The sequence below is a fragment of the Sipha flava genome, unplaced genomic scaffold (genome assembly GCF_003268045.1).
Source record: "Sipha flava isolate LNK unplaced genomic scaffold, YSA_version1 67_pilon_pilon, whole genome shotgun sequence".
Lineage (NCBI taxonomy): Eukaryota > Metazoa > Arthropoda > Insecta > Hemiptera > Aphididae > Sipha > Sipha flava.
In genome coordinates, this window is record NW_020273607.1 from 1,213,029 (window position 1) to 1,357,207 (window position 144,179).

At 32.4% G+C, this 144,179-nt stretch overlaps 8 protein-coding genes across 9 annotated transcripts; 4 read left to right on the forward strand and 4 right to left on the reverse strand.

The window, feature by feature from the left end:
* The first annotated feature begins 2,960 nt into the window (after positions 1–2,960).
* LOC112691906 (leucine-rich repeat neuronal protein 3-like) lies at positions 2,961–16,771 on the forward strand. Its single transcript, XM_025566343.1, has 5 exons — positions 2,961–3,173; positions 13,823–14,231; positions 14,814–14,945; positions 16,301–16,415; positions 16,494–16,771. Exons 2-5 carry the CDS (start codon positions 13,902–13,904, stop codon positions 16,640–16,642), a joined length of 726 nt encoding a protein of 241 aa, XP_025422128.1. The 5' UTR covers positions 2,961–3,173; positions 13,823–13,901; the 3' UTR covers positions 16,643–16,771.
* Positions 16,770–20,734, reverse strand: LOC112691902 (anaphase-promoting complex subunit 4). The gene is made up of 4 exons (XM_025566337.1): positions 20,494–20,734; positions 19,338–19,466; positions 19,134–19,270; positions 16,770–19,050 (listed from the first exon to the last, which is right to left on the reverse strand). The coding sequence occupies exons 1-4, from the start codon at positions 20,600–20,602 to the stop codon at positions 17,236–17,238; spliced, it is 2,190 nt and encodes a 729-aa protein (XP_025422122.1). The 5' UTR covers positions 20,603–20,734; the 3' UTR covers positions 16,770–17,235.
* A 95-nt stretch (positions 20,735–20,829) lies between these two features.
* On the forward strand, positions 20,830–23,634 carry LOC112691904 (protein Red). Its single transcript, XM_025566339.1, has 4 exons — positions 20,830–21,025; positions 21,149–21,806; positions 21,870–22,293; positions 23,139–23,634. The coding sequence occupies exons 2-4, from the start codon at positions 21,169–21,171 to the stop codon at positions 23,571–23,573; spliced, it is 1,497 nt and encodes a 498-aa protein (XP_025422124.1). The 5' UTR covers positions 20,830–21,025; positions 21,149–21,168; the 3' UTR covers positions 23,574–23,634.
* Positions 23,635–23,666: 32 nt separating this feature from the next.
* On the reverse strand, positions 23,667–26,088 carry LOC112691903 (GPI transamidase component PIG-S). The gene is made up of 7 exons (XM_025566338.1): positions 25,874–26,088; positions 25,701–25,804; positions 25,409–25,636; positions 25,171–25,341; positions 24,675–24,902; positions 24,443–24,613; positions 23,667–24,377 (listed from the first exon to the last, which is right to left on the reverse strand). Exons 2-7 carry the CDS (start codon positions 25,801–25,803, stop codon positions 23,683–23,685), a joined length of 1,596 nt encoding a protein of 531 aa, XP_025422123.1. The 5' UTR covers position 25,804; positions 25,874–26,088; the 3' UTR covers positions 23,667–23,682.
* Positions 26,089–26,190: 102 nt separating this feature from the next.
* On the forward strand, positions 26,191–29,329 carry LOC112691905 (CD2 antigen cytoplasmic tail-binding protein 2 homolog). Its single transcript, XM_025566340.1, has 5 exons — positions 26,191–26,454; positions 27,267–27,430; positions 27,517–27,834; positions 28,807–28,957; positions 29,028–29,329. Exons 1-5 carry the CDS (start codon positions 26,310–26,312, stop codon positions 29,213–29,215), a joined length of 966 nt encoding a protein of 321 aa, XP_025422125.1. The 5' UTR covers positions 26,191–26,309; the 3' UTR covers positions 29,216–29,329.
* A 2,075-nt stretch (positions 29,330–31,404) lies between these two features.
* LOC112691834 lies at positions 31,405–76,281 on the reverse strand. 2 transcript variants are annotated; one of them, XM_025566244.1, is made up of 5 exons: positions 75,961–76,281; positions 60,599–61,592; positions 42,346–42,582; positions 41,246–41,311; positions 31,405–33,659 (listed from the first exon to the last, which is right to left on the reverse strand). In XM_025566244.1, exons 2-5 carry the CDS (start codon positions 61,571–61,573, stop codon positions 33,486–33,488), a joined length of 1,452 nt encoding a protein of 483 aa, XP_025422029.1. In that variant the 5' UTR covers positions 61,574–61,592; positions 75,961–76,281; the 3' UTR covers positions 31,405–33,485. The 2 variants fall into 2 exon arrangements, with proteins under 2 accessions (XP_025422029.1, XP_025422030.1); XM_025566245.1 differs by lacking the exon at positions 75,961–76,281 and adding an exon at positions 74,873–75,002.
* A 171-nt stretch (positions 76,282–76,452) lies between these two features.
* LOC112691874 lies at positions 76,453–96,302 on the forward strand. The gene is made up of 3 exons (XM_025566302.1): positions 76,453–76,599; positions 79,524–79,856; positions 95,225–96,302. Exons 1-3 carry the CDS (start codon positions 76,565–76,567, stop codon positions 95,814–95,816), a joined length of 960 nt encoding a protein of 319 aa, XP_025422087.1. The 5' UTR covers positions 76,453–76,564; the 3' UTR covers positions 95,817–96,302.
* Positions 76,741–115,628, reverse strand: LOC112691873 (guanylate cyclase soluble subunit beta-1). Its single transcript, XM_025566301.1, has 14 exons — positions 115,512–115,628; positions 115,130–115,203; positions 114,946–115,046; positions 114,134–114,252; positions 113,872–114,027; positions 113,620–113,773; positions 112,688–112,845; positions 112,407–112,538; positions 111,936–112,018; positions 111,643–111,813; positions 108,588–108,825; positions 103,685–103,822; positions 103,074–103,231; positions 76,741–76,960 (listed from the first exon to the last, which is right to left on the reverse strand). Exons 1-14 carry the CDS (start codon positions 115,512–115,514, stop codon positions 76,840–76,842), a joined length of 1,806 nt encoding a protein of 601 aa, XP_025422086.1. The 5' UTR covers positions 115,515–115,628; the 3' UTR covers positions 76,741–76,839.
* Positions 115,629–144,179: the final 28,551 nt, after the last annotated feature.

Below are 144,179 nucleotides of genomic sequence, written 5' to 3' on the forward strand. Positions count from 1 at the left end.
TACGGTTCAAGAACATAATATCCCCGTACATGCCAGGTATTATTTTTACCGCAATGGTATTCCGTTTATTTGCGGACGCGTTCGTTAACGTTATATTGTGTTCGTTAGATTTCTCAATCATTATATTGAATCCTTGATTGTCTATAATATATACTGTAAACGGTATATAACTTAAAAAAAAAAACATGTAAATTAAAGCAATCTAACTAATAGTTCAAATGTATACTCTCACGAACTAAACACAAACGAATTAAAATACGCTAAGAAATTCGTCTCGGAGTAGATGCAACTATAGTGTGCATTAGATTTACATTTAAGTAATAATTTGGTATAAATATATATGTGTAACCGAAACCTGAACTCCACCCGATCATTGATTAATACAAAGTATATATCATAGCTAAAGAGGTTAGGTTTTATATGTCAAGCCGCTCCGGGTTGAATAAACGTTTTATTCTGTGCTCGACTTGAAAGAATCGTTACGATTTGAGGATAGAAATTCGACACCTAGCGTGTATGCCCTTCAACACGGTTTCGCTTCTCGGACAGAGAATACCTAATTCTGATAATGAGCGTACACAACCGTGGGAGCGAAACAAAACTTCACAACTATATTTCTTTGTTAAATGTACTTGTCAAACAAATTCCTTGAAAAGTCGAGTACTTCATGAGGATATACTCGTATTTCATAAAAACGTTGATGGATTTTGTATGGAGTGTTTGATGAAATTAAAATTGAAAAATCATTGCTCGACCACTAGTAAGCCTCGCTTCGTTCGGGATATAAAGTACAAATATTTCAAACGAGTGTTGTAGTGCGAGCAAAAGGACAAGTCTGTACGATTCACAGTCCTCGTCCCCGGGACTCAATCGGAAGCGTGTAACGCACACACGGTTCACGCACTCGCTGGAGGTGAAGAGAACACGAGTTGTTCGTTTTCTCGCGATGTCAAGCGAATATCATTCATAACATTAGTGTGTTCAACAAATGTTACAAATCTGCGTCGTATCGTTCCGTGCGTAGTGTATTTCCGGCCAGTGGCGCAACCAGGATTGGTTTTTTTTTTTTTTTTTAGGATGGGGGGTTGTGAATTTGGAAAAATAAGCATTTTCTGCAGGCGTTTGGTAGAGATAAGGAAGTAAGATTAAGTTAGGTTTATGAGTAAGATATTTAAATTACATATTAAACTATTTAACTTATATTTCATATCGTGATGCCACAAAAAAAATTATTGTACAATCGACTATCGAGAAATCGTAGTAGGAAGGTTACTGCAGTAACATCATGATGTTTTAAAATTGAACAGAACGTTACCAAACGTTTCATATTGTCATGTTATAATTTTATCTATTATATTACGAATAATATTCATATTTCATGAATATTATTATGAATGACGGACTGAGTTAATATTTCAGGCAGGGAATTTTTTTTGCCAGGCCAAAAACTAACAGGGGACCAACGATTTGGTCATAAGTAGGGCTCGGAACTTAATGAAATTAAAAATTACTAAATATGCATGCACTTATGCGCTTAAAAAAGTACAAATGCTCTAAAAATATGCACTTGTATTTTATTTTTGTACACCAAATTTTCATATACACAAATATTTTATAAATATAGAAAAAGCAAAGTAATAAAAATAATTATGATTTTTAATTTTTAATCATAATTTAAAATAATAATAACAATAATAAAATAGCATTAAAAATAATTTTTGAATAAAAAAAAATGCACTTGTAGAATGTTCAATAATCATTGAGTTATTTTCCTAGAAAAGTATTTATAGAAAATCATCGTATTTCGATAGCAGCTGTTCCAATTTGATATTTGTATAATACTTACTTTGTTTTAGATAAAGTTAGCTGTAGTTATAATTTATAAATATATATATATATTATATTAACCAATAGGGGAAAAACACTATTTTTAATGTCAAATGGAAATTTGAAAAATACGATACAAGACTATCAAAAAAATTCTCTCAATATTAATGTATTTATATTTTTATTTTTCGGATTTTCATACTGAATCTTCAAAAATCATAAAATATGCTCTAAAAAATGTAAGATCAAGATATATGCTCTAAAATCTAAAAATCACTAAGTATAAAAATATATGCACTAAAAACTTCTGATGTTTTTCTTAGTGTCTTGGAATGAATTTCTAACTCACTTAGCAATAAATCCAATGGTGCAAAAAATCATGCAAATACAACAGCTTCCGAGCCCTATTCATAGGTATGCAATAATAATAATAATGATAAAAAAATCTTTATTATTTAAAAAATATTTTCAACATTTTATGTTAACTTAAAAAGTAATTCCTTTTTTACTTAATTAGGTTTTTTTTTCATAACTTCGCTAGGTTTACCGATTCTGTTGATTAAAATATCGTAATACTATATTTTTGATTTCTAAAACATTATCCGGCCATTTAATCTATTATTGTAACGGGCCACCGGGATTTGTTCCGGTGTCCCGCCAGGCCAGTCCGCCCCTGCTTCATATCAATCAGCCGTTTAGCGTGTTCAAGATAAACCATTTTTTTCCTACGTAGAATTTGTAAAAATCTCAGAAAAATTTCGGGGGGGGGGGGGGTAGTTACAACCCCCAAACCCTACCACTAGTTGCGCCACTGTTTTCGGCCATTGATAAATATCCAGGATGAGTGAAAGATACGTTGTAACTCTTCAAACTGTCTATTGATTTCCGTTCGGTCAACGGAATGTCCGTTGCCGGGGTCCGATCGAACACGCGCGAAGTAAACGTCACCAGAAACCATTGCGATGGGTTTGTAAATCGTTTCGACAAAGCCATCTCGGATTATCAGCAGCCGAACGCGCCTGTGTGTCGTCCTCTAATTCGTCCGCGATAACGCACGCACGCAAATAATAATAGCGTATTGTTATAAACGATTGCCGGTGGTCTGACGGCGACGTGACACACAACAATTACTGTACGTTCACGACGGCCGGCCGTCTTCGGGTTTTTCATTTTCGCGTCGACAGCAGTCCGTGACGGGTCATCGCGATCATTGTGACAATGATCCGCGCCCACGACCGATCCCGTTTCCATCCGTAGACGGCGGTGCCGAGAGAGAGGCCTTCAACCGTTCAACCTGCAGCCTCGTCGCGCAACACCAACTCACGTTCCCGATCGTCGTAACATAGGTACGTGTACAACGCATTTTTAATCTAACACGGGCTATCGTCTGGCGGGGACGGTCGTGCACTTCGATGCAAGTAATTTCATCGTTGTAAGTTTCATCCGGACATTGTTCGGCTTCACGTAGATCCGGTGTACGCGGCACGCGGTCGAAAACGTTAGGAAACCAACGGGCAATCGATAAAACTCCTACGCGCGGTTTGTCGATAGTGTCTAAGGCTGTGTGGTGTCGGTACGATGACCAACAATTATCGACGGAGTTGTGTTTGAGTTGTGTTTAACAATAAACCGCTTTTGTTGGAAATCAGTCGGCTGAAAACAGTAGTCAGCAATAATAAATATTCGGTCGAAAAAATGATCAGCCTTGTCTTACGCTGAACCGTCCGTTTTAATACACCTAATGCGCTCTCGACTCCCACGGTTTCCCGTACAAATTCTTTCTGGAGCGCACCTGTTTGGAGGACGCTACACCCGTTGTCAGCTTTGATATTTACTCGCCTTTCCATATGGAAACGCGTGCGCGTTACGTGTAAACATAGCCATCTCCCCAAGGTTTATTTTCACTTTTTGTTAATTAATATCAAGATCTCAACTCTACCCGTTATACACATACGATCTGTAGGAACGAAACTCAAATAGTTAACGATTCGTTAACAAATCATGTTATGATGTAATTGGCACGGTAATCAATGTTATTTATCACACTAAGAATTTATTTACTGATTTCTACGGACAAATTTCTAAAATCATGACCGTTAACGTTCCTGATACTGTAGAGAATATTATTACATGCTTTGCAAAACGAAAATGTACTTTCATTACAACTAATTTATATTAATTATTTATAAAGTATATATATAAAAACAAATTGCACGATCATTTTGTACTTGAGGATGTTAGATTTTAGACGTTTCTTAAAAAATTATATAGTTTGATAAGAGCTCATTTGTACACCATAAACTATTACAGTTTTTCCCACCATTATGCAATAATCATATCTTATATTCATGCAAAACATATAATTTTAATACTGGAAACTTCCGAATGACGTTATCTAGAGCTAGGATTTTTATGTAACTGTTTGTTTTTGTAATTTCTGATTATTGCTTTTATCTGTAATGTCCACGAATCATCTTATGACGAGAGAAATAGTTTTTATATTTCATGTATTTGCATATTCTTGGATATTTTAAACAAAATTAATATTATTGCATATTTCAACTACTGGTACGCGAAAAAATGCTTGATGTATTATATATTTCATTACTAGACGTTTCATTGCATGCTAATATGTATTGACGCTGTACAAAAATACGCGTTTACGTTGTCGTGTTCTTTGTATTCGTTTCGTTCAAAAAAATATTATACTCGTATGCCAACAATTCAAAACGCCAATACAAGACTTTAACAGTTTGTCGAACGATTTTCTAAATTAGTTTTTTACACTGATATATATTCATGTAATTATTACTAAGCCCGTGTGCAATATGGGTTCAACTCCCCTCACTACCGAAAAAAACACTTTTAATATACTTATAAAATTATTAATAAATATAAATGTATGTTACTATTTACTTTTAACTAATAATTGATGTATATATTTTATACATTTTTTTTTTCAAACCCCCTCACATGATGAAATCCTACGCATGGGCCTGTTCGCCTGTTCGATACTTATTATTGTAATTGGTACTACTCTGGATGAAGATTTCCTAAATCTACTTCCTAGGGAAGTAATAAAATATAAATTTACCAAAATAACATCGAAGTTATAGTGAATATACGAACACATTAAACTGCAACAGAACATCGTTTGTTTTTTAGTATTTAAAACTCTGTATAATTGTTTTGTATAATAGTTTAGGACAATGTTTTATTAATTTTAAAACGTGTAACAAATGTTTTTATTTTTAAATACTTAATCATGTTTTTTGGAATTTATAATATTTGTTGCATTTTTTTTGGATATTTATACTAAACCAATTGCATATTTTATCATTTTTTTATGGGTCTGATATATTTGCCCGACACTCGAATGCCTGATACTACAATTTCCCGTCATTACATTTACCCGACACAACATTTGTCCCAGGCCCGAAAATATATTTTACATATTTTTAGTGTACGTAATACTGATGTACAATATTTTATTACTATTTCATTATTTTATTATTATTATTATTTATTAATATACAATATACAATATTATATGTACAATAATTAAAAAAAAACTAAATCAGACGAATATTTTATCATGGATACTATAGTTCTATGTGAAAAAGTACTGAGTATTAAGTATAGTATAGTATAGTATATTTTATTATTAAGTTCTCAATCGTGTTACCAAAAATAACATTCTCAGTCGTTCCATTCTCAATCGTATTTTACCGTTATTCGCGATAGATTCATAAGAATCGCTTATAACATTAAATTGTAAGTAGTATAATGTTTGTGTTATTATTAATTCTTGACACAATTATTAATTGCATAATTTTAAAATTTAACATTGATTTGTAAATAGCATAATAGGTATAATAAAATATATTATTGAAATTTTTAATAATTTTTGACACATATTTATTTATAATATAATTTGAGGTTGTTGGGCAAATGTAGTGTCGGTACTGATCCCTTTTTTTTATTACACATAAATCTTAGACATGGCTAAGATTTATAAATTACTATACTAAACAACCAAATAATAGCAAATACAATAAAGCTCAACAACACCAGAGGTGTTCTTAGGATTTTTTATTGGGGGGGGGGATATGAAAATGTACTAAAAAGTGAGCTGTGGGGGCCTTCACATCCCTTTTTGTATATAAAAACAACATACATTAAATGAAAATTAAAAATATTATATTGTTAATTACAACATTAAATTTACAAAATAATATTGAGTTTTCTTGATTTTTAAGCCATCATATCAAGAACTTCTTTGACATCAATTGGGATTACTCTATGGACGGCCAACAATGTTAAGACGATTGTCTATTATAAATGACATCAAATTATGAAAAATATGAAGTTATAATATTAATTTTTTAATTAAAAAAAAAAAATGTAGTATACTTGAATTACATCATTTCATTTTTTTCGTCAGTCGTAACTTGCCAATATAGATACTATACAAATCGATAAAAACAGTTGATAACACACAAATATGTTATTACTTGTATAATCGATGGTACCCTGAGACTAATTTATTGTTTACATTTTACATCAATATAATATTAGATTATAGATATTAATCTGTAACCGCGGTCTGTAATCTGTTATTTGTATACAATTGCATATTCCCATGGAAAATTATATCTACTCAAAACAATATTTATTTATTACATTTTCATTCAAATATTAAACATCACTCATCGGTTAATCATGAAATCCATCTTACCTAAAAAAAATATCATGGGGGGGAGATCCATTCTCCATATCCTCCTCGTGAAAACGCCCATAGGAAACGAAAACAAACTATTTATATTTTAAGGGACGACTTACTTTATAGTTTAAAACTTGTAATTATACTATATAATATTATTATTAAATTGTATATTTATATAATACATTTTGACTAAGGCACAAGTAAGACTCTCTACTCCTCTGAAAGTAAATTTTTTTAATGCAGTGGTTCTCAAACTTTTTTGTCCGTGGAGCCCCGAAAATCAGGAATTTATACTCAAGACAATAATAATTATTAATATTTCATATTGAGAATAACACACAATTCAAAATTTCATTTTTTTAAAGTTCGGATTTTATCATTTGCTATGAAAACTTTAGTAATTTTAAGTTGTATTGATAAATTTATTTCGTTTAATTTTGTGAAAATACCAGTCAAGTTATAAAGTTATGATAACCAAATTTTATCAGAAATCTTAGTTTTAAATAAAATTGGTGTCACTAAAACGTATAACTCGTTTAGCAATTCAGGTTACCATTGTTTTTCCTCAATAACTAAGAAATTTAATAATATTTAAATTTAGATAATTAATATATGCCCACGGAGTACCTAGACTTCTTCCGCGGAGCCCTAGGGTTCCACGGAGCACAGTTTGAGAACCGCTGTTTTAATGAGTAAAGTTATCATTTTTCCCTAATCTTCCCAAACGATTAAAAAAATATAAATATAAAACATATTTAGTAGGTGTAAAAATATTTCCGATTATATCTAGAATTAAATTTGGCAATTGTTTTTACCAAATTTATATTACCTAGCCATGTATAAACATTTATTTGAATGCTGAGGTAAGAAAGGCTAAGTATAAGGTTGTCCATCCCGGTATTTATTGAACGGATTATGTTTAGGACACACACAGTTACGCGTACATTTTCATTCATTGTTTGCAAAATGGTTTTGAAAGAGAGAATACTGAATAACTATCGTTGATCGTTATACGCAATCCTTTGTTAATTAGACACTTTATAGCGCGTTAACGTTAAACCTCTATCCGTTTCTGAATGGATAATTTTCTGATATTTTCAATAACGTTTCCGCTTCCAAGTGTAAATTACATTAGCATAGAAAGTATAGATTGACGCGCGGTGATTAAATAATTGTTATTAATATAATAATACTAATAATAATAATAAAATAAAAGTATTTATAGAAAATGTAAGAACTATACGAAATTGGACGATTTAAATCATATATACATTTCAGAATTAATGATTTTGTGTGTGCGGAAAACTTTTATAATAATAATATGGCATAACTGTAGAATCGATTGTTGGATTGCGTATTGTCTCCAATTAAACGAATGAATATGCGTATAAAATCTTACTTGTAAATTGAATTTTTAAGATGCTAACTGTTCATCAAATTGATAAATGATAGTATCAAAAACAATACAATGATCATTTATCGCACAAACACTACGCAGGTCAATCAAATCAACCGTTTCGAATTTTATCTCGGTAATAAGTCTTAAATGTTAATAATTAATAATTTAATAAAGTGCATTTAAACACAACTATTTAATCGCATTTATTATATTCAATGAACATGTATAGGTACATCGTCCGATAAAGGTAACATTAACCTTATCATTTGTGGTCTCGTGCACTTTTATGTTTTGATTAGCTAATGGAAAAGACACATAGCCATGCTTAGATATAGGAATCATTAATACTTAAACTGACCCTATTTTATAAAGATAAATAATAAATTATAAAATATAAAAAGTAGACGATTTTTTTTATTTCCTATACATGCATGCCATTAGGAAATTATAAAAATTTACGATGAAAAAATGTTTGCTCGAATTTAAGTTTTCTGATGAATATTTGTTTCAAATCCATATGGGTTAACAGGCTTGCAGTAATAACTTGCATTTCGAGGGGTGGAAAAAAGAATTTTTTGTGGAAAAAGATTTTTATACATATGGGTGGTGGAGTTTACAGAATTAACGGGGGTAGGGAATTATTTCCGTTTGAATTTCAATAGCATCTTGAGGCCATGTTTGAACATCAATAACATCAACCGAAAAATTGTTCTACGTTTATTTAATTTTACGCCCGGACCACAAATTAAATGATCAAAAAAGTTAATATAACGTTTCACGAATATCGCATACGCCATCAATACGTGAAACGTCCCATCGCGGTGGTTGCAACTGGTTTACATGGTTTCAGTCGACTTAAAATAGTGAAATTTTTCGTCTTCACAATTCTCATCGTATATGTATCTTTACCGTTTGGACAATTGTAGCTGTCACGAATAAGACTTTTGATTACGATGATCTCGCAAAAGTATTTAGGTCTTTGAGATACGTGGTTACGGGGTCACGGTATGATTTTAAATATATTTTTAATGGTTCAACGATCCATACGATCATATAATATTACAACACAATATAATGACTCGAACCTACAAGAACCGTACATAAAAGGGAGGGCGCAATGGGGACATTTTCCCTGGGTGGCTGAATTTTGATCCATTTAGAGGGGCGGCCATACACCACTGTAATATTGTATAAATAAATGTAAATAATAATTTAAAATTCTTAATATAATTTTATACGTAATTAACAAATTAAGGCTATAAGGATAAATAAAGGACTATTACTAAAAATGTGTTAAAAAAAAAAAATTATTAAAAAATAATCTATTTTTGTGGAGGAAGGGGTGTACAAATACGGTTGACCCTGGGCGTAAAATTTGTAAATATGGCTCTGAAACCCACGAATAGCTTTTTTCAAGTACCGCTACTATGTAACCGTGGGCTGTCGACTACAGACACTATCAGACTCTTGTCTGCATACAAAATATAAATGAAAAAGAAGAAATGTTCGTATAATAAAATCGGATCGAATACGGGTATTATCAAATACGGTAGCTCAATTTTTCATTAAATCACACCATGTGTTCATCTATTCTTTAGAAATCAATGGCGGCAAACCTTCGAATTCACATATCATTCGCGCATTATTGCTAATCATGTAAAAGCTGTTATAACCCCCCACAGCACAGCAATATGTATATAATATGTATTTGGAATTTCACATTGTCTATGTACAAGTTTCTATAGCCGTAAACCGCATTGAAGTAAAATGTCGTCATGCTCGGTCCACGATGATGATAGCGTATCGATTATTTAATTATTATTCATTTGTATTCGTCTATAAACAAGTATAAACTACAATAGTTTAAAAATCGATCGACGCAGAATTGTAATGAGGAAACTGTTCGATTTACTTGTTATCAACTTTATTTTTTAAGGCTATGATCATTATAACATTTTAATTATTTATTATTAAAAATTTACAACTACGCATCGCGTAGGCTTTTTGAATAAAAATTAATTAGTTACACGTTTTTTTCGTTTGCTTCGATTGGTTCATCATAGGTAATATTATATATATATATATATATATATATATAGGTAGCATACAATATGACAAATTTTATAAAGGTTTTAAGTACGAATATGAATATTGAATATTTCATAATAGTATTAATTGCATATTATTTTAGTTGTACAGGCACCACATTATTTAATTTGTGCAATATATTCTATATGCAATTATGTAATTATGTTGCATTATTTATAATTGAAAACGAAACTGATAAAAAAAAAATTGACTTCGTAATTGATAGTACCTACTGACATAATGATGCTATTTAATATTTATACATTTTGGTTAAAGCGATTAATTATTAGATCATATATGAATGTAACACATCGAATAAACAATTATTGAAAATAAATTTAAACTGTGGCAATCATTATTACCTATTTTTTTTTTTTAATTCTAAGCGAAACGAGAAATGTATGAGTTTTACCTTGATATGTGTTTTTTTTTGTCTGTGTATTCAATTTCGACAAGAAGAATTGCTCTGATCATCTCAATCAACGGAAGTTCCAGATAGGAAATGTAAATATTGTGTAGAATATTTTACTTCTAAGTTTCTTCTAAATATCTAATAAATGCTATTAATGAAATCGTTATCTATTTAATTTCATGGAGTCATAAAATAATAATAATTCATATAATAACATAAATAATATATATATATAATTATATATAATAACAATAATTTTCACGTAAGATTTACTAAGATTACGAGAATTGAAAATTAATTTAATTCATTTTTTTTTTATATCAGGCGCATTGTATAACAGTAATAATAAGAACGTTAATAATATTATGACATAAAATAAATTAATAAAATAAAATAATTAAATAAGATAAGATGATAACGATAAATGCAAAAAAATGTATATCGTTTAATCATCGTCGTCTCAATAATAATCAAAGTCTCTTGATAATTATTTTATAATGATTTATAAAAAATACGAGTATGTTGAATTTAAGTCAAGTCTTAAAAATAATACATATGAAATTTAACTGTTTCAACTTGCTTTGAACATCAATTTTACAATTATAACATAACCATTCAAATATGTATGATGAAAAAAATCTTTCCATTATGTCTACATGATACTTATTGTTATATTAACATAATATTTACCAAAATTGATTTAGATTTATTCAAACGTTGGTATTTGGAAAATGTTGAATTTTTTGTTTAGCTATAAAAAATTATCGGAAAAATAAAAACGCAAAATTACACGCATAATATTCACTTCTACAAAACAAAAATAAAATAAAATAAGGAGCCTTTATGAATCTATACTTAATGGTTTGGTTCTGCGTAATATGATTTTTCTGCCCAAAAATTGTGAATAAATGGTTATTTTATTTATGGATCTACTTATACGATCAGGCATAACGCACTTGTATGTATACATCCGTACTGTATACCGTATTGTTGTCGATAGATTGAACGTTAAATTCGAAAGGAACTTTTTTGAGTACTACATCATTTTAATAATTACGAAAAACTGACAAAACAGCTAAAAAATTAAAAGTTCAACCAATCTTATTAAAAGATTACCTTTATCTTTAGAAGTATAACTGATCTATCTAGCCTCTTTCGCTCAGAAACGTTTCTTCAATGGTGCAATGGTACATTCGTTTCAAGTTTAAACCTAGTATCGATATTGCAGTGTAATTTACCCGTCTCTGTACTCATCCAACCTAGGAACTTCTTTGGTTTTTCTTTCTATAGATCCATCTTCTATGTTTTATTTAAATACCATAACCGGTAAAAAAATTAATATTAATGTATTCCATTGTTTTTTTATTTTTGTCATACTTCGACGAAAGATATGCGTATTAACTATTTATAACATGCAATATGCGACGCATATTTTACGTAAATCTACATAGGTACATATATTATTCAATAAATCTTTATTAAAACACTTAGATATTATTAAATCGTTTAAATATAGGCGGTGCACAAATTGGGAAAAATTAAATAGAGGGGCTCAATTTAGCGATTTAAAAACTGCGTTTCTAGAGAAAAATTACATAATAGAGACCAGTGGGGGGGGGGGGGGCTAATCTATGGTGTAAACACGAAATCGCACGCCAGACCTTCTGTACGTATTAAAAATGTTTAAAATTAAGGCCTTTTAAAACAAAATACACGGTAAGCTTATTTAAGCCAATCTGACACAGAAGTCACCGTCAGCACTTTGAATACTAAATTTCAGTTTTACATATTTATAGTATCCACAGACCTCATGGTTCTTATACGTGTAATGTCTTTGATAGTATCATATAAATAAACAATAAAAAAAAAAATATATATATATATATAAGACCATACAATAGAATGTTGTCATGAAATCATAAAAATAACAAAATATAATAAGAAACAGTAGGATATTATGTGATATTTGTTTACATTACTTCGTAAGTATATTACGGATATCGATCGATGTAATCGATTATCAATGTATTATGTCTGTTGGACGTAAGTCAGATTTTAGGCAACGTCAGGCAACTACAGCGCGAGTTTAGTCGGTCATATGATTTCGTATGCTACAGGCACATCCCATTTATATTTTTACACGTATGTAATACACCACGTTACACAGGGTGGTCCCTAGAGATTTTCCGTGTTGGCTATATTTATAAACATTGGCTATTGAAGAGAACCTAACATCACGGTTCACCGCACGCGCGCACACACACTCATAAATCGATGCGACTTTGACCCACACGCTCATGATCAGTAGAACGTTGCAGTAACTTTTTGCTAGGTTTTTTGTTTTTTTTAGCCACAAGGGCGAAATCGGAAAACGAAGACGCCGAAATAATATAATAGTAATAATAATAACCAACCGTAATTAGTATCCGTACACGTTAATTCCTTGTCGAGATAACAAAACGCTTTGAAAAACGTGGTGTATATATATATATATAAAAAAAAAAAAATCCTAATAAATATAATTTTCCCTTGTCGTCGTAGTTTTTAAATTGATTTACGATTTCAATGATCATAATGACACAAGGTCGCGTTATCCCAAATAACTAATGAACCAGTAACGCGCGCGCGACTGTTCGAGTAGCAGCAGCAGCAGTCGTCGTAGTGAGCCGCCGCGAACGGACCGCCCGGCGATCGGTTATTCATTTTTTTTTATTTTTGAATTTGTTTTCCTCCGTCGCCGCCGCGTAATCGTGTGCGTGTGCGCGCGCGCGTCAAAACAAAACAAATTGGACGCCTGTCAACCAGCGGTCTATAAGCGTACACGTACCGGGAGCGCGCGAACAAATAATAATAATAAAAAAAAAAAAAAAAAAAGAAAAAACCATAATGATAATAATAATAAGTTATTTTCGAACGTAGCGCAGCGGCTGTATTGTGTACGCGCACATGCGACACACTCTCTGCGTATTACAATACAGCAGCGGCGGCGGCGAACGTCTCCTACGTTAGCGCCGACGACAGTGTTATTTTTAGTTCTTCGCGAAGAGCAGTAGCGTTTCGGTAGTCGCGCGCGGACGTCGCAGCATCGTGTTCGCCGCGAAGGTACGCGCGCGTAGTTCATCGTCAGGTTTTCGGCCAGCCGTCGCGGTACAACGATCGATAGGTACGCGCATCCCTCCGATCGATATTGTCAAAGGATCGATAACGTCGGACGTCAGACGCATTGTCGTATCGTGCACACGCCGTCGCGTTTACTTTTACCGGGATACGTGCGCGCGCGCCCACCAACACACTCGTTGCCGTCTCACAACCATGTTCGCGCGATAACAACACTAACGCGTTGTTTTTTTTTTTTTTTACCCGGTCGCAGGTCCTCCTCGTCATACACCGTCCGGTCGAAGACCGAAAACAAAACCAACACGCTCATAAACTATCCCTTCGTCGTCAACATGCGCTCCCCCAACGTGTACCTGTACGCTTTCTTGACGGCCGTGGCGCTGGTGCCGCGGTCCGCGGCTCGGCCCGCGTCCGTCAAAGTGCAGGTCATCGAAACCTACGACGGCGGTCCGACCGCTGCAGGGTCGCCGGCCGACGCCCAACAGAACACCATCGTCGAAGTCTCCCCGGGCGACACGGCCGTGCTCCAGTGTCCCAGCAACGACGAGCGGCACAGGTTCCAGTTCTGGTGGATGAAGTCCGACCAGTACATCGGGCCCGGCACGTTGCTCAACAGCGACAAGTTCAAATACGAAGTCCTCACCGGCACGCTGTACATCAAGGTCGGTATACACGTCAATTATTATATGGACCAGTTGCTTGACGTTGTTAATGTCATCCAACTCGTCCACACACCGCGGATTAGGTTAGCACGTTTAACAGTTGCCGGGGGGGGGGGGAGTTGGCCTATAAAAAATACCAATATTTCAATACTTAGTATCATCCCGATCGCACTATTTACGATATTAAAAAGTACGTCCGACGTCCATACTGCCCTGCCGACCACGGATATAAGTATAAATTATCGATATACCGTTCTCTATATTATAATCCAACAAAACAAACGTGGAACAAGGTGTATGTAATTATTGAACACTTCTTTTCTTCACCGCTGTATTGCACCGGTATAGATTACGTATTATTGGCATTATGGGCATTATAGGGGAAAGTGTTTTTCTATTTCGAAAAATCATAAGATTCGACAACTGAAAATCTGAGATTTTTTTTTATTAATATTTGACAAGGATTATGTTATTTAAATAATGCGTTAAAATATGCATTGTAAAGAATAAATTGCCATATTCTATACTTGTTAAATTACAACAAAATAATAATGTTTTTTTTTTTATTATTTTTATATACAGCAAGTTACGTCTAAAGAAAGCGGAATCTACACGTGCGTCTGCAAAAACCTCGAAAACATATCACTGTCTGCAAAATCCGTACAATTAGAGATAAAAAAAGAATGGCGAGATCTCTGGGCAAATGACTACACGGTAATTATATACATATATATATATATACGTATACGAAATATATCTCATAATATTCATCTCAAATATCGTGAATTCAACGTAATAATTTATTTTTAATGACATAATATCTGCTTGAACTCGTGTTAATATTCGACCTCTATGAAATAAGTTGCTATAACTATAGAAGAGAATTTAACTTTTTTTTTTTATTTATTTGTATATATATATATATATATATATATATATATATATATGAATATATGTCTGTATGGAATATTTCAATATCCTATGAAACTACAATATTGCTGTTATACGTAATAAGTTTAAAGAAATGCTAGAATAATAATTTATTAATGAAGTATGCATGTTACTCACGGATGATGAATATACATACGTATTATATTTTAAATTATACAGTGTGCATAGTCGTGATTCACGTCTTACGGTTCAACTTTGATGTATACCTATTTACGTAAATTTTGATTACAATTTGTAATAATGAAAAAGCTAAAAGGACATAAAGCATAAATAAATAAATTAATAAAAATTTACATTTACATTCGCTTTTATAACAATCAGTTAGTTATAACTTTCTAGGTTGTAGTTCTTACTGTACGAGTTGTAAACAAATCATTATTTTCAGGTAATATTATTTTAATGTGGTTTCTCATTATTTAAAAAAAAAAAAAAATGCAACAGTTTAAATTGTTGTAATCGCATTTTCTACTATTTTCTCTTGCCGGAACATAAACTTTTAATTAACATAATAAATAATGCAGTAAGTAATCTAATTAATCAACAAGCCACAAAAATAGAGGTTTCTATGTAAAAATTAATGATTCATGTTAACTAATTTATAGTAAAAAAATATAAGTACATATTATACAGAAAATCATTACGAATTTAAGTTAAACTTATAGACAATAAAAAAAAATTTAATTTTGTTAATAAAAACTGTGTCAACCACAATCAAATAATATAATTTTAAAACGTATATCAGTACTTCGTGCATTTAAAATCATACAAAATAGTGTATACTTACTGTCCCATACCAATTATATTTATAACTATTTAGAATACAGTAAATGTAATGAAATATTTTTATTAAATCATTTATTAAGAATGATTAAATATTACATGTAGTATTGATTGAAAAGTTATTATTTGAAGTATTAACTATTTTTAAATATTTACAGCCCGTTTCTATTTAAAAATCATTAAACTTAGGAAATATAGTTTTGTTATATTTTTGTAATATTTAATAATATTTTAAGAACATTAACCGCAAAGTAATTTAATTTGTATTTGTATTATTTTAATGCAGTATATGTGTTTTAACGAATAATTACAATATAATATTGCTTTTTTTCCCCCAGGTTAACAGCATCCGAGTAGCGGCTGTTTTAAGTGTGCTGGTATTAGTTTTGCTGTTAATGTACTTGTTTTACTTAACAGCATATAAAAATGGAAATAGAACGTTGCACTTTAGAGGTAAAGTTTCACAAGATATAAAACTATAATCGGTGCGTAAATATAATACATTTCTTATAATATTGCGGTTGCTTCCAGATTATTCAGATGAAGACATTTCAACCGATAGACAAATGTATAGGAAAACGAATATTATGAAAGAAAATATGTTTCAACACGGCATTGACAACCCAACGCTAGAAAAAGAAGTTTCCCAAGTCAAAAAGAACATCGAATCAAAAGCGTAGCGAACAGTTTGGTACGAAAAAGGAACATAGTTCCTTGTCGAAGAAGAACTATTCGTATTGTTTTTTATTGACGAAAATACGGATAGTCGAGTTGAAAAAAAAAATGTAAAGATATAAGAACAATTGTTTAACTTTATATTTGATTCTTGTACAATATATACATAAAAAAAAATTAAATTAATTATATTTAACAAATAAAATACTGTGCAATACCCATGTGCGTTCGCGATGGCCTTGTATAGGTATATATGAAATTATACAACATATTCTTGTCGTATTATGAATTACAAAGATAAAGAGAGAGAAAAAGAGAGAGACAGAGTGATAGAGAGGGGAGTTAATAAGAAAGGTTGAGAGAAGGAAGAATAATCTATTTACCGGTCACTTAATCACGTCGTCGTCTATCAGGCACACTGTGACCGCCGAACGGAGATGCTGGGTACATGCATGTACGTGTTGACTGTTTCTCATCAGTCGGACAACAACGTATCTTGTTGCGAACGCACACATCATACAACACTAATAATGATATTATACAACGAGTCGATGATGTAACGACTACTGGAGTGACAGTACGACACGTAACGTGTTCTCTAGTCCGCGAAACTCGAGTCCTGCGTGACGTCCATCGTGCTGTCGTCTTCTTCGTCCTCTTCCTCGTCTGCTTCCATTTCGAACAGTCTTACCTTGTGCTTGCTGTGCGACAACAGCACGGCCACCTTCCTGGTGCCGCTCACCGCAAAACTCGTGGCCAACATGTTTTCCACTATCCTGCACGAATAGTCCTCTAGCCGACGACCACCCCCTCTTGCGGCACCGCTCCCGTCGTCGTCTCCTCCTATTTTGCACGTGCTCAGCCCGTCCGTCGAACAAAGGCCACGCAACCCGTTCGTGGACAGCTGCAGGAACAGCGAGTTACGGTTATCCGACGCGTCCATGGTCTCGGTGAGCACGGACAGGTGATCTTGCGAGTAGAACTGCACGTCGTGTATCGTCTGCTTTTTCTTGTTGCTCATGTAGAACACATTCGTGCTGCGGTGCATCACCTCCTGACCGTCCTCGTACGCCATAAGTTCATAGAAACTGAAATCATACGCGCCCCGGTCCACGCAGCATACCAGCAGCTTGTGGTTGGGCAGGTCGACCATGGTCACTTTGTGTATCAGATCAGTGGTGTTGTGACCGTCCACCAGCACGTTGTTGTAAAGCGAAAATGTCTTATCGAAAAACGACTTCTTCTGCGCGAAAATGTCTATTAGATCGTTTTTTACTGCGTTGAACTGTTGCGCTAACGACAACTTCTTTTGTGGTTGCACGATCAGAATGTTTTCTTCCAGACAAGGGTTGTCCTTCATCAGATCCCACCACTGATTGTGTGCTTCATAGGGAAACTCTAGATCGCTGTCCAAAAAATATTGACCCACCCGGTCCAGTTTATAATTGTTTGCTTCGGCGTTCTCACCAAGATTATAAATGTAATCGGCTAACAGGTTTAGTTCTTGTTGAGACATTTCCGTCAGTGCAGAATCATTGGACACATTCTCATCATTTAACTTCACCATCATACCATACAGCCATTTGAAAAATAGCTTGTATTTGGTCAACGATTCTTCTATAACTATTTGTACTTCGTTGCATTTCATTAAAAATTTATTGACCGATTTTATAGCCTTTTCAACACTGAGCTCAGTCAAACCAAGGCACTTATATTTTTTTAATGACATTCCAGATATTTCGATGAGCTGAAATAAAATTTGATTCGTTACTTCAGATAACTGTTTTACAACAAGTTTTTGAACATTGGTATGACTTGATTCTATGGAAAGGCCAATTTTTTTTATACCTTTATCGGTTAAATCTTTTTTGAGAAATTGTTCCATTCGATCATCTAAAATTCCATAAATAAGAAGTTCTAATAAATTAGTTGATACCATTTCAGGATCTTCTGGGCAATAAGTGCTCAATTTCAGTTGCATTTCCATCAAAGAAACATTCTCCCACGTTTCCAAAATATTTTTCATTGTTTGATCTAAATAGTCTAATGATGATAAAAGTTGATCATGTTTAAACGCTAACTCATAAACATCGTTCCAGCTTGTACTGCAATCTTGTAATTTAATAGTGACTATTTCTACCTTTCCATAAAAATATTGAATAGCTACATACAGATAACCCAAATCTGGAGGCATATGTATGTTTAACACAGTACATTTTTTTCCAAAGATATCAGACAAACTAATTGATCCACATAAAAATATGCCTAATGCTAGCATTTGTACTTCACCATTGTCCATACCAACTAGCAATAAGTTCAATGTATCTTGAACTTTAGATATAATACATTCTTCTTCAGGTGTATCATGTATGACTAAGCTTTGAAGTTTAGGAAGATGGTCCAACCCACTCATCTAAATCAGAATAAAAAATTTATAAGTTAGATAAATAGATACAATCAGATAAATTAAATAGGTTATATCATGAATTTAATAACCTCAATCAGTACTGAATCAATGGTTTCTTTTTTATCTGGTTTTTCTTGTTGAACCCATACCAAAGAAGTGACTTTATGAGGTGTTTTTTTGGTGTAGGTGACATCTTTATTTTCAACGTCCACCAATAATAAATCGTCTGAAATAAACACGCATACGTAGGGATACAAGTCTGCAACATATAAAATAACACTAAGCACAAATACTTGAATCATATGCCACAGCCAATTGTTTTCCATCGGGTCTCCAAGCCATTGCAGTCACCAATGTCTTGTCTTTAGGGGCAGCCAAAGACCAGACTCGTTGCCATGTAAGACGATGCAAAGACACCTCACCTGAAAAAGCATAAATAAATTAACAACATACATATAAATACATGTTATATATTACATTCATAGTAGTCGCAGGTTTGTCGGCTATATAATCATTCAATATGTTTAAAAATTAACTTAATTTGTTTTAAATAATAACTAAGTAATCATTATTTTTATCAAAGGAAATACCATATTTAATATATCAGAGTTTAATATTCAAAATTCTTAAGTTATCCCAAGTATAAAATATTTGAATCCAAGTAACAAGAAGTTTTATCAAATAAAAATATATGTTTGAACCTGTTTAAAAATCATGCCTACCTAGGGCAAATCCAAATTGCATAACATTGAAAGTGATTATTTCCATTAAGAATATCCTACTATGTAGGATTAATTTTTTTTTAAAAAAAATGTAAAAATATATGCTGTATTAATTTTGTCATACAAACTATCATTTGCATACAAAAATACAAAATAGTTATTGAGAAATTATTGTTATTTATTTATAAGTCTTCATTGATAATAGAAAAAATACTAAAGAAGAAAATGTGTAAACAAAATATAACTAGTCATAATATCTTAATGAAAGTAAAGGTTTTGAATAAAAATTCATTTTTACGTGTTAAGATTTATAAAATAAAATTCAAACCAAATGTAGATTTGATATTCAAAGGAAAAAAAAATTATTTTGAAGTTTTTAATTGTTATACAATAATTATCATTCTTACAGTTACGTATGGTAAGTACTTATTAAAAAATGAATTTGTAACTTTGAAAACTCATGAGTTAAGAAAAAAAAATAACTAGGAATATGAATTAAAAAAGTTTTTGTAATAACAGTAACTATTGGATATAATCATTTTTAATCCAAAGTCGATACGCATTTAATCTGAGAACGATGCTGTGCAACACTGGAATCGGTGAAAATGTTTCTTTTTTGATTTCAATACTTTCGATTGGACGGTGCTCCGGTATGTCAAACTATTCGGACCTATGTACACGAATCGCACAAGTCATTAAAGATGTTTAGCGCTAAGGTTTTACGAACCATGTTCCTTGGCAATGGCCAGCAGATCCATTTTATTGGACCATTCCATTTTTAGAACGGTGGTCGGCACGTGCCGTTCCTCCAATTGCTTCATGCCGTACAAAGCCATCTCGACCGCGAACGTATTTGGACAGGCAGATTAGCACGAAATCGCAACGCATCGAAGTGGTATCTTTTCCCGGTCTTGGCCGCAGACAAAATTTTCGAAACTGTTAAACCGTTATCACCGATTATTGTTTAATTTAAAACTGCATCGATACCGCTTATCATTGGACCGAGTCTGTGTCGTCTGGAACACGGTGTTATTGTCTGAAGCGACAAAGCGTCACTGAACACATTGAGGAAAAAATTGGTTGTCAATTGATTTTATAGTTCATAACACTGTAGTTATCTGAGACGTTTTCTACGGAAATCCGAGTTTTATTACGATTTGCAAAGATTTCGGAAATTTTTACAGTGCGTAGATATTATATTTTCCATATCGAACCCACTCAGCGGAACGCGTAACAATCCAACTACAGATTTGACACTGGTAAGTACGCTTCTAAAACCACGACTGGGTACCGTAGTACAGTCATTGTTTTTAATATTTAGTACGTTATGTTTGCCTATTCATTTGAAACAGAAATTTCGATCGTTGAATTTCTATTTGTAGATAGTTGTAAACCCATCAGGATGCCAGAAACAGAAGTCCAAGATGGCAGCCAGACCCAGCGGCTGACCAATGCAGATTTCAGACGATTACTCATGACCCCTAGGTCATCTCAGCCTGCAGCCACCCCATCGGTCACCAATGCTTCTGAAACACCGTCTTCTAAAATACCATCTTCATCAAAGTTTGAATCCGGTGGTTCACACGACAAGGCCGAATTGCGTCGTAAGAAAAAGATATTCTATGCTAAACTTAAGAAACAGGAAGAAAATAAAATGGCGGAACTAGCAGAGAAATATCGTGACAGGGCCAAAGAACGTCGAGTTGGTGCTAATCCTGATTATCAGTCTCAAGATCCTGTAGCTGTTGCTAGTGGCTATAGAGCTGTTGCACCTGATATGAAATCTGGTATGGATGCTGCTGAACGAAGACGTCAAATGATTCAGGAATCAAAGTTCTTGGGAGGAGATATGGAACATACTCACTTGGTAAAAGGTTTGGATTATGCTTTGTTACAAAAAGTTAAAAGTGAAATTACTGCAAAAGAAACTGAACAAGAAACAGAGATGGAACAGTTGGCAACTAATAAGCCAGCCAAAGAAAAGCCAAAAGAGGAGGATGAGATGCAGTTTAAAACACGATTAGGAAGAAATGTTTATAGGTAATGAAAGTTTTTTATTAAAAGTTAAATATTACATTTTAATAATTGTTATTTTTTTTTTAGAGTGGCACTGGCTGAAAATGAGATGGTTCAAAATCCATTATTTGCTCCTGGACGTATGGCTTATATAATTGATCTCACTGAAGATATAACAGATACTGATATTCCAACTACATTAATTCGTAGTAAATCTGATGTGCCTAGCATGGACGATAGACCGACATTAACCACAAATGATATTGTTATAAATAAATTGGCACAAATACTATCTTATTTACGAACTGGACCAAAACATTTAAAAAAATCAAAAAGGCGTGACAAACAAGTTTTTGATGATAACATTTACCCTGAATTACCAGATTATGAACCGTCTACTCATAAACGTAGTGAAGAGACTACTAAAAAACAATCAAATTATTTTAAAAATTCAAAAGATGAGGAGCAAGAAGTTGAAAAAGAACATCATAAAAGAGATGAAATGGGATGGGTAAATATTTTTACATTAATAGTTTTATTTAAAATATTCATGTCTAACAAATTTGCCTGATTGACATTCAAGTAGATCTTATTTAAATCGATGATTGCAGAAGTGCCACAAGTCACATTTTTTATGAAATTGAGATATTATTTAAAACACATACAAGTCATGTGTTTCTATGCATTAAGTGTAAAAATACTGATTATTATTTATTTATCTAATAGAAAAAGTATAAATAAAGACGTTTTTACATGCATATACACATGACTATTATACATTTTTACTAATATCTCAATTTCATAAAATATGTGACTCGTGACGTTTCTGCAATCATAGATTAATTTATTGTCTGAATGTAATTTAATTTTAATCTAGTAGAAAGTTTATTTATTAACAAGGCTGAAATTTTAGTTGAATATCTAACATATATTACTTAATGGATTTGAAATCTGTTACGAATACATTTTAATACTGAATACATTGGCAGTATATATTTTTAGTGTACGCATACAAATAGTTTTAATCATTTTTGTTAGTAAATCAAGAATGGGTACCTAAAATAAAATTAAAACTATAATTGTATAATTGTTCTTACTAGTTTTGCTATCATAGCTTTTATTACTAAAAATGTATGATATGTTTAGTAAAATTTAATTGATACATTTCAATTTTTAATTGCTATTTTGTTTTTTAAAAGTTCTTAGTCATGTATATATTAGGAAATAATATTAATTTGATAATATATTTTTAAATAATTTATTTAATCACAAGTTACAATTTGTTTAAATTAAGTTTAATTGATAATTATTTAAATTATATTAAATTAAATTATTTTAATGGCTTATTTGTTTTAGGAGGCTTTGAGCAAAACTAAATTTCAGCGTAAAAACCAAATGGGTTTATTATCGCGATTGGCAGCTGAACCAACTGGTTATGCTGAATGTTATCCTGGTTTGGATGAAATGCATGATGCAATTGAGGACTCTGATGATGAAGCAGATTATACAAAAATGGATTTGGGTAATAAGAAAGGGCCAGTTGGTCGTTGGGATTTCGACACACCCGAAGAGTATGGTACGTATATGAGCAATAAAGAAGCATTACCAAAAGCAGCTTTCCAATATGGAGTTAAAATGACTGATGGTCGACGGACACGCAAACATAACAAAGAAAAAAATGAAAAAGCCGAACTTGATCGTGAATGGAATAAAATTCAAAATATTATACAAAAACGTAAAGCACCATCTGGTAAGGATGAAGGATCATCGTTTAAGGTTCCAAAATATTAATAATTTTTAATTATTCACTTATACTTGTAATTATAATTTTAGTATTAGAAAATCACAGTTTATTGTAATAAATTAAAAAAATAAATGCAAATATTCAGTTATTTCTAAATCAAATTTTGTATTTTAATTGTATCCATTTTTTAACTCCTTTCAATGACATTAGTACTGGGATCATAACAGGTAAGAATAAAGGAATATATACAGCATATTTTTGATCATCTGGAAAATAGAGCAATGCTAATAATGATGGATGAGTAAATGCAAACTCTGATGTTTCAAATGCTATTTTACTGAATTTTAATGCTTCTTCCAACTGTCCTTTTTCTAGACATTGAAGTACATTAATAGCTGCTTCTACAGACTCGGTTACAGCTTTTCCAACTTCTTCGATAATCACAATATTACTGATTTCGCCCAAAAGTCTTGCTAACGAAGTTAAAGTAATACGTGCATTGGTGTATTGTTCAACAATTTTTAGTCTGTACATTGAATCTAATTGCCAGGTTCGTAAAGTGGAAGATCTGTGTGGCATCAGTAAAACATACTTTGACACATCTGGCACACCAATTAATGAATGAAATTGTGTAACAATAGGAGACATAATACTGAGATCATCAGGTATGAAGCTTTCTGTGGATTCATTGCACCTAATTTGATCAGCATTTAAAAATTGTACACCACCCCATCGAGCTGACATCATAGCGGTAGTGAGTTGGTTGTTTTCATGGAAATATAAAGGTATAAAAGAACAAGGCGTTACGTATACGACAAAATGTATACATGGATCACGAGACACTCCAGATCCTAAAATTAGAAGATAATTCAAATTATAATGATTTAAAATAGTTACTAAATTTTAAAACAATTACCTAATTTTTTTTCAAGTGGAGTAATTATGTATTGAGCTTGGTTTTTGTCTAGTACAAATGTACCATTTAAGTTTACAGGCTTCTGAATCAAATCAATTAAATATAACCATTGAGATTGCACTGAAAAGTTTGCAATCAGTTGTAACTGATTTAGCAATGGTTGTAAATAACCTAAAAATGTATTTATTTTATCATATAATAATAAATGTTTCATGAATTATTCAACACTAACGGTTTAAAGGTATTTCTGGCTTCCAAGAAACTCGCAGTTTGTCTGGTTCTGGATTCACAACTGTAAGAAGTACATTGTAATTCGATGATGGTCTAACTCTACGCTGTCGTTCAGCTACTACTTGTGCATCTTCAGAATGTTTACCAGGATTCAACATAGATATCATCGAATCAGATAATGCATCAGTTTGTAATAGTCTCTCTAAAGAGTCCATCAAAATTGAAATATCTAAAAAATGTACAATAATATTTTACAAATGAATAATTAACAATTAATATTATAATGTACTTGAAAAATAATATCATAGAACAGAAAAATTAAATATTTACAAATAGTTTCAATTATTTTTAAAAAAAATTAATTTTATTCGAATAGCATTATTGTACAATAAACATAGATTTTTAGTCTATGATAAAACTTGATGATGAACTGGAATGACTTGTTTTATTGATTGTGCATACATTTTGCAAGTATTATTTTTATTAGTATTATTTACCTGTAGCAGGAGGAAAATATACATTACGCCCAAGACCAGCTACAATGCTGTCAACATTAGTTGTTTCAATAAGCTGTAATGATCCTAATGGTGTTATAGCAGTTTCAAGTTTTTCAAAGGTATCATCGGAGTGGATGAGAGTAGAAGTTTGAGCTTTGACACTGAACATGGCTATAAAAGGGAAATGATTAATTTACTATATGAAATACATTTGTTCGTATTTATTGGATAGTATTACTTGAATTGAACTTTGTATAAATGTGTTCGATGATACGTTCAGTGTCAGATGGATTTTTGGTGAAAACAAATATGTCAGTAGCAATCACTATATCCATGCTACTTAATTCTGAGATCTGTGAGTATGGTAATGGATGCCTTTGCACTTCTGTCATACGCCACCATAGTGGTATGCCGATGACTAATAGTATAAATGCATAGACTGCTGCTGACAAATTTCTTAGGTCCTCTATGAAATAAAAACATATTTGTAAAAAATACATTCGTTAACAGTCTATAATGGAAAATACTACCATCATCTTCTTTGTCAATTATTTCCCAAATTTCATCACTATCGTTCGTAGCAGAAGTCTTAACAGTAACAGAGGACTCGTTGTCTTTTTCAATTACATCCATTCTGTAAGGTCATGAAAAATGGGATTCTCAAATCATGAACAATTTAAAAATATTTTAATAAAATGGGTACTTGAGCGGCTAAGAAAACCAAGATTTCCCGTTTCTTATTTTAACGTTTAGACAGGTGGTTATTTTACGGTTAACATTAAAAAACAAATGTCTTAAAGTATGCGGAACCCTATAATGATGGCCAAACGTAAATAAGATGATTAATACATTATAAAAATGTAAGTATTTTGTTGCAAATCAGATATACAACACTAAAATAAATCGAATTCGTTGTCTTATCTCGCGCTTAAGGTGTGATAAGGGAACTATTATATTCCGTGCGGAATACGAGAGACGCTTAATTATCAAGTTCGAATGCCGCGTTTGAGCTTATCAGTTATCACACAATCGTTTCTCCGGAATAAAAACGTTTTCAAAGCCCGTAGTTCGAGTTGTTGAACGTTCAGATTCGTGTTTGTTTCGTTGTTTTTGTTGTGTAGTGAAAATAATTTGAAAAAATGAATAAGAGAAAATTAGAAGAAGAAATTTTTCAACAGAACAAATTTGAAAAGTTGAACAACATAGCAGATTCTGAAGACGACGACGACGACGACAGCGTTGACGAAAACAACTATGATGTCATGCAAGAGCAAGATATTGAAGGTAACAACGACACATAATTGGACTTATTACTTTGAATACGTGTACATGTTAAATTTTTCTTTTATAAAAAAATAAGAAACTTCAAACTATGGTGTTTTATTTATTTTTCGATGTGAAAAACTAACAAATGTCTGCATTCAAGTGTTAGATGAAATAATAATTATATTTTCTCTAATGAAACTGTACATAATGTTATATATATATATATATATATATATATATATATATATATATATACTATTATTATCACAGCTTTGTTAAGTAAACTGCAAAAAGGCACAGTATACGTAATCAATATTAATATACATAATTTGATTTAAAGAATATAAAAATTTAGCTTAACATCAAAATTAAATTATCTAATAAAAATGAGGTTTGAAAAAAAAAAGAAATAGTCTGAACAAAATAAATTTAAATTCGAATCTAAGAGAAAAAAATAAAATGAATAAATAGAGAAATCGATAAAATACAATCAACGTTAATATGCATAAGATAATAATAGCTTTATGAATACAAGTGAAAATTTATAATATTCAGTATATCTTTTAAGATTGACAAACATATTTTCGTTAAATCAGCATTACTTAATCCGTGGGTTTTGAAGACATTTTTGAGAAGACCAGAGGTTGTACTATGAGCTTTGAACCATAGATCTGTAACTAGATATGATAGTTATATATATTTTTTATATCTTTAACCTCAGAATATTTTGTTTATATTTTTTTTATGAAATGATATTGAAAAGTTCTCAATATATAAAGTGTAATTTTCAGACCTAGAACTTACGTTTTTTTTTTTTTATTTTAACAAAGGCCAAGAAGATGGAGTTGTTGGACAAGATGGTGAGATACGAATTACACCTTTCAATATGCAGGAAGAACTCGAAGAAGGTCACTTTGATAAACAAGGAATGTACCATTGGAAAAAAGAAAAAGATGTTCAAGACAATTGGTTAGAGAATATCGATTGGTGTAAAGTAAGTAAATGATATATTTTAATTTTACTATTTAGTCAGTCGTATAAATTGTTTGTATAATTATTGATTTGTTGTATTGTGTTTAGATTAAAGATATGTCTAAAGAAAAGAAGAATAATGATGAAAATGCAGAGGACGATGAGGAATTTAATGTAATTGCTGCCTATAAAGAAATAATAAGTATGATGGAACCCAAAGAAACCATCGCAAAAGCTCTAAGACGTTTAGGTGGCAATAAAAGACTTTCAACTGCTGAAAGATGGAAAATGAAAAAGGCTGGAATAAGTACTGAAGGCGGATCATCTGAAAAAGTCACTAGACTTACAGAGATTGCTAATCAGATTTTAACTACTGATGGTAATATGGATGTTTATCAAGAAACTTATGAACACATTTCAAATATTGTAAGTTGATTTTGTGTAATTTAATATATCTTAATAAGTAATGACTAATAACTTAGGTATGTTTTATAAATAATTCTTATTTATATATTTTATTTTATTTATAATTTAAAATTACTTAATAATTATATAGCGTCTGTTGTGGTAAAAAACTAAGTAAAAAAAAAAAAAAATGCAGCATCACATTCATGCTTATCTATCTTAAACCATAGTTTTTATTATTTTTAATACAAAGCGTTTAAAACTTATGTTACTAAAAATGTAATATAAAATAATGTTTTAATTAATAAAGTTTATGTATTATTAAAATAAACTTTTTAAGTTATAATTCATAACTATCAGTATATTTGTAAAAATATTCTAATTTTAAACATAAAATAATATTAAGTGGTACATTTGGAACATTTCTCAATTATTTCGGTTGGAGCGTTGTATTGAAAAAATCAACCACATTACTAATAATTTCTTATATTTGAATTCATATTTATATACCAGTTATACCACAATACATTTCAATAGTTATAATAATACAAATTACCCATTAACAATTAGATCTAGTTTATCAAACCATATGCAGCGGGGTAGACTATATTTCTCTACTCCATATTAGAAAATAAAGATAAAAAAATATCAATTGACGTTCCAGTTCAATGTTTTGACAGGTAGAGAGTATTTTTGTATCTTTTGTCTTATGCGGTCCTCCAATTATTTTTTGGACTTTGGCCAATGATATTTAATAGCTTATAAAAATATTGATTAACAATTATTTATCTTGGAGTGTATAGTCTCTCGAGGTGAGAATTGCAGTGATAAGTTTGTTCTTTACATATTGAATAATATATACATAACAAATAGGCACAAAACGAGTTTTCTAAATTCATAACTATAATAAGCATACAATTCTGTAATTTTATAGTAGAGATTTCAATAATGAAATGTTTTTTATTGGACTCATATTTTGTAATTAACTTTTAGATTTCAAAATCTAATAAAAAAGAACAGCCTTCAACTTCCATGGCATCAGATTTAGATATGTATGCTGATGACTTCGATTTAAAGGAAAAAGAAAAATTAGAAAACACAATCCAAAATTCTGAAGAAGGAGCAGAAGAGCTAGAAGATACAGGTAAAATAATATTATTTTTTGAGTTATAAATATTGTCACTGAATTATTAAAAATTGAATCACATATTTAGGAGAGTCATTACAGTGGGAATACAAATTTTCATTGGAAAGCAATGAAGTATTTGGCCCTTATAACACTGAGCAAATGCAGAAATGGAAAGAAGAAAATAAATTTAATGAACCAATTTGGGTACGTAAGTGTAATTCAAACAGTGAATTTCATTCATTTAAACGTGTGGACTTTGAACTATATTTATAAATTTTTTTTTCTTTTGTGTTTATTTCATTCACACTGTATAAAATAAGTGTATTTGAATACATAATAGTAATAACTGATTGTTAATGCTAATAAAATTCTTCCGATTTGTAATAATGACTGTTCATTATTATTTAATAATTTTAAGTATTAAGAATATAATTTATAATAATTAAATAGTTTTCATTTTTGTAAACTATAGAATAGTTTAATAAAAAATAATAGACATTAAAATAAGTATACACAAGGTTTAAAAAAATGTTATTATTTTATTACTATTATGAAACAAGTTTAATGTATTATAAATTACATTTATAATTGAGAACACGGACTTTTAATGTATACATTTTAGCTTTATTAATATGTAAACCAATTTAAATGATAAGCCGATAAAATTGTCTTTTAAAATTGAAAAGTAGTGAATATAAAATCATGTAAAACAAAATAAAAACAATGACATTAGTCAAATTAAGTATGAGAATATTAATATTAATAAAATATTTTTAAATTAAAATACTTCTGCAGACAAATTATTTTTATGTAAAGTAAGGTTATAAATAACACATATCCACTGACAGTCAACAATTATTTATAAAATACATGCATTCTACCCGACTATGTCTCAAGCCGGCAAAGATTATTGGATAACTCATTTAACTAATTTTTACTTACTCATTTATTAGTAACAAATAGTTGAACAGTATAATAGTTATGATTCATTCCAGTTAAATGAAGTAATAACAGTTAATTGAACTTGTATACCTCTCATGCAGTAAACTTTAAATATGTAAAAATATTTTCCAACATTTATTTAAATATTATGTTCATTGAAAATTAACATAGAAGACCATAGTTAAGAAAAATGTATGTATTGAAAGTGGATTTTTCTAAACTATGTGGGTATGAAATATGATTTATTCTCTCTTTTCGTAATGAAAAGTCTGAATTAAATTAAATTTTTATTTTTTATAAGTATATCGAAACAAAAATTATTTTCACGTTACATGTGGTAGGCATAGGAAGTATATTTCATCAAAATTTAAACTGTCATGATGTTTTTCAGACAAAACATTCTTTAGTCTACATATATATTTCTCAATAAATACAAATAACTAATAATAAATAATTGTATTCGCTCTCAAATGTTTACCAAAACATATTTTAACACTACAATTTATTAAAATAAAGATAAATTAGTCTTTGAATTTTTCGTGTTTATTTTGATGTTGCAATGTAATTATACTGGATTGCTTGATTTTCAATCAATCGATATTGTATTTTTAATTAAACTTAATTATTGTTTTATGAAATTGACTAACTTTCCAAATATTTTGTGTAAACTATCAAAATGTAATAATGCCGACACGTAGGCGAATAAAACACGTGGCCGTTGTGTGCAATTTAATATAAAACGAATAATTAATGATCCGTTCGCGATTAAGGGTAAACGATTAATAATGATATTATTATAAGTAGTTATAATTTATAATAAAAGGGCATGCCTATTTCGATATTAACGTTGGGATCCATCTTTGTACACGGTATACACGAATGTAATAAGAATTGCATAAGTACCAACGCCGTTGTAGCAATACCTACCGTGTACACGATCTGAGAACGATCTGCAACAAGTACAGGGTCTCGATTCGGATTTAGTCACCTAATCAAAATCCAAAGTTGACTGTCGAAAATCATATTCGACGTTGGAAAAACGCCCATCGGTGCTGTAGGTACCGCGGATAAGACGAAAATTTACTATACTTACCATGCGCACAGCATTTAATGTTGATCACCTGGTGAGAGGTCTTTTAGATTATGAAATTACAAAAATTCGTTTTCGCATAAATGTTATCCGATTGCATAATTCGAACGGGCTCGGCTAATTACTTTTATGCGGGCGTGTTGTAGTGATTGAAAATGTGTCGTGTGTGCGTTTAAATCAGTCGGTCTATGTAAATTCGAATATTTTTTTTTTTTTACGACCGTAACGATCATAAATAATTTATTCTGTGCCATTCATGTACGGAGAGAGATAACACGTGGCGTTGTTGTTGCGCTGTGCGCGCGATATCATGATCGTACAGTATGATATGTACGAGGTAGTCGAAGGTTGGCGTTTGTTTTTTTTTTATTGGGGATATGCGCGAGGCAAACAAGAGGGATAATGGATTTTACAGATTAAAACAACGATGTACAAAAATTGATGCAATTTAATAATGTAACTCAGTCACGCGCACGAGCACGTCGGAAACTGTTCACAAATCGATTTGTACACAAAATTAATTTATTACAAACGTATTTAATACAGACAAAGTACAATAATGATGTATAACATATTGAGCGTTTTGAAATAAGGGTACTACAACAACAGTAGTGTATGATATAATATATTATATAATAACATCAATGAAACTTAATAATAAACTTAATAAATACATAATAATAATAATAATAATAATAATAATAATAAAAGGTTTACAAAAAACGTTTAGGTAATATATAGATATATACGTATGGTATAAACTTACGCCGAGGAAAGAGAATTTTGTGACAACGTGGTGGGTACACGGGAGATTTAAACGGTATTCCAAACAAAACCGGACACAACCGTTTGGTAAACGCGTCGGCGGCAGCGATCCTTCGTCTCCGATAACCTTTCGTGCATTTGACGCGATGCATCAGCTGTAACCGTGTTCATCGGTCGACACAGGAAAGCTACACGAGAATCACACGTAATGCGCGATACTATATGTAAATTTGTGCGGTCCAACGTTGGCCTGCTCATTTATCTGCATAACATTATTGTGTCCGGTTTTGTTTGCGTCGAAATGAACGTATCGCTAGGTGCCTACAGTCTACATACTCTTACGGTTGCACTGGGCGGTCTTGCGATATCGGGACTGTGCTAAGGAAAAGCGCGAGCAGTGTCTGCCGCAGGAGCGGAGTACCGAAGCAATTGTTCGGTCCTGTATAGCAGTGAGAAAAAAATAATGAAAAAAAAAAACGCCCAACAAGGATAGAACGCTCATCACTCGCGTGTTTCCCTAGACATAGTCTAACGTGATTGGTTCACGTCAAAAGTATCACCCCGTACACGCGTATACATATTGTATTTCACGACAAAATTAAAATACGTTCGTCGCAGTGCGACGCGCGTTTACACGGCGGGACGGTAAAGCATTTCACCATTAAATGTGAACATCTGACATTATTACAATTATTACGAAAAACTATTCGCGCTCGTGAGCGCATATCATTATGTGGTTCACCTGTCTAAAACCTATGGGTACGTTATAAAATAATACAATATCGATTTTACACGCGTAATGTGTTCGTAGGCCTCGAGTACGTAATAATGTAACGTTGTGTATAGAGTGGTTGTCACGAATATTCGATGGCCTCGTCAAATATATATTTATATATTACTATCAGATTATTGTAAATCTGAAGTGCGTAGTATTCTAATGTTACTATTCTCTCTCTCTCTCTATATATATATATATATATTTGCATATTTATATATATATATACATCTTTCATCGAATGGTTTTTTTTTACGTACACGATAACACGTCAATAGAAGTTATCGTATCAGCACAAAAAAAAAGTAAAAAAAAATATGTTAAAAAAAATATATAATATTTTCTATACACAGATATACCAGTAGATTACTCGTTTAACAGGGGAAGGGGTGGATGAATAAAAATTGAACTAGGTATATAAATTAAAAATTGAAGAAAAAAGAACACTAGCCGATAATAATAACAGTAAATATCATGTTATTATAGGCATGGTATTTCGAAAAACCAGAAATCCAGTCAATCCGTGCATAAATTTTAATGCTACGGAATTATTTCGATCGAATTGTTACGATAATGATTGTTGTTGAATTCGATTATTGTCGTTTCTTCGTTTTTGACAGTACAATAGTAATCGTTTTATGATTTAACGTTAAAATATAAAAAAATATTGTCGTTTTCATTCATTTCTACGAATCGACCGAATGATATTGAATTATTATTCAACCCTTCAACGTTTTACGATGTCGTACTGGCAGCAATCCGGCGCACAATTACAATACACGAAAATGAAACGCAATCCGAAACGTCTGCTGCTTCATGACGACGATTATAAGTTATCGTAATTATTATTATTATTTTCAATTATCTATACCTACCGTACGTATTATGTGTACATAACAATAATGATTGCTGCGCGATCAGTTAAAAAAAAAAAAAATTTTACAAAACAAAAAAAAATATGTTTTCGCCGTTTAACATGCATAGCATTGTACCAATCCTACTTCGTCGCAGTTCATACACTTCAAGGCGATCATTTCGGTGGTGAAGTGATTTCTATGCACCGATTTCTTGCTACCGTTGCACATGGGACACGGCAGAAGCCTGTATCCCCCACACACTTGGCACGTCGTACACGCGTCCGGACTCTGGAACAACAATAACAAAATATAACGCGATACTGTCATGTTAAATGTGTACAAGTAAAACAACACACACACACACGCGTAAGAAATCGTCTTATTATTATTGAATAAGACTTGCAACGGATATGACTACCAAACAATGACGACCTCCTCCCCCCCAATACAGATATGTCGTACCTAACAGGAGTTTTATCTGATCTGAACGGATTTTTAGTTTGACTGAAAAATTATGTTTTACCGTGGTACAAATCACAGTAGCAGTGCTGGATTAAGGGTCGTGCCGCCCTGGAGCAAATAACATTTACCCCTCTCCCCCTCAAAGAAATAAAGTTTAAGTGAAACCAAAAAAAAAAAAATTCCTGGTTTCTATGTATAAATTAAAAAAATAAAATACTATTATAAAATATAGGTACTTAATATAATAATTAATCTAATTAAACTAAAAAGTATAAATAGGTATATATGTTAAATATATAATGTGTTATATATATTTAATATCACAGAATAGTTTTGCTAAGAATTTTTTTAAACTAATGGAAAATACTGGCAAAATACAATTATAATATTAATAAATTGGTTCAAAATATACAGGTAATAATTACTTTAATATTAAAAAATAATAATAAAAAAATTATTTAAATGAATTAAAAAATTAATTATTTAAAATTATTTTTAATATTAACGCCAATTAAAAAAAAAAAAACTATAACCATTTAACTATGTATATATTATATATTATTATTTTTTTTATAATATTATTTATTTTTCTTTAATTATATTTTTTTATGGATTTAATAGTTACAAGTTTTTATGTTAGTTCTTCTCACTTCATTTCCTCATCCAAATAATGGTTGTTTCATTGATAAATTGGACATTTCTTCTTGTATTAATGACGATCTTAAATAGTTTTTTGAGGCTATTTTATTTATGTCGCCCCACTAAATTAGCCGTTCTGGAACAAATGCTCCTTTTTCACCTAGGGTAATCCGGCTCTGCGCAGTAGGAATTATTTTTGATGTTGATTTTTAAATATGAGAGGCAACTCGCGTGTAGCCGATATCATATTATATTCTACGAAGAAGAGCGCGGTATAAGTTGAACTGATTATCATATCGTTCGGTGAATACATTTAATAAACGGATTCATGTGTCTGACACAAGTCTTTTCGGATTTCGATGTAAGCACGTACGAACATATCCATTTAAGCGTAACCGTTCAAGGAGAATAGCAAATTATGTGACGGCGTATTTTATTTTAAGAACAGTGATGGACATTAAGGTTATCAATAGGAGGAAATATTTTGGTAGCTACCACTTTCTCGAAATCGCATAGAAAACATTTAGGTACTAGTATATTATCGTTGTAAATGTATATAACTATTTTTATTTCATTTGCTTAGCCTGGTTGAATTTTAACTGAAAAATGTGTATTTTAATTGGGAAGTGTTTAAAACTATGATTAACGATCGTTTTTATCTGTCAAACACCATTTATTATTATAATATTTAATCCTTTATACTTTAAAAATAGAAAACTCGTATTTTAATAATAAATAAATTTTTAAATTTTTAAAGATTAAAACAGTGAAATTGAAAAATAACAAAATGTTGATGAGTAGAGAAATGTAGAAATAGTGTTACAGAAATAATGTAGAATAGACGGTGAACAATCATAATACAAAATGTAGAAGGCAGAACATTATATTTGTATTGTTATTTTATACGTAATGATTAATATTGTGTATTACTATACATTTTTGTAGTTATTTGTCAATTAGCGGATAAGAAGTAGAAGTGTAGTGCGGGACACGTACACATACTAATAACCATTCACTGCGCACAGTCACAAGTCACGCACGCACGCGCTTTAAATATTGCCTATACCCAACTTCTTAAATATACACCACCACCGATCCTCTTAACTAATAATTTATAACGAAAATAAGAAATTATTTTTATTGTTATTAAATTTGATCAGTATTCGAGGAAATGACGAATTATTGAAAACACGATTAGAAATAATTGGAATTAATATTACAAAATAATATAATATAATTGTTTCATACTTAACAATTATTAAACAATTATTTTTTTCCCCCAAAATCGATGAAAAAGTCGAAAGTTGTCTTGCTCATAGAATCATTTATGATTTATGTCCATAAAATCAAAATAGTCTCTTCTACTTAGGTATCATACTATCATCTGATCTTACATTTTCTGAACATATATCATATATTCATAATAAATCGATGGGCATGTTAGGGTTTATTAGGAGACAATTTTGGAACTTCAATAATATTCAATGTCTCAGAACTTTGTATTGTTCGCTAGTTCGATCAAATATTGAGTAAGGGTCCATATTATGGAACCCATCGTATTCTGGTCATATAAATAGTTTAAATAAAATACAATCCTACTTTTTAAGATATTTGTCAAATAAATTTGCTATTCATTGTACAATTGATGAACTTGCGTCAAATTTAGGTTTAAACACCCTGTCTTCTAGAAGAAAATTTATTGATATTTCTTTTATTTACAAAACATTAAATGATCAAATTAACTGTCCTGAAATTTTGGGGAAAATAGGTTGGTTGGTCCCTAATTTTTATTCAAGATCTAAATTAACTTTTAATGAGCCATTTCACTCACAACTATATTGTTTTAATGGACCTATATGTTGTATGCTTCGAAGCTGTAATGAAATTAATTTCGATTTTAATTTTGATGAAGAATCTAAACTTCGGCTTTTATGTATAAGTTTCAAATAGTAAATCACCAAATTATATTATGTACAACTCTAATATAAATAAGTAATTGTAAATAATTAAAATTATATATAATTGTTTGTTTTTAAAATACACATAACATAAAAATAAGTAATTAAAATTAAATACTACTATTAGATATTATTATTTATTATTTATTACTATCATCATTATCATTATAACTTATATTTATAATTTTTGTAAAACATGCTGAAACTCAATTGCTCTATAAGGGCGTTAATAAACTATTATTATTATTATTATTATAATACACCTCTACTTTGAATCAAATACACTAATAATTGCTGAAAGTCATTACGGACTAAGGTCGATATCATTTTGATTGGAAGTACGTTTTTATTTTCGTTCGTATATTGTTTGATTTTTCCGTACTAGACATTGTGTACTTAACTAATGTCTTATACAGCATATCATTTCATTACTGCTGTAAACTTGTAGTCTGTTGGTAATACGTTAGTTGTTGTTACTGTACCTTTACAATGAGTGACATTGAAGATGTAGTGGACCAAAGCGAGAGTGTGAATAAAATAGAAGATGTAATAGGAACATACAAAGTTAATTATGCTGGTAAATTGATTCATCAACTACAAGTAAAATAATATAAATATAATATTTTAAAATGCAAAGTTTTAAACTAGTACCTATAATAAAAATTAAATTGTTTGATTGTTTTATATTATTAATATACTATACTATAGTATATTAATAATATATATATATATAATATATATATTAATATTATATTACTATATTATATATTGGACTTAAGTTTCATCTTAGAAGTCATAGCAAAAAACCTACACAGCTACAACAGGTAGATATTTAATTTTTTTTTTAGATTTTGTGAAAATAGCAAGAGTCTTGCAAGAGTCTTGCGCAAGACCAAGACCAAGATTTTGAAAATCTTGGCTTTTGTCTTGTTTTAATCATCACTAATCTGGAGTTATGAGTGTCTCATCTGAAGTCTCATTTTAACGTTTTAATATTTGTATACGGTCTCGCGCCGTTAGAAAAAATGTCAATCGCCCGAGAAATATATTGCTATGTAATGCTTTAATACATGTACACGCATAATTAATTAGAAGACTGAATGAGGGAGGGCTTAAAAATATGATGTTGTTTGGGAGACAATGTTTGAATCGATCGGTGTATAATTCGATGTCGTGGGTTGCATAGTATAAAAGTAAAAAGAAAGTTTTTCACTCTTTGTTTTAATAGAGAGCGAGTGAGTGCGCTTTTAGTATCCAAGTAAAATATCAGTAATAACAATACTATTGTAATTTAACGATGTAGTGTCGAATCTTATAGCAAATCCTCATCCTGTTTGCTTCTATCCCTATCAACAAATGACCACAGTTTTTTCTGATTTCTACGCACCTGTACTCACCGCAAAACCACAAATGATCTGTAGATAAACTACGTCTCATTTTTCCGTGTAAAAAACAATAATTATCCCATCGATAATCGTTAAACCACAGTTTACTGATGTACGAGCAGATATGAAAAAATTGTTACCCATACTCACGCAGTCACGTCATTCCGTTGGTCATACATACATATTATTTCCCTTTCATACGAATCGTATTTTTGTTCGTTACACAATAATGATACATAATATGTAACACCCCAACTCGCATTATTCTCTTTGCAGAATCGTTGATATTTTCCTCGTTTTCTTATTCCCACAATGTCACTTCTAAATATTGTCTACCTGCACGTTTCCTTTCAAACTTGTACTCTCATAATTTTCTATATTTTGTATTTTCGTCTTTGACGTTGTTTATTATCGATGGAACATGCGATTTTACATTACAGTAATAATATCGAAATTTAGACAATATTGCTGTTGTTATCTCTCGGACTTTATTTAAGTTATTAAGTTCGTAACAGTACAACGTTTTGTGTCTTCACGTTGAACTTTTATCACGATTTTTCGGTTACAGTGGCCGATTAATCAGGTCAATAAAATATTTTTACAGCCGATTTATATTCACCAATAATATAAACGAACACGATTAGAGGTTATTTTATAGCAAAATTACACATACGTCCTCGACATGTTCATCAATATCGATTTTTTCGGAACATGGTAGTTACTCTGAGCTGTAGACGCCGTTCGGCATGCCATTATACATACACACGTGCGCACACGTTTCACTTCTTACGGAATTGAACTCTAGCCAGAAATTATCGTACGCGTTTTAATAGACTGGACAATTGACGATTTCTTTCTATTTCGTCTTATTACCGAAAATACGAGCGTGATTAACGGCAATGTCCGCTGCACTCGGTGTATGTTATTAAATCCACACGTTGAGCTTAATTCTGATATTGGTTTTAATAAGTGAACGAAAAGATAAAACGACACGGAGGACATCTTTTATTGGTTACATTTTTTTTTTTTAAATTATTTTTATAAATTTAATGGATTTTCAACTCATTTTTTTCAACAGACTACAATAGACTACAATATACTCGTAATATATCGAACTTCAACGTCTCACATTGTTCGAGCCCCTTGAAATAGTTTTTACCTTTACATCCAATAGCGTAATTTATGAAAACTCAATAATCCGTAGTGGTCGGACTCTCGAACTTTTTATTGTTCCATTGATGTTCACAACCAACGATAACCTACTGAATTATAATACTCTGCGAAGCGTGTTATTCGTTTTGGAAATCACGCATTTGAGCGTTTCGAGTATAATTATATTTGTGTATTAGATTTCAAATCTTGTGAGTCTAGTACTACAACTCAACCATATGATGCCTATGATGTCGTACAATATATTTGGCAATAATTTTTATATTTTATGGTGCGTCGAAAGTACAGCAAAATATTAATATCCGGTTATACGCTTTTTGATTGCCAAACAATGAGAGTTTCCCTCCCCCTCCCCCCTCCCCACTCGTAAACCGAGACGTCCATATTATAAACGCTCTGAGAGGATAAGTTTATATATGGTATTGTTTAAAATTATTAGGTGTGAACGTTTCTAGATTTCAAAATAAATAAGTGTCCCAAGTCCTAAATCTGTCCTCGTGAAATTGAATTATTAAAATGTATAGACATGTGATGTATGTTGAAACACTATTAATATTATTATTATTGATTATTCGATCAAAGTTATGACACTATTGAAAGATTAATGATATCTGTAAATACGTATACACGATTTTAATACATGCATTATAGTTGTGTTGTAGCATAACGTTATCATATTACTTATTTTGTAATATATTCGTTTGTCGTGTGTTACGTATAAGATTCTATACATGAATACCAGTATTTTAATTATTTTTAAGCGTTTTATATTGTAACCATTTGTGATTGACATTTCGGAATCAACGATTAATGTATCAGTACCATAGGAAATCGTAATATATGAGTACCTACCTACACGGTTGATTTTGTATATTATTGTTATCCACAGGCGGCAGTAAAATATTATTAAAATCTACGCGTGGATTCTTAAAAAAATAAAATTTAATTAAAACATTATGGGTCGTTCCCCTTTAGAAAAATAGTTATAAAGTGTTGTGTTAATAAAACGGTATCACATATGCGACTATAATGGATAAACAAAATTTTCTATTTCAATGTTTAATAATTATGTTGTGTATTATAATGCCGGCGGTGCATTGTTGCTAGACTACCTATATATTACGTTTTGAATTATTTCGTAAAATAAATTGTACTCGTAACATAATGGATTAGAAAGTGTGATATAGATTTTATTGAAAAAAATAAAAAAAAATACATAAAATTCCTTATAATATAATATTCAAGCAAATTGAAAATACGTCGATCATACCGTTATTGTAAAATAAGAACAATATAATGACCACTTCGAATAATGCCCATAATATAGCCAGCGAATTCCAATGAAATTTAAAATATTATTAAAAAGAAAAAATATAACCGGCGAGATAGTCGATGGAATTTGTTTAAAAATCAATGCACTTACTCGTAAGTATCTGCGTGGGATTTCAAAATAAACAATAATTTTGTTTTTTTTTATATACATGTGATATAGTTTAAGATATTCTTCGTCTAGGCATTTAAAAAAAAAACAACTGCCTCTTCTAAACCAGTAAGAGCGTTTAAAATCGATACACGTATCGCAATGGCATGGTAATTATTATGATTTAGTCGATAATTATTTTGTAGAACTGGTAAAAAGAAATTATTGGTTTCATATGTTCGGAGAAAAAATAATTGTCCCCCCGGATACTTTATATCCAATATATATATACAATATACTTTAGACTATCACGAGAACACCCAACGACTGATTTCAAAACGTTAAACAATCGTTTGCGGTAACGCCAAGTCTAGAAATAATATTCTAAATTTTGTTTGTTCAGTGATTCGTTTTTGTTCTGTTATATACTTGTAAGTATAATTAGATAACATCGTGACTTGGGTTGTGAAAAGTGAAAACATTTAGCATTGTACAAATTTGAAACATTTACATAATCTACACATATATTTTGAGTGTATAAGAGATGTATATTATTTTATTATTATTATTATTTTGTTTGCTCGCGGCGAGTGGTAGAAATATAACAATGGTACGAGACGGAATGAAGAGATGTACATAGCGAGAAGATATGAAATGTGTATATATAGAATCTTTTCGTATTAAAAAGTCATCGAGTGCATAGAATATACTCCGGAATAGGAAAGTTGCATTGTGTGTGTATGTGTGATGACATCGGACAACAGGATATTCTTGTCTGTACCGGAAGGAACGTTCCGAATATGAAAACGGATTAATGAAACATAAATCTTTTGGCTTTACCTTAAATGGTTTTAAGATCGATCGAAGTTCTCCAGATTCGTTCAGTCTTTCTACGGCTTCTGCATCCTGAGAACAAAGTCAAACGTCGTTCAATTATTAATCATTATCATAAACCAATGGTTTTATATTGTAAACGGCTCAACAAAACAATATTTGCAATTATGTATCGAACAAGACATACGGATTTATGCTGAATATTAAATGTCGGAAAGTTTAATGATTAAAAGTGGTAGATATCGTTTTGATTGCGTTGTCTGAGTAACGTATCTGAAAAAGTACACGTATAGAGTGTAGTGATTATACGATTCAGTTTTGAGTTTGTAGTTATGAAAAAATTATAATTGGATTCGGCCTAGCGTCCATCCAGTTGGTGCCTACTGTTTATGCGTATCGCATTGGATGGGTTTTTTTTTTTTTTTTGGTCAAGAATTTTTTTTTCTTCATATTTATGTAATGTGTCGTAACTCATACGCTACGGGGGATTTTTACCATAAATTACTAAAAATTATCTTAGCGGTTTTTATCAAAAAGCTTAGGCCATTATAACGTTTAGACGCGGTGGCTTAACTTGGTCGTAAGTTTCCCGATACGAAAGTTCATCGACTGATAATATCGTGGACCATATTTTTATGTATTTGGAAACGTTGTGTAAAAATAGTGTTCACTTCGCCACATAAATTATTGTTATGAAAAAGATCTGGTGTAAATTTCGATGCATGAAATGCGATTTTAAAGCTGGGTGATTTCAATTGAAATTTTTGAATAATTACAAACGGCGTTACTTAAATCAAAAACAAAATAAAAAAAAAAAAAAGAGTGAAAAATGTATTAAAAGGTAATAATTTTAAGATTATGACCAATACCACTCGTAACCACGATGTAGTAGATAAACGAACAAATTTTTACGCAATAAATTTGAATCGCAAATGCATCGAATTTTTCAAAAATACTCGTTCAGGCGCTTACGTGGCATCATAAACTACGCTTTGGACGGGAAAACCTTTGTTCGGCGGACTGTGTCGTAATAAAATTCGAGGTGCTGAAACGTTTCATACAGGCATAACAAGTTTGAACGAAAAAATAAAACCATTGATACTAACTCCAATGAGGTTCCCTTCGACGAACAGTTGCGGCACGGAAATCGTGTCCACGCCGCCGAGACGTTCTCTGATTTCCTTCTGCACTTCCCTGCTCATGAAGACGTCTCTTTCCACGAACTTGACCAGATGGGTCCTCAGTATCTGTCTGACCAGCAGGCACCGCTGGTACGTGTCTCTGACTATGCCCATCGTGGTCGTGTACAGCACAACTTTGCCGGCTTCTTTTTCTTGCCACGTCTGAAACACGCACGACGCAATGGAAATTAAAATATTAATCCCCTGTTGAGCTGCGTTGAGCAATACACATTTTACTATACGTATTATATACTAAATAGTCGTTGAGAATTATGAACTGCACCCAGTTTTTTTTCGGTGAAAGTATTCCGATATATGGGAAACGTTTTTTTTTTTATTTATTTATTTATTTATAACTAATCGCGACGCTGCGGAATGTTCGCGGTTGTCTTTCGGAGACACGGCGTTGGTCGGCACACACACGTTATGCGGTATTCAGGTCAAGGAATGCGCGAAAGGTGAAGGTTCCGGCATGTGCATGGACTTACAACCGTTTACCGGTGTACGATCAGTCGGGTTATGTTCGTTTCGGTAAGGTTAAACGACCGAAAGTAAGGTAAAAACATAAGTGTAAACATACACACGTACGCACGCGTATTGTCACGTTTATGAGCAGTAATAATTATTAAGGGCTTAAGGCGGACACGGCACGTATATATGTGTACGTTCCGATGAAACGCCGGAGCACGAAATGCGCAGTCGAAATTTAAACGGTTGAAGCGTTCAATGTTATTATGTATAACTATTTGAAATATGTTATTACAATAAAAAAAAATTTAAAAAAATTGATAGTACAATCATAACTACGAGACGTTGCGCGTTTAGAATATTGGTTATTATTTTTTTCTTCAAAAATCTTATAGTTTTATTATACGTTTCGCTTGTTTGGAGGGCGAAGGGGGGGGGTAGAGAGAAATTACGAAAGTGGAGTAGAACTCGTTTTTGGGTCGCGTGTTTCGACGGTTACGCAATCGCGATAACATAAAAAATATCTGCGTATGCTGCAGTGCATTTAAGTATTGATCTGCGATTTTCAACCTGAAACAATTTCAGAAATAATAGCAGTGCGATATTATGACGTAAGATGGGTAAGAAATAAATAATCGTTGTACCCACGTCCGTACGACATTCAGGTATGCGCGGGCATTCAGGATAAAACACATCCGTTTATATAAAACAACATTACCTATTTATTTATATTAGAATGTATGGGCCACCATCGTTGTGTATTATACTCAATAATATGCATAATTTATTGACCGTTCGACCTCCACAAGGAGATTCGGGTTCATGTTGGTGGACGATGAAAAAAAGAAAGATGAGATAAAACGCAGGCGGCGGCGGCGCGGAGAATCGACCGACAAGGACGCGTAGATGGAATGACCTGTTTCGCAATTAAAATAACCGCGTGAGTGTGAGTGCTCGTGTGTCTAGTAGTAGTTAATCATAGTCGTGGTAATAATAAAAATCAAAATAATAATAATAATAATAATAATAATAATAATAATATAATAGTAATAATATCAAGAAGAAAATAATTTTAATATTATAGTAATATAATGGCGGCAGCCTGGATAAAATAGAAGGCTGAGTCGGTTAAAACTAGCCTGGGGGGCTTTGTTTGTGTGCGTGTATGGATGTATAACGTGTACAAGAGAAGACCGCTCCTTTTTATACAAGGTGTTTCATGAAGATTTACTAATCATTCCGATATCTCCTGCGTCGATAAAGATAATAATATTCCGATGTTTTCATCAACTTACATAACTAAAAATAACTATAACAATAACTGAATTAAATAACTGTTGATTTATAAAAACAGATGCGATTTGTAAGCAAATATTTTCAGGAAAATGAACTTTGTAAAATTATGGAACTCAATTTTACCAAAAAGTACAAAATCAGAAAGTGATTTTTAAAATGCCGATTAAAAATTAATACAGATTAAATCTGGTTATTAAAATAGATAGAATAATCGATTAAGTATCTTAGTTAATACAGCAGACATCGGAATTAGTAAATCCTCATGCAACACCCTGTACATCATACGTGCTAGCGTGTGATTGTGTTTATACGTATGTTTGTGTGTGTACATGTTTTCTTCTTTTTTTCTCGTTGGGTATCATTGACCCTATCGCGATAGCAGATACACACCGAGATTTATGTTCGCATACTAGCGAGTGATCTTTCATTTTGTAAAATCGTTTTGCATTCCTTACCCCCGACCGATGGAAAACATACATACACACACACACACACACACACACACACACACACACACACACACACACACACACACACACACACACACACACACGCACACATGTATATATACATACACGTCATACACGCATGCGCACGGTCATCATATCTTTCTTTTTCGCAATCGGGATTTTAAACGGTAGAAAAAGCTGTATTCGTCGTAGTCGTTCATTGTTCTCGGACGTGCACACAATATCAGTGTTGTAACTAAGGAGAGGCGAACAAAGCTATTGTATCCGACGTCAAAGTTCTGTGGGCTCCAAAATATTATCAATAACATAGCAGCTATAAGTTCGGTACATTTTGTAAAAAAAAATCGTTAAATACTACGTTGCAATAATTTTTAGAATCACTTTACTTGAGTTCAAAATTAATTAATTTTAAATAAATGTAAAAATATTTAGATTTGCTTTGGATTGGGGAGGGGGATGCATTTTAAAATTGTTCTCTCGAGTGAAATGTTTGCCTGGCTCTGTACAATACTATTAGGGTATCAGAGTTTCGAATGGCTGTCGACAACGTTTGATTGCTTCGAACCATCGACCGACCGTGCGTATAATACACTGTATACGTGTACCTACGATTGTATTTCTCGCGGCGGAGAAAAAAAAAACCGCGTTCAGGTGCCAGTCCTTACTTCTGTACACAAACATAATAATATAATGAACATGAGTAGGTACACGCGCGTACGTTTAACAGTAGGTGTACTCTTGATAATTTATATGATGTATGAACCGCTCTTGTGAAACGACTTACTGATAAATAATTAAAGACGAAAACTGCGTTCGACTATGGTAAAAGCGTTAACCTTTTTCTTTTATACACATTGCTACCGTCACAACCGTTGACTATTGATATTTTAAAAATCGTTCGACCATCTATTATCATTATTATTATTACTATTACTAACCAATGGTTAGTAACCATCATCGACGTTGACTTGGTGTAACATGCGTTATGCTCAAACGGCGCGAGTCCGTACATTTTACAGTGCGTGCCACTTTTGGAGTAGGAGTAGGAATAGCAATACTCGCATAGATAAACTTGCAAGAGGTACTCGTAAGGGATGTGCCATGAAAAAAATTGGGCCGCTTTCTCTTATATGAACCTTACTGAACCATTCCTCCTAAAAAAAGGATAAATTTGGGTAAACCAATGGGTTGTATTTTGCCATTTTTGATAAAGATCCTAATTTATTTTATCTAATTTTTACTGATTGTTGTTTAAAATTAAAACAAAGTCCCCGAATGAATAAAAGTAGTAAGAAAATCTACGGGATATGTCACGGCACACCCTTTACGCACGCCTATGAGTATGCAATAATATTATAATCGTAATATCAGTTGTGTGTTATGATTAGCAACGATTTGAAACAGGGTTTGTATACGTCTAGCATGAGATTTGACATTTCTTAATATTTGTTATTATTTCATTTTTCCCAAACTGCCATAAAAACGATTATCCCGTGCACTGGACGTGACGTGAAATTTTTCGATTTCGTTTAAACCCATACCCGGGAGTTCAATATTTTTGAACAGCGAGGACTAAATTTATTGTTTTTTCTTGCACAGATATAATTAATTGAAATATCATCGCAACCAATATGCAAATGCTCTAGGTTAAATCAAAATTAAAGATGTGCATTTAATTAACAATTTCATAATTTTTATCGCAAACTAGTATTTTTAAATAAAAAACTCATCCGTTTCACTATAGTCACTTCCGAATTTTCGATAGTACGATTTAATGTAAAAGGAAAAAATTAAACAATTTAAATGTCATTATAAAGAAATAGTATTTATTTTTTTTGTTTCCGTTGTCTCACGACATTATTTAATTTGTTTTTGTAATTTTATGGTTATTCTTGCTAAGTTTTTCTGAAAGAAAATCTGACGGATAGCCTTCAAATTTCACACATACCAGACATTAAATTTGTCTTTTTTTTAATTTTGTAAACATTTCTCACGCTATGAATTCTAAACAAGTTTCTCCATTGCCAGTTCAATTAAGTTACGAATTATGTGAAATGAAATTTTTGTGTACATTTAGAAATATTTCTGTTTGGACCAACTCATACTCGAGGTAAACGTGTTATACAATTACATTTAAATAATAATTTAATTCCTATATTTACTATGCATATTACATAAAATATAATATCACCCAGAGAGTACTTACATATTCGTAGTATCACACAATTATAATATTGTTATGTAATTATACCACAAAAAAAATGAATTATGTTATTTTTTTGACAACCAAAAAAAACGATGCGTTTTGTCATCTAGTATCATGTGATGGCTGAACTCTAAGATAATTAACCCGTTCTATACCATATACACGCTGACAACCTGATATTTCGAAATATTTTTTCAAATCCGTAATAGATCGTTCATAGCAACAAAATCGAGTATTTTCAAAATTCTTGTTGTACAAGAAACCAATAAACATACATAATATCAATATATAGACATGCATGCTTGTTTTTATTAAGCATTATATTTATGATTCTTTTAGAAAAATGGTCAATAATTGAATCGGAACGTGCCTGGTACCGTGCTAAGAACTATCGTTATATTAATATAAATTTTTATTTTTCCAATTTATGTGTACGGTGTATCCAAAATATTACACAATAAGAAAACTAGTAGTTTCTGAATATTTGGCCAATGCAAAAAGATATATTTTTTTTCATACCCATCGACAGTAGTTTTTCAATAGTCATGTTTGCTAGTCTATGAATGAATGAAAATACGTGTGACGTGAACTTATAGCTAGTGCATATGTCTGCGCGTATAAACTCATTGTTGTATAGTATACAGCCTACACAAGCCACACAGTTTGACCATTTTTTGAAAGAGCGTTCCGTAATTACAAAAGTTGGAAAACCATGCTGGGAACGACGCGAAGTAGTCCACGAGTTCTATAACAATATGTAGGTCTTACAAGAATGGTAATCCTTGATATATAGCTCTATTTCTGGTTGTATACAAAAATATTATCGCTACACAATATGTGTTTGAGTAAACAGCTACAAAACACTACTCCATTGTCCGATGCTGTTTAATTGCAAGTCGATTATAGCGTTATGTGCGGTGTAGTGGACTGCACTTGAGTCAGAACGATTTTCGTAACACATTATTTTAAATATAATTTATGTATTTTTATATGCATTCACGGTTAAAGCATATTATTTCGAGTGTAACGGAAACGGGAATTTATCATATCGCACGTTGTACACATACAAACATGTTAGGTATATGATATTATGGAAGTGAATCAAAAGTGTTTGATTTAGTGTGCTTTGTTAAGAAATAATTAGTAATAATAATAATCACAAAGACAATACGAATGAATATTTTTGTAACCCCGTCGTTTAATATTTAAAAACGCGAATAGAATATTATTATTTTTTTACGATAACCGAGGGGATCCATATTATACATAACGTTAGTTTCCCAAAAACACTCGTAAATAATATTAGTAATAAAATATGTATTATTTATTAAATCGATAAATCATTATTTTCTATTCATATTATACAGTCCATAGGTGTATATTATAATGTATAGCTGTGGTGGCCGGACGTAATAAATATTGACTCGTTTGAAATCAAACGGTAGAACGGGTATCATGTATAATATTCTACTTATTGTATAAACTGGGGTGAAAATAATTTTCGGAGAAACACTACACGCATACACACACATATATATATATATATATATATATATTTAAGATAAATCATAAGAGGCAACTCAATATTAGAAGAATATTTTTAAGGAAAAGAAAAAAAAGCGTGCGGAGTATGCTTGAACAATAGGTTACGTGGAATCCGGTGCGAACTAAACTAAATAAATAATTTACAGAAACAAATTGAATAACACGGACATTGCTATTATATTTCGCGACGCGAATAATACAATCGTCTTAAGATCTCGTGTAACGTATAATCTGTACAGTCGTCAAATGTCTATTGAGAGATTATTTTACTGAACACAATTGGTGCAGCGACGCAGAATATTCTGGCTGGTGATTTCCACTAAAACAATATCGATGTTTATTGCGAATAATGATTGTATAGAACGCATCGTTTATAGGTATTTAGGTGCCCACGTAAAAATCCATTTAATTATCTTCACGGGACAATGGATCGTCTCTGCAGGTATATACAGATCATTATTCATGCGTTGTGATTCAGACGCAGGACGCGCGTCCTTTTCTTTTCGAACGTTTGTCTACACATTCGTCATCGACCCGCGCGAATGCGATTTCCAGACTCGCGTCCGGGTAACGGACCAATGACACCGACGTGTATGACTAGATTACCGTGGTGCATAGCATTAGGTATATAATAATATATCGATACGCGCACGTAGTCTCAAAACTCGATTCGGGTTCCGATCGCCATGCACGTCGTCTAAATTATGTTTTTCTTAAATGTTACGCGCGATACTGCATGAAAGCGAAACAATGAAGATATACCTAAAGATTTCTATCGATGCACTGCTGCAACCGTAATGCACCGAACTTTTGAAAAGAGGGGGAGACTGGTCGACAATTTAACAGTTCTGTGTCTTTTTGGCAAACTCCGTTCGACTAAATTAATTTCGAACATTAATATCAATATTAGAACTGAAACATGTAACGGTTCAGATCCCTTGAAAGATTTTCAACAAAAAATGGTGGTCGGAAGTTTTGGTGCTATTGCACCTCACTCGTAATACGAGGAGATTAGAATTACTGAAATCAATACCTAATACGTCCGAAAAAAAGATCTTTTAAAACCATTTTTTATTTTTCGTATGTTCTCGCGCTACTATAACGTGATGATATCTGTTTTCAAATAATTTTTTTATAGTGTTGTATGCTATAACAGTGTTGTTAGTCCATTGTTTTAAAATCACACGATATATCCATCGTGCTCACATAAGGCTCTCAAACTTGTGCGGGCAAAAAAAAAAACAACGACCGATTTTGGCAAACACTGTACGCGGATATGCTCATTACTATTAAGTCGAATGGACAATTGGAAAGTTAATAGCTATGTGCTCGATGACCAATAATCAATTATGCTACACGCATATGAAAATGCATACGAACACCAAGTGCTAGTCTATATGCTGTAATGATGACCATAATATAAATATACACTAGTCGCGGTTACGGTTCATACGATCATGCCGTTATGTTAATATGCATTTATGTCGTTTGTAGTTTATATATATATATATATATATGTCTTCGTATGTTAAACGTCCAACTCATTATTGCTGTGCGTGATTGGTGTTTTTAATAAATGCATGTGTATTCCACGAGTATATCGATTTGTCAAATAAAATAATATAAATGATCACACCGTCCTCAATCGAAGAAATCTATGAAATATCACTTTTCCATTTTTAAATAATTACATGCCTACCGAGTAAAGTATGTATCATAAACCGAGTAAAGTATATATCATAATATTATAAACGTATTAATACAATACATAATATACACATGTAGAATACAGGTAATGGCGTGATTGAATTGGCTAAATCTATAACGAAGTTATAAGACGTGTGGTTTTTCATTTTAAATTTGTAATGAACAATTTTATCTATCATTATTCACGAGTATGATTACTAATTTATCGTGCAACAATGAGTACGCACATTTTTCGCAAAAAACATTGGACAGTCACGCCTACGATCGAATTACGTAAAACACTATTTGCGTTTATGCATTATTTTGTTCTCTTCTCGTTTCGAAAAAATAAAATAAAATAAATTGATAATAATAGTGATAGTAATAATAATAATAATAATAATAATGTCGTATCTAGTCTTGTGTGCATTGGATATTGCTAGGAAATTTCTATAAAAACGTGTTCATGTATGAGTACACACAGACGTGCGCGTATGTGTATTGTGTACGTATACAATACAGGTGTTATACATACTTACTATAATACAATCATTACCTAGAATTAATTATAAAATAATTAGCGTATCAAATGCATTGAGCTTCGATGCGAATTAATTCACGCCCAATTGGACATTTCGATAGTTAAAACTATTGGGTCGACGGGTCATCGGCCCACGAGTGAAAGCTTATAGAGCTCTCTGATAGACCCATATTATACGCACAGTAAACGGATACACACACACACACACACACGAGTTTTGAATACGGCAGAAGTATTTATTTTATTTTAATCTCTCACGTTCCAAATCGAAGAAGAGAGGAGAAATATCGAAAAATACTTGTCATCGTTGCTGCAGCTATAGTTGTTATAGCAGTTCGAGACAAGCATTGTGTACACTGGACGGACAGGATGACGACTTATTTACATTAGAACAAGTGACGTTATAGTTATAAGATCGTCGCCGATGCACTCGACAAAGTGTACGATTATTATCATAATATGACGGCGAAGAGTCGCAATATGGGTTTGCGCGCGTCGACGTTTCTGCAATCGTGTGCCCCGGATAAACGTAAAATATTTGGGTTGTGCACGGTTGCACATTGATATACAATACATTTATCGTATTCTATTTACGGTTTGCCGAACGATGATTTTCATTTTTTTTTTCTCTTTTTTCCCCAATGACATTGAAAACGGTGAAAAAGCCGGATGAAAATATCGAAAACAGTGTATGTATACAAGTTCATATTATGTTCTACTCACATATTATTATAAATAGGTATTGTTATTTAAACACTCGTGTAGTCTGGTAAAACGTTTATAGGGGTCGCTGGCGATAACAATATCGTATTGAAATTTTACGCTGCGCTATGTTGTGCGCGTAATAGTTGACCTGAAAAACATACACGCACTAAACGTAATAATATATTACAATCATTGATGCACGGTATTCATAAGCATAATTAATACAGGAGACGATCGGGAGAAAATGTTTTCAAAATTAATGATTTTCATACGAACCACACGGACATAGTATCCTTGGACTATAGACATTGGGAAAATCATATTTTTGTCTTTTATTTTACAGCACGAACGTGAATACCTGTGCTAAATCTAAGCGTAAGTTGTTTGCTTATAATGAAAAAATTGTTATGATTTGCAATTATATTCGTTGATATTAAAAATACAAGACCAACTATTCCGTGTTCTCGATTTGTGAGCTTATCTGAAGATGTGCATGCAAATATTTTGTATTATTATGTACCTATATTAGGGCGTAGGTAAATTGAGTCCCAAACGAATTTATCTTTTTTGGAAATAGGTAAACTGAGTCCCAATAATAATATTGAAATTGGTAAACTGAGTCCCACGTATAAAATTTAAAGAGGTAAACTGAGTCCCTCGTATAACAGTTAAAGCGGCAAATCGAGTCCCGTCTAAAATATTTAAATGTATTTAAATTATAAATATCATCATTGATATAGTTATAAATTCACCGAGTACTGTAGGTAAGTGTTATCTTATCGTTACATCGTTAAATATTGTTAATAATAATATTTAACAATGATATAATTTATTATATTTCGCTCCGTATTATTATATTACGCGATATTTATATAAGTATCTAACTATCTACAACAACGTTGGATGTAATAAATGATAACTGATAAATGTAAGTTTATTTTTTTTTTTTTTATTTAAAAAAAAATCCGCAGCAACTATGGCCATTGGACAACACATTACAATACATATTAGGTTAGGTACGGATATATAAAAACATTGAGCATCTTATATATTTACAATATTTACATATTAGTCGTGTGTTGCAAAAATGTAAGTTTAATATATGTAGTATACAATTGTGTTAATATAATGAAAAGAGTGTTAAATAAAAAAAACAGAATTTCATCATATTTCAAATTGCTGCTTTAATTTTTATACAAGGGATTCAATTTACTCAATTCATTTTTATATGAGAGTCAACTTACCTTTTTTTTTCTAAGCGGGACTCGGTTTATCTAAAATTAATAAAATGTGACTCAATTTACCTAATCCGCTATATTGCGTTTTACGTAGTCGTCTATGAATAGTAGCTTGCAATACGATGAATTTGATTTTTTGGATTTAAATGGGATTGTGATTACTGGTTAGCTGTGTACAAAATGTTTGGCTATTATTACGGTTAATTGCACCGACTGTAGTGTATTGACACGATAAATAATGTAATGTAGTCGTTCAACTGTTAATACACTATATAGTCAAGTGTAGTACATATATATATATATATTATATATGTATATTATAGGTCGGTAAGTTACAGTTTATCTTTATTAAGTATATTTATTTAGTCATTATAGATCACTATAATTAAGATTTGTGAAATACTGATTGGCTACTGTCTGTCTGGGAATATGATTTTCTTTATGTAATTTACTCACCGGACGAAATCGAAAACCATTCAAACGTCTAAGTGTACACTAGATTTTAACTTTCTGTACATTTTATTTAATTATCGACATTAAAGTAGGCACTGAAAAGTGGCTAGAAATTTAGTTTACGTATAATTATTTATCGAGAGTTTTGGGTACAAATGTCTTATATTATTATACATAGGTATATTAAAAACGTAGTAGTTTTTTTCCTCACCAGATTATTTCACACGCAATGATAATAAGTTTGACCCTAGTCAATCGTTATCACCTATAATTGATGTTTCGATTTCGAAATTTATTTAAAACATTTATATACGTATAGATACTTTAACCGATCTTATTAATTGTTATTGTCGATTAATTTTACGTTACGGTTTCTCAACCGATTGCATCTTTCGGAAAACGTACATCAATGCAACTGCATAGTTTTTATTTCTTAACATTACTTCTACCATCGATTTTCCATGGAGTACATATCATCGATATACTAATACGATTAGCTATTTTTCATTTCATCATAGGAATTAATGATTTTCGTTTTTTCCAACCATCGTCGGCTCGCGGTTTCCCAACGACAAAAAAAAAAAAAGGCAACAGTTGTGAAACTTTCAGATATGGACGTAAAACGTGTATACGGACATATATCGCACCGTGTCCTATTGTTACCGTTATTATATGCGGGTGCCACCAAAAACATAAATGTATAGTTACGCAATCCCTGAGCGCGAATTACCACGGACGGGGAAATATTGTTACATTATTCTTGATTGATCGACGTGCGTCCCGTCATCATTCAGCGCGCACGTTACAAGTATATACGTATAGTACATACGCACATACTATCGATGGTGTAGTACGATAAGTGAATTTTTTTTGAAAAATGAGTTGATTGCACATTCAATTTAATCATAAAATTCTGCACATTATGCACAAACGAAATCATAACATTATTCAAATAATTGTTGTTCTTTATTGAAATCAGAAGAAAAATGTGATGTGTTTTATGTATTTTTTTTAAACATTTTTTGTTAAGAATACAAATGTTGTAATTGCAGGTTTTTTAATCCTTATTGCTCATTACATGTTAAGGAAAATATGACGAAAAGTTCGTTACAGTTCGTTACATTTTTGAATTGTTATAACAGCTCTAACTTAAAAATCGTTCTTCTGTACAATTACGAAAATGTCACTTATCACACTCGTACGCTACGCCATCGATATACTCATGCACTTACGTTCATACGTGTATATTTTTGTATTGTACCGATCATGCGTGTACGAGTGTGTCATTCGTGAGACAGAGCGAGAGAATGAAAAAAAGAGTCACCGGAAACGTTAAGATTTGCACGTTCGACTGCGGCGATGACGACGATGATAATAACATTATTATTATTATTAGTATTATATTATTATATTGTATTTGTGTATGGAAGACGTGTGCTCGCGCGCGCGCGTGTCTGTCCGTTTTTGCAGGAGAAGGACGCGCGCAGTAGGACGCACGTCCTGCAGACGGAACAAACAGAGCACACCGTACGACAAAAAAAATAAAAAACCGTGTCACATACCTCTGTTTACCTACAAATCCAATAACTAAAACACAAAAAACGAAGTAGGCAAAACGGAAAGCTTTATGGTACGGTGACGTCGTTGAATAAATGGGACTCGCAAATGTCACTGCGACGCGGCCGTGGGCGTTATATTACGAAGATGTACAACGCTGTGTACAATTTGGCGTGAAATTATTATTCGTATGTTTTGCTCGCGCAGGTACGGCGTAAAAATCACTCTCGTTTAACGTGCACTGCTTTTGTGAGTTTACACGTGCCGCGTATTCTACGTGTTTTTTATTTTTTTCAGATACATAATAATAGTAATATTGATATAATTGCCGTGCGTTTCGGATAACCGAAGAACTATCGTCTATTGTTACGTAGAAAACCGAAAAATATCTGTTTTGTCTCTTTATACGTTTTCGTCGGAATACGAGAAGAACTCGGTTAAAATATATTTCCGGATGATTTCGTGCTGACGATTCATAGAATATTATACGAACGTTAAAGTGAATGAAAAACATTGCGAATGATATTAATAATAAAAAATATTTTCTTCCTTGGAGGAGTTTGTGCTCGTCTAACCAGTACGTTTTTTTTTCTCGCTAATACACCCTGAACAGAGGCATATTTACGGGAGAGCGAGAGGGGGAATAGAATATCATCAAGATGCTTTTTTTTCTTTTGGTATTTTTCAATTATAATATAGGGTGTCTCAAAAAGAACGCAGGATTTAAATCTGCTATAAATTTAAATTATTTATTTTAGAAAAACATAACAAATATATCATTCTTTTCCGGAAAACTTAAGATTAGACTAAGAATTAATATTAGGAATTTTTAAATTAACTTCTATAAGATATCCTGCTTCTCGAATTCTCCCTGATAAACACAACTCCATCTCAAAACATCACGGATTGGAGGAGCGTGGAAAATCAAGAGATAATTCTATCTCATCCTACAGCAAACAATAATCGACCCAAACCAACCCCATCACTATTTCCAGAATAATTCAAAATCAGATTGCTCTACAACCAAAACGATACGTATTAAAGTCAAACACGTTTTTCAATAATATAGTAATAATGCAGATATCAAAATATCTTTAAGCATATCAGAGCACCTATACGAAGCACTCGGACTTGATCAAGAAAACTACAACAAAATTTAACTTTTATTAAAATAACCAAACTTTATAATCTTATATAATAGTTAATAATTCAATTGTCCTCTTTCTTTATCTTTTCCTCTCATCTTTTTTTGTACATATTAAGGGGCCTCGCTATAGCATTTATTTAAGAAGCAACATTTAGACAATTTCTAATCTCATCGTCGCCACCCGAGATCTATGTATTAGTTGTAAATGATTATTAATGTATAGTGTGGCATCAATGCGGGGACCGCTTCTTTCCGCACCAACATCGTAGTCGTTCATCGTAATCATTATCTCAGTATACTATATTTGTTGAATTATAGTTAATGGAAAATTAGGTACCCATGTTTTTGATGTATAACAGTAATTAATAAAAAAAAATAGCTGCAAATAGTTTGCAGTGCAAAGTATTTTGTACTATTTTTGTTTAGGTATTCAAATTTAGTCGACATATTAACAGGAAAAAATTATCCTGCCTGTTAGAGTTTAAAGTATATAAATCGTTAAATCTCGGTCACCTTTACGACAAAAGTATATGGAACCTAACATAAAGGCTGTAATATAAAAAAAAAAAAAAAAAATAATAGGTGTATAAGGAAAAACAACAAATTCCATTTAAATCTTACATTGGTTAGTTTTAGCCTAATAGGAAAAAAAGAAAATACCTACAAAATACGAACTCTGATAATCATAACGAAATGTTTTGTTACTGCACTGCATAAGTATGGGTTTGAAATTCGGTAAGAACTTTACTAAAAATAAGAACATTCGGTTGACTTTTATACAATTAATTTCTTAAATTTTATGAAAAGATTTACAGACATAATACAAAAAAAAAACTGACGGAGTTTACGTATACCCATTACAGGTAAGGAAAATAAACTAATGGAGTTTACATAAGACCTTTTTTTACCTTTTTATTCTGGTGGATTTTACAATCGCTCAGGTATATAATATTATTATCAGGACACGGAAATATTACTGTTTGCTAACATTATTATAGGATACCACGAAATAACGTATCTAATTATATTTCACTTTATAGGTTCATTATCTTGACGCGGTACGGAGGGCTCTCGCACGCACATGTCAGAACGTAATATTGAGATCGCGAAAATATGTTTATTTTTCACTCTTACGATTCTAATTCAAACAATACGTCGCAAAGATTATCTCGAGTTCCATTCTGATAAAACATTCATTTTTTTAGCAACATGTACGAAGGATCGATGGAGGCACATTTTAAAAATTGTATTTAGTTAATTAAATATTAATATTTAAGTTTGAAATTCTGAATTTTTTTGAATTTTCAACAATATTTATGGTAATTTAAATTACAAAAATTAAAAATACAGCTCGATCGTTTCCTTATACATATTACGGAGAATCCGTATATTTTTTCAGAATGAAAATCGTGATAATTGTCGACATGTAGTGTTGGAATTAGAAACGGTAGTTTTTGTTAAAAAAAAAACGTGGTGGTTACCCCTAAAGATAATATTGTAATATTGTAAAAATGTTGTATAGTACCTAAATGTTGTAAATATTTAGAGCCTCTTTTGTTGAGGCTTTTAAAAAAAATAAAAATAAATATTTAAATGCAATAATTCGATTTTTTTTTTTCGATTTACGATTTTAATTAAAACAATTATTAATATAATTTAGTAACGTATCTAATAATTTATGGACATCTCGACGTTGTCAAATGTTATCAACCCGACGATTTACATTCGACGTAAATCGTGTGCAGCCAACCGAGAACATGGAAATTGATGTGCAATACCGCACGTTATGCCCAATGATTTTTTAATTAAACTGTCATTATGCGAAAATCATCTTAAGAAAATATGAGTTTTCAATAAACCGTTACGTTATGTATTCTTGAAATATAATTTAGAAATTTTTTTCAAACAAATATATTCAACTGGCACATTCCGGTCGCGATTCGTTAGATAAATATTTAACCCACATTATTTTATTCATCCGGCGCGGCAATCGAAATATCTGTAATTATTACTGTTCGGTGTCGCAATCATCGTTTTACTTGTCCAACAACTGGTAAGCGTTTCGCTTTTGATGTTATAATAATTGGTATAGAAAAAAAAAAGTTAAAAAAAATTGGCGGTTTTATGTAACGAAATTTGAAAAAAAAAACCAAAAAACCGGTCACAAATACCAGTGCACAGTCCATCATGTACAGGAGACGCACTTGTGTTACATATGTGTTCGTGCGCGCGACTTTCGTGCACGACATTTAATCGAACGCGTGTTGCTTCGGTTCGGACGGAGAGAAATTTTAAAATATTTGAATTTATTTTCTTTTTTTTTTTTTTGTCTTAGTCTTGTTCGTCGGTCGATATTACCGTGTCGGTAATCACTTCACGATTTTTATCCGTTCACGGTGACGCTGCTGTTTACGGACGGTAACGTTTAAACGTTTAACAAGACAATCAGCGGCCCACGTGAAAACTTTCGGACTAAGGCACTTGTTTACACCATTATTATTAATTATTGTTGTTATATTAAATCAAATGCTATAATGCGCGTTTGGAACGGATCGCAGTGGGAAGGGATAAAGGTAAAATCAGAAGGGATTTCGGGGAGGGGGGGGCTCCGTGAACCGTGCATCCAACGCTTCCAAACGCGCCCATTGGTGGACACGTCATGTGGACGTCACGTCACGTCGTTATTTTTTCGGAGCGAAAGCTTCGGTCGACTGTCGCACGCCCGCGTTACCATGGTACCGTATGCGGTTAAACGCTGGAAAAGTATTTTCGCGCGCCGCCGTTCTCACGGTTCGCGGACACAACCGACGAGAGATCCCGACGAAAACGGTACGCGGTCGTCGTGGCACGCGCTCGTCCGCACACCGGAACGCACCACGGCGGCGCACCGCGAACGTGCCGTCGGTTTCTCACGGGACGGCCGACGGAGAAGCGTTGCGGCGGTCGGGAGATCGTACGACCGCAAACGAAATTGGTCTTATTGCGTTTCGCCGTGTCCGTTGTTTTCGTGGTACCACAAATGCGAATGCAGACGATGGTCGCGGTGAAACACGGAAACGCGGTAGTGATCGAAGCGGTCGGGTGGTTAGCGCCCGCGGTAGCTTTTGTTTTTTTTTTTTTTTTTGTTTGAAGTTCACGTTATAATTTTCGCGCGATGCGTAGAGGTTCGTTGCGTGTCCGCTGCCATTGTGTGCGACCGGCCGGGTACGTATTGTTACGCATCGCGCGTAAATGTTTGGTTGTGTTTCGCGCATTTCCTAAAGTCATGCTCTCGGTGTCACAAAAGTTCGATCGTTATAATTTTTTTTGGTGGCGACACCAAAACGTTTTATCTTCATTCCGGCGGCCGTAGCCTTGCCGTGGTGATTGCCGTCAACACTAGCTCGCTCTCGCCGTTTTGTCTTCAAGGTGTGCACATCGAATCCCGATTTGGTCATCGTCTGCAGTCAATTTCTTGTGAAACTACGTTGTTGTGTTGTGTTCCTGTTTGACCGTGTGGTATTTGGTTTTTCAGGTATATCTACCAGCGGTCATTGCGAGTACACAATTTCGAATTGTGTTTGTGTTTTGCTGCTGACTCGTGAATTCATCTTTTTGCTGTGATTTGGTGGTCGCACGCACGTAGGGGTGTACACATTTATTTATCATTTATATTGTTTTTTTTTTTTTTGAGTACGTTTCCCAGTGTGGTCGTGTCTGGATGAAATCCGCCACCGAACGCAGCTACATGTAAGTATGGTCGACCAATAGTGCATTTTTAATGTAGAGACCGACGGCTCTATTGTGTGCCAATCAGGATATTATAAATTAGTTTTATATTTTTGGGGTTGTGCCACTGTAGGGCCAAGAAGTGTAGTCTTTCATTAATATGATTAATATTATTTTTATTATTGTATTATTGTTTAATTATTAGTTGTGCCACTGAAGGGTCAACATTAAATTATGTATTTATTTGTTTGATGTTACCAAGTTTAATTATTGTTGTGCTAACCAGGCAGCATATCAACATTTATACATATTTATTTATTTAATTATTATACATTCTACTATTATTATTCTATTTGTCTTGTGAACTAACTCACCCTATATTTAGTGTTGGACACTTGCCGCGCCAAGAGTGGGCATGTTTTTCTGTCGGGCCCTCCAGCGAAAAAAATTTAAATTTATTGTTTAATATATATATATATATATATTTATTGTTAGCGATGACGACCATTTTTCGGGGAAGAAGTGGGGGAACGAAAGAAGGGGGAGAAGTCGTCCGGGACCGTTTCGGAAACAGTATGTTTTGCGGCAAGGGAGGGTAGTAAGCTTTTTCGATCGCGGGCATCGTGTGCGGAACGACTCGCTAGCGAAGACCGCATTTCGCCCAAGACGTCGTGCCCCCGCGTTTTTCGCGGAAAAAATAACATGTAGGGATCTACGTAGTAACATATGCACTTATAATAAATGAGTAAAAGATCTGACAGAAAGTTTATGTTTTGCAAGAACCGCGGTATACATTACAATTTCTGGTCGTGTTGGGAATACGTTCGTAATCGAGCCGGCCTTCAATTTTTTGGGGGGTAGGTTGGTATCGACAAAATATATTTGCTTCTGAAAATGTTTGATTTCGCCACGCCACTGCGTTCACTACTTGGTACTAAGGGGATCCCCAATTCACGGCCCGCTGGACGGACAAAGGTCCGACGCTTCAACTGCGGTCGAAAACCAAACATTCGGTGCAGGTGACAAAAAAAAAAAAAAAAAAAAAATCGATTTTTGGCGCTACTATTTCAGTCGGGACTTTCACCGGGGTGGGAACGTAAGATTAGAGAACGTGATAAGTCGGTAGACAATCGTCGTGAGTTCACGAGCGCGACTTACCTTGTTAGTCTTGGGTTGTAAGAACGTCGCTATGCCGGCTCTGACGCGGTTCTTGACGCCCCTGATCGTGCCCTTCGCGCTGCGTATCGTGTCGGACGCGGCCGCGGTCTTGCACCCCGCAAACGTATCGTCGGCCGGCTGAGCGGCAGCGGCCGCAGCCGCCGCGGCAGCTGCGTCCACCTCGTCGAACACGTTCTCGTTCATGTGAAAGTCGTAGTACTGGTCCGTGTTGTCCATGTCGATGACGCGGTCGGCCGTGGTCGCCGCGGCCGCTACGGTCGAGTCGCCGTAGCACCGCTGTTGGATGTGAATCGCTGGCGGGGACGACCGTTTCGGCAACTCTTCGACCACCGTAGCGACTGACGCCTTGGTTACGATTCCTGCACCAGCGGCCACCCCAACGGCCACGGCTGCTGCAGTCACGGTTACCGGCGGAGCGGCGGTCGCGACCAGCCCATCGATAACAGTCGCCGTGGTCGCGGCCACCGTCTCGGCCGCGTCCGCCGTGCTGCTGGTCAGCGAGTCACAGCTGCACGTGCCGTCGTCGCTCTCGTCCCGGCGGCTACCGGTGTCGAGGTCGCTGCCGGTGCCGCTGTCCAACGGCGACTGGTGGCCTGTCGACGTGCGCCGGACGTCCACGTCGTGGTCGTCGTCGTCCGCGTCGTCTTCTGCGTCATTATAGTGCCGGCGGAACACAAACGGGTCCACGCAAGTGATGTTTATCTTGACCGTGCTGGACCGGCGGCCGACGATCTTCTCCCGGCACGTTTCGTCGTCCCTCTGAGCGCGGCCGCCACCGTCGCCCATCATCGGGTCTATTCGGATTTTTACCACGTGACCGTTGGAAAGGATCGTAGCTCCGCCACCGCCGCCGCCGCCGCCGCCGCCACCATCAACGTTCTTCAGACAGCCCCGGCGTGTCTTGGGTGGTAGCGGCGGCGGGATTTTTTTCTCCGTGGTTACTGTTTCCAACATGTCTGGCCGCACACAAAACCTGAAACACACAAGCAAAATGTACCGGTTAGACAGGGGCGCAATGTATAGAGGTGTGAGCCCGTCGCGAGCGAACGAACAGACAAGGTGTTGCTACACAATGTTCCGAACGTTGGCTCCAACCGTTGGTGCCAGTTTGGGGGGGGGGGGCAAGACGGGAAACTTGCCTACCCCCTGGAAAAATAATAATATGAATTTATGATTCAATAATTATTTCCATGATATTACGTGTTTGCCAAGAACAATCGTTTTTTTAAAATTACAATTATGATATGAAATAAGTAAAAAAATACGCTATGTGTTAAAATACACGATTGTTACGGTATAGGTCAGGTTAGGTACATTGTACGATCAGGTATGAATTAGGTTAAATAGGTATGTAAGATTATCGCATATAATTCGTAGTATACCTATAAACATCATATAGGTAACTACTGCAAATATTTTAACAGACAAAATTTAATGTTCTGACTTCTAATGAACGTATCATATAAGATAACGAAGGATAACTTCAATTTACGAATTGGCAGCTGGTTAAAAAATACATGCTTCTTTGTGTACTGAATTTTAGTCATGCACTGTCTGTGCGATATTATAGTGAATACCCAGCGTTATTTGTAAATGAACTTAAGTACAAATTCTAAAGAAAACATATGTTCCTTCTGAAAATTATTGCACAAAAAAAGAATTTAAAAATATAATGGCTAAAACAATATCGCTTATTAGTCTATTCCAGACATTTAAAATGTGAATCATTCGAAAATTGTGTTATTTTTCGCCCTGTTGTAAAAGAGGATTGTTAGGAGCGTTTATTGTTGGTGAATTTTCCAATTATAAAGATTTTCATTTTCACGCAAAAAAAACATATGCAAACTGAATGGCATCGAGAATGGTACTAACTTTAAACAAAACTAGAGAACGGTAATTCAACAATGGATACAGGATTACACATGTCACATCGTGCGGCCGTATACCAAACACTAATTGCGAATAACTTCCAACGTTCTAAAGGATACTCCTTTAACGGCGGGTCAAAAATATCGACTTTCAGCGGTAATCGTTCTAACACCAACGTTGAACACAAACATTTGTCACTCGACTTATGGATAGAGGTGGAACTAGACATTTTTACGCCCAGGGAAAATGTTAAAATTACGCCCTATCATAGACCAATAATCAAATTCTCTTCTCTAGAATTTTTTTCTGATAATTAATATACAATCATACTTTTGAGCTTTAACCTAATATCAGTATTTAACAAAGTTAAAAATATCAAATTAGTTTTTAATGAGTCCTAGTTTTCCATCCCCTAGTTCCACCCCTGCTTATGGATTATCACTACACAATGTGACGAACTATCGTGTAGCCAACGTTCGAAGGTATTAGACGCATCGTATAGCACCGCCTTAAGCCACCAGGCTACTATGATCAGCGGTTGTTGACGTGCACGTCTCTCCGTCGATAAATCCGAAGGCGCGTACTACACACGCCTGCGAATTTTCGTAATACACCCAATGTACCCAATGAACATTTATCCCGGTCGAATTCGTTAGTAAAATGTTGACGGGGGTCAAGCACCACTAGTGATTATTTATCCGGGTGACCTGAGTGCACCCGACTGGTAGTAAGGTCAACGATTGTGGTTAAACCTCAATTCCATCGACTCACAATAATATTATACTGTTACCGCTGATTTCGAAATGTATCTTTCGGTTTATCAGAACCCTTTACATTAATGCTAAAATACTTCTAATGTAGAAAAAAAAAACTATACGCGGAAGTATTGAACAATCTTTCATTGGTTTCCATGTCCAAGCATTATTATTAATATTATTCATTCCCCGTTACCGCGTTTCGCTTAACGAAAATTACTTTTGTTCTTCGCATTGTACGCGTGAAAGACGGAAATGCAATAATATTTAAAATACATATATATTATAATATTCATTCCCACGTATATGTCTACAAGTATACAACTCATAATGGACATCGGATACGTTAATGTTGTGGCGACCGTATAGTCGTGACGCGTTTAATATGATCGTCAGAAATGTAGCGAATTTCATCGAAACGGATGTACTGTAAGCGCTATAGGTGAGATGAAGGTTTTAATCGAAAAACGTATTATTTTTATTGTCAACGAGACGTAATGTACGTACGTTAAGCCTGTGAATCACGCGTGTATTATAATCGTTCCCGGTCGGCGAAAGTAACTCGGACACATGTTTCGCACAAGAATTCACGATGGATCATAATGATCAGCTATGGTGGCGATCGTGCGTTCTGTCTAGCGGAAAAAACATGATCTCATACGGAAATTTCGGCGGAACACGTCTTGTGACCGGTAACCGGTAAACACGTCATAGACGGTAAATTACCAAATAGATGGAAACAAAACAAACGATACGGCAGACAGCGCAACAATGTTTGATTAAACCAATGGTTCTCATCATTTTCTGTACGCTGAGCCCTTATATTTCTAAAAGTAAATTCAAAAAATGATGTAAAAATATTTCATCAAATTCATCAATATTATCATTGATTGACTTTAAATATTCCTTTAACAATGCGAAACTATAAATTGCATGTCGAGACAAACACACATCCAAAAAATGTATTTTTTTTTTTTAAAAATATTTTATTTTGATAATTTTACCTTGTACTTATAAATTAAATCAGGAACCAAATTTTATTTAAATGGGTGTTCGGTAAAAAAAAAACGCACAATTCAAGTAATCATACCAGTGTTTTTCTTCGATAACAAGAATATAATAATATTTGAATTTAAATAATTCAGATGTGCCCACGGAGCCACGGAGCTTCTAAATTTTTTACGCAGAGCACAGTTTGAGAACCGTTGGATTAAGCATACGATTTTTTTATTATCTAACAGAAATCATGATCGATAAAAATTGTGCTCGTATGAAAGTAATACGCTGGTACTCACAGGCTGCTTATACGATGTACAAGTGTAAAGTCGTTCAAAAAAATACCTACCTCAAAGTACCGACTATCACCATTCTTTATCAGAAATCCCTCATGATTGTGATGATCGAAGTAATCGTTCTGGTCGTAAATGTGTACTAAGAGACAAAAACTAAAATACATATCATAGTAAAACCAACTATGAGCACTACAAGTTCAATGCGATAAAATATACTAACCTACACGTATATTTTCATAATAGCAACATTGTTTGTTTTCGTACATATTAACAAGTACATACTACTTTTAGTGGTTTAACATGAAATATTTTTTCCCGATTACTGAATAGTAAGGTTATTTTCTAGTAAACTTAAACTGCAGGGGGGGAGATGCCTCAGCCTTCAAAGACGCCATCAATTATGCACGTATTTATAAAAAAAAAATAAACGACGACAGGATGGAAAGCATTTTGACACACATACGCGCGCTCGTGCATAAATCATAATTCAAACTCATAAAGGTACACACCCGTATTCACAACAATAATAATTATAACGCTTATATACACGCACGCCGTGGTTATATCGTATAATTAACACAGTGGTGTATGTTATTATTCATTAACGCATATTAATCCATTTAATTATTTTATTACAATATTTACGTATTGCAATATTATGTTCACTTTCGACGTGTCAAGGACTAACGGAATGGTTCGGGTTACATTCGATTATGGTAATATGAAATAGGTATAGTACATTTTGCTTGCACGAAATAATTTTGATTATATTTTTTTAGGCTAAAAATTCAATACAATTATTTTAATTGTTTTTTTTTTTCTATTCAATAGAACACCCCATGCATGCGTTGTGCTTATTGAAAAACTAATGAAGAGTATATATATGTTTTTACAAGTCCGAGATCGGAGAACGTTTTCTATTCACCGTCTCTGCTTCCATCGTTTAGACAAAACAGTCATTAAACTATTAAACAAATGTTATTCGTTGAACTACGACTTTACCATTGTAACAAAGTAATAATATTATATTATTTGTGATTTTTTTTTGGTGAAAGTTTTAGATCCATGGAAATTAACGGTGAGTAACAAAAGTTTTAATTATTAAACGCCGATAACACTTACGCGAATTCCACCGACACCGAGTATGTCGATCATAAATTGGTATTGCGCTCTTTTACTATCATCATTATTAATAATTCCTATTATATTATATAATAATTATTACCATTGCTATATTATAATAATAATATTCTGTATTTGTTACCCCAATAAATTTTTATTGCCAATTCTTGGCAGACTCTCGAGCTTATACGTCTAAATTGAACGAACGCATACAATATTTTAAATAATTTATTTAAATTTTCGTTCAAATATTCATCGATTTAATGAAAACTAACATATTTTTATTGAAGTACAACGCTCGAGTTTTAATAAGTAGGCAAGGTCACATTATTTTATGTTTAACACTTGGGCATACCCACTTTAGATATTTATAGTACTTATAAGTTGTGTAAATGGAATTCTGTACCTTATTTACGAAGTAATAAAAAATAAATATTAAGGAACAAGAACTGCCCTAGAAAAATAATTACCAACTCAACTCGTAATAATCGTTACGTTATATTTATTTATTGTTATCAAACATATTGTACGTATAAACGATACAATCTGTAACATAATAAGTTATAAACCATATTAAATTAATGATTATAATTATCACGGAAATTAAAACCTCTTATATCATGTTCCATGCTTTGATTTACATTCGCTAGTAAAATTATAATAAAATTAAAAACAATGTATGTTACCATATTTTGTTATAATATCCGCCATATATAATCAACAAGATTGAAAAAACGCATTAATGAAAAACATATCGAACTAATATAGTTAAAAATAATTCAAATGAATATAGACTGTCAACAAATAAAAACGAAAAAATCCATGCATGTAAACAAATATATCTCGATCAAATGACTAATGTTAACATTACAAGTTTCGAAAGAGTTTTATTTATACGCTCTGCACACGTTAGTAATGTTCCATTATGACTAAAACTTATAAGGGTTGGTCGAAATGATAAAAATTTTACACAATGGTTATATCTATCTACTTTTTATATGATGTTGTATTATATTACGTGTCTTTTTTCAAACCATTGAGTTTGTGTTTTTAGAAAAAAAAGTAATAAAGTTTTGATGCAATGCAATTCCATGGTATACCGTATGATGTTTTTATTCGAAGCATCTGAGTCTTATTGTTGTATTTGCAACGAAGTATTAAATCCGTTCTAGACTTATCATCAATGAAGTAAGACTATAAAATACCCAAATATCTTATGCTGATCTCTAGTTACGCAGACAGCACGTTCTAAGTGAATCGATGTAATTGAATTTATTTGACATCCAGGGTGAGTCTGTGTTTGATATATGGAAAATAGGAAAACGCATACTGTATGAGCTTCTGTCCAACAGACATATACATTGGTTTTCGTAATCTTTACCGATTCAATTACGATTAATCTACTCAATCGCATTATATACTTCATTATGCCAAGTTATTCTTCGTTACTCGAAAATTAGAACAAGACAATTAATGTTTCAAATAAATCAACTTGTACGAATTTTAATATTATTTACTCGCTTTTGGTATGACAAAATGATGAATATATTCGTTGTACGAGTATAAATTTACTCGGTTCATAAATATAAATAGTTCCGTTTAACTTGATTATGCTAATAAATTGAAAAATTATATGAGGAACATAATTTACCAGATTAATATTTATCGTAATTTAAAAAGAATAATAACATGATAATATTTAAAAAATACTTATAACCATTGAACAAATGACATTAATGTATTAGACTTAAAATAAAATACAGCAAAAACCAAAAAAAACCATATTACATCGATCAAGGTTTTATGAATTAATTTTAATATATTGGTGTTGATGTATATATGTTATTATGCTATATTCTCTCGAATATAATAAAGACATTATTTTATTTATCCATTATTCGTGATCGAACATAAAAATCGTGAAAAACTTTGTTTTCGTCCGAACGTCTAAATTTTTACATTCTCTTAACGCTTTTTAAAGTGACATTTTATGTTTTCATAATTATTTAATATATATATATATACTATACACAAACACAAGCTTACGACAAATGCTATTTTTTATGATTGAACTAAATGTGCGTATATGTACACATACGTCGAAAGTAAAAATTTATAATTTATTTGAATTTTTCGTCATCGATTTTATAATATATATAAAAAAAGTCCTGGAAATTTACAATTACTGCAATAATCGAATGAAACTGGTTTGGTATTTCATTGATTGGAAGTCAAAGAAATACTATATATGTACGCATATTAGAGATACAAGATCTAGGTTATCTGTATTATATAACACTAACTCCTGCATATTTGCCTGCTATTTTCTAATAAATTGCTTAAAAATTCTAATAGGCGTATGAATGTTTTAAAGATTTTCAAGGATTTAAATGACATTCAGATGGTGGGAAAGTATGTATATATTATTATTATTATTACAGATTAACTTTCAACATAATAATTTCTCGTTAGTATTGGCAAAGATACAATTATTAATATAATAACACTACATTTATACACAATTAAATTCTTGAAATATTTTTTTTTTTAAGTTCAAAGGGACGAATTTAATTAAAAAAATTAATGGTAATAAAATGTAATATGCTAATTTCAATTATTATTTTATTTTTTGATTCGTTAATTATATTAGGTTAATTTTGTTTTCAATTATCGGTTAAAAAAATATTGCCAAATTAACGGTATATTACCGTATCGATACTATAAATGTATATGGTATATATGATATATGTTCATATTGCATGAACCTATGATTGATGATATACTATTGATAATATATTAATAGTATAGTAATACATGTACCTATGTGATATCTATTGAGTTTAAATTCATTAGTGTTAGGATATATTTTCGATATAAATATTAATCATTGGTTCGTGCATTTTTTTTTTTTTTTTATACCGAATTATAAATAATGTTGTTAAACGAACAATAAAATCGATCGCGTATAATATTATATAATAAAAATATTAAAAATATTCGGTCCAATAGTCGTTAAAATATAAAACAAGTGATGGAAGACGCAGATATATATATATATATATATATGAGTATATAAAAAAAAATTATACATTACTCAATCGAGTAAATATTGTATACAGTTTCCATGTCTTTCGTAGATTGGAAATTGAATAAAAAAAAAATCCAACGAACGAATCAATATTTTTATTAATAATATTTGTGCGAACCATGACTTGTTTATGATCATGGTGGATGTATGTAGAACAATGGGTTTTATTCATTGTTCAGTTGAGTTGATGTGTGCGCGCAGACGAGAATGAATCGGCGACACAATGCGTGTACATCAACGTTCGGTCTGGGTTATGACTGAGAAACATATCATGCACGGCGAATTCTATAAATCGCGTGCAAATGTTATAAATTTTTAATAAAATCACATTTTTGCGCATGTAAATCAACAATATTATTTCGGATTGTTACACGCGTCGGTGATCAAGAAAGAAAAATGCAATACGTCAACAAGGAAACATATATCAATAAAAGGCTATGCCTATGCGAAAACGGCGCATTGTCTCTAGAAAGCGTGTCTTCGACGTAGAGGACATTGATTTGGTTCAGCGATATTTGATTTTATAAGAATTGCCTTTTTTTTTCTCTTCTGAAATTCATTTATCTCGTAAGAACATTATGAACACGAAGCTGCATCGTTCGACGACGTAGGGAGATTGATGATCATTTGATATGACAAATGACCGGGCAGATACTATAAAGAACAATATACGTATTTCCCGTTTGGGTGATTTTTAGTTAGCACGGTGTCGAAGATTTAAACGCTAACGATAGTTTAAAAATTGAATAGAAAATTATGTTTTTCTTTGTCAGACAATATGATTGTATCTATACATATATTATAAGCTGGAAGACAGATTATGATTACGGCAGCGACGTTTCGAAAATAATTTAACGCCAAAGTGCAGATAGTAATTATCTTGAAAAAAATATAAAACAAACTTCAATGTTGAACATGAATCTTTCAGCGAGTACGGAAAAAAAAACACTGATAAATCAAAACGAATTTGGGCAACAGCGTGCGCGCGTAATGTTAAAAAACGTAGAAGTTAATTTTCTAACGAGTAAAACAATTAAATCTTTATGATCTTTGAATTTATAACAATCTTAGCAAACGTTTAAGAATATGTATTTTATAATAAAACATTGAACGAGATTTATATTAAATAAATACGTGGCTTGCGGGTTGTTAGACTCCGGTCATAAACAATACAGTAGGTAGTTTACGTTATTATACGTGTAGGTATATCTATACTTATATATACAATATGTATACAATCATGGAAACAATAAACGTTGTATTCTCGTAAAGAAAAAAATTAGAGGATTAGTTTGGCTTTTTTTTTAACGGATTTATATTCGAAATTTTTATTCTCTATATGCAATCTTGTGGTAGGTCAGAAACAGGTGTGCGCATTTCGTGGCAGGTATGCGTAGTACTACTTAGCTGGGTCGAATGAACAAGATTTAGTAGTAACGAGAAAATGATATCAATTGCTCTTTCAGAACGCACAAGTGCCGATATATTTATTTCACGTAGTTATCCAAACACGTGCGCTGAAGTGTTCGAGTTACGCCGAAAACAAATGTATTTGAGTCGTGAGCGAACGCATACGTGCGGTGTTTATTTATTACGCACATAGTTTATTCAGTAAATGATTAGACCGGGGAAATCGAATATTCGGATGGTGAAATCTACAGCAATCATTCTCAAAAATGAATTTCACAAAACATGAAATTTTGATTGAAATATCAATAATACACTTGTGCTTACGAATACAGATTTCATAAAAATACAATATATTCATAAAATTTTACCGGCAGATGGGATTCACGCATACATGTGTAAATAGAAATTACATAAGTTTACCGGTAAGTATACGTTACCGTGGACAACGCTCGTGAAATAAATTTAAATTTGAGATGGAATATTATAATAAACCTAAACCGACCGAATATAATATGCATAATGTGACGTGCACGCGCGCGCGTAATAGCTTAGGTGCACGCGCCAAACGACAATCGAAAAGGAAAAGTAATGGCGATGTTTCGACGTAATGAGAATGTGAATTACTGCTTCATGATCGACAGCGGTCGTCGTGTCTTGTCGAAAAGCGATTCGAATGAGTCGCAAAACCATATACTATTATTATTATCATGATGGTATGCGTTTTGAATGATTGTTTCACGCGGGACTCGTACACTAACTACCACCGCGGTAATGGCGAACACTAACTTTTATAACTAAGATAATTGCGCGAGTTCGGTTTACGAGGTAAAAGTCATCGGGGTTTACTGCAGATGGATTTTGAACACATAGCACGTGTGCATGATAAATATGGACGACTTATTGGAGCGTGTAAAGACTGGTGGCCATTGTGATGCACGATAGGAACAAAAAGAAGAAAAAAATTCTAGAAAATAGAAAAATAGAAAAAAAAAACAAATTTGCCGCACCATAATTATTGTTATCATTATTTTTGTCGTCGTCGTCGCCGGAGTTATTATTATTCACGAATCGTAAACTCGCGCGCACAACATCGGCATGTACCTATATCGTTATTGTTATTATTATACCGAGCGATTATTTCGAAATGCTCTGGCAGTCATGGAGCAAAGCAGCCGCAGCGCGTTCTAGAAAAAAATAAATAAACAAAAAGAAAACGACGAACGTCTGTGACACTTATTAATGATCGTACGAATTGATACACGCACACGTGTAATATTATAATACACAAGTGCTGAAAAAGAAAAGCGGATCGATGTCGCGCTCACAGCGGTGGCAATTGTTACCGCCGGAGTATGTTAAAATAATATTACACGCTTGTACTCATTATTATGCATTTGTCTGCGCTCGAAAGGTTCGGGGCTACGTGTACGACCGTGTACACATGTCGACGTGACCGGGACAGGGAAATTTTGGCCCAATTGAGTGTATTAAAATTTTTTTTTTTTTTGACCGTCCGATGTAGAAATCAATTACAATATTCGCTCGAAGAGTATTATACTGAATTGAAATCCAGCGGAGAATAATTTATCCGTGCAACAGTTTTTCCTACATACTTCTTATCAGAACTTGAACGCGGCCAGTCTTCCGATGGTCGAACCAAAAAATTGCTTTCGATATGATTGCAAATATTTTTAGCGCTTTCGGAGAACTACTTTGTTCGAATTTGCACTGTCCTTGTTTTTCAATTAAACGTATATTTAAATCAGATCGAAAACCGATGCATGTATTGTACAGCGTTGTACAGAACTTTTCACTCAAAAAATCGCATGTGAGAATAAAAGTCGAACTGAAAAATTTCCAATCGAAAAGTTTTTGGCTTGTGACGGAGCAGGATGAAAAATTAATAATAATCGGCGCCATAACGTTTGTTTTTCATAGCTAAACGGCGTACGGCTGTATTTTTTATTTTGCCAATTCGTGGTCTACCGACGATTTATAATGACATCGATTATAATGTTATTAATATTATTATCTCGCGCGAAGCCGTCCCTGCAGTGGCGTTGTCTGTGCGCTCGTGAGAACCGACCAACGCCATTGTTTTGATTGCGAATTCGCTAATGATGTCACAACACGTGAAAAGCATATAATTATATTACTATAGTTATCCGTGGTCATAGTAGTATAATATTCTAATAATAAGGCCGTCCCGAAAACGAATTTGATTTCTTTTGCGAAACGTACCAAAACATTATCTTGTGCGTTGTTCGCTATCGTTTCAACACACGCATAGTGTCAACACCATGTGTACATTATGTACGCTCAAAGAGCCGTGCGCGCTCGATCGTTCCACATAATTACATGGAATTGCGATTAATTTTGTTCGATTTCAGATTTTTTTCATCACGAAATTAGTTTGGTATGGAGCTCCGATATACAGAACTTTATATAAGTGCTCTTGATTTTATGTGGGTAGTACCCGATTTTGTGGGTAGTCAACGTCGTTTTCGAGTAGTGGGTACCCATCACCCAAAATTTTCGGGTACCCGATGGTTTTTGATATATGTAAACGGTTTAGCTAAATTTTAATTGCTAAGAGGTAATCGGTATTAAATTATACAATATACAATTATTCGAATAAAAAATATTAAAATATTTCCTCTTTTAAATTAACAAAATTAATTTTTAAAAATAAAATCTTTAGCATTTTATGTGAGTGTTATTAGTAATATTATATTTCAATAATTGGTTTATTCAAGTTTAATGCCGCATAACATGTTAAAAGCTATTATAAAGCTTATATTTAAATCTTGCAGATAACAGATATAGAGGCCTTATTCGTTACCTTTTATGTGTATAGTTACGCAGATAATAATAAGTAATCACAATCAGTGGCGTACATACGGGGGAAAAAGGCTTTCAAATCCATCCCCAGGGCCAAAAAAAAAAAAAAAATGGTGATATTATTGATGACGTGTAATATATTCATAGTTTCATTGTTACGTTTTGAACTTAAAATATACAACTATACAAAAATTATAATAATTGAATAATTATATTGATAGGTGTTTAAAATGTTTTGTTAATTGTGCTGTTTTTATATTCCTATAGCTACTAATTTACTGTAATGTAAAAGTAAATAGTAAATTGTTGTAAAAAGTTGTATAAAATAATATCTATTTATAATAGTTAAATAACTTTACCTGTGCAACGCAAAAAAAAAGATAACGAAATTTATCATGTTTTAGAAAAAATATGTATTTAAATAAAAATCCCTGCTCTAGTAATGAGTATACAAACCATAACGAGTACTCGATTCGTAACGGGTACCCAATCCACAACGGGTACCCGAAATTCAGGTAATACCCATAAAACCCGGGTATCCGGATATCAAGAGCACTACTTTATATTACGACCAGGACTTTAAAACAAACCGGTATCTTAATGTAGGATTTTTAAACGGTAGAATAGAATATTTTGAACTATTAATAATATTCATTGTTTATCCATTTTACGTCTTACTTTCCATTCCTAATATTATTTGGCAAATGAGCCGCTAAGAAGACCAACGGTAAACATCAATATTGACCCTCAAATTTTCAAACTTAAAATTTAATTTTAGTAGACGTTTTACGTAGTTCAAATACTATCGAGTTAATGATATTTATAATGTTATATTTACTGCATATTAAGTTTGCTATCATCAATTTAACTGATTAAAAATTTTACTTACTTGCGTAAAAAAAGTGCTTATATTGTTAGTATGATAAAATTTAACTATAACTAATACTTGTTAAACTGTTGTACACATTGCATCATACTACAATTGGTATTTGCATAACTAACAATATAACTACGTTTAGCTTATTCTCGTAGCTGCAGACAAATAATGCTCGATATTACGAGTACATTTATGGAAAAAGTCCATCTCTTAGCGTTAATATCCAAAAGTAATTTAATGCTTGTATCAGTGGAGTTACTTCAACAAATAGGGAGAAGCGAAGATATTAACATTCTCAATACCCGGTATAATATAATCTATCCGGTGAGTGTTTTTGCGTCGTAATACATACCAATAGTAACTGTATTTAAGAAATAATAATGAATACGGTTTGTTTGATTTTTTTTATACTTTCATAGGTTCATACATTTCATAAATTTTTAATATTTAAATATCCCGCTACATAAATTAAAACGTAATCATTAAATGATTTAATTATATAGATTTATAAAAAAATAAGATTAAAAAAAACTATAGCTTTTAATATTTTTTATAATTTTAAAATTGTCAACACTTGGAAATGTTTTGCCAGGAACTAAGTAGATATGGATAATTATCCTTGTTTCTAACACCATATAAAAAGCGTCTTTTATGTTTAAGATTCGTGTAGGATGCGATTTAAATTGGTATCCATGGTAAATTAACATATACTCGTATGTTGAAAGAGCTATTTAAATTATTTTTATTATATTTATGTATTAATACGAGTATAAAAGATTTTAATGTGTTTATACTGTTACACACTTGTATGATTATGATGTTTTTATTAACTTTTATCCAAGTAGGTTGTACTTAGTGTTATTTTATAGAGTTAACAGCGGTCTTGGCTTTTTAAACCCTTTCTTAAGACCTACACTTTTTCTACATAAACCTAAAAATATAAAACACAATGAGTCTCCCGGGCCCCATCATTTTCTCCAATCCCTTATGGATACTGACCTCTACATAGACGTGGTTTGATCAATGTTTAGAATTATCACCCACTCGTTATGCATCACTCCAAAGTTTTTCCCCGTTTAAACGGATCGCGAACTTTGAACTCCGGTAAAATACGTCTTGTCGCCGAGCATCCGACGGACCAGTCCGTATACTTTTTGTAATCGTACCGGAACACGTGGTCGGAAAAAATATGTTATCGTAAAATGTATAATTCTCTATGAATTTTAAATATTTTATTCGACGCTATAATAACATGTAGACGGACATGTAACGATGGAGAGTTGAACAACGTTGAAAACGGAACGTCACGAGGCGCGCTTTAAGAAATGATTTTACTACATACGGTTTTCTGGACTATTCTGAGCCGTTATTACCGTTATGTCCGATTCAAACTATAATTATCATTACATTGTAACTGACTGCGGCCGCGCGCGCGCGTGTCTGTATATTAGACCGAGTTTTATATTATCCACGTATATTGTTTTTTTTTTTTTTTTTTACAAATGTAACAGCGTTATTTCGTTTTTTAACACACCCCTCCCTTTTTAGTGTAAATCATCAGTACGAAACATATATTTATAATATTTTCTTTCAACAAGCTGGATAATATTCTAAAAAGAAAACGAAATTACACCTTGTTATTATTATGTTGATTGCTCCGAACGAATGATGTGGCCTTAAGATTTTTTTTCAATTTTTCCCCTCTCGTAAAACAAATAACACTGTCGACGGCATCCGATCCGTCTGTATGGTTCGTTGTTCAGCGCGGGATCGTCAAATGACGTGTAATTACACGGAGAAACATTAATCACGAGTTTTAAAACGGACGGAAAGATTGAAAAGGGACCGTACACGCGCGGTTAGGTTTGTGGTAGGTAGGCACAGTGCCCCGCGGGCCGCGCCGTTTATTTCATTTTTTTAGAAATATTTTCTTTCTCCTCTCGAAAACCCTCTGAACACCGACCTAACGTTTTAAGACCCAAGAATTTCCGACTTGCGTAGAAATCGAGAACGTTAACATTCAACTCGATTTCATTGCACGTGTTCGCCAACGATTTTTCGACCGTAGCGTTTCAAATGGTATTTACCTCTTTCGTCCGAGTCAGTTGATAATATATCCAACGGGACACACGTAGAAAAAAAAAAAAAAAATGATCCGAGATCGATGGTTTTGATTGCAACGGAACGACGGCGGATTGTTCGCGGAATTATAATTAGATCGTACGGAATATTACGAATCACGATATGAACGACAAAAAACAAACGAAAACCACCGAGTAGCGAACTTCGAACGAAATAATATTACGTGCGATGTAGTTTTCGGTAAAAAAAAAAAAAAATTAAAAATAAACAAATACCGGTGTGTGCGACGGAGTGCACGAGCGCGTCGCGATCTTCCAAGAACGAGACTGCGGGAACCAGTTCGACGTGGATGGACGGCGAACGCGCAAACCAGTTTGTACGCGCCCCACCAGACCGGCGCGGTAGACGCGGCCGCGGAGGTATCTCGGCTTGGGCTACTTTTTTTCTTATTTTTTTTTTCTTCCCACATCTTTTCCACGGGCACAATCCTCTTTCGACGAGAAGAATCTCTCGCGCGCGCACGCCCTACCCCGAACAGTTCGCGTGCACGCGTTAACCGTACTGCAACAGCACACGCGTTCAAGACGTCGTTTACGACGACCGTGCGGGATGGCGCTAAAACCGTTGAAAACGAAACGAAACTGGTGCGTTTCGAAAAAATAACGAACACGGTTGATGTTTTCAAAAACACGTCTTTATATTTTATCATGACATTGTGTATAATCATTATTATTTTTACTTGTTCGGTTTTTGCGTTCTCCGATAATAATTATGTTAAACGTAAACTACGACAGCCAAACGGGACGGGGGGATTAGAAGAAAATTTACTATTCGATGTAATATACGATATCGTGTTCCACGCCGCGTTTCGCGTAATACCGCGTCTAGATCGGCTTCCTGGTCAAAATCCAAACTTTCATGGGTTCCGGTTTTCCCTTCATTGGCACCAGTCCTCTGTAGGTCAACTCGAACTGCGGGTCCCAGTTGTTGCTCTGATTCAGCACACTGCAAAAGAATCGAAAAAAACATCATCGATTATTAGCGGTACGCACTACAATTATCACAACAACATTTCGTGTGGCGTTGATTTTTTACTATTGTTTAACGTATATTTTTCGACCATTATTATTGTGGGTAGGAAAAAAATGAGTTTTCATATTTTTCGTTTTTAAATAGAAAAAAAAAAAACACTATTGTAACGAGACACGCGTCTTTTTTGCTATTGAAACTTTTTTGAGTTCAATACCACTGGACAGTTTATTGTATAGTCTTGATAGAGTAGGTACATGTATAATATAATATTTTACTATAGAAACACATTTCATTGGGTACTTTATTTAAATTATTCGGTTAAAATAAAAAGATAATTGTCTAAAAACTAACAATTTTGATTCCGTTACGAAATTGTATGTATTAAGGTTAGGTACGTGACATTTTATATTGTTTTACATCTGCCCGAATAATGTATTATTATTGCGTGGTTTTTATAAATCTGCTAAAAACCGATTATTACTGTATCATCACTGTTTGATATAAACACAAAACAATACACCTAATGCATATGGAAATAACATACAGTAAAACTATATTATTTTTCTCCTACTCGCTTTGTATCTTTCACTCTCGAAGTGCTCGAAGTGCTCGAAGTCGTCATTGATGTCATCCGTGAGTCATACGAGATTTTTTTATTTCCGTTTAATGCTTTCTCCTCGGTTTTTAACTTTGAGAAAATAAAATATATTACATTTCATGACAACACTTTAAATACGATAAAATAAATAATTATACAACTTAATTTTAATTATTTATTTTCGTCGAATTCTTTCGGAAAGAGAAACTGGTTTACTGGCTTTACGTACTATATATTTTTTGTTATCAATATCATTATTACTATGGTATTAATTTTTCTAGACAACTAAGAATTGATATTGTTTTTTAAACGGGTTCAATAAAATAGGATTTATCCGATGGTCAATGATTTCGTAAAGCATATTTTTTATTTATAATCAAATTTTGAACTAATTTCAAAATACCTACTTTTCTATTTAGAAATATTACTTATTAATTTAAAATATAATAGCACAGTGACTATAGATGATGCAGTGAGAAGTCTATATTCTGATAATACGCAGGTATTAAAATTGAGGTAAAAAACAAAACTTTTTACTTATGAAAAAAAAAAAATGATTTGTCTGTATAAAATATACTGAAATTTCTTTTTTTTTTTCTTTTTCAACTTAATTGATTATATTTTTTTTAATACTGCTATCAGTATATCTGTATAGGCAATGTAAGGTATTTGAAGAATTTAAACAAGTATTTTGTTTGACCATTATACTTTTGGTAACCATCCGCATCAACCCTAAAAATATATCACGATATCGTGGCGCGTTCGCGCAATCGGATAATTGTTAGTTGTTTCGTATTTATGTTTTCAATTCGAACCGTCTAAAAAAAACTTACATGTACGTTGTTTGATCCCGGTATGGATTTACACGTGGCCATAATATTATTTATAGATAAAAAAAAAGAGAATATCGAGCATTTATTATAATTCCAAACAAAAAATAAATCTAAAATACGTGATATTTAAATAACTTCTAATTATTTTTAAAACCAATATATTTTATTTGTTAAAGACGACAATGTCACTCAGAACGATTGCTACCATTTTTTTCTATTTATTCATCGTTGCTGCCAGTCGAATAAAGATATCGACATATTAGTCATCATTAGGCCCGAATACCTTGTCGATCTTCTAAGGCTATCATAAGGTGTATTTCACCGCATGCCCGTTTCCTCGTACCATCTTGTTCACGAACCGCAGTATATCGGGTGGCGCACCCGTTCGTAACCGGAAACGCGTTTATCGCGAGCGCGCGTGCGCTGTTTCCACCACCACACAACCCCAAAATGACTATCGATAACGATGCCGTTTTGTGTTCCGATGTTTCTCAAGTTTCTTACGTAAAACCGTATCCGTAAGATCTTATGTTATTCCTTCTAAATTACCATGAACATAAACAAACAATTCCAAAAGAATGTCACATCCATTTCTATTGCGTTTGTCCGACTTCAAGTGAGTCTTACGAATATGTTAAACATAACTGTTTTAAATTACAAATTTAGATAACGCACAAGAAGACCAACAATAACGTTGGTCGTCTGTTGCTGAACGCGCGGGGATCTGCCACTTTTCACGTCCGTTATACACAGGAAACTACGCAGTGGCGGCGGGTGCGCGATCCTTTTAACGTTTCACGGCCATCGCTGTGATACGAGATTACGTCGCTCCTAAACCCCGCGCCGATCGGCTTAAGAAACCCTATCCGTGCGAACGCTAACGGAACGCGGTGAGGGGGTGTGATAGTCGATCAAGGGTGAGCGTGTCGTGGGTGTGTGCGACGGATGGGTTTCCGTGTCGTACGTTACCGCGCTCTAACGATTGCGGCGAGTGCCGTCCGTCGCCGATGCGGTATGCACGCGCGTACGGCTTCCTGCGCGTGTCGTGACCGCCGGTCGATGCGATATCGGTTGGCGAGTCGACTAACCGTGTGCCCACGCGCAGGATGGAGGCGGTGCTGGACGAGTTCTACGCGCAGATAGTGGCCAGGCTGGAACGCGACGAGCTGATACCCGCGTACAAGCGGTCCATGCACCTCGAGTACGTGGCCACCGTGGTGGATGGGCTGAGCGGCCCGTGGTGCGGCCGCGACCGGCGGCGAGCGTGCGAAGCCGCCGTGGCCGGGGCCGTGGCCTACCACGACCGCGTGGTTCGCGTCAACGGGTCTGTGTGTCCGCTGGGCAAGCACCACGATATGCTGCACGTGATGGCCCGCTTCGCCATGGACGCGGACGCAGGCCCCGAGTCCGTGGCCGCCCTGTTGACGGCCATCTACACGTAATTACCGTAACGTAACAAGCACGCGCGCACGCAGTATTTATAAGTAGTCGTGACACGTCGTCGTCGGTTCTTCCACCGAGACCGGTGACGACGTTTTCCGGGTTCCGGTAGCTTCGCGCAAATATTTTACAAAATATTTTGGACAATGCGACCGGCGACGACGGCGCAGAAAACGTGTTGCGACCAGTAAGTTTTTCCCGGCCGAATATGATTTATTGTTATCCCCGCGTGCACGTCGCGAAGGATTGTTTTATTTTTTATGGTACTTTTGTTATATACGGAGGCCACTTGTGTTATATTTATATCTTGCCGCCGTGCGATAACAATGTGTTATATTTAGGAAGTGGCGGAATAAAAAACAACGTGGAACTGCCCGTCACCATCTTGAATTACACTTGGCGGAGTACATGTCGAGAACAATACTAAATTACTCGTTCGTTAAGACCGTTTTACTTTTATAACGTTCCCACGTGGCGTTTCCGTAAATGTCGATGAAGGGGTTGGTGCACGCAGGTTACGGTTAGATGCGATCGATGTTTGTTCAGTAGACAGCAGGCGTACCGACATCCACGTTCCCCCGACGACTTGATCTCCAATCAGAGGCACCGTACGCAAATGTATCAGGTGGATGCGAATCGAAATTTCGAAAAAGCCGGGCCACTTAGAACTCCCCGAGGCCTAGCTAAAGATAGAGTTTGTAACACACGTAAATGAAAACGTCTAGTTCGATTTGTAATTATAATTAATCGGTGCCATTGACTCGGTTGAGAACATTTAGACAAGTAATTGGAAACGTCTTAGACCGTTGCACGACGTATATTGACAATTATCAATGCAGATTTATTGTATTATTGTGGAAAACTTATGTTGTTACACGATCGATAAGTTAAATTTGTGCTCAGTATCGTCGTCGAATTTGTTTTTGGCAGACGCTTATTGCCATATACTGTCAGTCATTCGTGCCGTGGAATTTAAAAACAAATCTATAAAATTGTTTTTGATTTAAGATTATGCATGAAACGAGGAATGTATTGGTGTTACCATGGTGTGATATATATTTATTTTTTTTTTTTGTGTCTTTGTTTCTAATTGTCATCAGAGATTTCTATCATCATCAAATAAAATGTAAAAATAGGAAATTAGTTTTTTTTGGTTGGTAAAGGGGGTGACATTTTTTGAATTTATTAACATTTTATACCGAATAATTAAGATAATCGGAGAACAATTTACAACCGTATATTATTTTGTCAAACATTATTAATTTGTTTTTTGAGTCTGTATTCATATCGTAATGGGCCGTGATTGCGCGTTAGCAGTGAGGAATCTTAACTACGAAATCGTATTAATATGATATATTTTATACAAACGCGAATATTTTCCGTATGCAAAAGAAGCAAATCAATGACCGATTAACGATAATAAACTTGTTTGAGATTTCGGTTTCGGATGAATCTTGTTATTAACGTGACGAATTGCTGGATTCGTTTTACTTGGATTTTAGTGTGCAGTTAACGAGACATGCAGTTGTTGCGGTGAACGAATGCGATTAAATCCGTGAATGAATACCATCGTAGAAAAATTATATTTACCAAGCAAATAGAAATCTTATCGTCGAAAACGTTTACTAATGGAAATGTCATCTGCTAAACTTTCTACCGTTCTACCAATCAATAATATCGTGCTTTTATGTGATTAACATGATGATGATGTTAAAATGAAGGTATAAAATGTAATTGAAAAATATAAATCGTACCATCGATTAGAACATTTTTGTGTGTTTCCCTTTTTTTTAACTTAGAACAAAATAATTTAAACAAAAAACTGTCGTTTTATCATCCATTATGACATAGATTTGTCTATTAACAACTAGAACGTATTATACGTTTTTTACAGAGTAACGCATTATAACAGCATTTAATAATTTATTGTCGACGGTTTCTTATAATTCATACGTGGTATATCTACACATAGTTTAAGCTACTTGGCCGTTAAGTTTTACACCATCGACTTAAAACTGAATTATTTTCGACATTAACTAGGGAGGAATAATTTTAAATAGTTAAAATGAACTTTTTTGAGTAAAATAGTTCTATAAAATTGGTTCGACAACATTAGAGTGGAAAAAACAGTAAAATGCGAGAAAAGACTTATTTTAAAAATATTATTCATCTATTCTATCGTTGTATTTATAAAGTTTTTGATGGTTTGTTAAGTCTATTAGTGTTTGGAAAAGTGTGTTCGAAATTTTTTTTAAATATATCAATGATATTTCAGTTTGGTTTTGCACAAAAAGACAATTAAAGATATTTGATTTTTTTTCGGTTATTAGACGAATTAAAATCTGAAATTTACATATTTTATAGTACGGTTGTAGAAAAAAAATGCATATTGCACGTAATATTGAATTGAAGGATTATATTTATTATATGGAATCAATGGCATATTATACAATCTGACGAAAAATATTTTTAAAATTCCCCCTACACATTCATTGAAAAATCAAATAAAAAATACAAAGGTCTATGAACATTTATATAAAAATATGAAAGTATATAATTTTAATATTTATACATGTTATAATATATCGAAATTTTAAATTTAATTTAAGTAGAATATCATAAAAAAAAATATAAAAACAAATTTGGAATTCAATTCATTAGAAATAGATAACTAATTAAATTCTTAGATTATTAAATAATTATTGATATCATTAGTTGGTATGCCATTGAATGATGATCAAACAGAAAATTAATTAAAATGAATTTTATGATTGTATAAATATATTATGTATATTAATATATTATTAATTTTAACTGTATATTCTAAAATATACATTATGTAGAATGTATTATATAATAAAAACTTAGTGTCTAGTGTCGATTCCGAACAGCCGTATTTAGGTTTATACCTACTTTAAATTAAAAAAAAAGGAAAAAAAATACAATTTTACATTCACAAACATGTTGGTAAGATTTAAAAATGTAAGTTTTTGTTTCCATTATTCCTTGTGTCTGTATGATAATTTTATATTAATTGGTACTAAAATAATAATTTGTTTTTTCATTGTTTTTGTTTTGATTATAAATTAATTATGCTAACAATATTTAACTCTTACGATTACTTTGCACATTAACGGAATAGTTCGAACATATTAAATTATTTAAGACATTTGGATACGAAACCCAGAACAAAAAATCGTACATCATATTTTCTAAAACAAGGAAATTGTTATAAATGTTGTGGGAAAAAACAATTTATATTCTTAAACCCACAGTTAAGACTTAAGATTTTACTAAAAAAAATTGTTACACGCAGTGATATAATACGCTTCTAAATACTTAGTAATTGAATGATTACGAAGAAAAAATAAAATAAGGAAACACTTTCTTCTTCAAGCTCATTATAAATAAAACGAACAATTGTGTTTATATATATATATATATATATATATATGATATATTTAAATACGTGTTGTATTTATTGTGGTCCGAGATCAAATAAAACGTTCTCAAAGGTAAACAATTGTTAACAAACTAATCAATGCAACATTTTACTATTTAATAACAAATTAGTAATTTTCTTCTTCTTCATTTGAAAAGAAAGAAAAGTTAAATTTTCAGTCGACCTATACGAGATCGTATAAGAGTCTTTTAAATTTAACAAGTACTCACTTAAAAAAAAAAATCTGAACTACTCAAATAAAAACTATCAACGTGCATATTACATTTTATGTTCACGTGCATATGTTAGCGAAAAATAATAGTTTATTGAAGGTCATAACATCGAATTAACAACAATGTTTAATTAACAAAATCGTATGACATTCGTGTTTAATGTACGCCCGTTGTTTATAGTGTTTGCTCGCATAAGGTGAATATAATTTACTTTAGCGTCGAAAGATAAAAGATATTTAACTTAATATGTATGTCACACTTAACAAAAATGTATTTATTTAGTGCGTGATTCATTAAAAAAAATGATTCTACGTGCTTGCAAATTGCGTTGAACACAAAGTCTCAGAAGCGTAACTTGATGATGAGAAACGGGTGACTACTGACAAACATTGCATACATAATACATGCGCTTAAATACGGGTATCGCAAAAATTTAAACGACTAATACGGTAGATTATGCAAATCTTATTTTCCAAAATTGTATTTTGTGTTTTACGTTTTAACTTTATAATAACCGTAAGAATTTAGCGGAGAAAACAATCAAGACGTTAAAAACGTATCGTTCCAACGGCAAACAAGCTGAGCCTTCTATTATATACCAATAATTCAGTTTGTGCAGTTTTAATCGTATTATTACACCCACATTTGAAGCTCAAAATTACTCTTAGCCTTTTAGACGGTCTCCGATGGCTGACGTGGAATCATTAATGTACCTAATTTATTCGTTTTCACGTGCGGCACCGTACGGGTTTGTTTACTGTAGTATTCGCTTGAGCGTGTATCAAGACGTAAAAAGTTACAGTAGAATTATTAAACGCTTTTGCCATTTCCAATTAAAACATTTTTACCTTGGCTGAAGTCGATGTCTTAGCGGTGGTAACTAGTGACGATGAATCGTACAATGATAAGGATTTTAGAATCATACGTATATATACATTTTCGACGCCGTCCTGATATTATGTTGGAAGACCATTAGATAGCAATACACTGTGAAAACCGTGACGAATGTTAAATGCTATTGTGTAATGGGTTGCTCGTTTCAGAATGTTTTGTTATGAGTATATAGGTGTTTGCAATATAGTTAATTTTTTTTTTAATCGTACGTCTAATTCGGATCCGATGAGATATGAAAATGTGCGATTAGTTACATGGGTTATCAGTCGTACAAGACTTGTATTATACAGGTACAGTGCGTTTGATTTTTTTTTTCACAAGACCGACTAGTCAAACTGAAACGTGGGAAAATAGTTAATGTGCGTTATCTAAGTACGCGTTTATTAATTGTTCGAAAACTGGACGTTTACAACTATATTATTACTTCGAATTTGATGTTTTGGAATAGAAACGATTCGTGTGCAATAAATTCAAATTCGTCGAATTTACGAGCTTTTTATATCGATTTTACTTTAAATTTTACAATTTTTTTTTTGCACCGTGTCTGCGAATATATTTTATTTGTTATCGAGTTCGAAAAATGTATCACCTTAAAACTCAATATGTATCCGCCATATGGACTGACTAATATCTGTACTTAAAAAATATCACCGAATGGAACTTTTATGATTATTGCTCTGAGCACTATTAACCGAATTAATGGTATTGTAAACTTAATTGCATGGTTACACTAAATCACTACGTCAATTGCGCGTTTATCTCGTATAAATCTGTGAGTTGTTTATGTTTAACGTGAGCAATTTTAGAACAGTTTTATTTCTCTCAAGAATGTTGCACAAATTATTATTATTATTTACTATTGTATTCGCATGCTTTTCGTAATTGGAGATAATTAAATAACCGCATTAAGACATTAGTATGGGGTCATATTCGGAGTGTTGTCATGCAACATAATGTCGTATCTATCGACCAACCATACATATTTTTTTAACTAGGTCTTAATACTAATTCATACAGATCCCACGGTATTAATTTCAACAGTATTGAGAAATATATTCAGTTTTATGAACATTATCGTTTCGTGTTTGAACAGCCGCCGCGGTTGCCTTAATCTCCGTGAATTAATTGACATGACGAAGCGTTTCGAGTTATTTCCGAATTATTATTGAAAAGTGCCGGCACATATGCGCGTATCTATAATGTGTAAAAGTATCGAACGGTTTGAAAAATTCTGTCTCGTACATCGAATCCAACATTATAATGTTATCTTAGACGTCGTATTTTTATTAAGATGGCAATCACGTTTAGTTGTTTGTACGCGCGCGAAGCGGTTCCATATTACGTGGTGCGTCCTTAAGGAAACCAAATTTAAAATCCGCCTTGTCGGATTTGATGCGATGACACGTATACGGAATGATATTAATTTGTTCTATGGATATCAGTATTGTATTATATTCATGCAGTCACATGCGAATACGTAGAGAATTATGTCCACAATCACAATACATTGTCCGGAATCGTTGTTATTTTGGCATGGCACGAGGTTAATATAAAATTAAGTATTATCCATGTATATTTTGCGCGAGTTCCTCGCTAATTCCGACGAGCCTACGATACGTTTAATTTGAGCGGCGGTGACAAATAAGAGCATTTTTATTTTTTCACCTTCGGCACCGCACGAAAGAGTACACTAATAATAACATATAATTATTTTTTAGTTTATTTTCATCTTTGTTTATTGTTTTGTTACAGTGAGCATTTCGATTAGCGGACACCAAAGTTTTTTCAGAATTAGTTTTTTTTGTCTTTTTGCGTGACATACGTAATTACTCATATGTAACACCATCTCTATACGTGCGAATAGGTACATAGGTACATGGTAATCAGTTGATTTTCACAATCGAATTTGTTGAATTTTATGTTTGTTGAAAACCAATCTCTCTTTACTCGATAAAAATGAATTAAAAACCCTTCAAAATTAAAAATATAAATCGCAATATCATACTGTAATAAGTTCTAACGCGCTGATTGACGAATTACGTAAACGTGATTTTATCTGACTGGTGAAACATACATACAGTTAAGTAAATAAGATTTATACTTAAAACTGTGATTACACTTCGTTTCTATTATTATTCAATACTATTATTTTAAATAACGCATGATATTTATTTGTTTTGTGGAAGATTTTTATCACCAATTAAAAATATAGGTACAAGATCTTGCTAATTTCATGTGTTCAATAATATGCATGCTATGCCATACGATTTTAAATGCAGCGTTGTCCTACCATCGGTTAAATGTGGCTTTTAATAGCTATTTTTTAAAGGGGAAATATATAAATCGTGTGTACGCAATATTCGTATTATATATTGTATGTAACAGTATTATTATTAATGTAAACATAAACTATTACAACATTTATTATTGATTGGCCATTGGTACCAAAGAAAATAATAATCACTAATTATAGTTATTAATAATATATTTCTTTTAATCATTTTTTTAATTTCATAAGATTCAAAGATAATTAGGGCACGTATTGTCAATATGTTTTTTTTTTTCTAAAGCGATGATTTATCGTGTTCTTTTGTATTTACGCTTAGCTACTTAGCGAAACGCATTTTGGTATATGAGTTATTAAGTTCATAAGTCAATTAATATACCAGTAAGTATGCCAAACCTATGAGACGTACAAAACGTTGTAGTTTATGTATATCAACAAGCGTTTAACGGATAGTATGCTGCATTTAAACCCATGCGGAATTGTGTAGTAGTCTTATCTATATTACTTTTGGTTTATTTTCTGAAAAAATATGCTCTTTTAGGTAATCAGTCGTGTTTGGCCTGGTTAGGGGAAAGTATATTTTATTCGTTGACATTCCTCACGAGCGCTATTACTGCAGAGAATCCGTCTTCCGAACGCGTGCGCTCGTCGCATACACGTATTATTATTTTATTGTATTTAATTTCAACTCATGTCCTGTAGATGTTAATATAAGCCACGGCACATCAATTATTTTGGCCATCGTCTTTGCCAATCGTTTTTACGAAAGTCAACGCGGAGAGATCTCGTCGTATGCATTTATATATCGCGTCGATAATTATAGTTTTCGTATAATTATCGATCTTCAAGGAATTGGAATTGATCATACGAGTGTGGCCGGTCGGTTACATATTACATTATACAAAAGAACCATAAACACCGCTAAATAAGTACCAAAGTACAAACAATGGTTGAAACGTTCTATGCTCGCGTGTTTGAGACCATAAATCACGTTCAGTGATGTATTTGATCAGTGGGAACATCTATTTAGAGTATTTGTGATCAAGATATAATATATCACGCGTAATTAAAGATTTCTTGACGTTTCGGCGGGGTTGCAGCACCATTATATCCTCCCTTCTTTCCCCCCCCCTGGATAAACAACCAGATCATTTGCATATTGTTTCTAAAGTTATCTGTACGATAGACGCCTATGTACACGTGTTAATATGATTAACGCGTATTCGTACGCACGGCAACTCCGTTTGAATAATAAAAACGATGATAGTACGTGAAAAACAACGTGCGACACGGCGCATCAGGTATTTATTCTAATGTCGACTAATTACGAAACCATGTTTTCACATCTCGCGAGGTACATAAATAGTTTATAATGCACGCGTTGTACGTACTGGCGCGGGCTCGAAAACGGTGTCGCATAATCTCGTTGAAAAGTAGACGAGTGCGAGTTGACGTATGTCCAAAACAAACACTTTAACAAAGCCTACGGTATAAAAAGACCGTCCAAGTCCGTACACCGTATCTTACAGTTCGGAAGTTATTGTATATGCGTATTTATATGACCTACAATTTCTTGGAATTATTAGTGATCTTACTTTCGTTTCCGTTCGGTCGAAAAGAAAAACTGTTTACTCGGAGTATAAATAGTATAATATATTATTAAGGACGTTTTATTTAAATGATGTGCATAAATATATGTATATACGTTTATACGTATATAAAACGAATGAAATAGGTCAGTTTTAATATTAAATACAAGTCGCCAATTCCGGGTTCGTTGATTCAACGCCAGTGTTTCAAGCAAGTCGTAATAAAATAGCAATCTGTTTTGAAATGAGAAAAAATAAAACTATTAAATGGCATCAATTACAGTGAGTATATTGCTACGGATGATCAAGTAATTGTTCAACAATAAAATTAACATGTCCTACATTATATTAACAACTACCTTGAAGCGTATTCATTTCGATATTCTATTCTATATGAAAAATAATTTATTTTAGTATATATATTGAACCGTTGACAAATATCGGGTACCTACCCAAGTAAATAGATACAATTAATTATAATTCATGTTTTTTTTTTTTTTTTTTAATGTAATTTCTAGTGTTCTTTGATAAATATATTTTAGTGATTTGGTTTATATAAAGAAAAATTATGTTTATTAGAAAGCCGAAGTAGTATTGAAAATTGTATTGCTATACTCGTTTATGTAAAAGATTAAAAAAAAAAAGTATTAACACGCTTAACGAACAGAATCCTTGAATGTATAGTAAAATTATGCTCGACTGTTAATCCTGCGTTAAAACTAATGATGTATGGACATAAATTATTCGAGAAGAAAAATCCTTGAAATCGATAATCATCATAAAACTATATATTATTCTATGCCAGTTACTACTAGCTAATACTATGAAATATACTCGTATTATAGTGGTATGTTTTTTTTTGTACAATAGATAACTTTCAGATTACATTTGAGTTGTATAAAACCGCATTATGTGGATGTTGTATTTACTGAGCACGTTAGGTCAACTACTGACATTCGATCACTGCATTAATCTTAGTTGATTTTCGATTACAAATCCCACAATCCTCTAAGATATTTGTTATTGAATTCAATTCGTGTGACCTTTATTATGGTCAATTGAATTTCGGTTAAAATCAACAATGTTAGAAATATTAACCATTAAATAAATCAATAACATATATTATATATAAAATAACATATACTACATAGGTTAAGACAATTTTTTAATACAATTATTTTGTGAATTGGACTTGCGTTATTGATTTAAAATATTATGTTAATTAATGTTAAACTGAATGGCTTAATTAATCAATTGTCTATTTAACATATTTACTACTTTCAAACTAAGGTCAAATAATAGTTAAACGTGAAATATTCACATCAAAGTAAAAGCTGATTAGTTTACGAGTATGATTCTAAATCATGCTTTGTGCTGTTTTTATGTACCAACCATTTAGTTTTTTTTTTTACAATGTTTACTAGAAAACATTATTAATTTAGTTAGAATCTTGCTAAACATTTAACATTATATTTAATAGATCATGCTTAAGCAACTTCGTTAATTACGCATTCTAAACCTTTCTCGCAGGTAAATTAGTTTTTAAATGTTTCTTTAAATGTGTTATGCATGTTATGTATGTTAATTGTCGTTGAATAATTACACTAGTGCACTAGTTACATCGATATTACTAAGTAAAACATTTAAAATTAATACATTTTATTTTAGATGTACTATTTCATCCAGTAAATGAATATTTATAAATTATTTTTTCTATAAATCGTACATTTGTAAGCAGTATCACATTTATATAAATCAACTCGTACAGCGATGAACTTCAAATATTTTTAAACTAGACAATTTCTAAAAGTTCAACTCTTAGAAATACGTAATATATTATAAGCGCATTTTACGTTTATAAAAATCACTATTTATGTACGAAAATCGTTGTGTTTTTAATGAAATACGCTCTCGCGGAGTCGGCACGAAATCAATTATTCGGTTTTATTGTTCTTCTTCTGTCAACGAACTACTGAACCGGGGTGTGGGGGCGGAGGGGAAATTAATACTTCGAATTTATTATATTTTCCACGCGGTTTCACTTTTTTCGTTTGTTCGTCGTTGAGTTTATAGATGGCCAACCGATTTTCCACACGTTGAATTGTAATTCGCGAAGTTCGGTGCATAGGATTCGCATAGACGGTTCCGTTATAAACGTGTCTACTCACGTTCGATTTCTTTTCCCCTGTCGCACGATCGGAAATCGTAATCATTATTCGTATTGTTTCTCGGCACCGATCTGCTGTCGAGTTTGATTTTTCCGACGAATTCGGTTTTCTCGACACGACCCGGTCGCTGTACGACGTAACGTAACGCGCGCAAGCGCTGCGATTACCTAAAGCAGCGTACACACTAGAGCAGTGGTCTTCAACCTTTTTCGACCTGCGACCCACTTTTTTTACTAAACATTTTTCGTGACCCATGTAAATTTCGATAGCCATGAAAGCCAAATAAAAAAGTTAAAATTATTTAATGTATGCCATATTAGAAGTGCTTTTATAACAAAATAAATCAAAATTGATATTTTTTAGGTATTTAGGAAATATTTAATTTTTAATACAAGTAATGATACAAAAAAAAAAAAAAAAAAAATACATTTAATGATACCGAAAAATGTATATGTTTTGATATACAAAAGAAATGAGTGCGATATTTGTCCCGGACTGTTTTCACATGAAATACCTCCACCTCAGCTCAACTTAACACAATGCAGTTTATAAATATATGAAATGTAAATGCGATTTATGAATTAAGTCAACCCATCACTTCATTTGATTGTTTATTATTTTTTTTCTTTTATTTGAAGATTGAGGCTTCAACAGCAAATATTATTAGCTATTAGATGTTACATATTTGATGTGTTAGGTGTTAGATTTAAAATTACAATATTACATATGAAATATTATACAGGTGAAGTTAGATGTAAATTAAAATTTATTAATATAATATTTGTGATACTTAATAATGTGACAATTTTCAGAGTTTGTTTTTCGCTAAGTACTTTTACTATGTTGGATGGCATGTTCAGGTCGGTGCGTATTGAGGTAAACTGTGTTCATTCCTCCACTATGTGTTCAATAGTTAATGATTAGTGGTATATGTTGCATATTGGTTTGAGGATTTTTTCTAATTTAGTATGAGTGTTTGAGAAAAAAGGGTTCATTCTAATCTTCTACAAATTTAAAATAGTATAAAATAGTACGGTTTCGGTTCTATTCGAAAACATTTTTATGCAGTATCATCTGACATAAATTATATAATATATATAAATATGATTTTTTTAAATTTTAAACAGAAAACTTATCGCGACCCAATCTTAAAGCTTACGCGACCCAAAATTGGGTCGCGACCCACCAGTTGAAGACCACTGCACTATAACACGCATATATCGAGCATGTGTGCTCACGTTGTGTGCTGTGTGTGCTCAGTATGGACGTTACCACGTACAACAAGCTTGTATACGATAAATCTGCGCTCCGGATAATCAGTTGTGTGGTGAACAGTGGTATACAGTGCATGTTGCTTTTCGTATATCGTGTTTAAAATTTAAACTTTAATAATAATTATTTAATTGTTATTGTCACTCGAGTGACTATTTCACGCCCAAAAGAACCCAAAAAATTTAGGTCTTTTTTTTTTTTAACGTCTTCGACTTCCCTATTTAAATTTTTTGAGATAATTTCCCACGCTTCGTTTTTTTTTTTTTTTTTTATTTTAGAAAAATAATTATTATTTTTTGGGTTCCATAGCACTGGGTGTTGTTGGTAATGTTGAATGACACATTACTCCATTCCATTTCGAAAAATTTAAACGAAAATCAATAATAATGATTATTAAATAATTATACACTGAACTTGTGTAATCGTGCGCGCGGTCGCCACAATACTGAACGTACCGCCGTCCACACTCCGAGCAGTAAATATGATGGTTGTCGCGACGCAAAACGAACGCGAGCCGGTCCCCGTCCCGGCCTGCGTTTGCTGTGCGTCGAAAACGCTCGTACGTGCTCGATATACCGTTCTCGTTCAGCGAATTTGTAAAACGCACAGCATGAGCACACGTTCTCAGTCTGTGCGTGCTCTAGTGCAGGGATTCCTAACCATTTTATCGTCGAGTACCATCGGACACTTTTATAATCAATACACGTACCACCTTAATTCTAAAGCTTTAAAGTATATTTTTATTATTCATTAATTTTTATAATTTTTTATTATTTTAAATGTATAAAAGTAAAAAAATAAATCTCAACATTTAGTTAAATCTTAATATTTAAATTACAATTATATTTTTAAAATTTAACGCGATATTTGTTTTTGTTTATTCTGTACAAGAACATCAATATCAGGTCGAGTAAACAATAATAAAAATAAATTGCTACGATTACAAACCCAATTTCATCGATATTCATAAAATTAGATAACAGCAAATAATCTAAACCGAATAACATTGAATGCAAATAGTAATAATAATAATTATACCGAAACATTTCTTCGCGTACCACCTACGAGTCTTCCGTATACCACTAGTGGTACGCGTACCACGGGTTGGGAACCCCTGCTCCAGCGCGTACGCGGGGCTCAACGCGCCTATAACGTATCGCCTTGCGTTCATCTCGTGCGTTGTTTCCGACGCGTTCGCCCGCGCGGTACAATTTATTCGGCCGAGCACACCCGCCGTAAGCGTGAACGTGCGGACGCGTAAAAACACGCGGATTATATACACCGCCGCGGTAATCATAAGAATATGTAACAACAACGGCGGAAACGCAAACGACGCGCAATGGACACGGGCGACCGACGGAAAAGCGATTCTCGAGGTTTGCGCGGTCGTTCACAACGAGTACGCTTGCCCAACCAGCGCGCCCAGCCGCGGCGTAACGACGCGGACACGTGAAATTATCGCGCGACGCGTGTGTACCACCACAGTAGCGGATACGTTAGTAAAACGCGCGTAGGCAATTCGCTAACCTCGAAGAGAGACTTGATGATCTGCGCCGCGTTGAAATTAGAACCGGGTCCCGCTGCCGGACCACCTATTGACCCACTGGCCCCCAACTCCCGTTACGGCTCGTATCATACGATAACATCGTACTGTTATTATTGTTATTATTATTATCATCAGGTATTTTTATGTTACTTCCGTGCAACGGACGACCGGCCGAACTCGCGGGTACGCGTCCGAACGGTCGCAAAAATTAAATGACAAAACCGATTCGAAACGGCAATATAATTCCTGTTCGGGATGGCGAATACAAAACGGTTCTGTTTTGGAATCGCGTCTAATCGACCCTATAAAATATGCTATACTCGTATACCTTCTAGCAGCTTCGCGCGGCTCGTTCGATCTCCATCGGCAGTTGGTTGAAAAGTGCACGCTTGTGTCTGGACGGTTAATCATTTACTGGTCTTCAATCGTTTTCAAACGCTCACTGTTCAATCGTTTTGCCCTCTAGACGATGCAAATTTTTTCGGTGATCGAATTTTCCAGCTGTCTCGCTGCGATTGCACGTCGGAGCGGAAAATATTAGCGTTCCCGATGAACCTTGGTCGATTTAAAAATATCAACGGCATCTACGAAGGGAGTTAGAAGCGTACATCTTGTTTTGAATTAATCATGTACTGATATGATAGTATATCATTTCAAATGTTGAAACAATGATGAAATACGTATCGCATTTAGAATGATGTATGTGAAACGAATTAGCTTTGCCCTTGTACAGAAAACTACTTAAGATTTTATTGAAAACCAGATTGCTCTGTTATTTATTTTTCGATTAATTTGCTTAACACTACGATTTTTGGTAGATTAACTTGAATTTTCAGTATCATTTTCCTACGTTCCCTTGTATTAAAACGCATTAATTGAAAAAACTGTAAATATTGTAAAACCACTGAAAACGTTCTTATAAAAATTTAAAAATCGTGCTGTTTAGTTGACGTTTAATTAAAATACATTTCAGATTGTTTTTATTTTTTAAAATCACACTCGAGTTAAAACGGAAATGAACTACGATTTTTTCTACATTCTTGACGCTTTGAATAGTTGTGTTTCTGATTTGATGCCCAAGATAGCGGAATAGCATGGTACACTTGAGTTAACTTTTACAATTTTTCTGCAAAATTGTTAGCCATTTGTTGTTCATTGTTATATATAAGTTGGAATGTTTGTAGGTTTATTTTTCACGATTTTCTAGTATTTTTTAAAACTTATTTCGGTGTTGACTTGCTGATGCGCATAAAAAAAAAAAAAAAATCGCATAAACGTCATGATACACGCAACAAACCCTAACGAATAATTTAAAAAGACGCTTGAAATTTACCACACCATTATTATAATAAATTAGTTGAATTAGGGAGTAAGTCAAATATCCACTCGAGTGTTCAGAAAATAAATCGTACAATTTTTTCTACTCGAATTTTTGAAACTTCGATATTGTTATATCATTTTTGTAAACCCTTTTAGATTGTTTTCATTCGCTTAGACTTTATTAACTCAGATCAGTCAAGTCTTCGGACGTACAGGATAATAATTAACAACGTTGTTGTAACCACTGTTGGAATCGTTGAAGGCGTTGGCCACACATATAGAACAACCGATTTGCCCGACGTTATTTTAAACGATTTTTCGCTTTCGATTAAAAAACCAACTAGATTGGTTACAACCAAAATCTAAATTCTAGTCCAAGAACAATAAAATTATTCTGTACCCCGTTCTATGGTTGAAAATCGTTCAACGTATTTTCAACCGAGAGTTCAGAGTTCAGACATCAGTCGTCCAGCTTATACGTAACAACTTATCGGAATGTCTGATGAACTGCGCGAGAACTTAATCGAATCGGATTGATACTCGCGTGAATTCTTTGCAATTGTAACGTGTATAATATTATGCGAAGCTAATCGTGCACGTTTATCGCTATTGCAGGTGCGAGAAAACGTTGGAGAAGCTGTTTGAGGGCGCGGTGGTGGGCAGCAAAGTGGCGCGGATGATCAGCGGCCGGTGGACGGACTACGGAGTGACGGCCGCGGAAAACCGGACGGCATTGGCGTTCTTCCTGGACCGGGCAACGCGCGCGCGACTTCTGCTCGACGGCCGCAGGATGCAGGACGTGCGCATGCAGTCGTATCGGGCCACGCCAGTGGTGGTAGCCACGGCCACCGGCGACGCGGCCGCCGTCGCGCTGCTGCTGCGGTACGGCGCGGCGGAGCGGTCGGTGCGCGCGGCCATCGCGTACCTGCGCAACACCGCGGACCATGGCGACCGGCCGCTGGGGGCCGGCGCCCAGGCCTGCATGGACGTGCTGCTCAGGGCGGTGGTCAGCGAGCACGGCAGCACGGGCCACGATGACGACGACCACCGCTGCGACGATCCCGTCACCCGTACGCCGCCGTCACTGATGCACCTGGCCCGGTGCGCCGTGCGCAACGCTTTGCACGAAAACTTCCGCTTGCCGCACGGCATACCACATTTGCCCGTGCCCAGGTCGTTGGCGTCCTATCTGGACCTCGAGCATTGAACATCGTCCACGTGCCGAACGCGACAACGGTTTTGAACGCAATTTTTGGATTTTTTTTTGTCTAGATCTTTTCCGGAAATCGGTACCACCGCCAACCGGTCGCGTTACCCTGAACCGATACCGCGGTGTCCGCGGGCGAAAAAAAATTAAACGATCGAATCAAAACCGCCAACACTTTGTTGATTTTTTCGTTCGTTTTGTCGGGGTGACGCGTTCGCTTCGAAATCGCAAAGCATGACGGATAACGAATTTCGGAGTCCGCGGACGATAAATATCGTTAGGTTAACGAATGTCGCGGGGATGCTGGATCGTATTTCCACGACGGTTTATAGAATTTTGTTCGTATTTTTGGTCTTACGATTAAATACTGTTTTTTTTTTATTTACTATGACAGTTTTGATTATCTAAAATTATTGTATTGTCGATAGGTTTTGACGTTTTGTTATGTAATAACATTGTAGTATGAAAAAAAAAAAACATTATTATATGATTGTGATATATTATAATGTGTTAGACGTATTAGAATCCGAATTAAATTTTATTATTTTTGACAAAAATATTACAGATAACGTTATTATAAGTTACAATCATTCTATCTATAATATATATTATGTTTTTTGAGCATTGATAAAGCGTATCGATTTTCAGTATAGATTTGAATTTAATGTAAAACAGTCGTTTATATTAATATAATGTTACGGTAATTATTATTGATAATTTATATAAATGTATGTTCTGCGAAGTGATTTAATATTACGATGAAACAAATATTTATTTCTCGAATAAAATGATCGATCATTAAATCGAATGTATAAAATGTAATACTCATTATACATTTGACTGTTTAACATTTAACGTAACTGGTTGATTTTTTTTTATTTTTTATATCCGTCGATGTTTAAAATTAGACGCGTAAAATGAGAAAGTCTTGCGATAAAAATTTGAATATTATTATCAACGGTTGTCAATACATTACATTAATGTTTACACTGTTCACTGGACATCGAAGATGAATCGTTTTACAGTTTCTTATTTTCACCTCACACATATTATGTGTACCATCCTACTATACGTCCACTTGTAATATTTTTAAGGACGAAGAATGACTACAGTGACAGTTTACTAATTTAGAAAATGTTAATACAAATAGTTGTGAGTAAAATATCATCCGCTGTGAATACTACAATCTGAATTCTGTTTAAAACGCTATCGTTTAAGATGGTTTCTCATCTTATACACTAATTTTTAAGAGTTCCTTGATTTTGACAACGTTCAATATCCAACTTCAGCTATTACGCCCTATGTTTCCGGATAAGCCGCTGTCATTGAAAGTTATGTTAATAAAAAAAAAATGTATTAAATTTAAAGAAATCCCCAGGGCTGGCGCTAGCAAATATTTATGGGGGGAGTGGGTTATAAATACACGAATTTGCCGACTACTTTCTAAAACTCAATTCTACAATACTAAAAATGCTTGTTGTTGATTGCCAACCATTTAAATAGTTCATTTATAAATGGGGTGAGGTATTGCTTTTTTCTACTTAACTTTCAAGGAGGAGGAAAAGGATGATACAACACCGATTTTTCCAATAGCAAATGCATTCGATCATGACAACGTTTTGAGAAAATTAATTACGTCTTTTGACAGTGCTTACGAAACTTTAAATCATATCAATAAAACCGAGAACTTCCTCCAAGTATCTTATTAAAAATAAAAAAAATATAATAAAAAAACAAATATCGATGAGTTTTTGAAGTAAGTAACGTAAAACAATATGTAATTTAAGTTTTAAAATGCACTCTGCAATGTACAATTTTTTATTTGTCATAATTAAAAATGTTTTTCCAGCGTAACACGACGATTTTCCATTTAACACGGCTGTTTTAACTGATCTCTAGGAAAGCGCCTTAAACAAAATTCTACTGCGTGTATTGCGGATAATATTTTACTGAGATTTCTGCCGGAATGAACAATAGCCATCGTTAAACACGATGATAATCACATCGCAACGACGTAAGGACATTACTGCACTGCAGACGAAGCTATTTGATTAAGACGTGATAAGTATTATGAACGGCGTGCGGGCAGTTGCGAGTCGGGTTACGGGATTATGCTTTTACCGGGACGGGGTGGCGTAGGGTATGACAGACAAGTGAAGGATCGGATCCCATTGACATTGGCACGCGGTGAGGAGGGATGGCGATGGGAAATGATCAAGAAACGTTGAACATCACGTGACGTCCGCAAATAGTTGGCGCAGTACGGTACGTGTTCACGGGGGATAACGCTATGCGAGTCGTTTCTCTTGGAACGCATTACTGTTACTTGCGGTGTATTGACGAATCACATTGCGTCCTCTGAGAGAATAATTATGATAATGTTTATAATAATAATAATAATAATAATAACATCACGGCGACGTATTGCTAATAACGTTTGTCGACGGGTAGGAATAAAAAAACGGGTGTCAAACGCAGCGCACGATTCGTGTACTCGCGATGTCAACTCAAAAGCGGATGTCGATTGGATTCGTATCGTTCGAACGGTGTGTTTTCGCGTTACCTCGTAACGGCCAGTGCAGGGGGAAACGTGACCGCGCAGAGAACAACGTACGTTATCCGGATGACAGACACACCAGGGCAGGATCGAAATTAGGGGGGGGGCGGGACGTAGCCCCGAGCTACAATTTAAAAGGGACTCCTACGCATTTGATGATCATTGGTTAACGAATACGATGTATTGTTTAATCGATCAAGTTAGCAGTTAGTCGCATTCGATAAGATTAGAGCAGGTCGTGTAGATCGTTCCAGTGCGGATGATCATTATTTTTGTAAACCGGCTTGCCGACAACTGCGACCAATCGCCAAAACCTTGATGCGATCCAATATGATTTTGAATAAATAATTCGTTAGCAGAATATTTAAGTAAGCCAAACGTTAGCGTTTTATTTATTGTACCAAAAAGTTTTTCTAATTGCAGTAGGATGGGTTCGACAAGTATCGCCGTACGGACCGAACAAAATAATACTACACTTATTTTCATTAATATTTATTAAACCGTTTAGGGCGAAAAGGTATAACCAAAAGTAATAGCTTCCTTTATATTGTGACCATAATCTGGCCTTGATACAAGCGCATAATGTATACAAAAATTATGTTTATTTGCACACAGTTTCCAACGCGTTTGAGTGCGTCGTCGTCCATAGTTTTTATTTTCAAGAAAACTGACTAACGCGATCATTTGAATTTATACGACTGCGAAAATATTGTAACAGAATCGTATTGTTTTCGAACACAGATACACACACAAATACACATACATACATATATGTATATATATATATATATATCGCGCTGGTCTTCGCATTTTAAAACGCTTTTTTCTTAGCTTTGTTGTTTGGTTTACATTCTGCAAACGTGAAATCCGGCAGCAGTTCGTTAATATTTCGCCGGTCGTTAATAATTCCACAGCGAAGTTTATTGCGCAATAACCGTTTAACGAGGTGTAACGTTTTCCACGATAAAGGACCACACCGGAATCCTAGCGATAAAATATTATTTTAAATTGAAATTAAATTGTTCTAACTTCATAAATTCTAGATAATACGCGCTTCAATTGGGATTACAAACGAACAACGTGAATTCTGCTCGATAATCCAAGTGCATATTATTATCATTATTGTTACTAGAATTAATGTTATTGTTATTATACTATTGAGCGTAATATTTTTCTAGTGATCCGTGACCAGCTCCGGGGCAAATGCACAACCTATACGTATATGTTGTTATAATCAATGTATGTACCCAGTTAGACAATTTTATCATCATCGTATGTACACTCAATTGGGATTACGGATAGCGTTATGTTCGTATATAACAATACACGAGTTACATACACGAGTTCAGAATAATTAATATCATCTCGGATTGATCAAAAACTATAGCATAATATACGTTCATCCAAAATCTATTTATTTTAGAATACTATTTTTTCATTGGATTTTAAAAATTATAAAACTTTAACTGCCCACAAAAGGGGAAACATTAATATTCTAACAATATTAAAACTAAAGGGGATCGTGAGAATAATTATGAAACGCGAATCGTTTCAGCAATCCAATATTATAAAAGGTAAAGTTCTACGAAATGTATTATTAAAAGTAATGTATTTCAGAACTGCATAGCAACCTGCAAACTTTACGCCCGTTTTTCGCAAACTAGATGTATTGTTTACATAAGTAATGTATAACGAAATAATGAAGTATTGGATGTCGATTTCAATTGCTGGTCGTCTAATCAAAGCTGATTATCTGTGGCTAATCGTATAGTATCAAATTATTTTTTACATGATTAATCGTTTATGAAACGTTACGTTTTCTCGCTGATTTTCCTGCAGTAATCTTACGTCGACTTAGCGAATAAGTGTTACGATCTATTTTATGTTCTCCTTAGCGTTTTTAATTGTCACCAACAGCTATATACATACATAATTATGTATTTGTATTTATATTCTACTTTTCTTTCTTTTTTTCTTTTTAATACGCATCTTAAACACGTTAAACTAAAATTCAGGTCACGAACACCCATAAGAACTACCCGTAAGAAGTTTTCGATTGGTCTCGTCGTTGCTGTAGCGTTCGTTTTATTACACAACAATCTACCGTACATGCGTCCCACGGTGAGTTTATTATCTGCCCGTTTCTCAATAATAATACAATGATAACCATTACAATAAGAATATTTAAGTGATTCCCCCCCCTGCTTGGCGCATACCTTATACTTGAAGCGTATATTTGTGTCATATATCCGATTACGTATATATATATGTATACGTATATGATCCGCATGGCCACACCTAAATATTATGTGTACCATTAAAAATTGTTATTTCAAAAGAAATTGCAAGACCTACCTCGAAAAAACGTAAAAGATAAAACGAATAGGTCGAAAGTAATAACAGTTAAAACAATCATTGAGCATAAGACGTGGACTAGCAGACTAGAGGGGTTAGTGCGGGCATGCGCGTGTGAAATTTTATGTATATTACCGTATTATACATATGGGCGCGAAGGGAGAATGAAAAACGATGATGGAATGTTGGATAACCTCGCGTTGACAGTTCCAGACGTTAAATGGATGCGACGACTGTTAAATTATTATGGTGCAAAGGAAAACCGTTTCCCACTATCCTGGGTCGTCGTATTAAGTTGTACATTTTCGTTATGGTATTTTGAGTTTTCGATATGTTCAGAAATCGCGTTTACCCGAATTATGTTTTTATCGCAATATATCGTCTACTGAACGCTTACAACGTACTCGAAATTTATCACAGCTCCCAATTAATGAGAAAAAAAGATGAAGTTGAGTTGAAAGGTTAGGTTAAGTAATTTTATGAGCTAATTATTTTTTACAATTAAATTCAAATCGAATGTTTTAAATTTTTTTCCATAATACGCAGTTACTCATCGGTTATTCATTTTAAAGCCACAATAGTTAATTTTTTTTTCACAATTAAAATTCCAGAGATTAAAAATATATTTGTGTACAAGTGTTGAATACACTTTTCTTGCATTTCAATTGGGATTATTGTTTAAAATAACGTAGGTACGTAAATATAGTTTTTTATCATCATACTCGTAATATTATTCAGTTACTTATTTGTAACTAAGTTATTTCTAGATTAACTAAACTTTAAGGGTAAAAAAAAAAATGAATTAACATGCCCAGCCTTGGAATTTATAATAATATAACGTGTGTGTGCGCATGTATTTGGGACCGTCTCCATCTCGTTTTGTGCAACGAACAACGCATCTTGTTATCTAATTTTAGGCGGAACATTTAACGACTACGATGTCTGCTTGTCAAATTATTATGCGATTAATAATTTTTTTTTTTCGTTTCGTTATGTTCCATTACAGCTTGGTATCGAAACAGTATACACAGGGTGACAATGAGTTGTTTTTGTTTGTCGAAGTTAAACGACCGTGAAGTCGGCTGAACGAAATTGAATTAATACAACGGAAAAAAAGTATTATAAAATGAGCTCAGCGTGTTAAACTGAAAAAATAATTATTGTGACATAACAATAATTTATCAATTCCCATGCCTTTTGTTGATGTTTTTCAGCTGATTTTAAATAAAACATTTCATTGATGAGCCGTTTAAAATTAAGAGATTCATTGTTCTCGGCGATCGAGCAAATGACGAAATAGGCTAATGTCAATAATTTATTTGACGGTGTACGTTTAAACGCCAACTATTCCTCTGTCGTGCACATATTATTACATATTTTTTAATCAAAATTATTCATTGAATCAAATACATTTGTATAAGATTAATTACTGTTTAATATACTATGAGATAAAACCTGATCGAAAGTTTGAAATTATTTTGAAGGCTTGATATATGAATATTTTATGCACCAAACAGTTGCATAATTATTTCATATGAGGTTTCGGTAGATATTTATAGAATAAATATTAACATATTTTGTGTTTGTTTTGAAATAATTATAAATGTAGGAAATATGTATAGCTGTTAATTAAATGTAATCTTATCGTGCGATTTAATACGATACAATCGTAATTATATTATATTTCTGCATATTTGTACACGGTACTAATTAAAAATATATTTCTCGTTTCACTCAGGATCTAAAAAAAAAAAATCGTAGCAACATTAAGTCTATTTCACTGGCTAATCTTGCTCTGTAAACATTAAAGCGTGTTATGTATAGACTAAATCGTTGTGAGCATTATTAACTTACGTAACTAAATGGTTATGGGATCATTAACGTATTTAATCCGCGTATAGAAAAGTAGACATGTTAATAGAAATACTTGTAACGATGTAATGTATATACGATATACGAGCTGCTGTTAATGGAGAATAAGACCAATTAAAGATATTTCGGTTATTTTGACATTTATTTAATTTGCGAAACGTTACTTTAAACGTATTCCGTAGATTTCAAACAATTACAGTCGCCCTATTTGATATTCTATCAATCAAATTTACAACACTGCTTTACGTTTTACGTTCTCGCGGAGCAATTAAATTCAGTCGGTGGTTTCAGTCGGTAGGTATATCGTTTCATATCATTACTGTTATTATAATTATTTCACAACTGCATAATAGTACTAGAAGCGTACGAAACCCAAGAACTCTGTCTTGGATCTTTTCCGACTAGGAGGACAACGGGAAGCTACCTAGAACGCAGTAAGCATGGTCTACGCGACGTGTTCAACTTAAACGTACTTGTACGCATTTTCCGAGACGTTGATCTTTCCCGGTATACCCGTGGTCTCCGTCCTGCTGGTCAAGTTCACGGTGTTGCCGAACAAACAGTACCGAGGCATCCGATGACCGATCACGCCGGTGACCACCTCGCCGCTGTGTATGCCTATTGTTATGCGCTGCGTAAAAAAAATAATGGAAAAATTAAAAAATAAAAAATTACACATCGAACGAACGTGCGTCCGAACCGTCCCTCTGGACAGCGGTACGCCGCGCAAAAATGTACGGCGTCCGCGTTCTCCACGAAAGGGTTGACGGCGACCAGGGTCGGAACTAAGGGGTGGAAGACGGGGATTCATCCCTGGGCGTAACATTTTATAAGTTGTAAGTTTTGTAATTATTAACAATTAATTTGATATTTTTAACTTTGTCCAACACTGATATGAGGTTAAAACTCAATAAGTATGATTGTATATTAATTATTAGAAAAAAATTCTCGAGAAGAGTATTCAATTATTGGTTTATGTCAAGGCGTATTTTAACATTTTCCCCTGGCATAAAAATTCCTAGTTCCACCTCTGACGGGCTGCCGTTTGACGTGCGCGGTCCAACGATTCGCACTGCAAACTTACCACGGGCACGCCGTCCACGACCACCGTGTGACTGAGATCCATCATGTCCAACGCCAGCCGGGCAATGCACCGTACGTGATCCTCGCATGGTTCCGGCAGTCCGCTGACCGCCATGTACTTGTCGCCGACGGTCTCCACCTGCGGGCAGAACGCGACCGCGATTAGCGACTAATAATCGCTAAGACCCTCCCGTAAACGCGATTTCAATTTTTTACCCAGAGGACTTGTATGACAAAAATGTACACCAAACATACCCGTGGGGCTTTTAATAACCTTATTTTCGTAATCATACAAAATATTTGTCACGAAATATAACATTTTGAAATTTCATGGATTTTCGTAGGGCTTTGGCTAAGTTTGGGGGGCTAAGCCCCCCAAACTCCCTTGAATTACGCTTGTAGACCCCTCTAAAAACAGGCGGATCCCGACGCACAGGCGAACACGAAAACCGTGTGCACGCAAACTGAGTCTTATTTGTCAAGCGGGAAAATGTGAACAATGAAATTCGTGGTCGTGGCTTACGTTTTGTTCGGTTGCTCAAACCGTCGTCATCGATAGTTTTCAAAAACGCTCTGTACGTTTCAACTATATACCGCCACTCAACCTCGCCTGAACTTAAAGGTTGATCAGTGACACGAAAATCAGGACTTGAAATCAGTTTCAAGCGCTTTTCACACCGCGACACAAATCGTTCAACCATCGTGACTCCGCCGATTATTTTATCGATTTGATGCACGATAGGTAATGGTAGATCAATGCCACGTATTGTGTTGACTATCAATCACAGCAGTACGGTAACGTGTTAAACCTTTCTTGAACCAAACCGTAATCGGGGCGCAGTTTACGCATGTCCAAAATAAGTCACACGTGTCCGGCGCGAAAATTCTACCGTGTTCCGTGGAACGGAATACTAACGGAATAATGCAAGTCGTCGAACTCAATGAATCGAAATCAGGCCAGATGTATTGACAAAAAAAAAAAAAAATAAATAAATACATAAATAAAAATAAATAATTTTATACACATTTTTCGTTTTACGTTCATTGCCAATACTAACATTTAAGTGTATTATTATTTATTGTTTAAACTGCAGATGAATCGAATCAATTGAAATAGATACATCGTATTATTCAATTTATTAAATAAATATGACGATTAAATGTCCGTTGATTTAGAAATTACGGGACATTAAAAAACAAGCCACGTGCTTGAGACGTATATGTAATACTCAATGCATGATATCATGCGAATGTCGAATTTTATACTTTAACGTTCCATTTTATTTGCTCGTCGAATTAAAGGTCTTTACAATATTGTCGACACATACTGGTGCCACTTTTGCAAGGATAAAAAGAAAAGAAATTTGACGATTTGCATGTCAGTACCGTTGTAATTACCCACGATCATTATCATATTAGTTGATTGCTTGTTAGTACGTATATTATTATGTATTATTTTTGTTAAACGAGTTAATTTTAATTTTAAGGAAAAAAATACATTTTCCTATTTATTCAGAAAAAAGTAAGAAGCTCGATGAAGAGTGCAAGTTAATATTTGCAATATAGCTTCCATAAGTTATATATTCTGTTTTTTGCATTTCTGGAGTAGTGAGTATAGTTGAAAGATTAAATCATATCTCGGATGATGTTTTTTTTCAGTATTATCTATTAGACCGTACAGTTGTTACGTGCTTGGCGTTCATTACGTATTAGCTTATCCAATTAGTGAATAAAAATCTAGTTTTTTAGTGATTAGTGTTTATATTATTGAGAACTATGTGTGTCGTAGAAAATATCAATATAACGTCGTTATCGTATAAACTTATTTAGATTATGACATCATTAATATTGATTGGTAATGGTAATAAATTAAATCGTTGATACACACCGATAGTAATGTGTGGTTTTCTACATTTTTATTTTTATTCACGATAACAGTATTGAAATTTAAGAGTACTTTCAAACGTTTGATTTGATTAATTTATAGATTTTAAAAAAAAAAGATTTTTCAAAATAAAACCTTATTTTTTACAGTCTTCAAAATCTAGAAATTCCAAGTCATAATATACTCGTAAATCGTTAGAAGACGGAGAAAATACACTTTTTAAATTACTTTATACATTATACGTTATTTAAATCATCCCTAGAAAACTACTAAAAATTAATGTTTTATTTTATCTTTTTTTTTTAAGATTTTGTTTTTATTTTTATAAAAATAAAATCTGCAACTTGTTTAAATTGTATTATTTGTTATTAAGAAAAATTGTTTAAGAAATATGTTCAAAGGATGACAATCTATTTGACAAACTCCGATGAAATATAGACATTTTTTTAGGTAGGGTGAGGTGTATAAAAGATTTTTCTTGTATTACACAATCAGCCCTACTAGAACAAACTTTTATATTTAATCATTTACAACACATATATTTCTTAAAACTAGGAGTGTGACATTTAAAATAAATGATTGTTTTTGTTTTTAAAAGTTTTCAGAAATTAATGATAATTGTATACAAATCTTCAAAACGTTATTTATATACCTTTTTAAAGTTTCAACATGATCTATTGTTTTGATCGTATCAAAATCGTTTTTCATTAAATAATTATTTAAATTTTATGTCACCGCAAAGATATCTCTTACTGACGCCATACTGTGTTGGTTTATAGACGAACACGTATTGGAAATTGTTGAAGTTATGCTGTATTTATTGTATACATTATTCGAAATTCAACACATATCTGATTGAAAATCTGAAAAACATTTATGTTTTTAAGTTTGGGTTTCGAAGTTTACTTTTAAAATATCTGAAGACCCACGTCTAAGAACACTAGAAATTGGAAAGAGAAACAAAACTGATGATAAAAATCTATCATAATCCATCGAGTGACTAATATAGTGATATTTATTATAAATCGATTCGCTTATTAGTTATAGGTATGTTCATAGTATTCATGTATTATTGAAAATACTTTTATGACAACGAAAATGTCATACTGAAAATAAATCCCTTTGATTCAATAACAGAGCAAAATTATATGTCGTATACTATGGAGATTGAAACTACCTATTATTTATTAAAACAGACGGGGTTGAAAACTTATCGAATTTTTTCAATTCTTAAAGAATACCGAGAGAAAATGTTACATAATATTTCTGTAAAGATTAATTATCCTCTTTTAGATTAAATATATCTATGATAGAACTTATTATTATTTTCCAAAAAACCTAATCGTTCAAATGTATTTTATTAAGCCGTGTAATTTAAACCGTTGTCCATATTTTATACACTTTAAATTTTTATCGACATTTGCATTTGTTAAAAAGTATAATATTATTTAACCAATATTGTGTAGTGTTGTGTTTGGAAAAACATTTGTTATGAATAGTAATTTTAGCCAAAAAATAGATCAGTCTTTTTTTTTTTTTTGTATTAAATCAACCGTAAGCACGATTACACTGCCGTGTAAATTCTATCTCATGTACTGCAGTGCACAATATCGGTTGTACATTCACTGTTTATGATGAAAAAACTACGTTATCCAATGTCTCTAAAACAGAATTTGGATTGAAACAGCGGTATAATGTTATGATATTTATTATTTACGCGTTTACGACAATAGTGAATTTATTGAACTGAACGACGCGTTTTGCAACGGTAAAATCGTACATAAATGTATGTCTACGTACATTATACAACAGTATTATAATAACAATTCGGAGCCTCAGGATTTTGTATTAGGATCACATTACATATATATTGATCAGAATTTATTATTCTACACTACTTTATGACTACTCAAACACTTATTATTTTATTATTTCATTTAAATGTATTATGTTTCGACTAAAGGTGGTCAAGCGAATGAAAATAATCAACATAAATTATCTTAGTGAAATCAATACAAGAATGGCAAAATATTTAACAAACAAATTTTAAATTGAGTTATGTAAGTTTAAAAATTATAGGCAGAAAGACGTACATTTAATTGAATTTAAAATAAGATGATTTACCTACTTTTCAATTATTATTCGTATCACATAAAATCAATAATTTTGTTTTTAATTTCGTTACCGTATTGTTATACATTTATGTTTCAATCATGAATAATGCACACTTCAGTCGTAGTTGCACATATAAACATTACTTCTCTTTGAATAACATGCGATTATAAATAAGATTATTTAATGTTTAACTAAAATGTTTAGTTAATTAGTTCACCAGTCATAATCCAGATAAAAAGTTATAAAATATTAGCTTTTTGTCTATTTGATGTCCACCTTTGGCATTAATTATGAACGAAAACTTCTTGTCAGTAATTGTGCATGTCAGAACTACTCGTAATATTACATAAAAATGTTATTATTTCGTTGTCCTCGATCACAAATTTAAACCAGATGTCCTGTTTAACAAAAATTTAGGACGATGACACTTTACGGTCGCACCAGGTTGGTCATTAGTCCCAACTAGATGTTTGATCAATAAGGTGTTCCAGGTCCACGTATCTTTATAGACAATTTAATATAGGTAGACGAATACGAGTAGATATCGTATTACGAATGACCGAAGAATAAATATGGAATGTTTTTCAAAATTATCTGTTAATACCGATTCCATCGGTATCAATCAAATCGCATCAACCGCCAACGAATATTAAATAAATACACATTTATTACTCATATCGTCGGTGGATGGTTAACGGTCGACGACGGTAATGACCCTCGAAGCGTTATGCCTCCGTCCGTTATGCCCGTGAAACGGGTACGGTTGTCACAAGGAACACGCAGAGCATAACCGCGCTGGACGCGAAGGATTTGAACGCGATGGAAAAGCAGTACACTAACCGCATCGGTCACAGGTAACGGGAGGGGTGTGATTTTTTTTTAATCGAACTGTTACGTATTATACCTTGTAGACGTTTTTGTTTTTCTTCGGGTCGGTGAGCACGTCGAAAGCCGTGTAGAGCTGGTTGAGCATCCGAACGATTTTCATGGCGCCTTTCGAGTCCGCGTGACCGGCACAATAGTCGCTGAAGCCGACTATGCCGGAAAACAGCAGCGTCACGCACTCGAACCTTTTCGGCGGAACCGGCCGTTTGTGTCTCAACTCCGTCGCCACACTGATCGGCAAAACGGAGTACAGCAGTCTGAAACGGACATTTTCGAATCTACTCACTGCCACTCGTTTACAGGAGATTTATTCGAAAAATAACTCATCGGACCCAACAGTACTACGTGATATATAAAAAATAAATGTTCACAGGAGGACGAGCACAAACGAGTTATAAGAGTTTAAGTTACTGCTGTTAACCGAGCTATTTATCGAGCCTTTTTTTTTATTATTTACATAATTACTAATTTTTTTTTTTTTTTTTAAGTGACTTCTAACTTTACGGGTTAAATATTTTTCATCCGTACGCAGTTAATTAATTTTAGTCACGTTGGCTACATTTTTTTTCTTAATTAAATTCCGGGGACTGGACATATATTTTTCTATACAAATTACCGTTTTTAATAAAAGTAATCAGAGTTATGAAATCGTTCCTGGATTTCAATAGAGATCGAAATGACGTATCTACATTGGTATCAAAATAATATTTTTTTAAGATTATTTTATTAGACCAGGATAGTTTTCTTTATTTTTATTTAACTTTTAATTTTTACAAGTTTAATAAAAATGAAAATGAATTCTTCAATTAAAGTAAATTTCGCCGAAACAGCTTAACTTAACGAGTCACAAAAATTAATTAACTTGGCCAGCTTTGCGTATAATATGTAATAAATATATTATAATAAATAAAATTGTCAAGCACTGTGGGGATTATTATTGCAGAGCCGTAAGGAAGGTAGGCGGTATAATATGATAAGCTATGGCGCGGACGGCAACAGTAGTGGTGTTGGAGGTTTTGAAAGAGAGAAATAGGAACGGCACGAGATTAAAGGACACCGCAAAGCAAATTTCACTTGTTATCCATAGTCGGATAAGAAAATAAAAGACGGAGAGCGCCGAATTTTACTCAATATAACTGTTATTATGTATGTACATATTATACGCTAATTCGATGGCAGAAAAATCGATCAGTCCATAGTCTTTGATTGTAATTGTCATTTTTCTGTCGCATAAAATGTAGTAATAACTTTTAAAATATAATATTATTTTTATGGTTGTTTTTCGTTATCATAAGATTGACGGGAGAATCTAATGTTGGGGCTCTTCTAAATTGTACAGCTCTGCACGGTCCGTTTTTTTTAAAGACAGGGCCGATGAAATAAAAGATGAAACCAGACTGGATTGGACTGTATCGTTTAGAATGTACTAGAAAATACCGAAACCGGACCAATATTTAAAAATAAGACCGAATGACGTAAAATATTTAAAATAAAATATAAAATTGTCCACTATATATATTGTATATATTTGGAAATAATACCGATATCAGATAAGATAATTCATAATCATTAACTCGAGTTCCATTTCTGGATCGATATTCTAAAATAAGTAAATATTATGTCACCAATAAAATCATACAGAAACACGATGAGTTATTTTGGTGTCCCAAAACATTATAATCTGAGTTAAAATAACATATTATATTATGTTATGTTATATAATTATTATATTGAGTATTATTTTATTATGCAGTTTATATAAATGAAATCATATTAAATTGTTGTTCAATGTTAAGACCATTATTATCTTATTGAACCGAAGGCGGACGGACTAGACTGAACTGATTTTTTTTTGTAGACATGGGGACCGGACCGGACGAAATTAAACTGAAAATCACTAAGACCGTAAAAGACCGGTATAAACAAGACCATGCAGAGCTCTACTATATTACTTGTAACCCTCCATCCGTTTGTTTCGTCTATTACATCTAAACAGAGTTCGATTAAAATCATTGTGTAAAATATGAAATTTTATTATTTTTAATATTACTACGACTTTTTGTACCTTCGGCATTAAACTGAGTGTAGAATGCTCTACTAGTTGTAATACGTATTACAGTTAGTTTTATTGAATAATAACTGTGAGGTTTTGTTTATTTATCTTTTATGTTGTTTAATACCATATTTATCAATATAAATTACTCAAACAAGCAATACCACAGAATATTTTTGAACATCGCAGCAAGACATTTATATTATAAAATAAAAGTGTTGTTGGACGAACGGATATTTTATTGAAAATAAATTAAAATATAAATTTGATAACGTCTGACAGGAATTTTTAATCTTAATTTCACGAATTTCATAGTCCTGACGAAAGAATGTAATTATATTTGAAATTATACAGACTGAAAATTATTTAAATGTAAAGTAAAATACTTCGAAAATGCAAGATCTCATAAATATGATAAGATTACAATAATATATTAATAAAAATGTCAGTTCATGTGATTTATTATAGTTTCTACTTTAACAATAAAAATATCGAAATTTCTTTTTTTTTTAATTTGAGAAAAAAATAATAATTGGGTTGAAAACATGAGAAAAATCCAGCTTTCAACTGTGTATGTTTGAATAAATAAACATCTAGGTAAAAATTGTTGGTATAAGTCATAAAAATCTTTGCATCAATTATTTTACATAAGAGTAAGTATCCTCTGAGTAATTTACAATCGATGGATATGTGTATATATGTATATATATATAAAAAAAAAATGATAAAATGTGTTGCAGCACAGTGCTGTAAAAATAAAATGCAGCTTGATAAAAACGTTTTTATATCTATCAATTTCTTCTAATAATCAAATACAAATATTCTATAAAACTTTTATTAAATTAATATTTTTTATATTATATATTATGTTGCTGCATCCAATGTATCCACTTTTTCATGTTTACATTTAATTTTTGCAATTCGATTTATTGTGTAAACACGTATCGACGAATGGTATACATGTAAAAACGCTCAACTGGAATTTTTTTTCCCCTCAATTGTGGATTAACCATATAAATACCTGTCTGTTTTTTGTTTTTCGCTCTCCAGCTCTCTATATGTCTGCTGAAGTTTGTCGGTCAAGAACTCCAAGTCCCTGGTCAGTTTGTAATCAGCTTCGAATTGCTCGGACATCAATACCAAATCCCTGGTGGCGTCGTGCAATGGTATGTCGCTTATATACAGCCCACGCCTACGACAAATAACAACGATACGGACATATAGAGCACACATGTAGGTATACTACGGTTCAAGGAATAGAACGGAACTGGGCTAATAGGGCTAGAGAAAAGAAAAAAAATCGTTTTTAATAACTTGATCAAATCGTCTAAGTTCACGACGCTCGGGTAGCACAAAAACAACATCAGATCCGTTTCCGGTACGTACAGCATCTGGCCCTGTTAACAAGCCAACATTTTCACATAGGTATTATATTATAATATTATTGTCGACCGTCTACACTAGGGGTTGGCAACTGGTGGAAGGCAATACTCTGGACGCTGTCAACTTTTATTTTCATACTCCTAATATTGTAATTTTTAATATAAATTAATTGTAATAACCAAATAATTATTTTTATTTTTATACTGCTATTTTTAAAATATAAATATTTGAAAAAGATTTTTTTCACTGGACCTCATTGATTTATTATTTTAATTATTAGGACTCCAATGTAAATTATTTGCCGACCCCTGGTCTACACTATTTTGGTAATTATTAAACGCGCATGCGCCGTCTAGTGTTACGTTAAGTTACGTGTCCGATAAATCTGTCAATTCTATTTACTTTTAGCCGCAAAGATATTGAACAACCATCGTTGGAATCATCATCCATGATTCCCGGTTTAGTGTTCAGAACGTATACAGTGTTGATGTGCGCTAGAATGTTGTCGAATGTCAATTCCAAATGAGGTCTTACCTGCCGAACCGAATCAACATTAATAATAATTATCTGTTGGATACTTGGACGTGTCATGGTGTGTGCGTGCGTGTGTGTGTGTGTGTGTGTGTGTGTGTGTGTGTGTGTGTGTGTGTGTATGTGTGTGTGTGTGTGTGTTTAACACCTACGGGGTATAATATCTGTGTTAATTTGCATGGTTCTGGCCCTTGTACCATGGGTATTACTCTTGCGATAGTGCAACCGGTTTGAAGGACGTTCAAGTCTCTGTCGAACATCAAATGGAATGGGAACACATGGCAAAACGTGGCCGGACTAATTTTCGGTTCTGAAATCATAACACAACGTTACGACAAAATAACACTCGCTTATGGTATCGCCATTTCGCAAGCTATCGATTTACGTATTATTAACACGGCGAGGTATCGAAAATAAAATGGTTTACCCATGTTTTGGTCAGCGTTAAAAATAATATTATAAACGCTGTATTATGTTTTTATTCAAATAATATAATTTTCTTGGTGTACGTATTTTATTTTTATGCCTTTGTAGATTTGTAATAATAGTTGCGGTCGAAACACATCATTTTTTAGCTTACATTTTCACAGTTGGTATCTTAACTATTTATGTATTTCTCGTACGGATAGTGTATCTTTTCTCTCTCTCAATAGTCCCGCCGGATTTGATTTTATATTTTGTTTGTTTAACAAAATATGGTATTTTATACTCGGAAATAGAATGGAAACAATGTAAATATAATAAAATATCAGTCAAGTATTTTCAAAACAAATATTGAAATAAGACTGAATTGATTTTAATGGTGGAATATTAAAGTGATAGTCGATTAATTTAATCTGACACTACATAATTTAAATTTTAAGCACTGCTTGAATAATATTCCCAAAAGCAATGTTTTGGTCGGATCTCGTTCCTGTATTTTTTTTTTTTTTTTATGGATTATTATAATATTAGTCAAATACAACTATTATTCGCATAGTTTGTACATTTTTTTTTTATCCTCGAACTGTATATCGTTTTCCCCCGTATAATCGACTCTAAAACGTGTGAAAGACGTATAATAATATTTGATCGTAATGATGACCTTGCGATAGTGTCTCAACTTCTGCAGTCTGATCGTTTTGACGTTGGCCCGTGTTGTTTTTCTCGGTTATTAAAAACTGCACGTGATCGCATTCTTCTTTGGTTTGCAATATCTCCACTTCTACCTCGGTGTTGTGAAGTTTGCTAGCGACGGTCTGAAAAAATGGCGAAAAAAAAACCCCCAATCGTTCATTGTAAGACCAGCTGACACTCGTCGCTTTTCGACGCGTAATGAAAATATCGTTTTAACAACCTTAACAATGCCAATGACTATGTACTCCAAACCGGGGCGATCGGAATAGTAATGTAAAACGAGCGCTCCGTCCTCGGTCCTTTCGGTGCACCGGAAGGACGGGGCTCTCATACCCGGATACAGTGTGCCCAAGTGATCGTGTAAAGCGTCCAAATTCTGCAAAAACACAACGGTTGGGTAACACAACGATGTACACAATACCTATGGCGTAGTATTTTAGGACAGCAACGCCGTGCATGCGTGCTGGTCGAAAAATGCGTACTTGAAGAAAGTCCCGGGGTGTGGCTCCGAGCACCTGTAGGATTTTATCGTAACCGGAATCTTGACAAAACTCGAAAAACATCTTCCCGAACAGTTCTAGTATGCTGCTGGCCGGCAGTTCTATTTAACACACACATACACACACACATGCATACACACATGACGTAATGCTCTAAATGGTTCATTAACATTTTTCAAACATAAATATAATTCTTTTTTATATATATATATATATATATTTTTTCAATCTAAAAATCAAGTTTAAACATACTTATTTAAAAATGAAATACTGAAAGCAAATTTTTTACGTCTCTACTGTATAAGTAGTATACGTCTTCTTTATCACCCCATGAATTACTCTGAGCTACTTATATTGTTTATTTATTCAAATCGTTGTATAATATTATGTTGTAAACCGACCGTTAAAAATACTCAATACAAACGAAAAATATTGTATTTTTAACTTGAAACTAAACATTTTCCAGTTATTCGATAATGATAATAATATCATTGAAATACTAAAAAGTTTTCATAAACATACGGCAATATTATTATAATGTAAGTAAAACGAACGAGGCTTAAAATTATTACAAACATACATCGTACGACCAAGTTATTGTACGTAGTAGTTCGCTCGTGAATTTAAAATAAAACTGCAGCGCGTTTGAACAATATTGGTAACAGTAGTATTTCAATATCGAAATAGTGTTTGCACTGATCGCCGTATATATTTTACTTTACTGTTTAGATGCACGACGAACTTTGGGCTTTTAGCGAATTACGAATGGTGTACAAAAAAACGGTAATGCTCACCGAGAATTTGCGCGGCCGACGACACTAGATTGTACGTGATCTCGTCGTCGTAAATCTGTCTGACCAAAAACTGGCCGTCCATCGTCACCTCTGCGTCCTTCCTGTAAGGAGCACGCCGTGATCACAACAAGGGCACAGTGCACTTTCGTCGGTAGTGCTTAACGTTTAATCGTTTCGTACTCACTTGATTTTTTCCCATGTCTCTTCGCCGAACGTTTTCAGTACCAGCAGCTCCAAAGCGTAGTTCACGAACCCGTACTGGAAAAATACACGCGGACAAGCATGAATACTTTAAGCGCAGGAACGTGGACGTGTTTAAGTGTTTAAGATCGTTGTTGTATTTTTTATTATTATTTTTTTTTTATTTCGATAAGTTTAAAACGGAATTATCGTCGGGGGAAAAAAAAAAAATGAATAGTCGAATGCAGTCGAAGCGAAACCTCTATCGTACCGTTTCCGCGGCAAACCGTGTGTTCGCAAATGGTCGAGGGGGGGGAAAAAAAAAAATAAAAATGTAATACCGTTCGGACGCAGCGATCGAACGCGATTCCGTTGTAGGTACTCACCATTTCGGTTGTCGGTGTTTATCCGCAGAAGTTCGCCTAAAGATCGACAGTGTCCCGACGGAACGGAGCGAAACACATGCGTGTCGTTTTGTTGGTCGACCGTACACTGACGAGGGGTACGACACCATCGATTCGTTGGCGCGCCGTCGCCGCCGCTAGATGGCGTTGACCGGGGCGGATTTACGGGGAAAATAATAAGAACGACCGCACGCGGCGGCTACGGACGGGTGTTAACCGTGCCGACGTCCGACGGTCCGATGTTTTAAACGGAAATATCGGCGAATCGGTCGCGATTTATAACGTTTTCGCGCGGCAGACGCGAACAAAGCGTACATCCAGGGACCGAAAATTACTGTTCGTGCAATACGAAATGTTAAGCGCGCAGTACGAAGTTAAAAAGTGTGTTGTGCTCCCTATACCAGGGGTGGGCAACTAGCGGTTATCTGGTTTTAAACATCGTTATATGTCCATATGTAATATGTATACCATTCAGCACCGAACCGCTCAACTATATCGGTTTCTTCGTATCATTCGTGTCGTGCCGTCGTGTGTGTTGAATTTATCATTTTCGTGCACAGAAATGATAATTAAAACACGCATTTTGAACGACTAATTTTTCGCTCTCCGTACTCCGGCCCGCTAGATTTTAATTTTCATAAAATCGGCTTTTCAGTGACCTTGAGTTGCCCAACCACGCTGCATACTACGGTAATTGTTTTTAATTTTACATATCCTCATCGAATTGTTGTACGTGTTTTTAAAATTCCGAGACGCATATCAGCAAAATCTAAAACACCACATGTTTCAACTGCGTTACTCATTACCGTTAACGTTAGAAAGGGGAGTGCGACAAGATCCTTAAGTGTGCAGCGCGAAAATGTATACATTTTAGCCTCTGCGTAGATCCAACGAAAACCGTGTGCTGAGCCCGTCACCGGGATAACGTAATCGTCGCATTTTACGTCGGTGCGATTGTTACGATAAAAATATACAAATCGCACGTGAGGAGAAACAAAAAATTAACATTTTGAAGCGCTAAATCAATAATTATAAAATGATTCCCCACGAAGTGGATCGGTTTTATTATTGTAATTATTGCGTTAAGTTTATCGTGTACATTATGATTTGTTTATTTTTTTCGTTTTGGACGAAAACAAAAAGTCCTTTAAGCCAATTATTTCAAAATTAGTTAACGAACACAGTATGAAAACGCGCGTTATTTACAACCATCCACCGAGATAATATTACTATGATATACGAGATTAGGTAAACATATAGTGCATTATGTGCTGAACGGGTTTTTTTCGACATTTTTTTCGTGTTTTTAATTTTTTTTTATTTTCATAAAAGTCTATACAAATTACAATACGTTTTTCACAAAGGCTGATACTTCCATTCCACTAGTATAAATATCATAGCATTTTTTTTTTTTTTTTTTCAAAACTGTGACGTTGACTTCGTTGACACATGCCACAACACTTAGTAAACGCTTTGTTTTATTTTTATCAACATTTAATTAATATTTACTTTTTAAAATTATTAAATAACTATAGTTGTGTTTAATTTTGTGCGATTGGTGTGCTCTGAATTTTAATTGCAAAAGTTTTCATAATTTTGTTGTTATACATCTTGTTTTTATAGAAGCACTACTGAGACGTAATCAAAATTAACATAATTATTTCGTTACATCTGCATAATTTATTATTTATTTATTAATTTTTTTTCTTAGTTGGTAGGTAGTCAAAAGTTTAATAGACGGAGCAATATATTTCTAAATATTCATGTACGTGTTGTGTGTGTGTGTGTGTGTGTGTGAATAATCATAACATATTGTACAATTCATTTGTCTTATATTAGTTTATGCGAATATAATACGTAATGAATAGTATCTAATGAGTACAGAGTTAAGGAGCTCCTAAGCTCAAGTTTTAAGTTTTTGTAACATAATAACTTTTAACTAATTTGATAGAAATTTAATTGCATTTTATCGTATGTAATTAATACGTGACTGTTTATTGTAAAAATTTCTTTAAATAACGATTTATTTCATTAAATGATAAGGATTTCGTAATGAAAAATGAAAATATACTAATTATTAAGTACATTTCTTAAACTATAATCCTCCATGTAGTTATATATATATATATATGCATATCCCTTGAGTAATTCTATAGAACATTTTTGGATCATTTTAAGCTAAATAGGAAGTAAAACTGATCTAAGAATCAAGAAACTTAAACAATATGCTTATATTACATAAAATATATTTATAATCTGTACACATTATAATAATTCAATGAGGAAATAGGTTAACATAGTGTACATGACGTGGTGACGTGAGGGAAGAGAGTGTCTGTTGACACACATACATTTATAAATATTTAATTTTATCCAAAATATGATATGTAATATAAAACTTATGAATAAATATTTATATTATAAGAGCATAAATTAAGGGGATTAATGGTCTTAATTAATAATTTAATTTCAACCGGTAAAAAGTTTTCATAGCGTAACAGTCCATGGTAGACTTGGAAAGTTCATTGACGCTCTGTTAGTTTTTAGTGAGAAATTGTGCTTTGAAGACACTTAGAATTATTACAATTATAATATTAGATCAGATAATGTCATATTTGATCAAACACTTGACGGCTGAATGTAACACAAGTTTTTGAGATAAGCGAATTTTGATTATATTTACATAATGCGTGTACGATGATTCATAATTCATAATTTTAATGATATATCACTATGATACACAGCAATACATTAGAATAATAATAAATTATGTATAAGTGAGTATTTAAGAGAATATTTTGATACGACTGTATGAAATTAGCTGAATACCTAGCATACTAATTGTTATTAATTAGTTATATCCTTTGAATTCAGGTTACATTATAAAGCGTATAACATATATAGTAATACATTTATAATCAGAATAATAAGATTTTTTAATTTAAATAAGGGACTTTCAATATTGTTGAACAGTAGGAATTGTTGGTGTAATATATCTAATTAATGATATTTTCAATAAGTCGCATCATATGATCTATCATCTTAATAAAAAAGAAAAGAAAAGAAGTGGTCTAGTAAGTGCAAACGCACATTATACTATTATACTAAGCGTTCGTTTCAAATCTTTCACGCTAGTAAGGAGTTAATGAAAGTAGGACCTAGCAATATAATGACCATAATGGAAAAAACAATTAAGGTTTTGTTAGAAGTGGTATAAATAACTCACAAATTAACAGCCTATAGCTGATTGTTATTTTCTAAAAATTACTTCAGAGTTTGTTAATATGAAAAATGTTGTTTTAATTTGTAATAGGTCAAGAATTCTTCGCAAATATTTAAATGCCCTTATAGTAATTATAATTTCAATTATTAGATAATATTTTACAGATTCGAAAAAAATGTTATGCAAAACAAAAAAACACGCGCTTACACAAAAATGTAACAACAAAAATCTTTTAGTTACGGTAAAATCACAAAAAAAACGATTTTTTCCAGTTTACTTAATTCCTTATCCGTCCACGATATGGGTTTTTATAGAATATATACCTACTAAATTATATATTATAAACAATACATTGATTGTTTTAACTATACGCTTGAACCGAATACATTAACATTTATAGTACTATTTCGGAATTCAATTTTCTTATAACACCTACTTTACGGTATATCGGTAGTTACTTTATGATACTTAATAACTCATGTATTAATATGTAAATATATTTCTATAATTTATATGAAACTGTTTTGTGAGCAGTAATGTGAATACTGTGTGATTTTAAATTAATATTATTTCTCATGCTTACATCGTTAGAATAATATTAATATCGTAAATACTTAATTATATGTTATCAGAATGATAATAAATAAGACGGGTAAATTCTAAACGTACAAGGAATTTCATTATCTATTAAATTTTCATTTATTTTCTTTTGCATTTCAATTTAAAGACTGAGTGGATATTTTTCTATGACTTCATATTTCACACAGGGACAGGAACTGTTTGAGTTTATCGTTACCGGTTCCGGTACCGGTTCTTCGAATATATACCCGTTAAAGTGTACAATAATAATAATTTTATAGTGGTAAACGAAAAATTATTTTACAATATATTGCTGCCAATCAATGTAATCTTCTATGGAGTATAAAAAAAAACACATTAATACTATAATAAAATAGAAAATTACAGTCATTAGGATATTATTTTCGATTGACGGAACGTTTCGTTTACGTGTCTTTTGCCATAATAATACACTAGCAAGCAGTTTTCCTATTAAAAATAGACTATTTTATGATTACCATCGCTTTATTTCAAAAGTAATATAATATCGATTTCAATTTTGGTGTATACTAGGAAAGAAATTTCCAAATAATATTGTTTTGTAATAAATATCTACACATGTAATGATCACTTCAAAAGTATAGTCATGTTTTACAGGTACCTGCCCAGAATACGAATTTTGTAGAGTTTTAGGTATAAATATTACGAAAATGAATCACTGATCATTTATAGACGAAGTAGTAATAAATAATGAGTTATGCTAAATAAAAACGTTTTATTTTTAGAACATTTATGGTTTGAAAATTCCGGTTCGGTTTCGGTACTTAATATATCAATATAAAAGTTTCTGATCCGATTTCGTTTCATAATATTTAAAATATTCTGGTTCCAGAACCAGTTGTTTTCGGTTCGGTTCTTGTCCTTGGTTTCAGATCATCAGAAAAAAAAAACATTATTTTCTGTAGTTTTGAATTATTGTATATGATATTCACAAGTGACGCGTTGTTAATACAGAATTTTAATTTATGTTTAATTTTAGTATGATTTATCTAATTATTTTTCTAATTCATGAATGTATATTTTAATTCAAAAGTCAAAATCGTAAAGAAAACTGCATACTCATTTGTAGTTCAATATAATGTAATAGATTGTATGTGCGTGTTTATTTATGTTGTTGATCAGCAAAACAGAGGGATTGCCATTGATCACTTTTGTTGTCCATTTGGGCTAATTAAGCTACTAGATACGTCACAAATGGACCAAGCAATATCTCGAGGAACAGTGAACTTTTTTTTTTACAATTGTTTTTAACTTCAATATTTAATTGGCTTGTATAGCATTGGTTTTACTCATTGAATTAGAAATGAACCTTACACTGCGATATTAAACTTAAAAAATGAAGTGTCAAAAATGACATTTTTGAATTTATTAACTAAAAATATTTTTTTAATATATCATGAAAATATATTTCTATAAAATAATGATTAATTTTTAAGGTATCTAAAAAGATTATACAAAAACATAATATGAAAACGTAAATATATTATTGTTTAATCAAAAATATTATGATACAAACACAAATTGTTATATGATATAAATTTGATTTAAAATCATTTTGTTACACTATATTTTATCGTATCGTGTATACTTGTAGTAATTACAAAATCTAATGAAAAGAAAACAAGGGACGTTTTCAATGTTCTTGATAAGTAAAATTTTCTAATACATAATTATAAGAAAATAATTAAAATGTTTAAAGTAATTATAATTAAAATTATTATACTGGGATACTCCCAAACAAATATGTTCAATACACAGAAATAAAAATAATTAACACGTGGTTAAGAATTTCAGATATTAATTTCTATACATTTTAATTTAGTCTGTACAGTAAAGGATTATTGATAAGCTTGAATAATATTAGATTTAGATAATTTGTTTTCTGTTATATTTCTTAGTGTCTATGTTTAAATAGTATTAATCTTAGCATTTTTGCAAATTGATATAACAAATAAATTTAATGTATCGAAAAATTTGTATAATTTTTTCGCATTGAATATTGTTTATATAAATATTATATTTTGTAAATTGTACCATATTATACATTTTATCAATTAAAAAAAAAAAAAATTAATATATATATATATATATATATATAGGTATATATCATATGAAATATAAAATATTTATTCACTTTTAACACAAAACCGTTTGTTCAGCACTAAATATTTTATAACGAATTTGAAGTGACGATATAAAAAATGTATAAATTATAAAAAGTTAACTAAAACCATAAAAAGGATATATTCTATTTTTGTATAAATTTATCGATAAAAATAAAATATTTGCATTCGAATTTTATTTGATTAGTTATTTTTGCTGTATTTAACAATATGATTTACTTTTCATTTTATATAAAGTGAAGATTAAAATATTTAAATGAACGTCTGTTCTTTTATGTAAATCTAAATTAAAAAATAAAAAATACACTATGAAGGTTTTTATATTAAAAGTCTTACACATAATTTATTTATTTTTATCGCTAAGCATTATTTTGTGTTAGTTTAAGAAATAACTAAAATTTGGTAGGTCTTTAGGTCTTTTATGTAAATTACACGAAGTAATTTTTAAAATAAGTACTTAAAAAATAAAAATATTTTTTCGAAACATTTATTTCAGCAAATGTATTAAAAAGATAAAAATTGAACTTGATTATTTCTTTCAGATTAAGTTACTCGAATAGACTTTAATGAATTGTGTATCAATATAGATTCGTTTTACGTGGTCAGCTAAACATAAAACCATAAACTTATTTTTGAAATGAAGCAAATTTTATCCCATATCGATTTTTCGTACACGAGTCCTTGGCAATTTAACAATATTCAATCTTTGGAAACGATTTTTTTTTTTTTTTTAATTGACTATTAATATTTTGTCTATTTTTTAACTTAATTTGATACCCAAATTTAAGAGAATATGTCTACAGAGGGACTTAACTACTTATTTTAGAAAAAAAAAAAATTAAAAAAATATAATATAATATATAAATTATTGATTAACTCTAACACACGATTTGCATAGAAATAATATATTTTTATTTTTGTTATTCGTTTCTATAACCATATAAATGTTATGTATTCTTAGCTATATTCAGATCTCTAGTCTTTAATTAAAATAATTCATCACAATGGTTGTTGTGTAGGTGAGGTAAAAATAATACTTAAGTTTTTTTTTTATGTATTATTTTTTAATAACAATATTATTAAATAAAATTCTGGTATAGATTGGTTTTGTATATATTTTATAGCTCAAGTACGACCAAAAGAACGGAAAAGAAATTAATTCATACTTACCGACCAAATTATATGTTTTATTTTTGTGTTATAATGGCTAATATTTATATTACATCAAATGACTATTACAAAATCATAAAATATAGAAATGTAATAGTGAAAACTTAGAATGTACTCGTAATTTAGAAAGGAACGGTGTTTCAGTAAAAATGAATTGATATCTTCTTGAAAATTCTTATCCATGGTAAAAGAGTTTATTGGAACGATTAATAGAAACAAGGTATATTGAACAATCTCTCAGAAACTACTATTAAAATGTAACAAGATAATTCTTTGGTTCCACGAGTAGTTCTCACAATGGTTCGACACTTTTACATAAGTGTTTTACACATGGCAAAGTTGGGTTGTCCAAAGCTTTTACTCCGACTGAGTAAATCTACAATAAGTGTCAACACTTTGCCCTAGATCAAATACACATATACAATCTCTAATGCTGGTATTTGATTAAACGGCAATGAGTCAAACTGTTAGGTAAACCGTTCCAAGGTTTGTGGACTCGTGAACCCGAATGACGTCACAATGTTTTGGTAAAAATAAAATCCCTTTTACGTTCAGCGTTATTGGTATGTAATTAATATTAATCATATTTTATTTACCGTTCAATTTACCTTTGAGACACCTATTGCCCATAACGCACATAAAAATATGTATATTTTTTTTATTTATTATTTTTTTTTTTAATCATACGATGATCGTACAATAATTATTGCCGTGCAGCGGTGTACCTGGACTGTTTAACCCCGGAGGAATAACATTCGATGATTATGTTTTAAAAAATATTATAATTTCTGCAAATATTGTAAAGTAAGCGGCAAATGAACATATTGTCCACGAACAGCTGAACAACAATTCCATCGAATCATTGCGACGGTAAACGATGAAAAACAATATACAATGATGATATTCAACGTGTACTCGTACGGTCTCATTGAACCTAATATCAAATGAAAAAGCTTACAATAATATTACATTTATACATTATACTATTACGACTATAAATATTTCGTCAGTTTCTAACTGATATAAGCACGACATCGAATTGAAATTATTTTTTGCAGAAATGCCAGTGCGCGAGAAAAAAATTTTGAACATAACATTAACCGCATTAAATTTTTAATCTGGTTGAGCTGATTAAGTTTTATTCTCTTGTTATTAAACTAGGTAGTAAGTTGTGTACTTGGTGAACACGTTAAAAGTTGTATGCTGTATGACTGCAAACAATACACACTGCTCGTATTACATATATTTCCTACTGTTACACGATTGCATTGTAAAAACTTTCTTGTACACGCATTTGTAAATTGAAAAACACTCTTTGAAATGTAGTTATAATGACTTGAAAATGTATTTCCCGATGTTTTTTATTTTCTACCAAACGCGCTATGTTGTATTTTAAAATCGAAAAATTTAATTTTCCGACCCGAATCGCGTCTCTGATATCATTTATAAAGTACGTACCTATTACGGTAACCCGGTAACGTACCAACGTTGTGGAAATATCTTCATATTTAAATGTTTGGAAACATAAAATGTCACAGTAAAAAAAAAAAATTAAAATAAAAAAAGAAATATCCTATTTGTACGTTATGCATGCAGACGGATTGTAGTAAGAAATAATAGCGTTGAATGAAATTACGGGAACAAAAGCAAAACACACGTACAATTACGACACGATCAAGATGTTTGTATATTACAATGTAGGTTAAATGCCTGTAACCAGAGCTCGGAAGTTGGAGAAATGGCATTTCACATTCCGTTTTAGTAAATCTTAAAACATTCCGAATGAGATATATATTTATTTCACAATTCTCTGGTGTCTCGTACGATATTTTTGCATACTTACGAATTTAATGCTAATTAAAATCGTATGGTACATTCTCACATTAAATAAATCGAAATAAACACATTAAGGGGGGAACTTTGTTTATTGTTGATTCGCTCAAAAGAAATGTTTACCAAGAATAACCTATTAAGGCGGAGTTACCCGGAATCTTTTGTTCTTTCTTACTGTTTTCTTCCGACGTCCATGATTATTTCCTTCTTTCATCAATAAATGGATGTTATCAAACGTGACAACGTTAAAATGTGCACGATTTTTATAGTTTCAGCGTTTTATAAATTCAGCTCCAAATTTATATTAACGTATTAAGTTTTGATACTTAATTACATTTTTTTTGCGGTACATAATTTCGGAACATTTCCGAAATTAAAATTATTCCGAAAAAGAAGTTATACACATCACAAAATTCAAGAAGTGATAAAACATTACATCAAAAGCTTCGTCCGATACGAATATCGAATGAGTCGAAAACGGCAACAGTTATTGACAATTGACATAGTTAAAAAAATCGTAATCTAGAATATATATTATAAAACTCTTAAACTATATAGGTATAACATATGATCATGTTTACTTGAATACGTTTTCAAAAAATTACATTTCGGAATCCTTATAAAAACTGATTTTTAAGTAACACGAGTACAGCTGAAATAATAAACTAATACACGGATGATGATATGTATGTATATATATATAAAAAAAAAAAAATTATGTTTCTATTTCTCACACACTCATGGGATTTACACGAGATATCTATAAGAAAAAATAATAATTTAAATCGATTGTGATGATCGTCATGACTGTGCGACGCTTAACAGTTAAACATAAAGCGATAGAGAGAGAGAGAGAGAGAGAGAGAGAGACGAACGAAATTAATTACATACCTTTAATAATTTGTCGGCGCTTTCTTAGCGTATTAGTGAAACGGGCAGAGTATACAAAAATAATGACGTGAGATGTACTGTTCGTCGTACGGCCGGCGGACGGTTTTCATTTATAATGGTGTACACGAGCCCGACTTATGTATCGTATGCATGTGAATATATTATGCCGTATCCAGTCGATATAACGAACGTGGATTTTGTGTACATGGTTGGTTTATAATGAAATAATGATGACTTCGGATTGAATCACTGAACGACTCCGAGGTCTCTTTCTCTCTCACAGTATTTTTATATTATATCTTTGACTACATTATTTTCTGTGCACGTTGTGCAGTAATTCGTCTTGAACTAATCACACGGAACATATTTCGGTACCCACGTATATAGATATTGTATTATTTTACCTACGTATAATTGGGTACTGCTATTCCTCCAAATCACAACTGTCTCATTGAGAGTGTATTCGTAAACTTTGCGCGACATGAAATTTTCGTGTAAAATTATACACAGTTCCATCACTTTTCCGATTGATATGTTAAAACTAACTGGCACCGGATTCAACAGTACGTCCAATTTCAATTCAGCGTTATGATTTGAACTAGGGGTCGGCATCCTTTTGAAACACGCGAGCCATATTTTTTTTTCAAATGTTTATCAAGGGCCATTTTAAAAAAAAATTTAACATATGATAAATACTAATAATTGTATTGCTATTATATTTGATTATTTTACATAGAAATATGAGTGTAAAAAATACGAATGTTATTGGAAAAAATTACTTTTAAGAAAAAATTTAATTTTTTGACAAGTTAAACATAATGGCTTACCTTTGTTTTCGACGAAAAAGTATTAATCAACCCAAGAGTTATTAAAAAAACTATGTTCATCACAATTTTTTTTTTTTTTTAGTCGCCATAATGTTTGGATTTACTTGTAAAATGTAACTATTGCAAACGCAAACAGTCACACGTACGGGCGTAATCACGATGTAATACTAATTGCTACAAACGCAAAGTAACTATGACCATAGATTAAATATATTAGATACATATGTATTAAATACATAGATTAAATATATTCAACATTTTAATTTTTAAATATATATATATAAGTATATTAAATTTATCCTATGACTGAGTAGTGCAGCCATCATTATTTTCGACTCCGATTAGATAACAATAACAATTTTGTTTATAAAGAAAAAAGAATTGAATAGTATTGAAAATTGTATGAAAAATTTATCGAACAAAAATAAAACACAAAAATTAACCACCTTTGTGCGGGCTATAAAAAATTGCTTCGCGGGCCGCGGGATACTGACCCCTGATTTAAACTAATCCTTTGTCAGCGTTTTTTCAAACATTTAACGCGATTGAGAGTTCATAATTATTTTAATACGGAAACTGGTAAAAATTAAATTTCCAATAAATATAATACATTAATGTAAATTGGAAAATCTAAAATAACGATAATAATTGATTACACGATTGTTAATCATTTCAACTTATATGCATGAGTTTAATTTATATATATATATATATATATATATATTACATACACCTTTGAAAAAATATTAGAACTATAGGCGAACGAGTAGTGATTATAATCCAATAAAATATTCGAATGCCGTAAGTTAGCAAGTATGGTAAATATTTTACCAATATACTGTGCAAAATTGATTAAACAAAATGTACTCTTAAAAATAAAATCTTATTATATTTTTAAAACAAGTATACTTATTATAAAGGGTAAATTTATGTATAATATAAAATATGAAAATATCTATTATGGTATTCTCCCAGGTTAACCGAACTTAGAAGCGAGAAATATTAAAAAAAAAAAAAATAGTTTTTTTAAAATCGAATTTTCTAAATTTGTATTAAATGCACTGCTTACTTCTTTTTCACAATCTGAATGGATTCAAATAAATATAAAATACTTATCAAATTAAATTTAAAATAACATACGAGTACATATAAAAATAAACTAATATTATAGAATCATAAATTATGTTAATTCGAGTAAAATATTACTGGATATTTTTACTGTGTTTCATGTAGAGGTACGTCAACAATGTTATGCGTAAATAATTTAAATAGTTCGTTACAAACAATTCATCGACAGAAATATTTTATACTACGATATAATAAAGTTAAATGTGCCACACATGATATAATCAATCCTATGAAAGATTGTTATACAATTTTACAATATCGTAACGTATATGTTATTGTGGCAAGACGTGAAGTACGATGAGGTTGCTATTTGGAGATGCATAAAATCTATCATACGATAAATCGTATAATGTATGGTCCCCCGTAAATAGAGTGACCGATTTAATATAATTTTATTTTATATTTTCTCTTATTTTCATCAATATTCAATTAAAATTCAACCATGATAAAAGCTTACGATTTTTATTATATTTTTCGACACGGGCATAATTACCAGGGTTTGGAACTTTATGCGCTAAGAACTAATGAAATATGTACATACATATGCGCTAAACAATGCTTAAATATTCAACATTGTGCAGCACAATAGGTAGATATATTTATAATAAACATGTATTCATAAATTTTAATAAACCTTCTTTTATTAATTATTTTTTTTAAAAAATAAAAAAATTCTCATTAGATATACATTTTTATTTTTTATTTTTGGTTTGTACATTTTGTTAGTAGTAGAACATTTTTCAATAATTTACAATCCTAAATATAAAAATATAAAATCAACAAATTAGTACAAATATACAACCATGTTATTATGTATTAATCTGAATTACACTGATTTATTTGATGTTTTTTATGTTTTCTAGTTTTAATGACAGCCTGTTGTTGCTCAGAAGATTTTTATAAAAAGAAAAAACTCTTTCAACGTCTACTGACATAATTGGCGTGTACTTATAGAAAGTAAGGTCATTTGGTGTCGGAACTTTTGGAAGATCATCCATGTTGGTGATGGATCCGTTTAGTATAAATGAGATTTGTGTTAATGTTTGTAAACCGATATTTTTTTATAATACTTTTTCCAATTTTTTATTAACGTGGATCACCTTGAACGAATTTTAATTGTGTTTTAAAATTATCGTCGATACTCAATGAGTCTATTAAAAGCATATTTTCATTCTGCAGTTTGAAAATTGATTCAGAGAGTACTTTAAAATTTAAATTAATATATATTAAATTATTTTGGACATTTTGTTTCACCAAATTTTTTTTTTTGAAATACATACTTAAAGCATCATTTGAGTCTAACATACTCACAATATAACAAATTTCTTCATAGTATTTACAATAGAGTTCTAAAGGTAAAGGGACGTTTGGTATGTAGTTTTAGAAAACCTTTACTCGTGGTGATCCTTTTATAAATTTTTTTTTTCTAACCATAATTTTATATTTTTAATTTATGAAAAAAATCATCTATAATCAGAGTGTTATATTCATATTACCTATAGTCACCAAACATCTTAGCATACAAAAACTAATATGTCATGCGACCACCTCAAACCCAATTATTTAAATCATCTGTTTAATTTATTTTGACTACCTACTCAACATAATATACTGTCGATCGAACATCAATAATACGTCTTTTCATAGAATAAATAAAAATAAAAATAATTCAGGTCAAGCTTATTCTATACTCTTAGTTGGCGTGGGCTATCGTCCCGAAGTAATGATGTATCAACTTCAAATCCGAAAATAAAATATAAAGCCCTTAGAGGCTGTTCCTCATCTAATAAGTTCATGTTGCGGAATAAAAACTTTAGCATAAACTGCTGAAGAAACTTATCATTTATATAAAGAGAATTTTATAATTTTTCAAATAAAATCAAGATTCTAATATGAGCCCAAATAAGTAGAACAAATATTTTAGGAATCTCGTGAAAAGGTAATATACATAAAAATAAATAATTTTTATTTGCGACTTTCCATTATTAAGAATTAACCGTATAATATATGTTTTATCTATAACACATACTATCATACTTTTAAAACCGAATGAATACATTACTCTGACTTTAGTATTAATTCAAATTATATTATTTTTATTATTATTACTTTATCTTTTAGGCTTATTTTAACTTACAAAATATATTTTTCAACATAATTAACGAAATAAATGAAAAATTAGAAAACTCATACCCGGTTGATATTAATGTTGCTTTAGTATGTCGTTGTTAAAATATTTATAAGATTATATTATAGTTCAAAGTTTAAAAGGATAATTTAGAATTTAAATTCGGTTTTCGAAATTAAAATCATTAAAATGCAAAAAAAAAAAAACTACCAATATTTTTAAAATAAAATAGAAAAATAAAATTTTATCTGAACATTTTATTTACTAATCATATATAACGAAATAATCGAATGCATTTAGTCCAAAATAAAAATTATAAGACAGTTCTATAAAATATCTTAACCCATTAAATTCATCTAAATCTATCCTGAACACTAACTCCATAACTTATGAAACTATTTACCTCTAAATCAGAGATTTCCAACCTGGATGTAATTACTCCTAGGGGTAAATAGGATATTTGAGGATTAAAGACTGGACTAGTTTTTTAAATATTTTTTTACGTCTGATTATGTATAACCACATATTACAATTATTATTATTGTTATATTATCTTAAAATTATATTTATACAGTGTTCTTATGATTATCTTCTGTGAAACGAATCATTTTTACATACAAGTATGTAGAAACAAAAAATAAAAAAATAAAATATTTTTTTATACAATACAAATATCCATCGTTGCAGTTTTATAAATCGGTCTAATTGAGTTGCAATAACCCGATAATGCGGGTTTTACGTTAGATCTGGCACACAAGAATTTTTAGCGGGTAAGGATATTCACTAATATTTTATCCAGTTTACGGTTAATAGTTTCAAAAGGGTTGGGAACCGTTGCTCTAAATAAATTATGAGTTCATTTTAGACGCACATGTTCAAAGTACTTTTGTAAATAGGTACTAGAAGAAAGCAATAAAAAATGTTAAACAATGACAAGGATTGTCTATGATATATTGAAGTAACATAATATTTAAAATTTAATCTAGAATATACTTGTGAGTATACTTATACTTTACCTCTGTGGACGGTGGGTGATGCAGTTTTCTGGCTTCATTCGCGAGAATACAGTTAGGGGTGACGTATTACAGAGATCTACAACCCAAGAGTGCTGTACAAATAGGGCTTCACTGGGTTCATTGAATATTGGGAAAATGTGAACGAATAAGCATCTAGTTCCGATTCTGAGTAACAAAATCAATGAAAAATAGTTGAAAAACGTGTATATTCAGATATACTTATGTACAATCCTTATTTTTTAGTGAACCCCGACACAAAGTGTGTAGTCTGAAATTTGAAGTGTACACCACGGTTTCGAGAAGCGAGTACCTATTAAATACTAATAAATAAGACTACTATGAAGATGTTTTTCAGGAAGCCTGTTGAAGCAAGACAGTTGACGAGGTCTTAAATATATATATTACATTTTAAATTATATATCACAAATTAAAATAAATAATTTGTAAATAGTTTTTAGATTTATACTAGACATAAGTATTATACATAAGTCTAAAATATAATAACAGATCGGTAGTTAACTAATTATTATGTGCGATTTTATTAATAAAAAATAACTATAATTATAAATTATTATTGATATTATACTAAAAATTATAATATTATAGACGTAGGGTAGAGGGGGGGCTCCATATCATTGTACATTAAAAAATGTGTAGTATGAATTTTTATGAAAAATAAGGGCTGCTCATGTATAAAGAATAAAGGGTAAATATACCGTAATTCATGAAATGAAAAATCATCTCGCTTATAGCCGATACATTGGCATACAAAATAATAATAGGACAGAAAGTACGTCATTACATTACATTTTGATAAAATACAAATATTTAAACAGTCACGTTTTTGGAAAAAATATGAGCTTTAATGCCATAAAAAAAAGAAAGTTTTTCGAAATATAATAAAATAATATATTTTCAGTTTCTAATCGATACTGTATATGAAACATTCTGTGCTGTATTACCGATCCCAAAAAGGTTTTATTCATCAAAAAACATCAAAAGTGTAAACGAGTTTGCTCATTATTACACATCCTTAGAATTAAGGAATGACAGATAATGGAGAGGATTAAGGTTGCTGTCTGTGCAAATACAATTTCGTCCAAAAGCACTGGTAGTGTTCTGATTGAACGACTTAGAAACAGTACAAAAAGAGTGCTACGCCCTGAATTCCGTTGTTCGACTATAGTATTGAGAAAAAGGAGAACAACTATCGTACGTTAATTCACTAATTTTTATCCTAACTGAATTTATGGGTAATTATGTGTGATTCCATTGAAGTATATAAGTACGATAACAGTGCGTGCACGTACCAATGCATATTCACAATGATGCATTATCTTTAGAATCACCACGTCATCAAGTACTAAAATATATTTTTACCCAATAAATATATACACATGTATCGCAAAGCTGCTTCAGAAGTGAAATTATGTGAAAACTGAAGTATAAGTTACTTTGATATGTTGTAGTGTTTCAATAACTCGTGCGTGAATTTTAGCAACGTCGTTTTTGTTTTTTTTTTATTCGACGTCCTTATAACGTTGAATTATTATCGATTTGTGTTACGTAAATAGCTGTTCGTACCGAATATAAAATATAAACCAATCAACTTCCAAAGCAAAATCGCATCTTTTGCTGTTGCAGTTATTTCTAACCGACGTTGAAAATGAAAACGTTTCTCCTATATTACAGGTGTAGACGGGTACGACGGGTTCGGATTGTGTTAACGATTTTATATTTGATTTACCGAGTATATTTTCAATAGATGGATGTTTAGTGGATAAATATTTTTTTTCTCTGGACGCACGGGTCTAATTGTACGAAAAAAAAAAAAAACGTTGAACTTAACAGTTCGGCAGTCGCATAATATCCGAACACCAAGTACGAGTATGATATAACATATTGTGTATACGGAGTTAAATAAGAATAACGTGTATTAAATGTATACAATTTAAAAATGATACGATCACGTCGGAGGGAAAACTGGGAGAAACCGCTATGGCATGTATGTCTACCGACAACGTAGGGCCGCTAGCTCCGAAATCCTCAGATATTTTTGCGAACGATGTTCTGACTGCGTTTTTACGTTCTAACGCGAAGCGTTGCAAATGTTACGTTTTTGTCGTTCGTCCGATCGCGATGAGCTATTCGCAATCCGTGTACGTGATCAGATACATCCCGTCAGGGTCCGATTTAGGGTTGTGGCGGCTTCAGATCCCTAATAGGATTGAAATATAAGAATTTTTAGTTGATCTACATGCTTTAAAACTTAAAATTTAAAATTATATTACTAATGGGTTATTCCTTTTTATTCCTTCATCATGCTATTAATTTCTTATCACATCAATTTTGCTTAATATACATAATCAATACAGATTTATAAAATGTTCATACAATTAATAAGTAAATACAAGTAACCATTTAAGTAATTTATTTTTATTAATGTAACACACACGAAATAATCCTATTTTTGAAATTCAAATAACTATTATGATCAACGACCCATCACTCAACACTGTAGTTGAGTAATTATATTTATAATTAAGTGGTAATGGTAGAAAATGTAGGGGTTCGTTTAATCGCACACTAATAGCGCCACTTGTCAAACTTAAAAAAAAAAGAAAAGAATATTACTAGAAAAATTAAAAAAAAAGGTAATTATTTTGTGGGGGGCCTCTTATTAATTGAATCTTGAAGGGGTCCCGTAGGCCCCTACCTAAATTCTGCTCTGCGTCCCATTGTCGCGCGCAGCAACGACGGCGGAGGTATAGTGATCGAACGCGAGAGCGATTTGAAAAAAAATATTAATAATGATAAACAAACGGTTGAATCCTTCGGTCCGTGCACGTTATTCGTCCCTCGAATACGTCCGTATGCGGTCTTCAATCCAATTACGATGGCCCGAACGCCACGCCGCGCGTTTTCGTTATCCGTCATTCGAACCGCGCGCGAAAACAACGTGCGTACAAAACGCATTACGGATTTAGCGCGCGTTATTGTTTGCACGCGAATTTTTCCGGATGCCGTTCGTCATCACGATCACGTCCTCGTACTTCAACGTGCGCCGCAACCCAACGATTCGGGTGGGACGCGCGCTCGCGGAACGACACCTGACCCAGTGGTGATTTCGATAACACATCTTGGGGCCTATTTACAATTTGTTGCCCTCCCCTCCATAATTACATGTATCGTATAAAGAACACAATTTGTCCATGATTTTATTATAAACGACACGAATAAAATTTTTTATTTCAAAATTTAAATAGTTTCATTTTATTAGAATATAAAATATAGTAAGAGTAAATTTGACTATAATCCGAAAAAACCCGATCAAACCCGACTAGCTTAACCTTATTTGTTCTAGTTGTAGGCTTGTATTTTTTGATAACGTATATTAATTTATTGTTATCTATTCAGAGTTTCATGATATTTTTTTAAAAAAAAGAGAAAGTTTGAACATACATCGTGAAATAATATAACGTAAAAAACATTACAGTAGACATAAAAAAAATGCAAGGGGGGGGCGAACCCCCTTCACAACCTCGAAAAATCATTATTGCTTGAACCTAACCTTGAATCTAACGCCATAGAGTAAATCTAGAGAGGGATAGAATCAATGGCGTCACGAACAATAATTTTCAGAAGCAGTTGCTTCTGAAAATTAGAGGGAATAGGTGGTGGAATATGACTTGATCACTTATTGGTAAATGTTTAGATATATTGGAAGACAACAGTCAAATTTGTATGACCCTTAAAATTTAAGGTGTAAAGTGAACGCTAACACTAAATCGATTGGTGAGATTGAGTGGGTCATTAATAAGTTATTGGATTCCATGTTATTTATAGTTCGCTACGCCACTGGATGGAATAGTTTCAGATCAGCTGACACACGGATAATATTTGTTGACGAGATCGACCGCTTGAGACTTGTTATTTTTTTTATGCGTGTCGACTGTTGGTTGAAGTTAATACTAGATCTAGGATAATTCCCCAGTTGCCACCTCCCCATCCTCAAATCACGTTATTGGTTTAATTGTATAGTTCAGTGTAACATATATATGCCGGACCCCGCGTAAGAATCCATCAAATTAACGATAATGTTTTCAATAATAATTATTATCATTAGGGCCAACACTTGTATGCATTTGCATATTTTTATTGGTTGGTCCAAAAAATAGCTAGTTTATACAAACAATTTGTTTCATGTCCTAACGATGCTGTTATGTCTGTTTACAAAATTTTATTTTGCATTTTTAGGGCATTTTTTAGTATTTTGTATATTTTTGCAGCATATTTAGGATCTTAAAGACTCGGGAATCACAAAATATTGATTTGTTTCACTCATATATAGTATAATATATACCTTATTATGTATTAATATTATATTCATAGTTATTATGTACCTTATTATTATGGTTTATGGGTAATTCAACTCATTTTTAAAAATAAACGCAGGATGTAATTTAGATATACTTATTAGTAGTTTACTAATCTTAATTGCTAATCATTAGAAAAAACACAAAAAAAAATATTTTTAAAAGCGCCAAGTCATATTGACTTGTTTAAAACTGAGGCTCCAGATAATCCATTAACTCCAATGACTATATTAACAACACGGAGTACATGGATTTTTGTTTCAATGTATTATTGCGAACATATACAAGCTATTTGAAATATAATACAGAATTTGAACCCCGAAGACGCCATTTTAGTAGACAAACTTCAAAAATTAATTTCTAATGTTCAAGTTGAAGCAAATTTAACTTTTATTCATTCGAACTATGAATTTTTACCGAATACTATAGCATCTTTAGAAACCCAGAATTTTTACTAGCAGACTCAATAAATCTAGTAGAAATTACACGTGAAGTAAAATGTGTAAAGTTAGTGGTACAAATTGCATTGATATTAACAAAAAATGTGAAGTTGTTTTTAAAAAAAAATTGTAGTTTTCTTATTCTTACAAAAATTTTTAAAGTATTATCCGGTGATGTATCCACGTTAGAAGGTGTCCTAGAAGATTTGACAAGCAACGATTTATTGCATTATAAATAAGCACCTATTATATCCGTCCATGTTTAACGTTCTTTTTCATGTTATAAAAATTTGTTAACCGACAATCGACACTCAATGATATTTGAAAACTTATCTAAATCATTAATTGTTCAATGCAATAACATCGGGTAAGAATAATTGAAATGTTTATCATTTTTATCATTTGATTAATGTTTTTATTTAACTTACTATTTATTCGTTTATTATTTGTAAACCATTGGCAATAATTGTATTATAATCAAATTATTATTATTATTAATAAATTGTATTATAACTATATTGTATTGTTATTGTATTATTATTTTATTATATTAATACTAAATAATATACAAAAAAATAAATAATTTAATTAAAAATAGAATATTACTTACAATAGCATTTTTTAGAGCATATTTTGGTAATTTTTAAGGCATAACTGCATGCATATTTCATAGATTTTTAGGGCATATAATTACTTGCCCTAATTATCATATAATATCATATATATATATAATCAAAAAAAAAAAAACACATATTTTATGATCGTATTGTGTATTGTATTGTTATAAGGTATACATTTATAGCCCAGTTTCAGCCCCAATATGTGGCCTCTTGGAATAGCCCTACGCACCGTTCTCTAACAGAGGATCTGCCACTGATTTCATAGACAGTGCGCACCGACGAGTTGATTTCCAACTGTGTTTATAATTCACAATAACTGATGACTCGCTGACCCGATCACTGGAGACTGGACCGACTCGCCCATTACCGAAAAGTTATTAAAAAGGGCATCGGGTACAATAAAAGGTTCAGCGTCATTGACCGACGCGTGGTGACGCGTGTATTTCCGATGGGATTCAAAAGCGCGCCCTTCGATATTTGTCGTGTGCAACGCGCGTACATAAGAACGTATCGTTTTTGTATTCATTAATTTCGTTTTTAATTATTAACTAGGATCAGTTATGGATTACAGTAGACAGGTTACTGTTTTAGACGACGTTTTGCATATTATACCGGATAAGGAAAATGGAGAATATTTTATTTTTGATGTGGGGATTTCAACAATTCGATAACTTAACGTAGAATGTTGTTTTATAATCAGTCTTGGCGTGTTCAGTAGCCGTGGGTAGTCGTAGGCCTTCACGGAAGGATTTGTTCGTAACCAGCCAGCGAGTGAGCTCTCGTTAAGGGTTCGTCTCGAGTATGCTCTCCGTATAACGCGCGTACAAAACCCATTATAATGTTAAGGGCACATAATGGTATACAAATATTTTTGAATATTTATCGCCGTAACATTATTATTGTACTCGTAATCAGACACGACCGATTCCGATGGAATTGGAAATCCCACACCGCTTCGTGTGTACATATGTATACACATATATATATCGTATATAAATATATTATTATAAGCATTATAACGCGCTTGTTCATGATGATATGTATAAAGTTACTGTACGTGTATACGTAGTGCTCAGCTCGGGACGGTAAACGAAGGCTGGAACGCGGTCAGTATCGTTTATTGTTTTATATCCTGTTACACACGCGTGCACACACATCGTCCATCCCTGCCACCACACCGTACATCATCATATTGAACGCACGCACACCCGTATCGTGATACCACTCGTACGTGCAAATCGTACCGAAATAACAGTAACAATAATACGCGAAGTCCTGCTAAAGTCCAGCAATCACCCTAGGGAGAGGGTGGTTGGAATTCGGGGTTAATTTGTGAGGGGGCAAAACACCTGTGCGTATCCCCACCGAAATCTGTCCAGCCGCGTGCTGCCAAATACGACCCCGCGGCAGAAGGTCTCTGCGGGGTCCGACGACGATGACGAAGGTGAACAGCGACGGGAACAGCACTGATCGATCTACAAATCAACGTTGTTTCTTTAAAGCGACGGGGCGGTATTTTTTCCCGCATTTTTATCCTCCCCGACTGTACATGGTTCACATGTCGACCGGCGGGCCTCTCTATCACGTATATTTGCATACTGTTTTGCGGATTCAATATGGAGAGAGTCGAAATCGTGTCCTCGTCCGGGTTTCCAGGCGGCCGGCGAGAGTGATTTGGGCGAGTTATTACCATTTTTTTTTTTCATACTTAGGAGTTAGTTACCACGTTAACGAAGTTGACGATAAAATGGTGTGAAAGATTAACCGAGGAGGAAAAAATAAATGTAAATAAATAATAGCTTTATATTTTTAACGATAACGTTCAATCAACCGCGAACAATGCATCGGGGTGTACAGTTAATGCACAGTAATTATTGGTCATGACGTTACTTTAGTAACAAATATCATTCGTCGATTCAATTTGGTATGAGGATAAGATTAATAAAAATATAATATTATACGAGATATAAATCACTGTAATACTTAAAGGTGGCATACAACTGCGTAAAATATTGCGTTTTATGATACCAACGAAATTATGGTCACTATTAAAAATAGAAATACTTTCCGGACATTTAAACTTTTTGTTTTTTGCAATTATGCCACAATTACCGTTTTGCAGATGAATAACCTTATCAGTGTATTAGCTTATGCATCAGTAGTCTTCCAAAATCACAAAATCAACACTAAATACGATTGTGTTTTCACGGGTATATATAAATGCACGTTTAAGTTGATTTTCGCGAAACATGTTCAATATTGACGCTCCTAGACACTTCCTTTTTTTGGAACGGATATGTAAAAAAATATTAATGATGCACGAATATTTAAAGTTAAATGATTTGATTTCAACAGTTCGAATAGTTTTCATTGCGTGATCTTTGTCCTCGGAAAGTTAGCCGGTAATAATGATTAGGTTTTGTTTTAGAAATTGAAAAAGTACGTGGATTTGTTATATAATTAATGAATATTTTTATAAATTTAAGCTTCGATCACATTTCCGGTAAAAATGTAGACGATAAAAAGTTATTTTCGAACAATTATAGAATATTTAACGTGTTATAATATAGCAAGGGAATGAAGATGTGTACATTTCTAGTCAAAGGAGCATTCAACCATAAATTGAATAATAAATAGTAGAATAAATAAAAATGAATGTATTTTTACCTTGTATTATTTGAATAATACGTTGAGATGGTGTGATTTATTTATTTTTATATTTTCATATACTATCAGTTGAAATTTTTCCGGTGAAAAAAAGCAGTAATGATGATTATAATTGTGAAAAATAATATAGATTATTACAATACGGATGTACTTCGTTATAATTTAAACAAAAATGGTATTTGTAAAATTTTTTATTCATCTTTTTTTTTTATCTTTACAGCTGTTTCATTATATTTACGATGGAAACTTGTATTCACGTAAAACAATCATTATGTTCGTGAAATGTATATACTGTATGAAAAATTATTATATAAAAAATCGAATTTTTGAATTTAACAAAGGGATTTTTTTCCCGTGTATGAAATGAATACGTATTTTTTTCCCATCGTGTAATTACCGAAATAAGTACATGGTTCGGATGACTTTTCGTAAAGTTGATACTAAATAAACGCATTACGTAATTAATTTAATTATTTTTTTTACAATTTGTTATGTTTCCGTACACACTTTTGTGAACAATTAAAGGCCTATTAACATTATAACACAACAATGCTGACGTAGACAATATATAAAATATACTTTTATATTTTTTTTTAACGAACTTTTTTTTTTTTATAGAAAATGATAATTAAAATATAAGCAACTATACGTAGAAAAATAAATTTTGATTTTATAAAATATATTATTAAGTACAGTTATTATCAAAGGTTTTTTTAGTTATTAACAATTAAATTATTTGCTTGAAAATGTTTGAACACGTGTGATACGGCAAAATGTTCTATGAAAGAATGAATTGAACACCGAATTCGTAATCAGAATTAATCTGAAATATTTGATAATTCAGAATGGAATTTTTTTCAGATGAAATCTGATGAATTAAAAAACTTGTAAAACAAATTGATTCCCTTGGGTGATACAACCAATGTAAATCTCAAACTGCTACCTTTAAATATAATGGAATTTCGTAAAAAACGGAACGGTAATTTCTATTGTCGGACAAGTTTCATTGTAAATATTTGATGATCGTGTTTTCGACCGAAAAAAAAATAACCAAAAGTTGACATAAAAATTGATTTTTGGTAGTTTTTACGGTTTAATAGCGTACGTATATCTTCTTTAGAAGTAGAATGACTGAAACTCTTCTGTTTGCTGAGTAATGTTAATAGACAAAAGTTAAAATGTTTTACTAAGACAGCTAATAATAATAATAATAATAATAATAATAATAGCAAAAAACGCTATACTATTATAATTATTATTGTTTGTATTATTTAAGTACTTATTGAATAAATAATAATTCTTACGTCCAAACTATTTATTTAAATGGAAATGTTCCATAGAGATGATTTACAGGACGTTTTTTACGTGCAATGGACAAACTATAATAATAACAATTCTGTACATACATATTTATACATGAAATGTTTGAGTTTAAACTGCATTGGAAAAAAATATGAAAAAAAACCCATAGTTTGCTAGGGCATAATAATATATTATTATTGTCTGACGTACCTCCTACACTAAAATTTATGTTTTTCAAATGATATAATATGTATTTGAAACACAATATTTCATACGTTTAAATTTAACTGTTATTGTGCATGTTTTATGTTTTATGCACATATTGTACTTCCGTTTTATTGCATACCATTACAAAAGTACCTTTTGTAGCTATCACATTTAATGATATTATTGTTACGACATAAAAATAGTGATTTTAAAAATAATTAATCGTGTTTATGTTGCACCTGAATAAAATTGTCGGGTGCGTTTAATGTGTGGTTATTATTGTTCAAGTGCAATCGTATCCTGCAGGTGTGTCGAAATAATATATGTATATGATACATATTGTAATATAATAGTGGAATCGTAGAGAGTATAATTTTTGCTAACAAAGACTTTCATCTCAATTATATCACATTTATATTAATAACAATAATAAAATAATAATAATAATAATAATAATAATAATAATAATATAGACGATATAGAAACTAAACGCGCAATTAATATATTACCCCACGGTGTTAGTAAGATCGTTTATAACTTTATTACACAACACGAAGCATATTATGTTTTACTGTATGAACATTTATGTGCATCATTACAAATGGAAGTTTTCATTTGATGGCAACTGCTATTTGCAAAACGGAACTAGTGACTTTAATTTTATTTAGTGACGTGCATAATATTAAACACGCACATACTTTGCCGTTGATAAAGACGTTTCGTAATTCGAATAAGAATATTTCATTTGAAGGTTATTCATATTTTATGTGAAACACTGCAGAGCACGACGAATCCAATCTAATGAAAATTATTAAAATTACATCGATAGCTATAAATTATTGTCGTTGTTATTATTGTTAACCACCACCGGTCTTTTATATAATTTAAATTCTTCGTAGATTGTACGTTTGCTTGTTCCGTTTAAGAATATTTCGGTAATAAATTCAACAGTTGTGAAAATTCGAGAAATCTATTGATTCTAGGGTAATAAGTTTTTTTTTTTTTTTTTAGTACGTATGACATAAATTTTTTTCCAGCGGGAGAAGCGTGCGCTTAAAACGTTCGTTCGCTATTTACATGTACATTACTTGATGTATTGAAAGTTTTGTAGAGATGGTATTCTTTGGATCTTCCTAGTATTTTACAGGAAAATCGTAAACAACTCGGGGAATAAACGATGGTAATATTATGTCCGCGGTTCAGATTCGATTTTCTCAGCTAAATAATATTAACCATAATTACATTAAGCGGTTTTGTGCATGCGGTATAATGTAAAATACAGAACATATAAACCGTAAAAACGTTGTTGTCAAGCGCGTCCGGTTCGCGAGACGGAATTGCTTCGATTTCGATTGAAAATAGCAAAAAACCGTTATCCGATAAAATTATGAACACGAAAAGTATTCAATCAGTACGATATTACGCGACCGCGAGAATTAAAACGCGTACATAGTGCGATATTTCAGTGTGCGACTCAAAGGACCAAAGATTCTGCATTTTAATCTTACACATTACATATTTACCTATACACGTACACAGACACGCAAGTTCAAACGCATTTATATAATACCAACTATACTTCTCCGTATATTCGACTTTTAGGAGATAATCTCGTCCGTTTTACACCATTAATTCTGTAAGATTTCAGACGTCGGCGGTATACTTACTTAGCCGGTGAAATATATGTTATACACATATATATATATATATATAAGTTCAGTTAGACGCACAACATTGTACAGCACTTTCTAAACCTTTCGTTTTCGGATGCCATCTTTTGCCATTCGTTTGTGCGTTTAAGTTGTCGGACGTTTATTTCAATTACGCCATCGTGGCACTCTTACTCCTCGTGTGCACGGTCGCTACTTTAATATACACACTATACCCATTACCGGGTTATTGATCCGTGTGTTGTATAGGACACGACCGAAACCCGCGAATAAGTTTTTTTTTTCTTCATTGTCATTTTTCTTATCGTCCATGATCGAGTACAAGTGCATACTATTATATTATTATTCGCTTTCGCCGTTTTACGCGCGCGTCGCACAACACTTTTCGGTACAATATGTGTTTGCTAATGCGATGATGGATGGTAATCAAACAAGTTGTATTTACACGTCGAAAAAAAAAGAAAGAAAAAAATGATTGTGTTAATATTTAGTTTTGCCGTAATCTGCGGGATATTTATTGCTGTTCGCATAAAAATTAATAATAACACGGTTTATCAGTTGAGAAGTTTTAAATACCATCATTGCTTTTCCCGAGATATTTCTTTTTCTTTGTATATATTAAACGTATACACATAACTCTTGTTCAAACCCGTCAGTATATTATGTACCGCGCGCAGATATGTTGGTTATATATTAAACTTTCCGTTTAATTTATTTTATTTTCGCTTACGACGGATAGTATAACGTAGTTGTACGGCATTTTTATTTTTTTATTGCTCTTTTTCTGGGTTACGGTACATTATCGATAATGTACATAATATTGTACAGTTAAACGGTTGAAAGTAATTTATAAAAATAATGAATTCTCAATAAGTGACATGTAAAACTCAGATGTTAATTTAATATCTAAGTACTTGTTTCATTCTTATCGTCGTGACCAGTCATTAGTCATTGAATATTAAGAATTTATATCAAAATATTTGTTTTCTAACCTAATTTAACTTTCCTCACTCGCAATTATTGGATTCGATTGGATATGAACCAACCATTGAGTGCTAAAATTGTGATGAATATAAAATTTTATTATTTTGTAAATATGTTGTTCATACTTTGTATTTTCGGATTAAATAAAATTGATAGAATATTTATAATTATAACATAAATGTTTTATATTTTATATAATTGAAAAAGGATATTAAATGTTAATTTTAATCTAGTTCACTATATACTTAAAATATATTTGTTTTCTCACTGGATAAAACTGTTATTTTTTTGTGCATATAATTTGAAAACCATTTTTCTAATTTATTAGTTATATTTAAAAAAAAAACAAAAAGTTTTCCACAGTAGGAAGTTCAGTTGTTTAAGTTTCATAATGTTATAACCATCCAACTGCGGTTTTATATTTATAACTTAATTTTCAGACATTAAGGTATTTTTTTTTAAATTTATATTCAAATGTTTGTTTAAATATATATCATAAAATAAGATTCATTATAAATGCAATGATTTACAGTGTCGTGGTAAAATATTAGGGAGCTTATGTAAATACTTGCCAAGGGACGAATATAAATAATTTAAAATTGTTTTTCAAATAGTTTCTTTGATATTATTAAAATTTTTATGATTTTATTTTAAATATTGAATCATTAATTTATTATCATATGAGACCAAAAACTATAAAAAATCGATTTAATTATGAATTGATCAAATAATTAGATACAAGTACAAAAAAATATTATAATTAAATAAAAAAATGAGCTGTTTATATTTTGTGATATCAAAGTTATTATAAATGATTTTGACTCAATTGAGCTTATTATTTTGTTTATGTTTTTCTTATTCATTTTTCAAAATTATAATGTAAATAATTGTTTCATGACGTTTCTAAATTACCTAATATAATTTTAGCGGATAGTTATACTGCAACTATTAAATAAGTTTTAGATCTAAATATCATATTAATACTATAATTAAAAAAAAATTGTAGTGAGTTTTAATCTTTGACAAAAAAAATTTAAATTACCAATTAATAATTTTAAATCTCGATTAAAGTTGATATTGAAGATATTTAATGAGCCTGATACTGTACAACTTTTACTTTAATATTTTATTGTTTAGTATATTCTCATAATTAGATCTTAGTAAATATGTTACTCATACTTTTAAATTTTTAATAATCGGAAAGACCAATGATTTATATATATATTTATATATTTTTTTTTTTTTTTTTTTTTTTTTGACAAACCAGTGGTTTAATAATTTGTTGACCAAAAAAAAAAAAACTAGTAATGTACCTATATGTAGATTTATAACATTGATGGATATGACACTAAATATACTTTTTTAGATGGAGTTGTATGACTATTTTGTTTTTAAACTATTACTTAAATTGTTTTAAGATATTTCGA

Bases quoted from the DNA above. Each gene is read 5' to 3' on its own strand.
- LOC112691906 (XM_025566343.1), top strand. From the start codon at position 13,902: ATGCGCTCCCCCAACGTGTACCTGTACGCTTTCTTGACGGCCGTGGCG. The intron at 14,232-14,813 runs GTCGGTATACAC...TTTTATATACAG, and splicing joins CCGGCACGCTGTACATCAAG to CAAGTTACGTCTAAAGAAAG. The intron at 14,946-16,300 runs GTAATTATATAC...TTTTTCCCCCAG, and splicing joins TCTGGGCAAATGACTACACG to GTTAACAGCATCCGAGTAGC.
- LOC112691902 (XM_025566337.1), bottom strand. From the start codon at position 20,602: ATGGCTTTGTACGGCATGAAGCAATTGGAGGAACGGCACGTGCCGACC. The intron at 19,467-20,493 runs GTTCGTAAAACC...ATGCTTTTTCAG, and splicing joins GGCCATTGCCAAGGAACATG to GTGAGGTGTCTTTGCATCGT. The intron at 19,271-19,337 runs GTATTTGTGCTT...TGTTTATTTCAG, and splicing joins GGCTGTGGCATATGATTCAA to ACGATTTATTATTGGTGGAC.
- LOC112691904 (XM_025566339.1), top strand. From the start codon at position 21,169: ATGCCAGAAACAGAAGTCCAAGATGGCAGCCAGACCCAGCGGCTGACC. The intron at 21,807-21,869 runs GTAATGAAAGTT...TTTTTTTTTTAG, and splicing joins TTAGGAAGAAATGTTTATAG to AGTGGCACTGGCTGAAAATG. The intron at 22,294-23,138 runs GTAAATATTTTT...TATTTGTTTTAG, and splicing joins AAAGAGATGAAATGGGATGG to GAGGCTTTGAGCAAAACTAA.
- LOC112691903 (XM_025566338.1), bottom strand. From the start codon at position 25,803: ATGGATGTAATTGAAAAAGACAACGAGTCCTCTGTTACTGTTAAGACT. The intron at 24,614-24,674 runs GTTAGTGTTGAA...ATACATTTTTAG, and splicing joins GCCAGAAATACCTTTAAACC to GTTATTTACAACCATTGCTA. The intron at 24,378-24,442 runs GTAATTGTTTTA...TTCTAATTTTAG, and splicing joins TCCACTTGAAAAAAAATTAG to GATCTGGAGTGTCTCGTGAT.
- LOC112691905 (XM_025566340.1), top strand. From the start codon at position 26,310: ATGAATAAGAGAAAATTAGAAGAAGAAATTTTTCAACAGAACAAATTT. The intron at 27,431-27,516 runs GTAAGTAAATGA...TATTGTGTTTAG, and splicing joins AGAATATCGATTGGTGTAAA to ATTAAAGATATGTCTAAAGA. The intron at 28,958-29,027 runs GTAAAATAATAT...TCACATATTTAG, and splicing joins AGAAGAGCTAGAAGATACAG to GAGAGTCATTACAGTGGGAA.
- LOC112691834 (XM_025566244.1), bottom strand. From the start codon at position 61,573: ATGTTGGAAACAGTAACCACGGAGAAAAAAATCCCGCCGCCGCTACCA. The intron at 41,312-42,345 runs GTTAGTATCAAT...CTTTGTTCTCAG, and splicing joins TCGAAGGGAACCTCATTGGA to GATGCAGAAGCCGTAGAAAG. The intron at 33,660-41,245 runs GTAAAGCCAAAA...TTGTTGTTCCAG, and splicing joins CGATCTTAAAACCATTTAAG to AGTCCGGACGCGTGTACGAC.
- LOC112691874 (XM_025566302.1), top strand. From the start codon at position 76,565: ATGGCGCTAAAACCGTTGAAAACGAAACGAAACTG. The intron at 76,600-79,523 runs GTGCGTTTCGAA...GCCCACGCGCAG, and splicing joins TTGAAAACGAAACGAAACTG to GATGGAGGCGGTGCTGGACG. The intron at 79,857-95,224 runs GTAATTACCGTA...TCGCTATTGCAG, and splicing joins CTGTTGACGGCCATCTACAC to GTGCGAGAAAACGTTGGAGA.
- LOC112691873 (XM_025566301.1), bottom strand. The intron at 112,539-112,687 runs GTAGGTGTTAAA...TCGGTTCGGCAG, and splicing joins TAACACAGATATTATACCCC to GTAAGACCTCATTTGGAATT. The intron at 108,826-111,642 runs GTATTTATATGG...TGTCCGTTTCAG, and splicing joins GAAAAACAAAAAACAGACAG to ACTGCTGTACTCCGTTTTGC.